We start from the raw sequence: 144,179 nt of genomic DNA, 5'->3' as shown, positions 1-144,179 counted from the left end.
CAGAAGAAATTCCTGCAGATTTCAGTGCTGGGCCATCAACAAGTGTCAGCGTGCGAACCATTCAACGAAACATCATCAATATGATGACTGCACGACACAAAGCTTTACGCCTCGATTGGGCCCGTCAACAATGACATCGGACTGATGATGACTGGAAACATGTTCCCTGGTCAGACGAGTCGCGTTTCAAATCGTGTCCAGCGGATGGACGTGTACGAGTATGGAGACAACTTCATGAATGCAGGGAGCCTTCATGTCAACAGGGGACTGTTCAAGCTGGTGGAGGCTCTGTAATAGTGTGGGGCGTGTGTATTTGCAGTGGTATGGGACCCCTGATACGTCTAGATAAGACTCTGACAGGTGTCGCATCCTGCCTGATCACCTGCATTCATTCATGTCTATTGTGCATTGCACAATTCCAGCAGGACAACGCGACACCCCACATGTCCAGAATTGCTACAGAGTGGCTCCAGGAACACTCTTCTGAGTTGAAACACTTCCGCTGGCCACCAAACTGCCCAGGCATGAACATTATTGAGCATATTTGGGACGACCTGCAATGTGCTGTTCAGAAGAGATCTCGACCCCCTCGTACTCTTACGGATTTATGGACAGTCCTGCAGGATTTATGGTATCAGTTACCTCCAGCACTACTTCAGACATTAGTCGAGGCCGTGCCATGTCGTGTTGCGGCGCTTCTGCGTACTAGCGGGGACCCTACACGATATTAGGCAGTGTATATGATGAGGGACGTATACAAATGTAACGTTTTGAGATTTTTTGTAACAACGTTCACCTATTATTAAATTTATATAAATTACTGTATTACATATATTTAAAAATTAGGTAAGTAAAAGCATGTGCGTATACCAATGGAACACTGTGGCAAAATGTCAAAGCAATCGGTCAAAACCTTTCAGTGGTTTACGATTAGAAACATCTACAGTTTCTACGAGTAGGTACAAACGTAGATGTTCATTTCTTCAAAAACTCAAATCTTTTATCTTCTTGGATTGTTTTCAAATTTTGCCACAACGCTACCTTTGAATACTCGCGTGTTTCTATATACCTACTAGAATGCCATCTGGTATTTGCGTAATAGATTTGTAATAAAAGGGGATACGTCAGAAAAATGAAACTGGTGGTCGGTTCAAATCTCTGATTGTTCTTCTCCGACTGATTTGAAATTTTGACACAACGTTGACTTCTAATACGGGTGTGGTTTTGGGTACCTAATTATTTAACATTCAGACACATATAGTCTCTCTCTCTCTCTCTCTCTCTCTCTCTCTCTCTCTCTCTCTCTCTCTATATATATATATATATATATATATATATATATATATATATATATATATATATATATATATATGACCATTAAAATTGCTACACCAGGAAAAAATGCAGATGATAAACGGGTATCCATTGGACAAATATACTAGAACTGACATGTGATTACATTTTCACGCAATTTGGGTGCATAGATCCTGAAAAATCAATACCCAGAACAACCACCTCTGGCCGTAATAACGGCCTTGATACGCATGGGCATTGAGTCAAACAGAGCTTGGATGGCGTGTACAGGTACAGCTGCCCATGCAGCTTCAACACGATACCACAGTTCATCAAGAGTAGTGACTGGCGTATTGTGACGAGCCAGTTGCTCGGCCACCATTGACCAGACGTTTTCAACTGGTGAGAGATCTGGAGAATGTGCTGGCCAAGGCAGCAGTCGAACATTTTCTGTATCCAGAAAGGCCCGTACAGGACCTGCAACATTCTGTCATGCATTATCCTGCTGAAATGTAGGGTTTCGCAGGGATCGAATGAAGGGTAGAGCCATGGGTCGTAACACATCTGAAATGTAACGTCCACTGTTCAAAGTGCCGTCAATGCGAGCAAGAGGTGACCGAGACGTGTAACCAATGGCACCCCATACCATCACGCCGGGTGAAACGCCAGTATGGCTATGACGAATACACGCTTCCAATGTGCATTCACCGCGATATCGCCAAACACGGATGCGACCATCATGATGCTGTAAACAGAACCTGGATTCATCCGAAAACATGACGTCTTTCCATTCGTGCACCCAGCTCCGTCGTTGAGTACACCATCGCAGGCGCTCCTGTCTGTGATGCAGCGTCAAGTGTAACCGTAGCCATTGTCTGCGAGCTGATGGTCCATGCTGCTGCAAACGCCGTCGAACTGTTCGGGCAGATTGTCGTTGTCTTGCAAACGTCCCTATATGTTGACTCAGGGATCGAGACGTGGCTGCACGATCCGTTACAGCCATGCGGGTAAGATGCCTGTCATCTCGACTGTTAGTGATACAAGGCCGTTGGGAACCAGCACGGCGTTCCGTATTACCCTCCTGAACCCACCTACTCCATATTCTGCTAACAGTCATTGGATCTCGACCAACGCGAGCAGAATTGTCGCGATACGATAAACCGCAATCGCGACAGGCTACAATCCGACCTTTATCAAAGTCGGAAACGTGATGGTACGCATTTCTCCTCCTTACACGACGCATCAGAACAACGTTTCACCAGGCAACGCCGGTCAACTGCTGTTTGTGTATCAGAAATCGGTTGGAAACTTTGCTCACGTCAGCACGTTGTAGGTGTCACCACCGTCGCCAGCCTAGTGTGACTGCTCTGAAAAGGTAATCATTTGCATATCAGAGCATCTTCTTCCTTTCGGTTAAAGTTCGCTTCTGTAGCACGTCATCTTCGTGGTGTAGCAATTTCAATGTTCGTTAAACAATGGACAATGTTGTATTAATAATTGAAAATCATATCAGTCATTACTTAGCACAAAAAGAAAATGGTTCAAATGGCTCTGAGCACTATGGGACTTAACTTCTGAGGTCATCAGTCCCCAAGAACTTAGAGCTGCTTAAACCTAACTAACCGAACCTGCGACCGTAGCGGTCGCGCGTTTCCAGACTGTAGCGTCTAGAACCGCTCGGTCACTGCGGCCGGCTACTTAGCACACCAAAACGTGGCACTGCATAGTTACTTTCTGAACACCCGGTACTACAGATGTAATTACAGATTAACAATTTTCTGATTCTTTTCCTTTGCTAGTACTGCGAAACCTTTCTTCTTGCCAAATATATTGCTTCTAGTCAAGGGGAAATATCGTATGCCTTTAGCTGAATGAATTTGCTGGCATTAAAATATGTAAGATACATGGCTGTATCTTTTGATTGCATTGACGTAGAGGGTTCACTTTCTTTAACATCGCCAAAGCGTCGTCGACATTAATATCAGTCACAAATTTCAATTTGATACCTCTACCCGTTCCTGAGAAAGAGGGTTCTGAACATATCTGCCAGGAAGTTTCATATCAGCGCTCACTCCAATGCAGAATGAAGATCTCATTCAGGGTTCTGAACAGTTGGACAGCCAGACGGACACAAAGACGACAAAGTCATCCTATAATGGTTCCGACTCTATCGATTGAGGTACTGAACCGTGAATATACCAGGTTTCTTCAGACAAGCATAAATCCGTAGTATTCCGTCTATCATTCCTCGAAACACTATTTTTCGGGATAATTTCACTCTTGCGTAATAGAAAGCAATTTCTCAATGGCGTCAGATCAAAAGTTATGAAAACAGGGATTCGCCAGTACCATGGTGTGAAGTACAAAAAGTAAAAAAAATAGTATCTGAATTGTTACACTTGTCGCAAACAAGCGAAATACGTTTCCGTTTATCGCTTAAAAGCTTTAAGGTAATAATAAATGAAAAGCACCAGTTTGCTTTTGTTCTTTAAGGTAAATTCATTCCATTTTAAAAATGTGATTCCAGAAAGTAGAAATAGAAGAATTTCTTTCTTGTTTATTCTGTATTTTAGTGAACATTTGTACACAAAATGCATAGTAAATATTATATGCCGCGTGGTCTGAGGCGCCTTGTCACGGTTCGCGCGGCTCCCCCTGTCGGAGGTTCTCCCTAGAGCATGGGTGTGTGTGTCGTTCTTACCGTAAGTTAGTCTGAGTTACATTCAGTAGTGTGTAAGTCCAGGGATCGATGACCTCAGCGGTTTGGTCCCATAGGAACTTACCACAAATTGCGAAAAACATATTATCCTGCTATAGAACGAGTGCTGAACGGAACTTTTGAAGCGAATCAGACTGTACTGCCGAGGTAATGACGCTCAGAAAGTACAGAGCATTTACCCGCAACCTTACCGCAGCACTGAAGTGACGTAACTGCTGAGGTCACGCAAGCCGGCGTCAAAAATCCTGTTCCATGCGTCTGAATGTTCGCTCCACAGGTATTTCTACTTTGTGATGCACCCTTGCTTGATGACAGCTGCCCAAACATTGGTACTGAAAGTGTGCTTAAATCTACGACCAGACGAAACTACACACGTCAAAAATAGTTTTGCATCATCCCAGAACTCCTGAAGATAGGCATTGACTGTGGATATTGTATCACAGGCACAGTCTCTTTGACTGTCAGATATGTCACTAAACCCACCCAAAGATGTAGACAACCATACACGAGCAGCGCCTATTAGACGGAGGGAGTCCGACAGCCAGTCAGTTCCAGTCATTTCACCAGGAAGGAGGTACACAGCTCGTGTTGTCTGTAGTTCAACCCTGCCTAGACGGTCAATACCACGGTTCGATTGCGTCCGCGTTGTTACTTTGTGACAGGAATGGCTCTCAACAAGTGAAGTGCCCAGGCGTCTCGAAGTGAACCAAAGCGATATTGTTCGGACATGGAGGAGATACAGAGAGAGAGGAACTGTCGATGACATACCTCGCTCAGGCCGCCCAAGGTGGATGACCGCTACCTACGGATTATCGCTCGGAGGAACCCAGATAGCAACGCCACCATGTTGAATAATGCTTTTCGTGCAGCCACAGGACGTCGTGTTACGACTCAAACTGTGCGCAATAGGCTGCATGATGCGGAACTTCACTACCGACGTCCACGGCGAGGTCCATCTTTGCAACCACGACACCATGCAGTGCGGTGCAGATGGGCCCAACAACATGCCGAATGGACCTGCTCAGGATTGGCATCACGCTCTCTTCACCGATAAGTGCCGCATGTACCTTCAACCAGATAATCGTCGAAGGTGAGTTTGGAGGCAACTCGGTCGGGCTTGAACTCCTTAGACACACTGTCCAGCGAGTGCAGTATGGTGGAGGTTCCCCGCTGTTTTGGGGTGGCATTATGTGGAGCTGACGTACGCCGCTGGTTGCCATGGAAGGCGCCGTAACGGCTGTATGATACGTGAATGCCATCCTCCGACCGAATGTGCAACCACATCGGCAGCATATTGGCGAGGTATTGGTGTTCATGGACGACAATTCGCGCACCCATCATGCACATCTTACGAATGACTTCCTTCAGGATGACGACATCGCTCGACTAGAGTGGCCAGCATGTTCACCAGACATAACCCGTATCGAATATGCCTGGGGTAGATTGAAAACGGCTGTTTATGGACGACGAGACCTACCAACCACTCAGACGGGTCTACGCGTAATCGCCGTTGAGGAGTGGGACAATCTGGACCAACAGTGCCTTGATGAACTTATGAATAGTATGCCACAACGAATACATGCATGCATCAATGCGAGAGGACGTGCTCCTAGGTATTAGAGGTACCGGTGTGTACAGCAATCTGGACCACCACCTCTGAAGGTCTCGCTGTATGGTGGTACAACATGCAATGCGTGGTATTCATGAGCAATAAAAAGGGCGGAAATGATGTTTATGTTGATGTCTATTCCAATTTTCTGTACAGGTTGTAACCTCCACTAAGAAAAATTAATGAATTATTGTGCTGATAAACCTCTTACATTATTTGATTTTCAAACAGCTGAGCAGAACTGAACATACTCAGACATTTCGCTCTTTACCTACTCTGGTCAACACTAAACTGACACACAATATTTTTAGCGCAACGCAATCTGACTTTCAAAAATCCCGACAATAAAATGGCCCTGACTAACAATAACCTATATCTTTCATGAATCACTTACCTCACAGAAATCTTCGTTACTCGAACTACTGCAATACAGCGAGCGGCACTACTTCCAGCTAAATAAAAGATTCTAACTACTGAAGGGACTAACTACTGATAGGCGTAGTTAGCAAATGAAAGATTTTGATAAAGAAGAAACAATGTATTTACCTTAATAGTGTTCAAAAGTCATAATATATATATATATATATATATATATATATATCAGTTCATGGCACCCAGTCTTACAAATTTACTGTCTCTGATGGACACACGTCCAGATCATCCGCTCTCAAAACTCCGCCGTCTCTCTCCCAACATCCACCACTGCTGGCGGCTCACCTCCAACTGCGCAACGCTACGCGCTGTTAACAGCCAACTGCCCAGCACTACAATGGCAAATTCCAGCAATGCAAACCAGCCACAGACTGCACACAGCACAGTCAGTGATTTTCATATAGAGCGCTACGTGGCGTTACCAACATAAAAACCTAAACAGCCTACTTACAAGGTTCCCGAACTCTCGGAACCGAGGTGACGCAAAACTTTTTTTTTTATGTGTATACAATCGTCCAGCCATAACTGTGGATACTTTGATTTTTGTGGTAGATGGCTCATCTGAACTATATCACCTGACTAACAGTTCACTTTATTACAAGAATGATAAAAATATTTACTTAAATTGATTCAGTCCTTTACCACTGGAGTGCTTGATAGTTTACAACTATTAAAGCTTAACGTGAAGCATTACTTAGCTAGCTATTCTCTTGGAGTACGGTGTTCAGCAGTGACAGAAGTACCTTCGATCTGAGACCTGAATGACTCTTTAGTCCTACTCGATGATGCTGACTGCTTCAGCCGAGGTCACGGACTGGGCCACAGTGCTGCCGTGCTCTGCCCCATGTTGACCTTCACGTGACCTCTCCCATTCGCTGTTGCAGATTGCAGCGAGGCATTGCTAATGTCTGTGGTATCCATGTGCATTGCAGACTTTGCTTCGGCGCCTCCATCCTCGGACAATACCACACGTCGCATAACAGTTTACTTCGTCCCAAACCTGCAAGAAGAATCAACACCAATACAGGGGCGGACACATGTATACAGGTCATTTTTTGCACATTTTACTATGTCAAGCATGTGACCTACCTCCTATTTATTATTATTATTATTCACGTTTGGGCCCTACTGGACCACGCGAAGTACAATCACGGGGCATTCAGTTATTTTCTTTTAGACTTTCTCTCTGCCCAAATTGTTTTCATTCTCTCGGAATGAGCTCTTTTCCTTTCATCAGACCATGTGGTTCCAGTTTTCTTTGGTTTTTCAGCTTGACCAACTACCCAGTCATGAATTTTTTGCCCAAATAATTTTCTGTCTTGAATTTCATCTTGTTTTATATCTGCCTCTTTCATGTCCTCTTTTATAGCAGCAATCCATTTTATTGTCTCAAATTTAGCTTTACTTCGATTTTCGTAGAATTCCACTACTTCTTTAGTTAGTCTGGTAGCATCCATTCTTTTAATATGCCCATAAAATTTTAATCTGCGTTTTTTCATATCCGAATATATGCTGGTGTATTGTTGAATTTCACTATTTGCTCTTAGCCTGTATGTTCCTTCTTCAGTATATTTTGGACCTAGAATTTTTCTGATTACTTTTCTTTCTCTTTTTTGGATTTCTTGAATGTCCTTTTTTCTGTTTAAAATTAGCGTTTCAGCCCCATAAAGGCACTCTGGTTTTATGACCGTGTTGTAATGTCTCAATTTAGAGTACCTCGAGAGACATTTTTTGTTGTAGATGTCTTTTGTAAGTCTAAAAGCTGTCTCCATCTTTTGACAACGAATTTCATTTCCAATTTTTTCTAGACCAGTCTCTGAGATTGTTTCACCTAAATATTTGAATTGCGAAACTCTTTTGATTTTTCCATACTTAGTTTCCAAAAGTTTGGGTGCCAGTTTGTTGCTAGTCATATACTGTGTTTTTTCAAATGAGATTTGGAGACCTACTCTTTCTGCTGTTTCTTTAAGAATTTCTATTTGTTTCTGAGCAATTTGGATGTCCTGCCTTAGAATAACCAAGTCGTCTGCAAAGGCCAAACAGTCTATTCGAATATTTGTTCGTCCTAATTTCACTGGTTGGTCAATTTTGAACTCCAATTTTCGTTCGCGCCACTCTTGTATTACTTTTTCTAGAACGCAGTTAAATAGCAACGGAGAGAGACCATCACCTTGCCTCACGCCTGTTTTTATTTCAAAGGATTCTGAAATTTCTCCTCTATTTACTATAGTTTCGTAATTTTTTCGAGACCACACGTACACTACTGGCCACTAAAATGGCGACACAACGAAGACTGCGTTAGAAATACTCAATTGGCATGAAGTGTACGACATCTTGGATTTGCACCATTTTACCGCAGCGGCACAAATTAGATGAGAGTAACGCCTTCTGCACTCTGTATATGCAGGCTGTTAGGCGTGTAGGTATTGATATTCTGATAAGTGGTAACTTAATAAGTACCCAATTTACTATGTTAGTTTTAATGTTAACAAAAATTCCGCTGAGAGCTGGTAAAATTCTTGTTTCGTTGATACACAGCTGCTTTCGTGGCGTAAAGCCACATCATTAGGTGTGGCCTACATGGTAAAAAGTACAATACAGTGTCTCAAAATTGTGGGTATTAATGAAAGTGATATCTAAAATACACTCACAGTGTTAAAATATCATAGGTGTACCCACTGGTCCTAATCAAGTTACATTATTCAGTGAATATTATCTACTTTATACTGGCGAACGAAAGGTAACCAAGGCATGATCCATTAAACTCGTAAAAATTGCTGGTGGGGGAATCATGTAGTTATAGCCGTTGTTTTAATATGTGCGTGCATCTAAGGGAAGAAAAGAATATTTTATGGTAACAGGATGCTAATTATTTTTAAAAAAGAGCCTGATTGGCAATAAAAAATAGTCACTACTAAAGTGATTACGTGGGGCAAAATGCAGATTGCTGTGTGGAGTGGTATAAGGTGGTACTTTCTTACCCATGTGACTGCAGGGCAACCCGGTGTTGGGAAAGGTAGAAGCGGCCTGGACATGTGACTAAGATGGACTAACAGACTAGCCAAACGGGGACTATTTTGTCGGTGGTGTGACGTCATGCAGTCATCACTAGAACCGTTGGGTCGCTCCCTTTAGAAGTCAGAATACTACTGCAGTTTATTGTATACTAATATTCAATTGTATAAACAGTCAGAGTTAGCCAGAACACTACTGAACACTACGTGAACTGTGCATTTTTTTATCTACAAATTTCTGCTTTTTCTAATACAATCAAAATTTGGCTTTTTTTTGTGAAGTATTTTTAAATTTTCTGAAGGGCTTATGAAATTGTTCCCCCGCTTCGCGTAAGTGTGTTGCCAATGCAGATAGGGGGTAATTTACGTTCGGGTAATCTTGAAAAGTTTTTTGAAATGACCTACTGACGACAATATGTGAATTATGAGACCGCATTGGTGCAAAACACTTTGTTATCTGTTTACTAATTTATTCTCCAAGCTAGTTTCGGCCAAAAATATCGCCATCATCAGTGGGTTCTTCAAATCTTGTTTATGGCATGTTATGGTATGTTTTTAAGAACTGTTGCGCTATTTGTGGAATATTTTTTGTGCTTTTTCTGTTGCCGTTTTCTCTCAGCGTACAAAGCAGCAACAGAAAAAGCACAGAAAATATGCCGCAAACAGCCACAACAGTTATAAAATCATGGCATGACATGCAATAAATAAGATATAAAGAACCCACTGATGATGGTCATATTTGTCGCCGAAACTAGTTTGGGGAATAAATAAGTAAATAGATAATAAAATGTTTTGCATCAAGGGACGGACCAAACGGAAGAGTTCCAAGATAAAGTTAACAACCTACTGGTTTACCCTACAGATTTCTTAGGGCAATCATTTGTATATAATGCAGAATATACTCGGTCCTTATATTTATTTACCAGAGCTTTTTCCTTACGTCTGAGTTTACTACCTAGTCTGAAGATGGAATGATGTTTTTACACTAATGGCCATTAAAATTGTTACACCACGAAGATGACGTTCTACAGACGCGAAATTTAAGCGACAGGAAGAAGATGCTGTGATATTAAAATGATTAGCTTTTCAGAGCAGGTTGGCAACGGTTGCGACACCTACACCGTCCTGACACGATGAAAGTTCCCAACCGATTTGTCATACACAAACAGCAGTTGACCGGCGTTGCCTGGTGAAACGTTGTTGTAATGCCTCGTGTAAGGAGGAGAAATGCGTACCATCACGTTTACGACTTTGATAAAGGTCGGCTTGTAGCCTATCGCGATTGCGGTTTATCGTATCGCGATATTGCTGCTCGCGTTGGTCGAGATCCAATGACTATTATCAGAATATGGAATCGGTGGGTTCAAGAGGGTAATACGGAACGCCGTGCTGGATCGCAACGGCCTCGTATCACTAGCAGTCGAGATGACAGGCATCTTATCCGCATGGCTGTAACGGATCGTGCAGCCACGTCTCGATCCCTGAGTCAACAGATGGGGACGTTTGCAATAGAGATGGGGGATGCACTCTTGAACTAATTCATAGAGTTGAATCTTTCAAAGGAGTGAACAATCAGTGATTCAGAAAAAAAGAACGGTAGCTCCAAACGTTTCCCACGGCAGAGAGAGAGAGAGAGAGAGAGAGAGAGAGAGAGAGAGAGAGAGACGGAGCATATCAGCGGCGCCTCTGCTGGTCACAGCACAGTGCACGCCACACAACACAGCCAGAGCCGGCCTCTGCCCTGCTTCTACCTTGGCTGCCTCCATTGTGCAGTGCCCCATTGGATTTAGTGTTTCACATATACCGTGCCGTCTCTGTGCGTCGTCTGCCGCGCGCAGTGTCTGGCGCAGCTTGACTTCGCATCGCACTCTGTCGGCGATCGTTTCAGTCGCACGTCCTGCCCTCTGGGCAGTTGATGCGAGCAACAGGACAGAGAGCCACCTAGCGGATAACATAGGAACTACTTGCAACAACCTGCTCGCAAGAGAACAGACGATTTGTCTCGGAGCGGGTGAGTTCACCTCTCCCCCCACCCTCGGAACTCGCCCGCTCAACGCTCACCCCACCGTCTCGACTCTAGCCAGAGCGTTGAGCAAAGCGACTCAGGTGTCACTCTGGTCTCTGCGGTCTCGGCTCACGCAGTAATACAGCTCGCGGCTCGACCTGCTCGACTCAGCGGCTCTGCATCGGAGTTCGTCTCTACTGGATATTGTTCTTCGTAGTAATACCGCTACGTATATTACATTATTATGTTATGTATACATCATTTGTTTTTATTTTATTTTTATTTGTTTAAACTGATTAGATTAGGTTCCTGACGACTCCTCTTACTATAGGATTTTTATTATGGACACTCGAATTTACGCTTTAATTACAAGCGAACCGATAAACGTATCGCAAAATGTGATACACCAATATTTTCCTTGTTTTATTCTGCGTAAGGCTATATGCAGCACTTTCGTTTTACAGTCAAATTTATAGTTTTTTTCTTATTCTGGTACGGATTTTGCGATTTTAGGCGTCTTCGGAAGGAAACGTTCACTTTAAAAATATATGGCTTGCGATGTATTTGTATGAGGTTAATGAAATTTTAATACATTGTAGCCAAATATATTGTTAATGTAAATCTCAAGTTACAACATTTTCCGATCACCCAAAAAACCACGATAGTGCAAAATAAATCAATAATCAAAAACTTTGTCATATCATGGAAATTTCAATAAACAATACAAAATTCTTACTCATTATCTGTGTTACTTCAAAATAGGATCAAATAAGAACAAAATACAGGTATAGTACTGGAATAAACCAAGTTTAAAGGGCAATGTGCCTTCCATTTATTTTCTATTGTAAATGAGTGGTGAGTCATGAAAAAGAGCTAATTCATTTCAGGGAGTGAACAGTTCTGATCCGATCTCTGAAAAGAACAGTTTTGCCCATCTCTAGTTTGCAAGACAACAACCATCTGCACGAACGGTTCGACGACGTTTGCAGCAGCATAGATCTCTCACCAACTGAAAACGTCTGGTCAATGGTGGCCGAGCAACTGGCTCATCACAATACGCCAGTCACTACTCTTGATGAACTGTGGTATCGTGTTGAAGCTGCATGGGCAGTTGTACCTGTAGACGCCATCCAAGCTCTGTTAATGACCAAGCGTATCAAGGCCGTTATTACGCCAGAGGTGGTTGTTGTGGGTACTGATTTCTCAGGATCTATGTACCTAAATTGCGTGAAAATGTAAGAACATGTCAGTTGTAGTATACTATATTTGTCCAATGAATACCCGGTTATCATCTGCATTTCTTCTTGGTGTAGCAATTTTAATGGCCTGTAGTGTAGATCTCATACACCTGCCTATTTTTTCGGATATCTAAATATTTGAGACACTGTGTATTACCCTTCAGCACGTAGGTTGCACATAATACGAGGTGCATTCAAGTTCTAAGGCCTCCGATTTTTTTTCTCCGGACTGGAAAGAGATAGAAACATGCGCATTGTTTTAAAATGAGGCCGCGTTCATTGTCAATACGTCCCAGAGATGGCAGCACCGTATGGCAGATGAAATTTTACCGCCAAAGGCGAGAATGAGAACTTTTAAATACTTAAAATGGCGACGTTTTCCTTACTTGAACAACGTGCAATCATTCGTTTTCTGAATTTGCGTGGTGTGAAACCAATTGAAATTCATCGACAGTTGAAGGAGACATGTGGTGATGGAGTTATGGATGTGTCGAAAGTGCGTTCGTGGGTGCGACAGTTTAATGAAGGCAGAACATCGTGTGACAACAAACCGAAACAACCTCGGGCTCGCACAAGCCGGTCTGACGACATGATCGAGAAAGTGGAGAGAATTGTTTTGGGGGATCGCCGAATGACTGTTGAACAGATCGCCTCCAGAGTTGGCATTCCTGTGGGTTCTGTGCACACAATCCTGCATGACGACCTGAAAATGCGAAAAGTGTCATCCAGGTGCGTGCCACGAATGCTGACGGACGACCACATGGCTGTTCGTGTGGCATGTTGCCAAGCAATATTGACGCGCAACGACAGCATGAATGGGACTTTCTTTTTGTCGGTTGCGACAATGGATGAGATGTGGATGCCATTTTTCAATCCAGAAACAAAGCGCCATTCAGCTCAATGGAAACACACAGATTCACCGCCACCAAAACAATTTCGGGTAACCGCCAGTGCTGAAAAAATGATGATGTCCATGTTCTGGGACAGCGAGGGCGTAATCCTTAATTGCGTTCCAAAGGGCACTACGGTAACAGGTGCATCCTAAGAAAATGTTTTGAAGAACAAATTCCTTCCTGCACTGCAACAAAAACGTCCGGGAAGGACTGCGCGTGTGCTGTTTCACCAAGACAACGCACCCGCACATCGAGCTAACGTTACGCAACAGTTTCTTCGTGATAACAACTTTGAAGTGATTCCTCATGCTCCCTACTCACCTGACCTGGCTCCTAGTGACTTTTGGCTTTTTCCAACAATGAAAGACACTCTCCGTGGCCGGACATTCACCAGCCGTGCTGCTATTGCCTCAGCGATTTTCCAGTGGTCAAAACAGACTCCTAAAGAAGCCTTCGCCGCTGCCATGGAATCATGGTGTCAGCGTTGTGAAAAATGTGTACGTCTGCAGGGCGATTACGTCGAGAAATAACGTCAGTTTCATCGATTTCGGGTGAGTAGTTAATTAGAAAAAAAATCGGAGGCCTTAGAACTTGAATGCACCTTGTAATGCGGCTTTAGGGCAGGAAACCGGCTGTGTATCAATAAAACAAGAATGCTACCAGCTGCCATCGGAGTTCTTAAAATCACGCTGTTCAACAGCTGCGGATGCTCAGAATATAAAATACTTTTGATGTTGTTCGTTTTTTTTTTCTTTTTGTCCAAAACTCTCCCCGGGAAATACATCACATAAATTGCCCCCTCACGTTTTATGCATCGTCGTAACTCTTCCACCAAAGGGACTACACCTGTCAGTATACATCAGGGGCTTCTGAAATGCAGCCCGTTGTCCGCAACATTCTCTAAAGCGATGGTGTACGGCCCGCGCCTGACTGGAAGACATTTTATTCTTGCCGCTCGTTTAGCTCTTAAGATGGGCAGCTAGGTGCGCTGCTTCCCCTTGTTCCTAAAGAACGCCGTAACAGAGACACGACCACGAACGCTCCGCCTGAAGCTTATCGTGACTACTTGGCTGTCTTTACTGAGTTGTTATCTCAGGTTCTCTTGCTTACGAACACGTGTGCGACATGTCTGATTAATCCAAAAAGAGAGAAATGGATACTGCGTGTCGTAACTTTAATACAATGTCGGCCACGAAATGTTTCGTTATAGAGAACGACAACAAACCGATGTGTGTTATCTGTAACGAAGTTATTGCTATTCTTGATGAATGCAGTACTCGCCACCAATACGAAAGACGCATGGTGCACAGTTTTATAAATTCATGGACAAGATACCTGAACATAAACTCGAGACGAGGAAATGTAGATAGAAAATCATTTCAGGAGAGTGAAGTCATTGCGAAAGTAAGTTTACAAATTGCCACTCAAATCACCAAACTAGGCCAGTCATGCACTGAAGATGACTACACAAAGAGATGCCTTTATTTACGGCAGAACAACTACATTATGACGAAATCGAACAATGTAAAGCACTTTCTCTTCCAACAAATAGCAGCGCAGCGTCGATCTGAAGATACTTTTCCTTCGATAATGATAGAAGCTGAAGAAATGAATTTCTGCCATGGCCGGGACTGGAACCCAGATCTCCTGCTCACAAGGCAGATGTTCTAGCCGTTACAGTATGGCTGACACAGCTGCGCAGACTACTGGTCCAATGCTCTCCTTAACACAAACTTCAGTTCAGGCCTTCAACACATTTATATGCTGCGGACGTTGATATTCTTTTAATGCGGGAACTGACAAATTTTAAATTAGAGGTCATTTGTGGATATAATTCTGCAGGAAACGCAGGGATGGAAAGAGAATTGGTGACCACAATACTCACTAAAGACGGGACTATTGTCCACCAAGTGGAAACAATCCAAGATTGCAGGGGTATTGCGGACACAGCCCACAAAACCTGGATTATGCGCCTTCAGGAAGCAGTGAAATACACAGCAGAGCTGAGCTTTGTTAAAAAAAGAGAGAGAGAGAATTTTAGGAGGAGGTTTTAACTGTGTCTTACGTGGTAAAGATCAAACCACCAACTTTAACATGTCACCAGAATTGGCCTATTCAACCAAGCAGACTAATTTAACTAACATGTGGGAACGCAGGGATGGAACTATGGCTGGTTTTACATTTATCACGAACTCATCCGCAACTCGACTAGATTAAATTTATGTCTCTAAGAACTTGAAGAAACGAACCTTACAAACTGAAGTATGGTCCAATAGTTTCACGGATCATGCAGCATATATTTGTACATTAGACACGGAAAAACAAAAAAACAAAAAAAAACATATCGAGCAAAAACACTCATTTTACAAGATGGTGAATGCTGCGAACGATTCAGCCGAAAATGGGAAGACCGCGAACGAAAATTCACATTGTACGATGCTGCGATAACCTGGTGGCTCAAATGCGCTAAACCCAAAATAAAACAAAAAAGAAATGTTAGTGAATTACTCACTTGAAAATATTCTGGTTCAAGAAAACGAGTGAATTTTACTTCCAATGTCTCCGAGATCTTTACAGACTAGTCGTCTCAGTTACCGGGAATTATGTGAAGATCGAGAAAATAAAACGCAAACTTTTGGTCCACCATGAAGAAATATCAGTATATCAAGACAGAAAGGCTGCGAAGGGAAAATATTGACAGAAATTAAAAGGAAAGATCGGATCACACAAAGTATGGGGCATGAAATAAAAGACGGCATCTATAACCATTTCGCTGATTTCATATCCAGTAGATCTATTGACAATAATGTACGGGAGGTATTCTTAAGAAAATCTTCTCAAAAGACTCAACACTGCCGCCTGAGGAGATCTCACGTCGAAGATTGATGGAGAAGATTTGGAAGCAGCAATAGAACACAGTCCTAAAAATAAATTGCCAGACCCTGATGGAATATCTGTAGAGTTTTATCAGATTTTCAAAGACCAAATTAAAACTCAATTGTTATACGTATACAATGAAATAATGAACCGTGACGCAGAAATTCCAAGTGACTTTGTGGAAGGAATCGTGATTTTAGTAAAAAAAAAAACTCGCACAGTTTACCCACAGAAAACCTTAGGTCCACACATTGCTGAATAGTGACTATGTGGTCATGGGAAGTATACTAGCTCAAAGGCTCAAGAATGTAACGCGTGTAGTAACTGGCCCTTATCAAACCATCGTGAGCAAGGATAGGAACGATTCTATAGGCTGTGTGCGATTATTGAGGCATAATAGCCATAGCAGATATTCACAAATTACAATGTGCTGTAATGCCACTAGACTTTCACAAAGCGTTTGACAGTGTACTTATTCGAAACGATGAAGGTACTGTGTTCTCCACAAGGATTTATCACATTAGTTCTCAGAATACTGAGCCAAGATTGATCCACAATCCTAATTAAAGGTCTGCTAACGAAAACATTTAACTGCAATAGTTCGGCAAGACAGGGATCTTCAGTATAGATGGTCCTGGTTCATCATTGCAGTAGAACCTCTGCTAGACACTCTGGAACAGCACCGAAGAGGAACAAACATAAATACTCGAAATTTCATATGTAGGGCATACGATGACGACGTAGGCCTCTTGGCTGCCAATGAAAATGATGTAGGGAAGCCCGTACAAATCTTTGGTCAGTACGAACTGGCGTCAGGAGCAACGCTAAATAAATGGAAATCAAATATCACGAATATAGGACTGGGAATATGTATGCAAAAATCAGGGGAGTCTGCTATACGAAAATAGTGGGTATTGATTACATATCCAACGCAAAGCACAATGTTGCTATTAATTGCAGGAAAATACTCGTAAGTGTACAAGAAAATAGCATGAGGAAGTTAGACAAATTTGAGGGGGCATCCCTGGAATATATATCTATGGTTACAAAAATTAACTACGTGGTGCAAGTGATACCCATCCAAATACCGCTATCAGAATTATGTCAGACTTAGTTCAACGGCAGTGTAAGATGGCAAGAACTATACCCTTACATGAAGTCATTAAAGATCACGTAACTCACGTTGAGTGAACAGTAGGGCTGAACAAAATGACTGACAAGGCACAATGCATCTTGTAGAGGGTATAGTATGGACGTATTGGAATAATTAATGTCGGGTGATGGTTTTAAAGTAAGTCACACGACATGAAAGCTTTTTGGAAACGAGTCGATTTACTGGACGCTAGTTTACCCCAGGGAAGCATTTAGAGTCGACCGTGGCCGGCCGGGGGAGCGGCTAAGGGAAGCGACAATAGGCAGCTTAGGGCGGCTCAAGCTCTGAGAAAGCGGTAACACGGTGCGGCCTCCGGCTGCCTTAAGATTGACAGCATGGGTGGTTGACCCTGACCTCGTGCTGGTGTACCGGGGAGCAGACGGAGAACTTGAACGCCTGTTGATAAATGTCCACCGTCCTGTTTCCTGTGAAACATGCGAGAAAGCCGCACAAAGCTATGGTGGAGCGGTCAACAGAGATAAAAATATGCGTGTTCGTGACTACAGCAACTTCACGCTGAATTCACGGTCCTCAGAGTCTGAAGTAAATCAGGTGAAGAGCGACAGAATGAAATACGCCGGCCTCCGATGGGAACGTAGGACCGAGGAATTTGAAGTACTCTCCTGCGATTCAGAATTCCGGAAAACTTGGTGCTTGTGCAGACGCTAACCTTGATGGGTGGCCTGGGGGGAGCTAAATAGAAGAAGTTGAGAGGAAGGGAAATTTTGTGGGAATGTGTTCACTTCCCAGAGCAGGCATTGGTTGGAGCTGGGAAGTGACACATAATTAACGCGACTTGCGCTGCAATTGGCGTAAGTGATTTTGCTGGAGGGGAAACAGAGGCGAAGAGCGGACTGGCAGAAGTCTCCGTAGTGGTCTTCCGTTCCCAGCTTGCCTAGAGTGCGGACGTGGCGTTCTTTACTCAGCTTGCCTGAGAGAGAGTGAGCATCTCTGCAGTTTAGGACTTAGCAAATGGAACGATTGAGCTTGGAGATAGAAAGTTTTGGTTCAGCTATGTACTGAGCAAGATAGCTAGGAGTGAATAGACGAGCGCAGCCTTGCAGCACCACGAGGCCGGCCGACGTCCAGACAACGACGACGCCCCGCCACGCTGTATTCGGTGATATTGCGCCCGCTCCGGCCACTGATTAATTTGTTGGATCACGTCGGCAAAGTTTGCACGAGGGTTTCATGGACTGTGTATTGTAGAATTCGTCTCGCACTTCGCATTACGCCTGGGTCAGTCGATAGGAATTACTTTTGAGTTATCGCGCTTTACTCCATGCAAACGCAATTTATTACCAATGCCTGATAGGAGAGTCTTGTAATGTGATGATTGAAGGTCGGGAGTTAAAAAAATTTGTGCTAATCGACTGCATCCGTTTTCAATCAAGTAGTTGAAATCCCAAGTCACTTTCTTAATTAATTTTATGTTCAGCATTTGCATCTGGGGTTCAATAGCTGAATATAACATCAATGCGCACCCCTTTTTTTAAAATTAAAAGTGATCAATTCTGAATAAATTAATGTCAACACTGCCACTGCAGTTCAATCAGGAGTCACAGTGCCCTATTACTTTTTTGCGTTATCTGATATTGCGGCAGTTTACCGCTCTCTGTTGATCTATTAGTCAATTAGTAGGGTGAACACACGCCGAAACCAGCTAAGTGACGGGTGGGGTGTTACAGCAGAAAACGCTGCAATAAACCTCTTGGATATCAGCCTAAAATCTAAAGCCTTATTTGTATGTGCGATTTACAAATTATGGAAAGGATCAACAGCTTATCATCTCACCTGCTCACCGATATTACCCCATTCAGTGTGAACCCGCCAATAAACGTACAACATGTCCGAAGCGGATTTCATCATGTTAAGCAATTTTTAATCGAATTCAGTCACATACAGAAATATATCTTAAACTGATAGAAAACAAAAGTAAAAATGCGACAGAATTAAAATTTCAAGCCTATGATTGGGAAGCCATCTGGAAAAATATCAGCTGTCGGAATTTATCATCAAACGTTAAAGCAACCTGGTGTAAAGCAATTAACGGAAAAGTATCAGCCATCTTAAGACTTTATGATGGCCTTCTTGTACAATCACCATCAAATTGTCAGCGAAGAAACAGATTTGTGTGTAAAAAAAGTAATTGAAATTCAGCAGATTATCAGGCAGAAGCTAGCGAGCATAAAAAGAACAGCTCTCAAATATATTACATCAGCGGATTTTCTAAACCCAGATAATGTTCCGTACTCAGTCACAAAACGCAATGCTGTGGACTGGATCAAAGGACATACAATACACTACGTTTAGACGCAAATAAAAGCAAAGAACATTTCAGGCTGTCTCTCACTACACAGCATCACAACCTAAGGAAAACAAAATAAAATACGGAAAAGTTCGCAAATGTTTTAAAACTCACGGTTAGGCAACAAAAAAAAGTAACTCAATGAAATCGACTAGAAAAAAAAAAGAGAAAAACTAAATAAAAGTTAATCGGGCAAGTTTCAACAGACAACCACAAATCTGAGAGTTCATCGGCAAAGGATATACATTAAAAGTTCATAACATTTTACACACACAGCCCCGAATGAAACAAACAGAAAGGTGCATTCCCACAACTATCCACACTTAAGATTCAAGGATAATACAATGCAAAGTCCGTGCGGTTAAAGGCGCTTCAGTCTGGAACCGCGTGACCGCTGCGGTCGCAGGTTCGAATCCTGCCTCGGGCATGGATGTGTGTGATGTCCTTAGGTTAGTTAGGTTTAATTAGTTCTAAGTTCTAGGCGACTGATGACCTCAGAAGTTAAGTCGCATAGTGCTCAGAGCCATTTGAACCAATGCAAAGTGCACAATAATTAATAAATTGATTATTTTGTTCATATGTTACTGTGACGTACTTGTGTACCGATGTTTTCAAAAACAAAGTTTGTAAAAAAATGGTGTAACGGCTAGCACATCTGCCTACTGAGCGGGAGACCTGGGATCAAATTCACAAATTTTAAGTCATTTCTTCAGCTTCTATCAAAATTTTTTTTGTTAGTGCTGTGAAAACCAAATTTCGTTTGGAGAAAGCATAAAAAGAACAGCTGTAAAACAGGGAAAAAACCACATCTAGACTAGCAACTGAAATTTGCCATTGAAGACGGCTTGCAAATAATGAAGGCGAAACGTGTATGGCAAGAAACATTTGTTTTCTTCGGTGGAGGTTTTCATGGAATATACACTCCTGGAAATGGAAAAAAGAACACATTGACACCGGTGTGTCAGACCCACCATACTTGCTGCGGACACTGCGAGAGGGCTGTACAAGCAATGATCACACGCACGGCACAGCGGACACACCAGGAACCGCGGTGTTGGCCGTCGAATGGCGCTAGCTGCGCAGCATTTGTGCACCGCCGCCGTCAGTGTCAGCCAGTTTGCCGTGGCATACGGAGCTCCATCGCAGTCTTTAACACTGGTAGCATGCCGCGACAGCGTGGACGTGAACCGTATGTGCAGTTGACGGACTTTGAGCGAGGGCGTATAGTGGGCATGCGGGAGGCCGGGTGGACGTACCGCCGAATTGCTCAACACGTGGGGCGTGAGGTCTCCACAGTACATTGATGTTGTCGCCAGTGGTCGGCGGAAGGTGCACGTGCCCGTCGACCTGGGACCGGACCGCAGCGACGCACGGATGCACGCCAAGACCGTAGGATCCTACGCAGTGCCGTAGGGGACCGCACCGCCACTTCCCAGCAAATTAGGGACACTGTTGCTCCTGGGGTATCGGCGAGGACCATTCGCAACCGTCTCCATGAAGCTGGGCTACGGTCCCGCACACCGTTAGGCCGTCTTCCGCTCACGCCCCAACATCGTGCAGCCCGCCTCCAGTGGTGTCGCGACAGGCGTGAATGGAGGGACGAATGGAGACGTGTCGTCTTCAGCGATGAGAGTCGCTTCTGCCTTGGTGCCAATGATGGTCGTATGCGTGTTTGGCGCCGTGCAGGTGAGCGCCACAATCAGGACTGCATACGACTGAGGCACACAGGGCCAACACCCGGCATCATGGTGTGGGGAGCGATCTCCTACACTGGCCGTACACCACTGGTGATCGTCGAGGGGACACTGAATAGTGCACGGTACATCCAAACCGTCATCGAACCCATCGTTCTACCATTCCTAGACCGGCAAGGGAACTTGCTGTTCCAACAGGACAATGCACGTCCGCATGTATCCCGTGCCACCCAACGTGCTCTAGAAGGTGTAAGTCAACTACCCTGGCCAGCAAGATCTCCGGATCTGTCCCGCATTGAGCATGTTTGGGACTGGACGAAGCGTCGTCTCACGCGGTCTGCACGTCCAGCACGAACGCTGGTCCAACTGAGGCGCCAGGTGGAAATGGCATGGCAAGCCGTTCCACAGGACTACATCCAGCATCTCTACGATCGTCTCCATGGGAGAATAGCAGCCTGCATTCCTGCGAAAGTTGGATATACACTGTACTAGTGCCGACATTGTGCATGCTCTGTTGCCTGTGTCTATGTGCCTGTGGTTCTGTCAGTGTGATCATGTGATGTATCTGACCCCAGGAATGTGTCAATAAAGTTTCCCCTTCCTGGGACAATGAATTCACGGTGTTCTTATTTCAATTTCCAGGAGTGTAGTATTTGTGTTCAAAACATTAAATACGTTTACTCTTTAATTTCTGAGGAAATGTGTTAGCGCCCTCTCTCCGCAATGAGAATCAAAACTTGATATGTGGCCCTCATGGTCTATCAATTTGGAACCCTCTGGTATAGACCATCCGTTCTGCATCCACGCTGTCAGTAGCGAGCCAGCGGGTGTGTTGGAACTTACACCGAGCTACAGACCCCCTTGAAGATGTCTCCCGCAGACGGGGACGAAACGTTGGGAACTGACACAGAATTCATCAACCGACCACGGCATAACAGCCCGGATAATCATAATGGACATGACTGGTACGCCTACCTAATATCGTGTGGGATCCCCCTGAGCACGCAGAAGTGCCGCAACACGACGTGGCATGGACTCGACTAATGTCTGTAGTAGTGCTGGAGGGAATTGCCACCATGGATCCTGCAGGGCTGTCCATAAATCCGTAAGAGTACGAGAGGGTGGAGACCTCTTCAGAAAAGCACGTTCCAAGGCATCCAAGATATACTCAATAACGTTCATGTCTGCGAACTTTGGTGGCCAGCGGAAGTGTTTAAACCCAGAAGAGTATTCCACTCTGTAGCAATTCTGGACGTGTGGTGTGTCGCATTGTCCTGCTGGAATTGCCCAAGTCCGTCGGAATGCACAATGGACATGAATGGATACAAGTGATCGGACACGACGCTTATGTACGTGTCACCTGTCAGAGTCGTAGCTAGACGTGTCACGGGTCACATGTCACTCCAACATGACTGAAGGAAATTACTGGTTGCCATACAAATGTGTACAAAAGGGAAAGCGTTTCCGCAGAAAGTAATGGCTCTGAGCACTATGGGACTCAACTGCTGTGGTCATAAGTCCCCTAAAACTTAGAACTACTTAAACCTAACTAACCTAAGGACATCACAACATCCATGCCCGAGGCAGGATTCGAACCTGCGACCGTAGCGGTCGCACGGTTCCGGACTGCGCGCCTAGAACCGCGAGACCACCGCGGCCGGCACGGAAAGTAATGAATTCAGCATAATTCCTACTTCATATGGAAGAGGTATTGTGCAGTCTAAACACATGACCATGCAGATGCAGAAAATGAAGGGGTTTGGTGAACAGGATATTCACCCAAAGAAACACAAAGGCTCCACACAGCAATTTCTAGCAAAATCTGTAAGTCAGGAACAAGCTTGTCATTGGCCAGTGTGGACTAACGAGAGGATTAAAAGAAAATTTCCTAAATGTACAGATTATGCAGAGACCATGAGTGAAAAGTGTAGTGTTCCTCTCTGTTTTAGCAAAATCAATAACACATTCATGTTTCATATCGAGTAGCACACTTGCAATGCTATATTTCATAAGCAAAAATTGTGCCTCGATATAAGAATGTTGCAGAAATGCAACCCACACCTCTTTTGATAAAAGTTCTCTTGTTTGAAAGAAATGACTAGCTAAATTATTTTTCCCTCATATCACATCTCGGCAACGGCCTTGCCGCAGTGGCTACACCGGTTCCCGTGAGATCACCGAAGTTAAGCGCTGTCGGGCGAGGCCGGCACTTGCATGGGTGACCATCCAGCCACCATGCGCTGTTGCCATTTTTCGGGGTGCACTCAGCCTCGTGATGCCAATTGAGGAGCTGCTGGACCGAATAGTAGCGGCGACGGTCAAAGAAACCCATCATAACGACCGGGAGAGCGGTGTGCTGACCACACTCCCCTCCTATCCGCATCCTCCTCGGAGGATGACACGGCGGTCGGATGGTCCCGGTAGGCCACTCGTGGCCTGAAGACGGAGTGCTTTCATATCGTATCTGCTATAGAACATGCACTGAAATAACAAAAATTGATAGGACAGTGACATGCACTTATACAGAAAGCGGCAGTATCGCTTGCACAAGGTATGCAAGGGCCGTGCATTGGTGGTGCCGTCGTTTGTACTTCAGGTGATTCGTGTGAAAAGGATTCCGAAGTGATTATGGGCGCACGAAGGAAATTAACTGAGTTTGAACGTGGAATGGTAGTTGGAGCTAGACATTGTTGTTGTTGTGGTCTTCAGTCCTGAGACTGGTTTGATGCAGCTCTCCATGCTACTCTATCCTGTTCAAGCTTCCTCATCTCCCAGTACCTACCGCAGCCTACATCCTTCTGAATCTGCTTAGTGTATTCATCTCTTGCTCTCCCTCTACGATTTTTACCCTCCACGCTGCCGTCCAATACTAAATTGGTGATCCCTTGATGCCTCAGAACATGTCCTACCAACCGATCCCTTCTTCTAGTCAAGGTGTGCCACAAACTCCTCTTCTCCCCAATCCTATTCAATACCTCCTCATTAATTATATGATCTACCCATCTAATCCTCAGCATTCTTCTGTAGCACCACATTTCGAAAGCTTCTATTCTCTTCTTGTCTAAACTATTTATCGCCCACGTTTCACTTCCATACATGGCTACACTCCATGCAAATACTTTCAGAAACGACTTCCTGACATTTAAATCTATACTCGATGTTAGCAAATTTCTCTTCTTCAGAAACGCTTTCCTTGCCATTGCCAGTCTACATTTTATATCCTCTCTACTTCGACCATCATCATTTATTTTGCTCCCCAAATAGCAAAACTCCTTTACTACTTTAAGTGTCTCATTTCCTAATCTAATTCCCGCAGCATCACCCGACTTAATTCGACTACATTCCATTACCCTCGTTTTGCTTTTGTTGGTGTTCATTTTATACCCTCCTTTCAAGATACTGTCCATTCCGTTCAACTGCTCTTCCAAGTCCTTTGCTGTCTCTGACAGAATTACCGAGCGAGGTAGCGCAGTGGTTAGCACACTGGACTCGCATTCGGGAGGACGACGGTTCAATCCCGTCTCCAGCCATCCTGATTTAGGTTTTCCGTGATTTCGCTAAATCGTTTCAGGCAAATGCCGGGATGGTTCCTTTGAAAGGGCACGGCCGATTTCCTTCCCCATCCTTCCCTCACCCGAGCTTGCGCTCCGTCTCTAATGACCTCGTTGTCGACGGGACGTTAAACAACACTAACCTAACCTAACCTAACATCTGACAGAATTACAATGTCATCGGCGAACCTCAAAGTTGTTATTTCTTCTCCATGGGTTTTAATACCCACTCCGAATTTTTCTTTTATTTCCTTCACTGCTTGTTCAATATACAGATTGAATAACATCGGGGAGAGGCTACAACCCTGTCTCACTCCCTTCCCAACCACTGCTTCCCTCTCATACACCTCGACTCGTATGACTGCCATCTGCTTTCTGTAAAAATTGAAATAGCCTTTCGCGCCCTGTATTTTACCCCTGCACCTTCAGAATTTGAAAGAGAGTATTCCAATCAACATTGTCAAAAGCTTTCTCTAAGTCTATAAATGCTAGAAACGTAGGTTTGCCTTTCCTTAATCTTTCTTCTAAGATAAGTCGTAGGGACAGTATTGCCTCACGTGTTCCACCATTTCTACGGAATCCAAACTGATCTTCCCCGACGTCGGCTTCTACCAGTTTTTCGATTCGTCTGTAAAGAATTCGCGTTAGTATTTTGCAGCTGTGACTTATTAAACTGATAGTTCGGTAATTTTCACATCTGTCAACACCTGCTATGTTTGGGATTGGAATTATTATATTCTTCTTGAAGTCTGAGGGTATTTCGCCTGTGTCATACATCTTGCTCACCAGATGGTAGAATTTTGTCGGGACTGGCTCTCCCAAGGCTGTCAGTAGTTCTAATGGAATGTTGTCTACTCCCTGAGCCTTGACGTACTGGGCATTAAGTTTGGAAATTGCTCAGGAATTCAATATTCCTAGATCCACAGTGTCAAGTGTATCCTGCGAACACCAAATTTCAGGCATTACTTCTCACTACGGACAACGCAGAGGCCTACGGTCGTCGCTTAAGAACCGAGAGCAGCGGCGTTTGACTAGAGTGGTCAGTGCTAACAGACAAGCAACATTGCGTAGAATAATCGATTATATCGATGTGGGACGTACGACGAACAACGTATCTGTTAGGACAGTGCAGCGAAATTCGACATTAATGGGCTATGGCAGCGGTCGACCGACGCGAGTCCTTTTGCTGACAGCCCGACATCGCCTGCAGCGCCTCTCCTGGGTTCGTGAACATATCGTTTCGACCCTAGGGGACTGCAAAATCGTGGCCTGGTCAGATGAGTCTAGATTTCCTTTGGTCGATGGTTGGGTTCGACTGTTGCTCAGACTCCACGATGCCATCGATCCAAGTTGTCAACAATGCACTGTGCAAGCCGGTAGCGGCTCCATAATGATGTGTGTACTTGGAATGGACTGGAAATGGTTTTTTTCAGCTACTTGCAGACCATTTGAAGGCTTTCATGTACTTCGTGTTCCCAAACAACGACGAAATTTTTATGGAATACAATAAGCCATGTCAGGGGGCCACAGTTGTTCGCGGTTGGTTTGAAGAACATTCTGGACAATTCGAGAGAATGATTTGGCCACGCAGATCGCGCCACTTGAATCTCATCGTACATTTGTAAGACACAATCGAGGTATCTGTTCGTAGACAAAATCCTGCTTCGGCTACACTTTCGCAGTTGCGGGCGGATAAATTAGCACCACGGCTCAGTTTCCCTCCAGGGGACTCAATAACTACTTGTACAGTCCATGCCACGTCGAGCTGCAGCAATACGCCCGTCAAAAGTACACTACTGGCCATTAAAATTGCTACACCAAGAAGAAATGCAGTTGATAAACGGGTATTCATTGGACAAATATATTATACTAGAACCGACGTGTGATCACATTTTCACGCAATTTGGGTGCATTGATCCTGAGAAATCAGTACCCAGAACAACCACCTCTGACCGTAATAACGGCCTTGATACGCCTGGGCATTGTCAAACAGAGCTTGGATAGCGTGTACAGGTACAGATGCCCGTGCAGTTTCAACACGATACCACAATTCATCAAGAGTAGTGACTGGCGTATTGTGACGAGCCAGTTGCTCGACCACTATTGACCAGACATTTTCATTTGGTGAGAGATCTGGAGAATGTGCTGGCCAGGGCAGCAGTCGAACATTTTCTGTATCCAGAAAGGCCCGTACAGGACCTGCAACATGCGGTCGTGCATTATCCTGCTGAAATGTAGGGTTTCGCAGGGAGCGAAGGAAGCGTACAGCCACGGGTCGTAACACATCTGAAATGTAACGTCCACTGTTTAAAGTGCCCTCAATGGGAACAAGAGGTGACCGAGACGTGTAACCAATGGCACCCCATACCATCACGCCGGGTGATACGCCAGTATGGCGATCACGAATACACGTTTCCAATGTGCGTTCGCCGCGATGTCACCAAACACGAATGTGACCATCATGATGCTGTAAACAGAACCTGGATTCGTCCGAAAAAATGATGTTTTGCCGTTCGTGCACCCAAGTTTGTGGTTGGGTACAGCATCATAGGCGCTCCTGTCTCTGATACAGCGTCAAGGGTAACCGCAGCCACGGTCTCCGAGCTGGTAGTCCGTGCTGCTGCAAACTGTTCGTGCAGATGGTTGTTGACTTTGCAAGCGTCCCCATCTGTTGACTCAGGGTTCGAGACGTGGCTGCACGATCCGTTACAGCCGTGCGCATAAGATGCCTGTCATCTCGACTGCTAGTGATACGAGGCCGTTGGGATCCAGCACGGCGTTCCGTGTTACCCTCCTGAATCCACCGAAACCATATTTTGCTAACAGTCATTGGATCTCGACCAACGCGAGCAACAATGTCGCGATACGATAAACCGCAATCGCGATAGGCTACAATCCGACCTTTAACAGTCGGAAACGCGATGCTACGCATTTCTCCTCCTTACACGAGGCATCAAACAACGTTTCACCAGGCAACGCCGGTCAACAGCTGTTTGTGTATGAGGATCGATTGGAAACTTTCCTCATGTCAGCACGGTGTACGTGTCGCCACCGGAGCCAACCTTGTGTGAATGCTCTGAAAAGCTAATCATGTGCATGTCACAGCATCTTCTTCCTGTCGGTTAAATTTCGCGTCTGTAGCACGTCATCTTCGTGGTGTAGCAATTTTAATGGCTAGTAGTGTAGTTCCGACCCCACATTAGGGGTATCCCATGACTTTTATCGCCTCAACGTACTTTTAGCTATGTCAGTTCAATTTAAACTGTTGACATACAAAGGGTTAATAGATTAATTTTTCAGTGGGAATAATGTGTGTTCATAAAATTAATTTTGTTTTGGTTCATATGGATATACAAGCGAAGGAGCGGGCGCTAAGGTGGTAGTTAGCAATTAGTTATTTGCTGCTCCTTCTGCTGTTAACGGCCAGACCATTTTGTTCCTGGCACCACGGTCATCGCTTCACAGGACTTGTATCGTATATCTACCTGTCCTGTACCGTTCGCAGGGAGAAAGCATCGTTACTCAGCTAATCTCGCGGAGGAAACTGCCCCCGCTACAGTAGTGCAGAGAGCCTCGCTGTTTTCTGCGCCCCGCGGACAACTCGATAAAAGCGCCAATGTCGCCGGCGCTGTTTTTTACTGTTCCCCCGGGATCCGCGCTCACGGCCGCCGGCCGTCGGGGAGGCTACCGCAGCGGCGTCCGTCTGTCTCTCCAGGCTCCCCACCACCAGCCCGAGGCCGCGGCGGTATAAAGCGGACCGCCGGCAGGCGCCGTCTCACAGACAAGACCACCAGCAGCAGCCGCAGCCGTCCGGAGACCACACGGGACGCCATGGCAACCACGGTGAGTGCGTCTGCGACTCTCTCCACCACCCACAGCTCCACTACAGCATCTCCAGCTCTTCGCCCTTTTAGTCACTACTAGCTCCGAAGCTGACCGAGGTTTTCGGAGGTTTTCCCCTAGTCATCAGGCGAATGCCACAGCTACATGTTCCCCCTGCCCCCACCACTAGCTATTCCCAGCTGGTGAATTGCTGTGCATATTGGGATATTTGGCTCTAAAGATCAGATGTCTACAATATCTACTAGGGGCATTCAATAAGTAATGATGTAGTTAGAATCTTTTATGTAGCTGGCAGTATTGGCGCTCACTGTATTGCAGTAGTTCGAGTAACGAAGATTTTTATGAGGTAAGTGATTGATGAAAGGTATAGGTTATTGTTAGTCAGGACCATTCTTTTGTAGGGATTTTTTGAAAGTGAAATTGCGTTGCGCTAAAAATACTGTGTGTTAGTTTAGTGTTGATCAGAATAAGTAAAGAGCGAAATGTCTGAGTACGTTCAGTTCTGCTCAGCTGTTTGAAAATCAAATAACGTAAGGGGTTTACCAGCACAGTAATTCAATAGTTTCTCTAAGGGGACGTTTCAATGAAACTCATTTGTTTTTCTGAAAGGAGGTTGCGATTCTTCAGGAGTCCAACATTTTTTTGAATCATCAGCCTTCTGACCAGTTTTATGTGGCCCACCACGAATTCCTCTTCTCTGCCAACCTCTTCATCTTACAGTGACACTTGCAACCCATGTTCTCAATTATTTGCTGGATGCATTCAAATCTCTGTCTTGTTCTTCAGTTTTTGCCTTCTACAGCTCCTTCTAGTACCATGGAGGTTATTCCTTGATGTCTTAACAGATGTCCTACCATTATGTGCCTTCTTCTTCTCAGTGTTAACCACACATTGCTTTCCTCGCCTATTCTCTGTAGAAAATTTGGAAATTTGTGGTAAGCTCCATGGGACCAAACTGCTGTGGCCATCGGTCCCTAGGCTTAAACACTATTTAATCTAACTTACTATCCTGTCCCTTCTTTTTGTCAGTGTTAATCACACATTGCTTTCCTCGCCGGTTCTCTGTAGAAAATTAGGAAATTTGTGCTAAGTTCTATGGGTCCAAACTGGTGAGGTCATTGGTCCCTAAGCTTACACACTACTTAATCTAACTTAAACTAACTTAAACTAAGGACAACATACACACTCATGCTCAAGAGTGGACTCGAACCTCCGACGGGGGCAGGCGCACGAACCGTGGCAAGGCGTCCACGGCTACCCCGGTCTGCTCTCTGTAGAACTTCCTCATTCCTTGCCTTATCGCTTCACCTGATTTCCAACATTCTTCTGTAGCAGCACACGTCAATTGCTTCTATTCTCTTCTTTTCCGGTTTCCCCACAGTCCATTTCTCACTACCATACAATGCTGTGCTCCAAACGTACATTCTCAGAAATTTCTTCCTCAAATCAAGGCCCATGATTGATACCAGAATGCCCTTTTCTCCAGTGCTAGTCTGATTTTTATGTCCTCCCTACTTCCCTCGATCACGAGTTATTTTGCTGCCTAAACAGCAGATTTTCTTAACTGCATTCACTTCGTGTTCAACGATTTTCATCTTAAGTTTCTCACTGTTCTCATTTCTGCTACTTCTCATTACTTTCGTCTTTCTTCGATTTACTGTCAGTCCGTGTTCTGTACTCATTAGATTTTCATTCCACTGAACACATCCTGTAATTCTTCTTCACTTTCATTGAGGATAGAAATTTCATCATTGAATCTTAACGCCGATATCCTTTTACCTTGAATTCTAATCCTACACTTGAACCTCTCTTTTGTTTCTGTTATTGCTTTCTCAACGTATACAAGCAACAGCAGGGGCGAAACACTACATACCTGTCTTATACCCTTCTTAATCCAAGTATTTCGTTCTTGGTCTTCCAGTCCTATTCTTCCATATTATATATAACCCATCTTTCGCTACAGCTTACCCCTATCTTTCACAGAATTTTGATCGTCTTGCACCATGTTACACTATCGAACGCTTTTCATATGTCGACAAAGCCTACGACCTATCTTGATTTTGCTCCAGTCTTCAGCCATTATCAACTGGAACGTCAGAACTGCTCCTCTGGTACCTTCACTTTTCGTAAACGAAAAGCGATCGTCATCTTACATATCCTCAGTTTTATTTTCCATTCTTCAGTGTATCATTCTTGTCAGCAAATTGTATGCATGAGATGTTAAGCCTACTGGTCATAATGTTCTGGAAGATCGGTGTACGCATTACTAATTTATAGTCCACGACGCGTTTTTGTGTCTGTATGTGAAGGCAAATCTCAGGAACTACTTAGTGATTTTGGTACGGATTTCACTACTAGGTGAGACCATTTCGCGAGGAAGGTTTCTGTATTGTTGGCGTATAGGTCGAACCGTATTCAGGCTTGAACTTCGTAAACAGCTGGCTTTACCAGTCCTGGTGATCTCTTAGGGTATATAAGGGGCGCGAACAGCGTCAGAAGCTGAGTGATCACTGTATAGGACCCCGAGAATCGTGTACTCGTGTGAGACAGCGTTATCAGCACCTGACAAAATTTGAAAGGAGCCTCGTTGTAGGGCCCATTATGGCTGGCTGGTCGAATCGTAAAGTATCGACATGTGTGGGACATTTTGATGTGACAGCGGCCTGATGTTGGAGAGCGTGGAAACGTGAGGGCAGGCAAACCCATCGTTAGGGCTCCAATCGATCATGTCTGACCGCCCCAACGGAGGATCGCTGGTGCACCAAGCATATCGTAACCCCTTCACACCTTCGCCTGCGATTCGAGAACACAAGTAATGGACCCGCTGGATCATTGTCTGTCATTCCGCACCGTTGGTCAGAAACTGGTAGCAGCCAGACTTGGATATTACCGGTCCACGTGTAGGGTGCTGTTGGCACCACAACACAAATGGACGGGTTTGGTGTGGTGGAGTGACCGGGAAGTATAGAGCGCTGACGAATGGTATCGCACTGTGCTCATCTTCGGCAGTATGGCGGCGGTCTGGGGAGAGGTCCCGTTCTTCTAACGTTTTGGAGAGACACAGAAGTGATATTCCAGGTTTCGTGGTGTGTACAGCCATCTGCTAATGTCAAAGCTGGTCGTGATTGATGGAACTCTGATGGCATAACTGTATGTCACGGACATCCTGGCTTCTCACGCATTACCTCGTATGCGACAGTATCGTGTCGCTATTTCTCACTGACGTGACAAAAGTCGCGGGACGACGATATGCACACATACAGATGAGGGTAGTATCGCGTACACAAGACACGAATGGGCAGTGCATTGGTACAACTGTCATTTGTAGTCAATAGGTTCTTGTGAAAATGTTTGCGGGCTGATTATGGCTGCGCGACGGGAATTAATAGACTCTGAACGCGGAATTGTTTTTTCAGCTAGACGCATGGGACATTCCATTTTGGAAATGGTTCGGGAATTCAATATTCCGCGATCCACTGTGTCAGGAGTGTTTCCGAGAACACTAAATTTCAGGAATTACCTCTCACTACGGACAATGCAGTGGCTGATGGTCTTCAATTAACTACGGAGAGCAGCGGCGTTTGCTTGCAGTTGTTTGTGCTAAGAGACAAGCTACTCCCCTTGAAGTAATTGCAGAAATTCAAACATCCCCTTAGAAAAATTTATGAAATACTGTGCTGATAAACCTCTTACATTATTTGATTTTCAAATAGCTGAGCAGAACTGAACGTACTCAGACATTTCGCTCTTTGCTTAGTCTGCTCAACACTAAAGTAACACACAATATTTTTAGCGCAACGCAATCTGACTTTCAATAATCTCTACAAAAGAATGGCCCTGAGTAACAATAACCTATACCTTTCATGAATCACTTACCTCACAAAAATCGTCGTTACTCGGACTAGTGCAATACAGCGAGCGCCAATACTGCCAGCTAAATAAAAGATTCTAACTACTGAAGGCACTAACTACTGATAGGCATAGTTAGCAAATGAAAGATTTTGATAAAGAACAAACAATGTATTTACTTTAATAGTGTTCAAAAGTCATTATATATATATATATATATATATATCAGTTCATGACATCCAGTCTTACAAGTTTATTCTTTCTCGCGGACACACGTCCAGATCGTCCGCTCTTAAATTTCTGCCTTCTCTCTGCCCACATCCACCACTGCTGGCGGCTCACCTCCAACTGCGCAACGCTTCGCGCTGTTCACATCCAACGATAGCGACTATTCCAACAATGAGTCCAACCAGCCACAGACTGCACACAGCACAGTCAGTGATTTTCATACAGAGCGCTACGTGGCGTTACCAATATAAAAACCTAAACAGCCTACTTACATAGAACAATGGCAAATACTCCAACAATGCAAACCAGCCACAGACTGCACACAGCACAGTCAGTGATTTTCATACAGAGCGCTACGTGGCGTTACCAATATAAAAACCTAAACAGCCTACTTACATAGAACAATGGCAAATACTCCAACAATGCAAACCAGCCACAGACTGCACACAGCACAGTCAGTGATTTTCATACAGAGCGCTACGTGGCGTTACCAATATAAAAATCTAAACAGCCTACTTGCATAGAACAATGGCAAATACTCCAACAATGCAAACCAGCCACAGACTGCACACAGCACAGTCAGTGATTTTCATACAGAGCGCTACGTGGCGTTACCAATATAAAAACCTAAACAGCCTACTTACATAGAACAATGGCAAATACTCCAACAATGCAAACCAGCCACAGACTGCACACAGCACAGTCAGTGATTTTCATACAGAGCACTACGTGGCGTTACCAATATAAAAACCTAAGCAGCCTACTTACATAGAACAATGGCAAATACTCCAACAATGCAAACCAGCCACAGACTGAACACAGCACAGTCAGTGATTTTCATACAGAGCGCTACGTGGCGTTACCAATATAAAAACCTAAACAGCCTACTTACATAGAACAATGGCAAATACTCCAACAATGCAAACCAGCCACAGACTGCACACAGCACAGTCAGTGATTTTCATACAGAGCGCTACGTGGCGTTACCAACATAAAAACCTAAACAGCCTACTTACATAGAACAATGGCAAATACTCCAACAATGCAAACCAGCCACAGACTGCACACAGCACAGTCAGTGATTTTCATACAGAGCGCTACGTGGCGTTACCAATATAAAAACCTAAACAGCCTACTTACATAGAACAATGGCAAATACTCCAACAATGCAAACCAGCCACAGACTGAACACAGCACAGTCAGTGATTTTCATACAGAGCGCTACGTGGCGTTACCAATATAAAAACCTAAACAGCCTACTTACATAGAACAATGGCAAATACTCCAACAATGCAAACCAGCCACAGACTGCACACAGCACAGTCAGTGATTTTCATACAGAGCGCTACGTGGCGTTACCAACATAAAAACCTAAACAGCCTACTTACATAGAACAATGGCAAATACTCCAACAATGCAAACCAGCCACAGACTGCACACAGCACAGTCAGTGATTTTCATACAGAGCGCTACGTGGCGTTACCAATATAAAAACCTAAACAGCCTACTTACATAGAACAATGGCAAATACTCCAACAATGCAAACCAGCCACAGACTGAACACAACACAGTCAGTGATTTTCATACAGAGCGCTACGTGACGTTACGAATATAAAAACCTAAACAGCCTACTTAAAAAATCAGTGTGAGACGTACGACGGACATAAACATTAGGAAGTGCAGCGATTTTTGGCGTTAATGGGCTGTGGCAGCAGACGACAGACGCGAGTACCTTTGCTAACAGCACTTCATCGCCTGCACCGCCTCTCCTGGGCCGGTGACCTATCGGCAGGACCGTAGACGGCTGGGAAACCGTGGCCTGGTCAGATCAGTCCCGGTTTCAGTTGGTAGGAGCTGATGGTAGAGTTAGAGTGTATCGCAGACTCCACGAAGCCGTTGTTGTTGTCAACAAGGCACTGTGCAAAGCTGGTGGTGGCTCCTTAAAGCTGTGGACTGTGCTTACAGGGACTGGATCCTCTGGCCTAACTGAACCGATCATTGACTTGAAATGGTTTTCTTGTTCCGCGAGACTTGTGTCTTAGGGTATATGTTGCATCTAACTACCTAGGAACTACAATTCCGAACAACGTAAACTGCAACGAACCCACAGATAATGTTGTTGGGAAGGCAAACCAAAACTATGTTCTATTGATAGGACGCTAAGAAGATCCAGCGGATCTACTACAGAAATGCAAGCACTAAGCTTGTCCGTTCTTCTGTGAAGTATGGTCATTACCAGAAAGGACTGAGGAGGACGTACAAAAAGGGCAGCAGCTTTTGTATTATCGCGAAATAGGGGACAGAGTTGATGTGGCAAGCAGTAAAACGAAGGTTGTCTTCGTTGCGAGGAGACCTTTCCACGAAGTTTCAGTCTCCAACTTTCTCCCCGCAAATGCGAAAATATTGACGCCCACCCCTAGATAGGGAGAAATGACCACCGTAATTAAAATAAGACAAATCAGAGATCACACGCAAAGGTTTAACTGTTCCTTCTTTCCCGCACGGTTGAACCATTGCTTTATTTCACTTGATCAAAGTACTACAGACTGACTTCACAGAAGAATCACTGGATAACTCAATCAACTAAATCACTAAAAGCCGGCCGGAGTGGCCAAGCGGTTCTAGGCGCTACAGTCTGGAACTGCGTGACCGCTACGGTCGCAGGTTCGAATCCTGCCACGGGCATGGATGTGTGTGATGTCCTTAGGTTGGTTAGGTTTAAGTAGTTCTAAGTTCTAGGGTACTGATGACCTCAGAAATTAAGCCCCATAGTGCTCAGAGCCATTTGAACCACTTTTTTCCCGCGCGCTGTTCGAGAGTGCAAAGGTAGAGGAATAGCGTGAAAGTGGATCGATGAACCATCTGCCAGGCACTTGAGTGTGAATTGCAGAGTAGGTATTAAAATCCATGGATAAGAAATAAAAACTTTGAGGTTCGCCGATGGCATTGTAATTCTGTCAGAGACAGCAAAGGACTTGGAAGAGCAGTTGAATGGAATGGATAGCGTCTTGAAAGGAGGATATAAGATGAACATCAACAAAAGCAAAACGAGGATAATGGAATGTAGTCGAATTAAGTCGGGTGATGCTGAGGGAATTAGATTAGGAGATGAGACACTTAAAGTAGTAAAGGAGTTTTGCTATTTGGGGAGCAAAATAACTGATGATGGTCGAAGTAGAGAGGATATAAAATGTAGATTGTCAATGGCAAGGAAAGCGTTTCTGAAGAAGAGAATTTTGTTAACATCGAGTATAGATTTAAGTGTCAGGAAGTCATTTCTGAAAGTACGAGGCCTGTTCAGAAAGTAAGCTCCGATTGATTGCCAAATTGAAACCACAGTGAACATCAGAAATGTTTTACTTGTAACAATTAGCTACACCTTTCAGCTACTTCTCTACGTAGTCGCCGTTCTGACTTAGACTTTTGTCATAGCGTTGTACCAACTTTTCAATAGCCTCATCATAGAAGGCAGCCGCCAGTGCTTTCCGCCAATTCTCCACGCTGGCCTACACCTCGTTGTCTGTGTCAAAATGTTGTCTTCAAAGACAGCGGTTCATGTGACCAGAGATGAAACTCAGGGGGAGACAATTGCGGACTGTATTGTGGGTAATCTCACATTTCCATTTGAAAACGATGCAGGAGCATCTTCATTGCCCCTGCAGAATGCGGCTGAGAATTGTCGTGAAGACGAAACAGCACGACAGTTATGTAATGTTAGCTGCATAGCTTCAGGCGAAATTTCTCACCAGGCCCTCGTACTTGGCGGCAGACACTATTTTCTAGACATCTTTACGCACTCACTGCGAGCTCAGAAATGAGAAGAGCGACGTGATGCTAACTGGGGTTATACAAGAGACACTACCCAACACATCTGTGCAAAGCTTTATCGGATTTTCATAGTCGTTTCCATTTCGCGACCGATCGGAGCTTACTTTCTGAACGCCCCTCGTATTTGTGTGGAGTGTAGCCATGTATGGAACTGAAACGTGGACGATAAAGTGTTTGGACAAGAAGAGAACAGAAGCTTTCGAAATGTGGTGCTACAGAAGAATGCTCAAGATTAGATGGGTACATCAGGTAACTAATGAGGAAGTATTGAATAGGATTGGGGAGAAGAGAAGTTTGTGGCACAAGTTGACCAGAAGAAGGGATTGGTTGGTAGGACATGTTCTGAGGCATCAAGGGATCACCAACTTAGTATTCGAGGGTAGCATGGAGGGTAAAAATCGTAGAGGGAGACCAAGAGATGAGTACACTAAGCAGATTCAGAAGGATGTAGGTTGCAGTAGGTACTGGGAGATAAAGAACCTAGCACAGGATAGAGTAGCATGGAGAGCTGCATCAAACCAGTCTCAGGACTGAAGACCACAACAACAACAACAATGTAAATGTACAAGTAGATGAGTGTAATGAGTGTGGTGCTATGTTGGTGGCCCAACGATGAGCACGAGAGAAGATAGACTGAATCCCGATTCTAGTACACACAAACTACTGCTCTCGAATAGCACGGAGGTGGCTCGGCGAGCTTAACTTCCCCACCCGAAGACAGATCACCGTCAACAGCGCCACATGGCCTCGCTTCATGAAACAGTGCGAAGACGACTGGAGTTTAAATCGTGACATTTGGCGCAAAGTCTGCTAACCAGGGACATTATGCGGGGCAAATACTGGCAGCCACAACACAGACGTGTGGTAGCGATCTCGGCTAACGAAAGCTGGTTTCGCTTCACGTGTACGTTATTACTTGCTGCAGGGGTTTCTACTTTTCCCTTGCGTCCATCAGCACCCTAAGTCAGACGCTACCGTAAATGTCGCATTGACCCACATTCGGCTGATTTAGTTCACGCTACTTAGGAGCTAATTACGACAGTAAACGGAACGTAAGTTTCTCCCGTTTATTGCACAGGCAGAAAGCAAACCGCGCTTCGGGCGTCTTGAAAGTCAATTTAGAGGGTCTCAGCTGCAGCGTTATACGGCCGTGGAGGCCAGCAAAATAGAATACGGGCGATGTCGTACTTGGTAACTGGTGTGCATGAAGGAGAGAGCTATAAAATGATATCTCGATTGCTAGAAAATGAAACGACTACAGTCGCCCTTGTGATCATACTTATTGTGTAGCTACCAGTTTCGGCGCTTCGATGCGCCATCTTCAGGCCTTAGGTGAAGCTGAAGGGGTTACCACGATCCATATACAGGGTAATTCACGAAGATATGCAAATATTTTAATATGTTATCCTACAAGTAAAACTAAACAAAAAAGTTCACATAAACATACGTCCGCAAATGTTTCGTCACGGAGTTACGGCTAATAAAAGAGTTTGCCTGAAATTTAGCAACTTCGCTACTATGAAGCCATCGCAAAAATGCACGAGGTTAAAGTAAAGCACGATTTCCATTTATTTTGTTGTTATTGGTCTGGTGAGTCTAATAAAGCATGTCCGAGACGTGTCTCTGCAGTAGTTTTCCGGAACATCCACAGAGACAAAGACGAAATTTCGTAACATTTTCTAATTTACTAACTACTTGGCCTAATTTGTTTTTTTTTTTAATTCCATACAATTGCACAAAGTTTTCAGCAGAAATTGTAGAGAATTTAATTTTGGAAAAATGATGGTAATAACGTTACCTAAAACTCTGTGAATTTGTCAGATAATCTGCTTTTATTAATACGATAGCACACGTGTATTCATGTTAAACCGGAAAAAACAAACCTCAGTATTATGGAACTTGTACAGTGTGTATACAATGTCACAATACATTCATCACAAATGATCAACAAACAACTCACTAGCGGTCGTCAACAATGACATAAACGTTTCTACATTCTTAATGGAAAGTAAACAAATTTACTTGTATAAAAATCTTTGCTTCTCTGGATGTTCTGGAAAACTACTGAAGATACACGTCTGGGACATGCTTTATTAGACTCACCTGACCAATAACAACAAAATAAGTGGAAATCGTGCTTTACTTTAACCTCGTGCACTTTTGCGATGGCTTCTTAGTAGCGAAGTTGCTAAATTTGAGGCAAAATCGTTTATTAGCCGTAACTCCATGACTAAACATTTGCGGACGTATGTTTACGTGAACTTTTTTGTTTAGTTTTACTTGTAGAATAACATATTAAAATATTTGCATATCTTCGTGAATCACCCTATACGCTGCGTCAGTGGCCAACATAACTGGTTTACGCAGACTGTCTGTAACTGTGATGTCAGCACTCCAATCATTAACTTCCAACTGATGCAGCGTTTATATGGATTGTGATAACCACTTCAGCATGAAGTAAGACCTGAAGATGGCGCACTGAAGCGCCGAAACTGGTAGCTGCACAATAAACAAGATCATAAGGGTGGATGTAGGCGTCTCATTTTTTACCACAGTGAACGGCCGTGTGTCCAAGACCTCCAGTCGAAAGGATGGATACACAAAAACTTAATGTCTGGATTTGTCGTGCTGGGGAATATTTAAGCTGGAAAGGGAGGTATATCTCTACTTTCTGACTCTCTAGTTTTGCATTCATGACATGTTCGCGATATATACATAGGAAGCGGTGAAAACAACAGTCTTGATTGCAGAACTGATTTTATTGCTTTATTATTCACGTGTGGGCCCAATAGGACCATGCGAGGTACAATCCACCAATGTCACTTTTGATAGTTGTCCTTCCTTTGTGTCCAAATTTGTTTCATCCCTTCAGAATGACGTCTCTTTCTTTCAAGATACCATCGTGTTCCAGTCCGTTTTCTAATTTCCCTCCGATCAACTTTCCAAGCAAATGTCTTATTGCTTTATTGATTCCTGACGCGCGTTTTTTCCTAATGCATGGCATCTTCAGATAGACCAGTGTAAAGTCGGTAAGTGGGTATTGGACGCCACGATGAGGGCATCGACAGAACTAACAGGCCCTCGTCATATATAGTAAAACAAATCGACGAGGACAGTCTATTTCAGACGATGCCCTAATCGTCGCATCCAAAACCGGCTTACCGACACTATACTGGTCAATCCGAAGATGCCTTGTATTAGGCGAAACGCACGTCATGAATAAATACAGCAATAAAAGCAATTCGGCAACCAAGGCTGTTGTTTCCACCACATTCTGCACGCTGGTTGCTGCATCAACGGGCCATGAAGTGGAAATCAGTTTATGTAGGAGGCAGCATTATGTTGTAGGGACGATGATGTCGAAATTTTAATAGCGAATCACGTGGAGATCAAGAGTTGACTTTAGTGAGTAGTTTCAAATGTATATAGTTTGCCGCAGTTATTCGGAGATGAAGAGGCTTGCACGGGACAAAATAGCTTGGAGAGCTGCATCGAACCAGTACTCGGAATGAAGACCACAACAACAGCAACAACAACAACAACGACGACGGCAAACCATACCCTGACGCAAGACGCCTCTGTTGCAGCCTCTGCCACTACAGTCAGACGAGCACCTATGTGACGCTTTCACCTTCACTAAACGAACCTGTGACGAAACGCGCTGCTCTTCTTTGGATTTTCTCTGTTTACTGTATCAGTCCCACCTGGCTCCACAAGCTGCGACATCGCCGCGAATAAAACAGGGAACCGTAAACTGCAGAATAAATCGCTTTTATTTCAATCTGTGAGCACAAAATGTTTGTTCTCAGACTGCCGGTTTCAGTCTGCAGTGATCAGCTTCAGTCTTGTTTTACAACCATGTGCTATACCTTTCTTATATTTGGACTTGTCTCAAAACAGACCTGAAGATGGTCACCGCCGACCGAAACCGTTAGGATACAAAAGTTTTGTGATCGTAGACCGAACAAAAATAAATTTATTCTAATCCTGTCCGCTAAGGATCCCAGACTGACAGTCAGTAAGCAAGTGTTGGTCGAACGCGGATTTTGGCAGCGACCTTTCTTGTGGATGGACTCCATTTCCTAAGGATTCTTCCAGTGAATCTTACACCCGCATCTTCCTTACCTGAGTTTAGTATTCTGTGGTCGTTCCACTTTACATCGCCCTATACGCATACTCCCAGATATTTGATAAATGTGGTTGCTTCCAGATCTCGGTCTGCATTCCTACAATCAAACAACACCGCGTCTTTTCTCTTGCGCAATATGTCTCATCTAGTTATACTGAGGGTCAACTGCCGATCCCTCAATCAAGCTTCGATGCTCTGCAGGTCTTTCTGCACTTCGTTGCAATTTTCTGACGTAGCGTCTTCTCTGTATTGGTCAGCATAATCCACGAACCGTCTCCTGGAGATCCCGACCTTATCTCCAAGCTAGCAAGGGTTCCGAATCCGACGAGCAGTACATAAGAAATGGTCCAGCGAGGAGTTTGTACGTGACGCCACTCGTCCGCAAATTTTTCCTCGAGGTTGGCAGAGGAGAGGAATTCGTGGCGGACCGCATCAAACCAGTCAGAAGACTGATGACCCAAAAGGAAAAAAAAAGTTTTTTCCAGTAAAATCTCTGGCATCTGTCCTCATCACGGCTAGTTTTATGTGATCGCTGAAGTTTAAATCATCCTGGACAGATACGAGGCGATATCAAAAAGTAAGATACACATTACTGTGGCAGTGATAGTAAGTCTTATTCAGTACTGCACCACACTTCATAGTGACACAGATACACTGATCAGCGAGAACATTATGGCCACAGACCTACTAGCGATGTAAACACGTCCAGGCGATAGCAGCGAGACCTGGCGAGGAATGACTGCTAGTCAGACACACTTACCGTGAAAATGCTGTCCGCCTCTAGAATGGGGAAGGTGTCCGGTCTATCTGAGTTTGACCGAGGGCAGATTGTGATGTCCTGGAGGCTCGGCGCGAGCATATCGAAAACTGCACGAGTTGTCTGGTGTTCGACGAGTGCTGTGGGGAGTGTCTTCAACACGTGTCGAAACCAGGGAGAAACTGCGTCCAGACGTCTTGGCTTTGGGAGGCCACCCCTCTTTACAGATGTCGAACGTCGTAAACAAATAAATAAATGTCGTTTGAGTCGGGTAGACAGTTCGCCGGGTGCAAGTCTTTCGATTTGCCGTCACTTCGGCGACTTGCGCGTCGTGGGAGATGAAATGATTAGGACACTTTTTTTTTTCACTAGCTGCTTATATTTTATGACCCACCGTGTAATTTCTCATGGTGGGTCGTATGTTGCCACTTAGCCGCTGTGACTGGGTCCGGGGTCCGGAGTGACTGAAAGTGACACCACACTGGCTCCCGCCCCCACTCACACCGTTGCCCGTGTCCCGTCACGTGGAGGCGGGCTCTATTTGTTTACATCCATTTGACATCTTTTTTTCTGCAGCATTAGAAAAACTTATAATACAAAATCAAGTGAGATACTAATAAACAAAACGAAATTAAATATTTAGAAAGAAGGAAGGAAGAGAATTTAATAGAGAAGAGACAGGTATAATGCTGCCCGTCACCTGGTTGTGGGCGTCGGCCCGGGTCTTGGAATGACCCTCAAGACGCTGGCCATCGCTCACCATGCCTTTAACATCTACCATCCTAAAAACTAACTTAACTAGAAGAGATTAGGGTACGTTAAAGCTAGAAACTAAGACCTCCATGTCCAGCCTGCTAAACTATTTACGATATACAATAGAGAGGTAACTGATTTTGTGCTTGGCTCAAAGTTGCTAATGAAAGGGTACTTGTGGTAAAAGTAATAAGGTAATGACGCTAACGGTTTGTGTTGAGCCTACAAGGCTCCTTGTAGAGTACATCAGGCGCAAGCACCTCCCGGCCCTGCCGACAACACGACCTGAACGGTGGTTTTCCCCGATCTACCATAGGTATCCGTCGGGTTGGGCTCAAAAGAGAGGGACCACAATTAAGATCCTTCCATCCAGACTGTGCGCTCCCTCTTAACGGAAGGCGTAGGTCCCTTGAAGAGGTACCTAGCTTTAATCTCTTATTAGACATGGAGATGCTGTTTACTATTTACATATAAGGTGCAATCTGTTTTTAGGATTGTGTGTGACTTTTGCACCTCTTGTCGGTTGTCCCACTCTGTTCTTTGAATTTGACTTGGTTGACACTATGGATCATCCGCGCTGGACGCTTCAATATCTGTGTTGGTGCCCTGGTCTGTATCTGTTTCTTCTTCATCACTCGTGGTGCTAATCATATCTGTGTCCCCCTGGGCATCGTGACGTCTGTTTGGACCGACTTGCCTTCGGTAGGGTCTGTTACGCAAGTATTCTATTTGTTGGATCTTCGAGATTTCGTCCGTTAGTTTGTTGAGTTCAGTCCACCTTTCCGGGTCGCGTATTATGGCATGTAGTTCGTTCTGTGTGTTCAGGCGATTTATGTGTACTGTGTGTCTTATGTTCGTGCGTTGTCCGCAGAGGAAGATTAGGACAACACAACACCCAGTTCCTGACCGGAGAAAATCTCCGACCCAAACGGGAATCGAACCCGGGCAAAGAGGACTGAAATTCTGTAGCGCTGACCATTCCGCTACCGGGGCGGACGTAGAACGTCGTAGGTTGAGCAGACTGGTAAAACAGGACAGGCGGCGAACTGTATCGGAACTGACATCCGACATTGACGCTGGCCGGAGTACAAGTGTGTCCGAACACACAGCCCACTGAACACTCCTAACGGTGAGCCTCCGCAGCTGACCACCCGAGCACGTGCCAATGTTGACACCACGACATCGACAACTGCGACTGAAATGTGCACGTGGCCGTCGGCACTGGACGCTGGCGCAGTGGCGGAGCGTTTCACGGTCTGATGGTTCCCCATACCTGCTTAATCATGCCGACGGAAGGCCGCGAATCAATCGTTTTCCAGGGGAACAGCTTCTTGAATCCTGTACTACAGGATGGAGACAAGCTGGCGGCGGCTTCATCACGCCCTGGGGAACATTTATGTGGACATCCATAGATCAAGTATATTTCAATTTTACTAGGACTTGGTATTATTTCGCATATTGTATGACAGGAAAGAGGGAAAATCGAATCATTTGGAACATTAGGTGTAATTTAAGCCATATCATCCATTGGATTAATAGGATATATTGTATGGGCACACCATATACACTACTGGCCATTAAAATTGCTACACCAAGAAGAAATTCAGATGATAAACGGGTATTCATTGGACAAATATATTACACTAGAACTGACATGAGCTTACATTTTCACGCAATTTGGGTGCATAGATCCAGAGAAATCAGTACCCAGAACAACCACCTCTGACTGTAGTAACGGCCTTGATACGCCTGGGTATTGAGTCAAACAGAGCTTGGACGGCGTGTACAGGTACAGCTGCCCATGCAGCTTCAACACGATACCACAGTTCATCAAGAGTAGTGACTAGCGTAATGTGACGAGCCAGTTGCTCGGCCACCATTGACCAGACGTTTTCAGTTGGTGAGAGATCTGGAGAATGTGTTGGCCAGGGAAGCAGTCGAACATTTTCAGTATCCAGAAAGGCCCGTACAGGACCTGCAACATGAGGCCGTGCATTATCCTGCTGAAATGTAGGGTTTCGCAGGGATCGAATGAAGGGTAGAGCCACGGGTCGTAACACATCTGAAATGTAACGTCCACTGTTCAAAGTGCCGTGGATGCGAACAAGAGGTGACCGAGACGTGTAACCAATGGCACCCCATACCATCACGCCGGGTGATATGCCAGTATGGCGATGACGAATACACGTTTCCAATGTGCGTTCCAGCAATGTCGCCAAACACGGATGCGACCATCATGATGCTGTAAACAGAACTTGGATTCGTCCGAAAAAGTGACGTTTTGCCATTCGTGCACCCAGGTTCGTCGTTGAGTACACCATCGTAGGCGCTCCTGTCTGTGATGCAGCGTCAAGGGTAACCGCAGACATGGTCTCCGAGCTGATAGTCCAAACGTCGTCGAACTGTTCGTGCAGATGGTTATTGTCTTGCAAACGTCCTCATCTGTTAACTCAGGGATCGAGACGTGGCTGCACGATCCGTTACAGCCATGCGAATAAGATGCCTGACATCTGGACTGCTAGTGATACGAGGCCGTTGGGAGCCAGCACGGCGTTCCGTATTGGCCTCCTGAACCCACCGATTCGATATTCTGTTAACAGTCATTGGATCTCGACTAACGCGAGCAGCAATGTCGCGATACGATAAACCGCAATCGCGATAGGCTACGATCCGACCTTTATCAAGGTCGGAAACGTGATGGTACGCATTACTCCTCCTTACACGAGGCATCACAACAACGTTTCACCAGGCAACGCCGGTCAACTACTGTTTGTGTATGAGAAATGGGTTGGGAACTTTCCTCATGTCAGCACGTTGTAGGTGTCGCCAGCGGCGCCAACCTTGTGTGAATGCTGTGAAAAGCTAATCATTTGCATGTCACAGCATCTTCTTCCTGTCGGTTAAATGTCGCGTCTGTAGCACATCATCTTCGTGGTGTAGCTGTTTTAATGGCCAGTAGTGTACTATTGATATACCTCACTGATATTTCCATGATTGATTATGTCGTTTTTGCATCCTGCAGAGAGATATTTTATTTCAGCAAAAAATATTGTTAGTCAGACCTTATACGCTTCTACGATTTTCTTCATCACTTACTCTACATCAGAGTCATCTGCAGCCAACACAACTCAATTATCAGCGAATAATATACCATATGGGGAATCCACATCCACGACTAGGCCCATTCCTCCATCCGATGTCGTCTGTTCTTTAAGAACTTCGTTCAGAAGCATTTTAAACAGAATAGGTGCCTTGGTTGGTCGTATTACGTGGGAGATATTTTTCCTATTTCAATTATTATGTGCAGTCCCTCAGAACACAAGACGTCCACGAGGCCAATCGGAGCACATGGACTGGGAAGGGAATCGGCCGCGTCCTTTCAAAGAAACCACTCTAGCATTCATCTTAAGCGATTCAAGCGAAGATCGCACTCACTCCGTCTTCAGGCCACAAGTGGCCCATCGGGACCATCCGACCGCCGCGTCATCCTCAGGTGAGGATGCGGATATGAGGGGCATGTGGTCAGCACACCGCTCTCCCGGTCGTTACGATGGTTTTTTGTGACTGGAGCCGCCACCATTCGGTCGAGTAGCTCCTCAGTTGTCATCACGAGGTTGAGTGGACCCCGAAAAGTGGCAAGAGCGCATGGCGGCCTGGATGGTCACCCATCCAAGTGCCGGCCACGCCCGACAGCGCTTAACTTCGGTGATCTCGCGGGAACCGGTGTATCCACTGCTGCAAGGCCGCTGCCGCAGGCGAAGATCGCGGGATACGTACACCTGAATGGCCAGACGGGAATTTGTGACTCCGGCGCCTTCCCACAGCGCTGTCACTTCTCGGCGGTCGCATCGGGTTCCCGCTGCGGTATTCACGCCGAGCAGTCCACTTTGCTGTGGTGTGGCGCACGAGCGCCAACGGGGCGTGAGAACTGGCGCGGGAGGAAGCGACATGTCGAACTTGAAAGGCGCGCGATTTCTCGGAGAAAGCGGCGCTTTTTGCGCGGCCTGCCCTCTCGCGGAGACTTTTCCCCGACTTTGTCGGCGGCGGAGGCGTGACTTGTCTTCGCGCTGCGGATACCTTTCGGTCGGTTGGCTCCATTCTCTCTGTTTTTCCGGTCGGATCAGCAGGGAATGGAAGCACTCGAGCGGTCTTCGCGAGACGCGATGCTTTCCTCCCGGGGCGAAAGCGCTTAACCGCCGACGCATTCCGCATTATCGGGACGCGTAAGCTGAGTCCGTCTCTGCATCGGCGTACGTACAGATGACTGCGTCCTGCGTTGCATATTTTAGTGACAGACTTAACAGCTTTCCTGCAGGGCAGAGTATAGCGGTTCCCAGTCTGGGAGTAGATACTGCCTTCCACATTCATATCCACATACGTATTCAACAAGCTATCACATGGCCCGTGGTGGACCACACCCACGACCCCTACTTGTTACTCCCCAGCCTGTTACTTTTGCAAACGGAGCGAGGGGAAAGGGCTGTCCATAAGCGTGCGGACGACCTCGGGCTACACTTATATCCTTCTTTAGCAATATGTGCGTTGGAGGCAGCAGACTCGTGCTGCAGTCAGTAGCAAGTCCCGTTCACTAAACACTCTTTATAGTACTCGACGTACCAGTGTTAAATTTCCTTGCCGGCCGGAGTGGCCGTGCGGTTCTAGGCGCTACAGTCTGGAACCGAGCAACTGCTACGGTCGCAGGTTTCGAATCCTGCCTCGGGCATGGATGTGTGTGATGTCCTTAAGTTACTTAGGTTTAAGTAGTTCTAAGTTCTAGGGGACTGATGACCTCAGAAGTTAAGTCCCATAGTGCTCAGACCCATTTTTTTAAAATTTCCTTGAGTTAGTGCATTTGTTTTCATTATGTGGTTACAAATGGCTCTGAGCACTATGGGACTTAACTTCTAAGATCATCAGTCCCCTAGAACTGAGAACTACTTAAACCTGACTAACCCAAGGACATCACACACATCCAAGCCCGAGGCAGGGTTCGAACCTGCGACCGTAGCGGTCGCGCGGTTTCCGACTGTAGCGCCTAGAACCGCTCGGCCACCCCGGCCGGCCGTGCGTACAATTTACAAGGGGAGGCCACGACGTTTGGGACGCGGATTTACTGGAAACTTCGTACACTCGTAGTACTCCACGAGGACAACAAAATGTGGAAGCAGTAGCGCGTACTTCTCAAGAAAATCGCAAGGTAATTTCGGTCGTCAAATATATTAAATGGAAGAGGATGTAGACGAAGATGCAATGGGAGATATGATACTGCGTCAGCAGTTCGACAGAGCACTGAAAGACCTGAGTCGAGACAAAGCCCCGGGAGTAGACAACATTCCATTAGAACTACTGACGGCCTTGGAAGAGCCAATCCTGACAAAACTCTACCATCTAGTGAGCAACATGTATGAGACAGGCGAAATACCCTCAGACTTCAAGAAGAATATAATAATCCCAATCCCAAAGAAAGCAAGTGTTGACAGACGTGAAAATTACCGAACTATCAGTTTAATAAGTCACGGCAGCAAAATACTAACGCGAATTCTTTACAGACGAATGGAAAAACTGGTAGAAACCGACGTCGGGGAAGATCAGTTTGGATTCCGTAGAAATGTTGGAACACGTGAGCCAATACTGTCCCTACGACTTATCTTAGAAGAAAGATTAAAGGATGGCAAACCTACGTTTCTAGCATATGTAGACTTAGAGAAACCTTCTGACAATGTTGACTGGAATATTCTCTTTCAAATTCTGAAGGCGGCAGGGGTAAAATATAGGGAGCGAAAGGCTATTTACAATTTGTATAGAAACCAAATGGCAGTTATAAGAGTTGAGGGACATGAAAGGGAAGCAGTGGTTGGGAAGGGAGTGAGACAGGGTTGTAGCCTCTCCCCGATGTTATTCAATCTGTATATTGAGCAAGCAATGAAGGAAACAAAAGAAAAATTCGGAATAGGTACTAAAATCCATGGAAATAAAAACTTTGAGGTTCGGCGATGGCATTGTAATTCTCTCAGAGACAGCAAAGGACTTGGAAGAGCAGTTGAACGGAATGGATGGTGTCTTGAAGGGAGGATATAAGATGAACATCAACAAAAGCAAAACGAGGATAATGGAATGTAGTCGAATTAGGTCGGGTGATGCGGAGGGAATTAGATTAGGAAATGAGACACTGAAAGTAGTAGAGGAGTTTTGCTATTTGGGGAGCAAAATAACTGATGATGGTCGAAGTAGAGAGGATATAAAATGGAGACTGGCAATGGCAAGGAAAGCGTTTCTGAAGAAGAGAAAATTGTTAACATCGAGTATTGATTTAAGTGTTAGGAAGTCGTTTCTGAAAGTATTTGTATGGAGTGTAGCCATGTATAGAAGTGAAACATGGACGATAAATAGTTTAGACAAGAAGAGAATAGAAGCTTTCGAAATGTGGTGCCACAGAAGAATGCTGAAGATTAGATGGGTAGATCACATAACTAATGAGGAAGTGTTGAATAGGATTGGGGAGAAGAGGAGTTTGTGGCACAACTTGACATGAAGAAGGGACCGGATGGTAGGACATGTTCTGCGGCATCAGGAGATCACCAATTTAGCATTGGAGGGCAGCGTGGAGGGTGAAAATCGTAGAGGGAGACCGTGAGATGAATACACTAAGCAGATTCAGAAGGATGTAGGTTGCGGGAGGTACTGCGAGATGAAGAAGCTTGCACAGGATAGAGTAGCTTGGAGAGCTGCATCAAACCAGTCTCAGGACTGAAGACCACAACAAGAACAGAAATATACCTGCGCGTGGCAGCCGAGTGTTTAGCGTTCAAGCCCCGTAATCGCTGTATCGCTGGATCGAGTCCCGTTCGTCAGTTTCTTTTTTTTATTTTCAACACAGTCATTTCCTTTACTATTTGTATTACAATTGATATAATGGGAAAAATACGTGTAATCGGGTGAACTTTTATGAAATTTACAACGTTATTTCTGTGTCTACAAATTTTTATTATCACAAATAATATAATATTCATAGCTATACTGAAACGACCGGTTGCGACCTGGGCTTCCGCCACCTTCAGACAGCACCACCAGCTGAAGTTGACGACGTGTAGAAGAGTCAGTTGAGATCCAAAACAGTCTACCAGTACTCAAGAATGGGCGGCAGTAGGGTTCTGCACGCGGTCTCCCTGATAGAGCGGCTACACTTTCCTAGAATCCTCTCAGTAAAATGGAGTAGAGTGCTCGGCTTGGCTTCTACCATGCTTACGCGCTCGTACGTGGGACAAGAGACCTTACTGTGCGAATTTCATGCAGCTCCTGTGAAGCGTTTGCCATTGATTGGTGATGACGTAAGCCATAGTCGGCGCGCGAATCGCACACTGTTTACCCCCGGCTCCACAGCCGTCAGTCAGAGTACACAATCGTGGTACCACGAGACAACCGAGGAGGCTCCAGCACCAGTCATGGGGGTAGTCGCTATAACCTTTCTCTGTCTTTTTGTTAACGCCATATACAATAGTACTGCTTGTAATTCCTGCTACAGCTTTTCCGTATCTTATTTTAAAGCCGTGTGCAATAACACTGTTTGTAACTTTGCTCTTCCCATCGTTACACGGCCCAAAATTCTGAAGATGGCTTTTACATAAGCCGAAACTGGTAAATAAACAAATATTATTGCGGTCTTGACTGCTAATTCTACACTACTGGCCATTAAAATTGCTACACCAAGAAGAAATGCAGATGATAAACGGGTATTCATTGGACAAATATATTATTATACAAGAACTGACATGTGATTACATTTTCACGCAATTTGGGTGCATAGATCCTGAGAAATCAGTATCCAGAACAACCACCTCTGGCCGTAATAACGGCCTTGATACGCCTGGGCATTGAGTCAAACAGAGCTTGGATGCCGTGTACAGGTACAGCTGTCCATGCAGCTTCAACACGATACCACAGTTCATCAAGAGTAGTGACTAGCGTAATGTGACGAGCCAGTTGCTCGGCCACCATTGACCGACGTCTTCAATCAGTGAGAGATCTGGAGAATGTGCTGGACAGGGCAGCAGTCGAACATTTTCTGTATCCAGAAAGGCCCATACAGGACCTACAACATGCGGTCGTGCATTATCCTGCTGAAATGTAGGATTTCGCAGGGATCGAATGAAGGGTAGAGCTACGGGTCGTTACACATATGAAATGTAACGTCCATTGTTCAAAGTGCCGCCAATGCGAACAAGAGGTGACCGTGACGTGTAACCAGTGGCACCCCATACCATCACGCCGGGTGATACGCCAGTATGGCCATGACGAATACACACTTCCAATGTGCGTTCACCGCGATGTCGCCAAACACGGATGCGACCATCATGATTCTATAAACAGAACCTGCATTCATCCGATAAAATGACGTTTTGCCATTCGTGAACTCAGGTTCGTCGTTGAGTACACCATCGCAGGCGCTCCTGTCGGTGATGCGGCGTAGAGGGTAACCGCAGCCATGGTCTCCGAGCTGATAGTCCATGCTGCTGCAAACGTCGTCGAACTGTTCGTGTAGTTGGTTATTGTCTTGCAAACGTCCCCATCTGTTGACTCAGGGATGGAGACGTGGCTGCACGATCCGTTACAGCCATGCGGATAAGATGCCTGTCATCTCGACTGCTAGTGATACGAGGCTGTTGGGATCCAGCAGGGTGTTCCGTATTACCTTCCTGAACCCACCGATTCCATATTCTGCTAACAGTCATTTGATCTCGACCAACGCGAACAGCAGTGTTGCGATACGATAAACCGCAATCGCGATAGGTTACGATCCTACCTTTATCAAAGTCGGAAATGTGATGGTACGCATTTCTCCTTCTTACACGAGGCATCACAACAATGTTTCATGAGGCAACGCCGGTCAACTGCTGTTTGTGTATGAGAAATCAGTTGGAATCTTTCCTCATGTCAGCACTTTGTATGTGTCCCAACCGGCGCCAACCTTGTGTGAATGCTCTGAAAAGCTAATCATTTTCACATCACAGTCTCTTCCTCCTGTCGGTTAAATTTCGCGTCTGTAGTACGTCATCTTCGTTGTGTTGCAATTTTAATGGCCAGTGGTGTAACTTATGTGCAGGTGAAGGTCACTGTCCTCCATAGACTATGTTGTCTAAATGTATGAGTTGACCTCAGCCGCTGAAACTGCTAAAAGCAGTTTTAGTGACTGAGGTCAACTGACCGTTCGACGCATCGTCAACTTCATTTGATTGATGATGCTGTCTGACAATGGCCTCAGGCCGAAACCTGTAATTTTAATAAAATAACCATCGCGATCCACATTATTTTTCCACCGATTTTGCATAGAAACAGGAAGCAGTACGTTACCATCCCGAGTGCACACGACCGGAAGCCAAATGGCTATTTGATCTTCTTCTGCTGGTCCCGGCGGAGGTTCGAGTCCTCCCTCGGACATGGGTGTGTGTGTTTGTCCTTAAGGATAATTTAGGTTAAGTAGTGTGTAAGCTTAGGGACTCATGACCTTAGCAGTTGAGTCCCATAAGATTTCACACACATTTGAACATTTTTGATCTTCTTCTTTAATTACAGTCCGTCTAATGAACACGTTCACTATGCTATGGGACTTTAAACTTCCTCCGACTTTCCTTCATTTGCTCACTTTTGCCTTCCAACTCTCGCACAGAGGATTTTCTTCCCATATTTTGGAATTGTTTTGTCATGGAAATATCCCTCACCTCTTAATTTTGTTGCTATATTTTGTTCTGACTTCAATCTCATGTTGATTTATACCAATTTCTTGCGGCTCTCTTGTTGTTGTTGTTGTGGTCTTCAGTCCTGAGACTGGTTTGATGCAGCTCTCCATGCTACTCTATCCTCTGCAAGCTTCTTCATCTCCCAGTACTTACTGCAACCTACATCCTTCTGAATCTGCTTAGTGTATTCATCTCTTGGTCTCCCTCTACGATTTTTTCCCTCCATGCTGCGTTGGTGATCCCTTGATGCCTCAGAACATGTCCTACCAACCGATCCCTTCTTCTAGTCAAGTTCTGCCACAAACTCGTCTTCTCCCCAATCCTATTTAATACCTCCTCATTACTTATGTGATCTACCCATCTAATCTTCAACACTCTTCTGTAGCACCACATTTCGAAAGCTTCTATTCTCTTCTTGTCCAAACTATTTATCGTCCATGTTTCACTTCCATACATGGCTACACTCCATACAAATAGTTTCAGAAAAGCTAACACTTGGTTCAAGAATCATAAAACAAGGTTGTATACATGGAAGAAGCCTGGAGATACTGACAAGTTTCAGATAGATTATATAATGGTAAGACAGAGATTTAGGAACCATTTCCAGGGGCAGATGTTGACTCTGACCAGAATCTATTGGTTATGAACTGTAGATGAAAACTGAAGAAACTACAAAAAGGTGGTGATTTAAGGAGATGGGACCTGGATAAACTGACTAAACCAGAGGTTGTAGAGAGTTTCAGGGAGAGCTTAAGGGAACAATTGACAAGAATGGGGGAAAGAAATACAGTAGAAGATGAATGGGTAGCTTTGAGGGATGAAGTAGTGAAGGCAGCAGAGGATCAGGTAGGTAAAAAGACGAGGGCTAGTAGAAATCCTTGAGTAACAGAAGAAATATTGAATTTAATTGATGATAGGAGAAAATGTAAAAATGCAGTAAATGAAGCAGTCAAAAAGGAATACAAACATCTCAAAAATGAAATCAACAGGAAGTGCAAAATGGCTAAGCAGGGATGGCTAGAGGACAAATGTAAGGATGTAGAGCAGGGATCCCCAAACTATTTTGGACAAGTGACCCCTTTTCCAAAATGAACTGTTACCTCTGACCCCACGGCCAAATTACCTACTTTTAAGATCAACCCCCTTATTCATAATGGTCTGCTAACTTAAAACAGCTGCTACAGTTATTTTTCATTCTGGCTTAGGCCAATAGAAGAAGACAGAGTGAGAATTAGCAATGCTTTAAGTTAGCAGAGTATTATGAATAGAGGGGGCCTATTTTTAATTTTTTCCTATTAAAAAAAATAGCTAGGTACTAAGGTACCAATTGGAAAACTTTGCACTTGGTTAAGTGAGTAAAGTTGACTTCATTTTCTCATCAAAATTTAACAAAATAAAAAGACATACAATTCAGTAAATATCAAGTTTAATTTATAATGATTATTACAAATTAAGTACTTAACTTATCTTAAGTAGGTAGGAAATTATATTTAAAAAAGTATTAATTCGCAAAGAGAAAATAAAACATTCAGTGTGATTGATGAACCTGGTGACTATCTACCAATCTAGCTACATCTGGTTCAATATTGGTGAGTTGCAACCATAAATCTCCACGTTCGTAGATTTTCAAACGCTTTCTTTGTTTCGTCAAAATGTTTGTTACCACACTGAAGCTTTCTTGGACTAGGTATGATGATGGAAAAGCGATAAGGTATCTTTCAGCAATGTTCCACAATGTAGGATACTGTGTTTCAATGTTGCGTTGTAACCAGAACTTCTGATAGCCTTGGTTGAACTTCTGCTTAAGCTCTTCGTCTGTGCTGATGAACTTGTGTTAATTTAATAGGGGGCGATTTTTAGACCTCGTCGATCACCAAAATCAGTTTTCGTTTATGTCGACCCCTAGGAAACCGATATCGACCCCAAGGGGTCGATTTGGACCACTTTGGGAATCCCTGATGTAGAGGCTTATCTTTTCTCTGTGAGGTACTGGATGGGCTAAGCAAAAAGTTTCGAACGCTTGGCGTATTTTTTGATTTAACAAAGGCATTTGACTGTGTTGATCTCACAATATTGCTCCAGAAGTTGGATCATTAGGGAATAAGGGGAGTAGCTCACAATTGGTTCACCTCTTACTTTAGTAACAGGCAGCAAAAGGTCATTATTCACAATGTTGATAACGGCTGTGATGTGGGCCTGAGTGGGGTACTGTCAAGTACGGAGTGCCCCAGGGATCAGTGTCGGGGCCGCTCCTGTTCCTTATTTATATAAATGATATGCCCTCTAGTATTATGGGTAACTCTAAAATATTTCTGTTTGCCGATGACACTAGCTTGGTAGTAAAGGATGTTGTGTGCAACATTGACTCGGTTTCAAGTAGTGCAGTACATAACCTCAGTTCAAGGCTTGTAGAAAATAAACTAACGTTAAATCACAGTAAGACTCAGTTTTTACGGTTTCTAACACACAATTCAACAAAACCTGACGTTTTAATCTCACAGAACGGGCATATGATTAGTGAAACTAAACAGTTCAAATTTCTAGGTGTTCAGATAGATAGTAAACTCTCGTGGAAACGCCACATTCAGGATCTTGTTGAAAGACTTAATACTGCCATTTTTGCTATTCGAACGGTATCAGAAGTGAGTGATCGTTCGACACGTAAGTTAGTCTACTTTATTTTTATTCACTTAAGTCGTATGGTATTATGTTTTGGGGTAACTCTTCTCATTCTACAACGATATTTTTGGCTCAGAAACGGGCGGTTCGGGCAATAAGTGGTGTGAGTTCACGTACCTCTTGTCGACCTCTGTTCACGAGCCTGGGTATTTTGACATTGGCCTCTCAATATGTATATTCCTTATTGTCGTTTCTTGTTACCAGTATTAGTTTATTTCCAACAATAAGCAGCTCTCACTCGGTTAATACTCGGCAGAAATCAAACCTCCATTTGGATCGGACTTCCTTAACTCTTGTGCAAAAAGGTGTGCAGTATACTGCTGCATTCATTTTCAATAAGCTGCCACTCGAATTCAAAAATCTTAGCAGTAATCCACGCGCTTTCAAATCGAAACTGAAGAGTTTCCTCATGGGTCACTCAATCCATTCTGTCGAGGAGTTCCTTGAAAAATTAAGCCGATTCTCATTGTATTGCTGATAGCGTCTGCTTAAACTTATGGACTGACTTTTTCAGGTTCATTAACATTTATTTTTATCTATTATTACTTTTATTTTGTAAGTTCATGTACTGGCACGTTCCATGACCTTGGGGATTCGCTTCTCAATTTGGTCCTACGGAACTTGACGTGTAAATAAAAAAAAATAAAACTGGGGGTAAGATAGATACTGCCTACAGGAAAATTAAAGAGACCTTCGGAGAAAGGAGAACCACTTGTATGAATATCGAGAGCTCAGCCAAAAACCAGCAGCTCTCTTGCAATTTCAATTTCATAAATCAGTGAGTTTGGGTTTTCATTTTTCAAAATGTCGTTTAACTTTTTCGTGTGGGAGCTGCCGAGTCCTGAGCGACGCGTTCTCGTGTTTCAGAGTACCTTGAGAGCGCGGAGTCCCCTGAGACAGACGCAAGTGTTTGCTCTGCTGGCGCTCTTGGCGTCGGCTGCTCTGGCTGCGGATGTCGAGCGACTCACTGAGGACGTGGCAGGAGGAGACGAGGCATCGGCCACCGTGGTGGGGGCGGCGGCCCCTGAGGGCAAGGGCAAGCGGCAGGCCGTCTACGGAGGACCCTTCTCCTCTCTGCTGTCGTCAGCCTACCAGCTGCCGGCCGCGACATCTGGCGGGTCCGGCGCCGTGCTGCTCTCGTCTGGCACACAGCAGGCGCCCGCCTACCAGCCACTGGTAAGGACGCGACCGAACGTCGCGACGCGCTGACGAGTTCCCACATGATTTTCATGTCGGTGTACAGGGTGTAACAAGACGACAAAGGCAACGTTCGACTTTATGAAACAAACATTTTTCAATTAAAAATTTTCAATACCTAGACCGCGTGCTTATATATATATATATAGGGTGTTACAAAAAGGTACGGCCAAACTTTCAGGAAACATTACACACACACAAATAAAGAAAAGATGTTATGTCGACATCTGTCCAGAAACGCTTAATTTCCATGTTAGAGCTCATTTTAGTTTCGTCAGTATGTACTGTACTTCCTCGATTCACCGCCAGCTGGCCCAATTGAAGGAAGGTAATGGTGACTTCGGTGCTTGTGTTGACATGCGACTCATTGCTCTACAGTACTAGCATCAAGCACATCAGTACGTAGCATCAACAGGTTAGTGTTCATCACGAACGTGGTTTTGCAGTCAGTGCAATGTTTACAAATGCGGGGCTGGCAGATGCCCATTCGATGTATGGATTATCACGGGGCAATAGCCGTGGCGCGATACGTTTGTATCGAGACAGATTTCCAGAACGAAGGTGTCCCGACAGCAAGACGTTCGAAGCAATTGATCGGCGTCTTAGGGAGCACGGAACATTCCAGCCTATGACTCGCGACTGGGGAAGACCTAGAACGACGAGGACACCTGCAATGGACGAGGCAATTCTTCGTGCAGTTGACGATAACGCTAATGTCAGCGTCAGAGAAGTTGTTGCTGTACAAGGTAACGTTGACCACGTCACTTTATGGAGAGTGCTACGGGAGAACCAGTTGTTTCCGTACCATGTACAGCGTGTGCAGGCACTATCAGCAGCTGACTGGCCTCCACGGGTACACTTCTGCGAATGGTTCATCCAACAATGTGTCAATCCTCATTTCAGTGCAAATGTTCTCTTTACGGATGAGGCTTCATTGCAACGCGATCAAATTGTAAATTTTCACAATCAACATGTGTGGGCTGACGAGAATCCGCACGCAATTGTGCAATCACGTCATCAACACAGATTTTCTGTGAACGTTTGTGCAGGCATTGTTGGTGATGTCTTGATTAGGCCCATGTTCTTCCACCTACGCTCAATGGAGCACGTTATCATGATTTCATGCGGGATACTCTACATGTGCTGCTAGAACATGAGCCTTTACAAATACGACACAACATGTGGTTCATGCACGATGGAGCTCCTGCACATTTCAGTCGAAGTGTTCGTACGCTTCTCAAGGACAGATTCGGTGACCGATGGAATGGTAGTCGGCCGTAGTGGCCGTGCGGTTAAAGGCGCTGCAGTCTGGAACCGCAAGACTGCTACGGTCGCAGGTTCGAATCCTGCCTCGGGCATAGATGTTTGTGATGTCCTTAGGTTAGTTAGGTTTAACTAGTTCTAAGTTCTAGGGGACTAATGACCTCAGCAGTTGAGTCCCATAGTGCTCAGAGCCATTTGAACCATTTGATGGATTGGTAGAGGCGGACCAATTCCGTGGTCTCCACGCTCTCCTGACCTCAACACTCTTGACTTTCATTTATGGGGGCATTTGAAAGCTCTTGTCTACGCAACCCCAGTACCGAATGTAGAGACTCTTCGTGCTCGTATTGTGGACGGCTGTGATACAATACGCCATTCTCCAGGGCTGCATCAGCGCATCAGGGATTCCATGCGACGGAGGGTGGATGCATGTATCCTCGCTAACGGAGGACATTTTGAACATTTCCTGTAACAAAGTGTTTGAAGTCACGCTGGTACGTTCTGTTGCTGTGTGTTTCCATTCCATGATTAATGTGACTCGAAGAAAAGTAATAAAACGAGCTCTAACATGGAAAGTAAGCGTTTCCGGACACATGTCCACATAACATATTTTCTTTATTTGTGTGTGAGGAATGTTTCCTGAAAGTTTGGCTGTACCTTTTTGTAGCACCCTATATATACCACTGGCAATTAAAACTGCTACACCAAGAAGAAATGCAGATTATAAACGGGTATTAATATATATAATAGAGGGAATATATATATATATATATATATATATATATATATATTAGAGGGAAACATTCCACGTGGGAAAAATATATCTAAAAACAAAGATGATGTTGATAGAGACACTAACAAACACAAACACACACATAAAATTCAAGCTTTCACAACCCACGGTTGCTTCATCAGGAAAGAGAGGAGGAGAGGGAAATACGAAAGGATGTGGGTTTTAAGGGAGAGGGTAAGGAGTCATTCCAATCCCGGGAGCGGAAAGTCTTACCTTGGGGGGAAAAAGGGACAGGTATACACTCGCGCGCACATATGCAGACACAAGCAGACTTATGGAAAGGCAAAGAATTTGGACAGAGATGTCATTCGAGGCGGGAGTACAGAGGCAAAGATGTTGTTGAGTGACAGGTGAGGTATGAGCGGCGGCAACTTGAAATTAGCGAAGGTTGAGGCCTGGTGGGTAACGGGAAGAGAGGATATGCTGAAGGGCAAGTTCCCATCTCCGGAGTTCTGACAGGTTGGTGTTAGTGGGAAGTATCCATATAACCCGGATGCCTTGGTGCACGGCCAGCACATCTTGGCACAGTGTTACACCATCCGGGTTATCTGGAGTGTTCCTGAAGCCCTCTGTAGCAATTCTGGACGTGTGGGGTGTCGCATTGTCGCGGTGGAAGGGCCCAATACCGTCGGAATGCATAATGGACGCAGGTGATCAGACAGGATGCTTACGTACGTGTCACCAGTCAGAGTCGTATCTAGACGTATCAGGGGTCCCACATCACTCCAACTGCACACGCCCCACACCATTACAGGGCCTCCACCAGCTTGAACAGCACCCTGCTAACATCCAAGGTCCGTGGGTTCATGAGGTTCTCTCCATACCCGTACACGTCCATCCGCTCGATACAATCTAAAACGAGACTCGTCCGACTAGGCAACACGTTTCCAGTCATCAACAGACCAATGTCGGTGTTGATGGACCCAGACGAGGCGTAAAGCTTTGTGTCGTGCACTCATCAGGGAGTGGGCCTTCGAATCCGAAAGCCCATATCGATGATGTTTGGTTGAGTGGTTCGCACGCTGACACTTGTTGATGGCGCAGCACTGAAATCAGCAGCAGTTTGCGGATGGGTTGTACTTCTGTCGCGTTGAACCATTCTCTTCAGTCGTCTTTGGTCCCGTTCTTGCAGGATCTTTTTCCAGCCTCAGCGATGTCGGAGATTTGATGTTTTCCCGGATTCCTGATATTCGCGGTACACTCGTGAAGTGGTCGTACGGGGAAATCCCCACTTCCCCGCTACCTCGGAGACGCCGTGTCCCATCGCTCGAGTATAACTCCACGTACAAACTCTCTTAAATCTTGGTAACCTGCCATTGTAGCAGCAGCAACCGATCTAACAAGTGTGGCACACACTTGTTGTCCTTATATACGCGTTGCTGATAGCAGTGGCGTATTCTCCATGTTTACATATCTTCTTATTTCAATGAGCATTTCTATACCAGATTCTTTGGCGCTTCAGTGAACTTAAAAAACTGAAGAAGGATAACTAGGTTAGGTTGCTTTCTAGAACGCATAGTCAGGTCGTCCAAACCGTAAAAAAAAAGCGGCGTATTTGCAGCAAGAACTATCGTCAGTTACGTGCATTCGTATTGCGGGACAACGAGACTACGATATTATGCAGGTACAAACATCGTCGTGAGCGAACTAGGTTGCAACAAACCATAATCTCGCAAGACGGTAATAAGGAAGGCGAATTGGCTGTTGCGTTAGTGAAAACTGCGTAAAACGCTCATTATTTGCAACTGTACAGCAGGTACTATTATGTCCAACGTTTCGAGGCTATTCCATGGCCTGGTCTACCCTGGAGGGGCTCAGTTTGGCGTGTGAAATAGTCCTCTTCACAAAGATTGGGCAAGTTGAAGAGTAAAATTGAAATCCCACATGCCCAACCAGACTGGGATGACACGTCAAAACTAACAGTATGTTGGTGTAGAAGCAGCGTACAAGAATGCTGAAGAGTACTTGGATAGAGTGAATAACAAATGAGGAAGCGCTGAATCGAACTGGGGAAATAATAAATTTGTGGCACAACCTGTCTGATTGACAAGACACATCTTGAGTCGTCAAGAAGTTGTCATCTTGGTAGCAGAAGGACCTAAGAGAGGGGAGGGGGGCAGGGGGGGGGGGGCAAAACTGTAGAGAAGGACTGGAGTCTGAACACCGTAACCAGGTTAGAGTGGCTGTAGGATGCGGTAGTTACTTGGAGATGAAGAGGCTTGCACAGGATAGAGTAGTACGGAGAGCTACATCAAACCAGTCTCAGGACTGTATATCACGACAACATAAATGAGTGATCGAAATACGGAGAAAACAGCACCAGTTACCGTACTGAATGACCCGCCATAGATTGCCTATTATTTGATTTGTTTGACGGTTTCGCTCTTCTGATGCATCATCAGATCTGTGGAAATTACTAAGTACAGGCTGTTTCACACTTCCTACTACGGACTTCAGGGGTTGTAGGGGAGACAGTAAATAAACTATTGATAGGGAAGCCAAGTCTAGAAATAAGGTCAACCCTCCTGTTTCACGGTAGGCACAGCTGAGGCACTGAGCTCTACTGGAGCCAATGGCATGGGGAATGTTGCAAGTTTTCGTCCTCAGGTTCTCTTCTACTTGGCGTAGGACATACTATTCAAAGTCCCGATTGCGGCGCTTCTGTGGAGCATTACACTCAACCCTCATATTTGCGAACGCATCAGTTTTTCGGACGAAAATGATATGTGATGTCATAATTACGACAGGGACTGATGGCAGAGCCCTCTCAGTTTGTGGGCGTGCAGTTTGTGAAGCGGCAGGTTTGACAGTAGTGAAATCTTGAGGCTTATTTTATATCCAGGCCACACATTTCCTGATATGGGTACCTTATCAAAACTTTATCTGCTAATCGTACTAAATCCTAGAAGCCTGTTCCAGGTATTGTGAAACACCCCATGCAACAACTTCTTATAGTTGACAGTGAGGACACCCATCAAGAATACACTTATAAATTAAATGTAACTTCACAGTCTCGAGATTAAAAACTAATTCATAGCTTTTAAATGTCAAGACCCGGTGCCAAGCAAAGTGGTAACAAATGACCAGAAAACAGACTGAGCGAATGAATGAAATTTGTTTCGGAATACTGTTCCCCTCAAAAAACAATTACCGAAAAAAATTGAAACCTTCAGTTACATTAACGGGACCAGACACAGGACATTGGATAAAATGGTGAGGAAGGAAACGCTGGTGAAGTTCTACAAAACAATGGCAATGAGACTTGCACAATAACAGCTGGAAATGAACCAAGAATACAAGCTGCGGAAATGAAGCTTTCAAGGGCGGCAGGTGGCTACAGGCTGCCTGATGTAGGCATACAACAACCACACAAGAACTGGGGTTAACAAGTGTGCAAACAGATGAACGAGTATAGAAATAAATGAACGGATCATGTGACAAGGCTGAATGAAAACAGAGTGCTCAGAACAGTACTTAATTAGAGAACAAAAGCAAAAAAAGGTGGGACAAGAAAGAGGTGGAGACATCAGACACAATTAACCATAGGACAAAAGAGGCACTGAGCAAGAGGACGTAATGACCAAAAGCTAAACATTTGAAGAGATATGTGAAACAACAATAGCTTCTTGTTGACGATGGTAACCAACGGAGCTATAAACCTCCAACGTGTTACCACCGCCGACCATGATGGCCGAGCGGTTCTAGGCGCTACAGTCTGGAACCGCGCGACCGCTAAGGTCGCAGGTTCGAATCCTGCTTCTGGCATGGATGTGTGTGATGTCCTTAGGTTAGTTAGGTTTAAGTAGTTCTAAATTCTAGGGGACTGATTACCTCAGAAGTTAAGTCCCGTAGTGCTCAGAGCCATTTGATCCATGTTACCACCGGGACAATTTATGTTGCTATACACTCAACCGAATTTCAGTGATTGTCAGACCCTAATACTACAATTTGTGGAGAGGCACTGGCCAACAACTCAAGTAATATGTGCCCTGTGGCGATGTTCACTGTGCCTTGCAGGCAATGCCAACGTCTGCAAAAACCTTAGTGCCGCCAGTAGTAATCCCTAAGGCGACCCCTAGACGGTCAACAATATTCACAATATTTTCCGGATGCGCAATGATGTTGAGGGGTAAGACTGAGAAATTGGGCAGTAAAACTGAGAATATCAGAAACTTCGGAAATATATTACGCTGCCTGGAGATACTGTGCCGTTTGTGGGTATAATTGACAATATCGTTGACGCAATCTCTCGCGAGCTACACAGATCGAGGAGGTTAGGTTAGGCCAGCTTCTTTGTTGCTGCGTGGAAAATGAGTTCGAAACAAGATGAAAGAGTATTATTATTAGACTTTGAACATTGCTGCTAAGGTTCGGTGACCGTGTCAGAATTATATTAGAACAAATAAGCCCTTGTTTCAACCCATGTGGACTCAGGTACGAGCAGCCCTTAGCCAGCTTATCATATTTACAACTTTTCATGACGTCGCCATTCAGGCTTAGATTTTTTTAGAATGTGACTTGTAAGTACTGCATCTCTTTCCAGTAAGTACACACTTTAGTTTATTAATGCCTTATATACCTATTATGTTTTAGAACAGTTTAATTCTGAAGACGACGCTCATAGCAGCATCGAAACCTGGTAAATTTTGAATTAATATTTATGACCGAGGGCTTATTTGTTCTAATATTATTATTAGAGTCCATCGAAATGTATAAGTCATAGCTGACATAGTTAGATGTTACGGCAGTTCCTATGTATGGGAAGAACCACTTTGAGTACAATATCCAATGTTGGATCATCAACACATAGTAAGTTGTGATAACCGTTTTATCTTTTTCTGTAGTTCAACCTTAATTCTCTTCACAAGTTTTCGTGAGTGATCTTTGGCACTCCTTGAAGCAATATTTCATCCTCTTTTCTGCTGGTAACGATGTAGAGCAGAGTCCGTATCGTCCAGCATTCCAATTGCACAGTATTAATATTGTCAATGTACACTCAGATGATAAAAACCATGTGATACTTCCTAATATGGACTCGGTCCTCCTTTTGCGCTGCGTAGTGTCGTAACAAGATCTAGCACCGACTCAACGAGTCGTTGGAGGCCCAGTGCAAAAATATTGCTGCCTCTAAAGCTGACCACAATGGCGAATGTGTTGCAGGTGCAGGATTTTGTACACGAACTGACCTCTCGATTAACTCCCATAAATGTTCGGTGGTATTCACGTCGGACGACGAAATCATCCACTCCAATTGTCCAGAATGTCATTCAAAGCAGTTACACACAACTGTGGCACAGTGACACGGTATCGTTGCTTGACAAGTAGAAGTCTACGAATAGCTGCAGCCCAGCATAACCATTTCCAGCTAATGGTCGGTTCGGCTGGACCAGAGGATCTGGTTCATTCCATGTAACTAGAGCCCGCACCATTATCGAGGTTCCATCAGCTTGCACAGTGCCTTGTCGACAGGTTGGGTCCATGGCTTCGTGGACTTTGCAGCACACCTGAAACCTATCATCAGCTGTTACCAACTGAAATCGGGAGTTATTTGACCAGGAAAAGGTTTTCCAGTCGTCTAGCGTCCAACCGTTGCGGTCACGATCCTAGGAAAGGGTCTGCAGGCGATGTCGTGCTGTTAGCAAAGGCACTCGCGTAGGTCGTCTGCTGCCACAGTCGATCAACGCCAAATATCGCCGTACTGTCTTAACGGATACGTTCGTCGTGCGCCCCACAGTGATTTCTGCAGTGTTGCTTGTCTGTCACCACTGGCAACTCTACGTAAACGCTGCTGCACTTGGTCGTCAAATGAAGGCCGTCGGCCACTCCGTTGCCCGTGGTGAGAGGTAATACCTGAAATCTGTTACTCCCCGCACAATGTTCGTACTGTGGGTATCGGAATATTGATTTTTCTCAACGATTTCCGAAATGTAATGTCCCAATCCCAAAGAAAGCAGGCGGTGACAGATGTGAAAATTGCCGAACTATCAGTTTAATGAGTCACAGCTGCAAAATACTAACGCGAATTCTGTACAGACGAATGGAAAAACTGGTAGAATCCGACCTCGGGGTAGATCAGTTTGGATTCCGCAGAAATACGGGAACACGTGAGGCAATACTGACCCTACAACTTATCTTAGAAGCTAGATTAAGAAAAGGCAAACCTACGTTTCTAGCATTTGTAGACTTCGAGAAAGCTTTTGACAATGTTGACTGGAATACTCTTTCAAATTCTGAAGGTTGCAGGGGTAAAATACAGGGAGCGAAAGGCTATTTACAATTTGTACAGAAACCAGATGGCAGTTATAAGTGTCGAGGGACATGAAAGGGAAGCAGTGGTTGGGAAGGGAGTGAGACACGGTTGTAGCCTCTCCCCGATGTCGTTCAATTTGTATATTGACCAAGCAGTAAAGGAAACAAAAGAAAAATTCGGAGTACGTATTAAAATCCATGGAGGCGAAATAAAAACTTTAAGGTTCGCCGATGACATTGTAATTCTGTCAGAGACAGCAAAGGACTTGGAAGAGCAGTTGAACGGAATGGACAGTGTCTTGACGGGTGGATATAAGATGAACATCAACAAAAGCAAAACGAGGATAATGGAATGTAGTCGAATTAAGTCGGGTGATGCTGAGGGTATTAGATTAGGAAATGAGACACTTAAAGTAGTAAAGGAGTTTTGCTATTTGGGGAGCAAAGTAACTGATGATGGTCGAAGTAGAGAGGATATAAAATGTAGGCTGGCAATAGCAAGGAAAGCGTTTCTGAAAAAGAGAATTTTGTTAACATCGAGTATAGATTTAAATGTCAGGAAGTCGTTTCTGAAAGTATTTGTATGGAGTGTAGCCATGTATGGAAGTGAAACATGGACGATAAATAGTTTGGACAAGAAGAGAATAGAAGCCTTTGAAATGTGGTGCTACAGAAGAATGCTGAAGATTAGATGGGTAGATCACGTAACTAATGAGGAAGTATTGAATAGGATTGGGGAGAAGAGGAGTTTGTGGCACAACTTGACAAGAAGAAGGGATCGGTTGGTAGGACATGTTCTGAGACATCAAGGGATCACCAATTTAGTATTGGAGGGCAGCGTGGATGGTAAAAATCGTAGAGGGAGACCGAGAGATGAATACACTAAACTGCAGTACCTATTGGGAGATGAAGAAGCTTGCACAGGATAGGGTAGCATGGAGAGCTGCATCAAACCAGTATCAGGACTGAAGACCACCACAACAACAACAACAACAACAACAGTGTCCCATATGTGTACCTCCAGCTAGCATTTCGCGTTCAAATCAGTTAATTGCCATCGTGCGGGCATAATGAGTTCAGCAACCTTTTCACATGAGCTACCAGAGTACGAATGAGAAACGCACCACTGCAACTCCGTTTGGAACATTGCGTATGCGGTACTACCTCCATCTATATATGTGCATATCGCTTTTCCATGACATCTATAAGAATGCGTGATTGTTCTTTCAGACAAGTTCGAATGAACAGACGTCCGTACTCACGTAACTGATGGGCAACGCGTCCACCATCTTCGGTGAGGATGCACAGGTATGTGCGACCCCCTGCGCGAATCTCTGAGTAGCTAGCACAGAGGATATGGACAGGGACTGTGGACGGGTGGCGCTGGGTGGGGCTGTGGGTTGGCCACTGCTGAGATAGTCCGCACAGTAGCGATAACCACTGTGTCCGTCGGCGGATTGGTTAACGCGACTGCGTAGTAAACGGGAGATCCCAGGTTCGAACCCTGGTCCAGCACACATGTTCGCTCGTTCCTGCTGACTCTATGTAATGTCCCAATGCAAATGACATCAATAATCCCTTCCCTTTACTTTGTTTTCTCCCCCCTCCACCTTAAGTATAACCCATGGCTTTTACTTGAGTGTAACTGCAAATATTATTCATCAGTCTCAGGGTAACGTCAATAATATTGTGCAGTACTGGGTGTTTCAAAAACGACTTTACAGCTTTAAAAATTCGTATAAATTTATTGAAAGAAGATACACAGCAGGGTTTAGTGTTGTTTTGTAGGGAAACACATCAAGTTTCTTTTTTCACCTTAACCAAAAGATCTTCTACGTGGCTTCCGTTGGTTAACCTGCACACATGCCACCAGAAGTCAATTTCTTCCCAAACTCGCTGTAGCACTGCAGCTTGCTCTGTGGCAATATGTACAGTTTCAAATACAAACAGTTTCTCCGAAAATAGTCGCATGTGGGCTTTGCAGTTCGCGAGATGCATGCCGGGTCGATTTCGTAGGGCTGTTGACAAATTGTTGTCGCACTCACTCAACAAACTCGTCAGACGTGCTTTTCCCATGCCATACCGATCAGCCGGTTTCTACAAAACATTTATGCCACTCATAAATTGTAGGCCTACTAGGAGGATCTTTAGCGTACTCAAAAAAATGGCTCTGAGCACTATGGGACTCAACTGCTGAGGTCATCAGTCCCCTAGAACTTCGAACTAGGTAAACCTAACTAACCTAAGGACATCACAAACATCCATGCCCGAGGCAGGATTCGAACCTGAGACCGTAGCGGTCTAGCGGTTCCAGACTGCAGCGCCTTTAACCGCACGGCCACTTCGGCCGGCTTTAGCGTACTCAGTACGGAAATTACGCTGAACTGTTGTCGCCGACTTCGATTCTTCAAACCAAAACACGCAGCTAGCACACTAAGGTCCAATGAAGGCAGCCATCTTTAAGGGGGGTAGGACGTCAAACAGGACGACTTGGAGCAGGAGAGACGCCACATGAATCTTTAATTTCCACTGTCTATACTTTTAAAAATAAATTCATAAAACTTTGTCAGAATGACCAGAAAGGATTCAGGATTTACTCTTATAGTGGTGGAAGTTGAAAAATATAAGAAAATAATTCATTTTTTTGACGTTTGTATTTCACCTTTTTTTCACTTACCATTGGCTGCATTTTTGCTATAGGTACACTCTTCTTCATAAGTAAGGGAGATTCTTCGATGAATTTTGCACAACATACAAACCACACTTACAGGTGTACGAGACTCCAGAATTTTCCAAATCTATTAAAAACTGTGGTAAAAATTGAGATAATTAACTATAAAATTTGATGTGATTCTTGAGTTTCTGCCGGAGTATTTGATAATCAAAATATCCACGGGCGTACTGCCGGTCTATAGTGTCCAACGGGCACAATATTTCGGCGATCATACATGTCGCCATCATCAGGTGAACTGACTGACTGAGCTCCTGTGAAAGTGCCGGCACGTCTTTCGAATAAAACTCGTGCACTGGTGGGGAGCGCCAAAGATGACCTCCGTTTGAGGAAGGCCGACGTGTACCAGGTTCCGTGTCAATGTGGCAAGTTGTATATTGGTCAGACGATGCGAACCGTCGAGGATCGATGCCGTGAACACCAGAGGCACACTCGACTGATGTATCCGAGCAAATCGGCGGTCGCTGAACATTGTTTGTCTCAAAATCACACTATGGAGTATGAACGCACGAGGATTCTGGTACAGAGGTCGAGATACTGGGACAGCGTTGTTAGAGAGGCCATAGAAATTCGCACCCAGCGATTGGGTTAGTCAAGAGTAAATCGAGCAAACATATAGTTGTGACGACCACGGTGGACAGAGCCATCACTCGGACGTCATCTCAGACGCCGTCGCAATCTGTTCCACCGCGCGACCGCGGCGCGGGGCGCGGACAGCGGAGGGAGCGCGCCGCGGGCGGAGGGTATTTAAATCGGCTGCCGCCGTGACCGAACCCAGTTCCCTCTGAGCAGCCATAGCGTACGGATCCCCGTGCCGGCACGTTCACAGGAGCTCAGTCCGTCAGTTCACCTGATAATGGCGACATGTATGAACGCCGAAATATATAAAATTTGAGTTTTTTTCTAAACATGAAATTTAAAATATAACATCACACTCATTTTTTCATAAATTAAATAATTTCTAGAGTTTCATACATCTGTAAGTATGGTTTGTATGCTGTGCAAAATGCATCGAAGAATCTCTCTTACTTATGAAGAAACGTGTACCTATAGCAACAAACGCAGCCAATAGAAGTGAAAAAAATGATGAACTTTCACATGTAAAGAAATTTATTTTGTTATTTTTTTTAACTTCCACTGCTATGATTGCGAATCCTTAATCCTTCCTGGTGATGCTGACAAAGTTTTAAGAATTTATTCGTAAAAGCAGAGACAGTGGAAATTAAAATGTCCTGTGGTGTCTCTCTTGCTCCAAGACGGCCCGTTTAACGTCCTACACCCCCCTTAACGCAACTGCCACTAGCGCTCCTTCCGGTGTGATTCGACACTATCCAACTATGTGAGACAAAACTGACACTACACTCACCTCTCTAGGTACTACGAATTAATTTATATGAATTTTCAAAGTTGCGAAGTCCTTCTCGAAACACCCTGTATTTCCGTGCAGTACTATTGGCCGCTCAACGCGTGCAGTGACAGCTGCCCTGCTTGCAGGCGGGCCTCGGGCTGCCCCTGGGCTACGGCAGCGCCTCCTCGGCCTACGCGCCTTCCCTGCTGCGCTCCGGCCTGCTGACCGCCGCCTCCAACCACTCTTACGCCGGCTCGCCGCTGGCGGCGCTGCTGTCGGCCGGCATCCCCGCGGCTCAGTACTCGGCCCAGCACAACTTCACGCTGCCCGTGGCGGCCAACCTGCTGGCGCAGAGCCCCTCCTACTTCCCCGGCGGCGGCCTCTACGCCTCGGCCGCGCCCGCTGCCGCCGACTACCCGCAGAACTTCACCTTCGGCCAGCCCGCCGCCAGCAGCCTCTTCGCGCAGAACTCTGCCGCCTACCCCAGCTTCTACCCGGCGCCGTCGGGCTTCAGGCAGAATTTCAATGCGGGGCTCTTCGGTAAGTTGCCGACCTGACTACTACCACAGTCTAACATAACAGTCGCGACACTCAATGCTGTAAAAGTTTGACAGATGGAGCGACACTAGTGCTCCAAGCGGCAGGTAAGGTGAACGTCAGACGCGTCGTAAGCATAATGTTTGTTTGCATCCGTTTCCTATGTAATTTCCGAATTATGCGAGTTATTTTCTTGCCTCCAATAGTTTGTGTAGTATCAGAAGGTGCGGTGTGCCTACTGTAAGACCTTCGGTACACACACCATCAGATTATTTGACTGGTCGCTCTAACGAAGTAGGCGAGTGTCAGCAATATGTCTCGTGGTCTTATCGTGGCGTGTTTATCTTCTGCCGCTAGGTCAGACGATAGAAATGCCACTTGCATGCTTATAGTAGCAGATTGACGGTGACCATCTTTAAACAGAACTTGATTAATTTTCACACACATTCATTAAAATAATAAAAAGCATAGACATTACGTAACTTGATTCTGGATGCTGCTTACAGTTGACAATCTGAAGCTCCTTTGGTCTTGGTACGTTAATCTTATTCTCACATATCTCTGATACTTGAGAAAGTGTCTATACATCTTTCTTCATGGCTATGTACAGGAATATGATAATCTTCTTGGCTGCAGACTGAAACTTGACTATAGACTGGTACAGACTAATGCAGACTGGTACAGACTGGTGCAGACAAATGCAGACTAAGTAATGGGAGGTCTGTACACTCGTTATAATACCTCACGCGTTCAGGTATCACTGTGCGAGTGTGATCCGCGAGGAGAAAAGGTTCTACGTTAGCAGCAATCTGATTGACTGCGTTACATATTAATACGCGGATCGGCGGAAGCAGAATTTGGTCCGTCTCGAAGGCAGCGCCATCTCGTAGAGTGGAGACGGACGAGCGCTGCGCCTGCGCTGTTGTGCTTAGCGGGGCGCGCTCTAGTGGGAAAGTTGTGTACGCACTGACTACGTGGAACTATGTACACAACAGAAGGCATATACGTTTCTAAAACTGATTCTAAAATATGCGCAAGTATGGACAAAAACCATGAATAGAGTGGCAAGCTTGTGGCAGATTGGTGAAGAAACCCTTGTGACATTCGACAGAATTGCAGCTTACCACATTGATATCAAAAGAATATAAACACACAGATTCACATGTAAGAAGCATGTACCTCTGCATGCAGTACCGATCGACAGCTCGTTTATTGTTCTGTAGGCCTACTGTGTTTGTCATTGTCGCCTGTTGCCACAAGTACGACCTTCATCTTTATACTATTCTAAGTGAGACAAGCAACTGCCAAATAGTGGGAGAAATATGCTGAAAACATTATAATGAGCTGATTACATTACATTTCACGAGAAACCAAATATTTGAATAATTTTCAAGCAATCTGTCTGTAGGCGCTTTCCTTGTCCCGTAATAGTTTCGCTCGAAGTCTAGCGATCTGCACATTCTGACACTTCACACGCTTTTGTAAGACACGAAAAGCTGCACTTAATCTAACCACTCCATCGTAAGAGCAGGTCTGTGTTGATGATACACACGAATCTGGCACTGGTACATGGAGAGTTGAACTGGCTGCTTCTGTGTCATAGGACTGTTTTACAGCTTTAGATTGACTGTCGAATCTTTGTGGCAGTTTCCTCTTCATCGTCAGTTGAGGTGGCTTATTTGGGATGTACTGCATTCCAAACGAGTTTGTTATTGTCTGCGTTCACGAACTGGTTTTGTTCGAAATGTAGCGAACAAACCCTAATAGTATTATACAGGTAAACTGGGTCTTCCTTCATAAGGTCTTCTCGTCTGCTATTAACTACCCATTTTCTGCTCCTAAAACTAAACATTCATCATTTAAACACATATAGTTTGTATCCTCACGATACAGTTAGTAACATGATGGTATATACCTGTCAGGATGCTTAGGAAACCTAAAAAGAAAGACAGTTGTGGTGTCTTCTTCCTGTTGTTGTTGCAATTTATTGCGCTACAGACGCTCCCGATAGTAAAAACCATTGTATTAATCAAAATAAACAATCACTATTCGCTTTCACGATCGCGCCGAACTCACAGTTCAACCTACGGCCACTTGGGGCGCTTCTGGCGCTGTAGGCAACAAAATCGAGGCAAAGTGTCGCGACTATTATGTTAGACTGTGCTACTACCTCGACACGACACCTATCGAAAGCCTGGCGCTGCCAACTAACTATTTGCTGTCGATTACTAGTGTAAGACACGTATCCAACTTGAGCTGTCCCGTTGTGCTGTAACAGGTTTGATCACCAAGAATGAACTGAACGCCAGGGGACGATATCTTTGCTACAAACGATTATTTCCGCTCTTCTGGTAGGATAATACTTTTTTTGGGTCACCAGTCTTCTGACTGGTTTGATGCGGCCCACCACGAATTTCTCTCCTGCGCCAACCGCTTCATCTCAGAGCAGCACTTGCAACCTACGTCCTCAATTATTTGCCGGATGTATTCCAATCTCTCTCTACAGTTTTTGCCCTCTACCGCTCCCTCCAGTACCATGGAAATCATTCCCTCATGTCTTAACAGATGCCTTATCATCCCGTCCCTTTTCCCTGTCAGTGTTTTCCACACATTCCTCTCCGATTCTGCACAGAACCTCCTCATTCCTTACCGTACCAGTCCACCTAAGTTTCAACATTCGTCTGTAGCACTACATCTCAAGTGCTTCGATTCTCTTCTGTTCCGGCTTTCCTACAGTCCATGTTTCACCGTGCTGCACACGTACATTCTCAGAAATTTCTGTCTCAATTTAAGGCCTATGTTTGATGCCAGTAGACTTCTCTTGGCCAGGAATGCTTTTTTCGCCATTACTAGTCTGCTTTTGAAGTCCTCCTTGCTCCGTCCGTCATTAGTTATTTTCCAGCCTGGGTAACAGATTTCCTTAACTTCATCTACTTCGTGACCATCAATCCTGTTCTGATTTCTGCTACCTATTACTTCGTCTTTTTTCGATTTACTCTCAGTCCATATTCAGCACTCACTCGATTGTTCATTCCATTCAGCAGATCGTGTAATTCTCCTTCGCTTTTACTCAGGTTAGCAATGTCACCAGTGAATCGTATCATTGATATCCTTTCACCTTGAATTTTAATTGCACTCCTGAACCTTTCTTTTATTTCAATCATCGCTTTTTCCGTGTACAGATTGAACAGTAGGGGCGAAAGTCTACATCCGTGTCTCACACCCTTTTTAATGTCCGCCTGCTTACGTGGGTAGTAACGTGCTCGGCTCCCATGCAATCGGTCCCAGGTTCTGCTCTCGACCGGGTTGGAGATTTTCTCCGCTCGGGGACTGGGTGTTGTGTTGTCCCGCTCAACGATGCCACACGTTCATTTCCATTTTACCCTTTCTAATCCGATCACTTCGTTCTTGATTGTCCGTTCTTATAATTCGCTCTTGGCTCTTGTACATATTGTATATTATCCGTCTCTCCCTATAGCTTACTTTTCTCAGAATTTCTAACATCTTGCACCATTTTACATAATCTAACGCTTTTTACAGGTCGACAAACCCTATGAACAGGTCTTGATTTTTCTTTAGTCTTGCTTCCATTATCAACCGCAACGTCAGAATTGCCTTTCTCGTGCCTTTACCTTTCCTAAAGCCAAACTGATCGTCGTCTAGCACATCCTCAGTTTTGTTTTCCATTCTTCTGTATATTATTCTTGTCAGCAACTTGGATGCATGAGCTCTTAAGCTGATTGTGCGACAATTCTCGCACTTGTCAGCTCTTGAAGTCTTCTGAATCGTGTGGGTGATGGTTTTCCGAAAATCAGATGTTATGTCACCAGACTCGTACATTGTACAGACCAATGTGAATAGTCGTTATATTGCCATAATACATAGCGTGACGAAAAACGTGAAGCAGCGAATGGTGAGCGGCAAATGGAATGGAAGTTCATGGACTTGATGTTATTTCAGTGATTACAAGATCGAGTCAGATATAGAGGATTTATAAGTTAGTCATGCAAAAGTAACCTTCAACTTTGAAAAAGGTAGATAACTGACACAAATGTTTGATACAGCCCTGAACGCAGTGTAGTAACTAATATATAAACTGTATAAAATGCATGTTTGACTATCAGCTGTTTTTATTTTAAACCCAAATATCAACCGATTTTAGCCTTGGACCACCTTCACGGATAGGGGTTAAAATGGTTTAAGCCAACACATTACATTTTTCATTACTTAAATACTGTGTGGAGCATGTCATGAATATCAACATAGGACACAAGACTTTTAGAAGCAAACATACTAATACTAAATCTTCTTTTCAGTACTGCTTCGTGTACATTTAGCATTAGTATGTTTTCTTCTAAAAGTCTTGTGTCCTATACTGATATTCATAACATGCTCATTATTTAAGTAATGACAGATGTAAGGTGGTGGCTTAAACCATCTTAGGCCTTATCTGTGAAGATGGTCCAAGACAGAAACCAGTTGATATTTGGGTTTCAAATAAAAACAGCTGATAGTCAAACATGCATTTCATACATTACTTGACGCCTGTTGATAGTCACCTTCCAGAAATGTTTAATTTACAAACTCCCTGTATATAAAGCGCTTGGCAGATTGAGGCCACTTATCAGTACGACATTGTACCAACTTGTGGCTTGAGGGATGCATTGATTCGGTGCAGAAGGGCGTTATGACGCCACTGCACCCTCTCATGGGCAAAATGCTCCACGACTTTCGTAACTGGTCCTCGACGTCATGGATGCCCGCAATAGAACGAAGTTGACCTCTGAGCTGGTCCCACACAGGTTCTGTTTGGGACATATCTGGGTAGTTGCTGGCCGTGGGAGTAACTCAACAATATGCTGACAGTTCACAGGCACATGTGCCATTAATGGACCAGCATCGTAGTTAAAAAATGGCACCACGACGCTCTCAAATGAGGAGTAACACAGCAGGATGCAGGATGTCTGTCACATATTGTACTGCGATCAGAGGTTCCTCAACCAGTGACCTGAACTCATGCCTGATGGTCTCCCACACCATAATACTAGAAGTAACATGGCTGACGATGGACATGCAGGGCAACGTGGAACTGCCATTTATCGCTGAACGCAATGCAGCGCCATTCTTCATCAGTCCAGGCTTTCTGGTCACAGCACCACTCAAAACACACCCATTTGTGCTGTGGTATTCACAGCAGCCAATGAACTGGACGGTAATTCAATAGTCCAGCTGCTGCTAGTGTCTGACCAGTGGTGCTGAATAGCACAGAATGCCACACAGAGTCCCTCACTTGTTCACAGATGGCATGCACAGACGTGAAGCGGTTGCGTTGTGCTTCGTGCACAATACTGCGATCCTCCGCTGTATTGGCCAAACACGGTCAGCATGAATCTAGACGGCCAGTGTGCCTGCCTTCACCTTCTGGTGCAGACCAACATCGGGCCACTGTCACAGCCGAATGACCCACAAATATGGATATTGCACAATGCGTCCAGCGTACCAAATTCACACCCACGATGGGGTCCCTGTCAAACTCTGTGCCGAGCGAGCTGGCGGGGGGGGGGGGGGGGGGGGGGGACGGTTCAAACCCCCGTCCGGCCATCCTGATTTGGGTTCTCCGTGATTTCCCTGAATCGCTCCAGGTAAATGGGAGGGTGGTTTCTTTGAAAGAGCACGGCCGACTACCTTCCCCATCATTCCCTAATCCGAGCTTCCGCCCCGTCTCCAAATGATCTTGTTGTCGACGAGACATTAAACACTATTGCTGTCCTCTTCCTCGAACTTCGTCAGTTACGGATAACGCTACGTGGCATGTCTGTGTTCGTCACAGTGATTAATCATTTACGTAAAGGCCCTGGCTTGCGAGTGTGCAAACATTGGCATCTCCCTATGCCTTGGCATGATTTTTTTCCCCTTCTTGTCAGACACCAAGAGATGAATACACTTAGCAGATTCAGAAGGGTGTAGATTGCAGTAGGTACCGGGAGATGAAGCTTGCACAGGATAGAGTAGCATGGACAGCTGCATCAAACCAGTCTCAGGACTGAAGACCACGACAACAACAACAACTTGTCAAGCACGGATCTCTTGGGCATTCTCGTGGAGAACCACATGAAGAAATGTTTGGAGAGTAATGCGGTGGAAAGAAAGGATGGCTCGCCTGTTGGTTCCATGGCCAGTTTTCCACAAACTCGTGAGGAGAACAAGAAAATGCTGCTCATTGGGAGCCCCCAAACTCAGACAGGTGTCCTTGACGGAACTCCACGCCGGAGCCAGAAGGGGGACCACTATTCACACAGTAGATGAGGAATTAATTAAAAACAGTCTAGATCGCAAGGCACGTTTGTTAAAAGGCGCCAGTTTCGATCATCGCATGACCATCACCCATATTGACGAACAATGGCTGTGCATGGAGCAGGAACCGCTGAATGAGGTCGCTTTTCAGAAAACGTCCCTTGTGATCTACACTGCTACAATAAATTTGAAATATTATGGAGAGTAGTAATTCGCAACTTAACTGCGAAGCGAAGCTGTAGGGGGGGTTCAGCCTTGAGGGAGACTAGGCAGAATGGTTTCAGAAAACATCGTTCTTGTGCAACGCAGCTAGCTCTTTATTCGCACGAAGTAATGGCCGCTATCGACAGGGGATCTCAAGTTGATTCCGTTTTTCTAGATTTACGGAAAGCTTTTGACAGCGTTCCTCACAAGCGACTTCTAATCAAGCTGCGGGCCTATGGGGTATCGTCTCAGTCGTGCGACTGGATTCGTGATTTTCTGTCAGGAAGGTGGCAGTTCGTAGTAATAGACGGCAAATCATCGAGTAAAACTGAAGTGATATCAGGTGTTCCCCAGGGAAGCGTCCTGGGACCTCTGCTGTTCCTGATCTATATAAATGACCTGGGTGACAATCTGAGCAGTTCTCTTAGGTTGTTCGCAGATGATACCGTAATTTACCGTCTAGTAAGGTCATCCGAAGACCAGTATCAGTTGCGAAGCGATTTAGAAAAGATTGCTGTATGGTGTGGCAGGTGGCAGTTGACGCTAAATAACGAAAAGTGTGAGGTGATCCACATGAGTTCCAAAAAAAATCCGATGGAATTCGATTATACGATAAATAGTACAATTCTCAAGGCTGTCAATTCAACTAATTACCTGGGCGTTAAAATTACGAACAACTTCAGTTGGAAAGACCACATAGATAATATTGTGGGGAAGGCGAGCCAAAGGTTGCGTTTCATTGGCAGGACACTTAGAAGATGCAAAAGTCCACTAAAGAGACAGCTTACACTGCACTCGTCCGTCCTCTGTTAGAATATTGCTGTGCGGTGTGGGATCCTTACCAGGTGGGATTGACGGAGGACATCGAAAGGGTGCAAAAAAGGGCAGCTCGTTTTGTATTATCACGTAATAGGGGAGAAAGTGTGGCAGATATGATACGCGAGTTGGGATGGAAGTCATTAAAGCAAAGACGTTTTTCGTCGCGGCGAGATCTACACTCCTGGAAATTGAAATAAGAACACCGTGAATTCATTGTCCCAGGAAGGGGAAACTTTATTGACACATTCCTGGGGTCAGATACATCACATGATCACACTGACAGAACCACAGGCACATAGACACAGGCAACAGAGCATGCACAATGTCGGCACTAGTACAGTGTATATCCACCTTTCGCAGCAATGCAGGCTGCTATTCTCCCATGGAGACGATCGTAGAGATGCTGGATGTAGTCCTGTGGAACGGCTTGCCATGCCATTTCCACCTGGCGCCTCAGTTGGACCAGCGTTCGTGCTGGACGTGCAGACCGCGTGAGACGACGCTTCATCCAGTCCCAAACATGCTCAATGGGGGACAGATCCGGAGATCTTGCTGGCCAGGGTAGTTGACGTACACCTTCTAGATCACGTTGGGTGGCACGGGATACATGCGGACGTGCATTGTCCTGTTGGAACAGCAAGTTCCCTTGCCGGTCTACGAATGGTAGAACGATGGGTTCGATGACGGTTTGGATGTACCGTGCACTATTCAGTGTCTCCTCGACGATCACCAGTGGTGTACGGCCAGTGTAGGAGATCGCTCCCCACACCATGATGCCGGGTGTTGGCCCTGTGTGCCTCGGTCGTATGCAGTCCTGATTGTGGCGCTCACCTGCACGGCGCCAAACACGCATACGACCATCATTGGCACCAAGGCAGAAGCGACTCTCATCGCTGAAGACGACACGTCTCCATTCGTCCCTCCATTCACGCCTGTCGCGACACCACTGGAGGCGGGCTGCACGATGTTGGGGCGTGAGCGGAAGACGGCCTAACGGTGTGCGGGACCGTAGCCCAGCTTCATGGAGACGGTTGCGAATGGTCCTCGCCGATACCCCAGGAGCAACAGTGTCCCTAATTTGCTGGGAAGTGGCGGTGCGGTCCCCTACGGCACTGCGTAGGATCCTACGGTCTTGGCGTGCATCCGTGCGTCGCTGCGGTCCGGTCCCAGGTCGACGGGCACGTGCACCTTCCGCCGACCACTGGCGACAACATCGATGTACTGTGGAGACCTCACGCCCCACGTGTTGAGTAATTCGGCGGTACGTCCACCCGGCCTCCCGCATGCCCACTATACGCCCTCGCTCAAAGTCCGTCAACTGCACATACGGTTCACGTCCACGCTGTCGCGGCATGCTACCAGTGTTAAAGACTGCGATGGAGCTCCGTATGCCACGGCAAACTGGCTGACACTGACGGCGGCGGTGCACAAATGCTGCGCAGCTAGCGCCATTCGACGGCCAACACCGCAGTTCCTGGTGTGTCCGCTGTGCCGTGCGTGTGATCATTGCTTGTACAGCCCTCTCGCAGTGTCCGGAGCAAGTATGGTGGGTCTAACACACCGGTGTCAATGTGTTCTTTTTTCCATTTCCAGGAGTGTATTTACGAAATTTCAGTCACCAACTTTCTCTTGCGAATGCGAAAATATTTTGTTGAGCCCAACCTACTTAGGTAGGAATGATCATGAAAATAAAATAAGAAAAATCAGAGCTCGAACAGAAAGGTTTAGGTGTTCGTTTTTCCTGCGCGCTGTTCGGGAGTTGGATGGTAGAGAGATAGTACGATTGTGGTTCGACGGACCCTCTGCCAAGCACTTGAATGTGAATTGCGGAGTAGTCATGTAGATGTAGATGTAGATGCAGCAGCAGCTGAGGGGCGGCCGTGTGTTGCCGGCAGGGGCGGCGACGACCTCGACGGCGTTCCCGGGCAGCGTGGTGGCGCAGGGCGGCGCCGCCCCCGGGGCGGCGGGCAGCCCCTTCACGTTCTTCTCGTACCCGGTGGCGGCCAAGTCGGGCCAGCAGTCGGTGGCCACGGTGGGCGTCAGCAACCAGCTGCTGTCCCCGCACCAGCCGCTCAGCCTGGACCAGGCCAGGCGGCGCTTCCCGCAGTACTTCACCGGCGTCGAGGAGCCGTACGCGCGCTTCCAGCAGCAGCTGCAGCAGATGCAGCAGCTGCAGCAGCAGCCCCAGCAGCCGCAGAGGCAGCCCCAGCAGCTGCAGCCGCAGCTCCGCGGCCCTGCAGAGTCTCCGAAGCCACCGCAGGTAGCGTGCAGAACCTCGTATTACCTCTACACGCATGCAAGTGTCCATGTATAGAACGAAATTTGTCCATCACCTGCTTTCTTACATGAAACTCAAATATCGAACGGTATCACTCACAGGCCATCGCCACACATTACATCTACAGATACAGGGGATAGGCAAATTAATGTGAACACCTCTACTTACACTACTGGCCATTAAAATTGCTACACCACGAAGATGACGTGCTACAGACGCGAAATTTAACCGACAGGAAGAAGATGCTGTGATATGCAAATGATTAGCTTTTCATAGCATTCACACAAGGTTGGCGCCGGTGGCGACACCTACAACGTGCTGACATGAGGAAAGTTTCCAACCGATTTATTATACACAAACAGCAGTTGACCGACGTTGCCTGGTGAAACGTTGTTGTGATGCCTCGTGTAAGGAGGAGAAATGCATACCATCACGCTTCCGACTTTGATAAAGATCGGATTGTAGCCTATCGCGATTACGGTTTATCGTATCGCGACATTGCTGCTCGCCTTGGTCGAGATCGAATGACTGTTAGCAGAATATGGAATCGGTGAGTTCGGGAGGGTAATACGCAACGCCGTACTGGATCCCAACGGCCTCGTATCACTAGCAGTCGGGATGACAGGCATCTTATCTGCATGGATGTAAGAGATCGTGCAGCCACGTCTCGATTCCTGAGTCAACAGATGGGGACGTTTGCAAGATAACAACCATCTGCACCAACAGTTCGACGACGTTTGCAGCAGCATGGACTATCAGCTCGGAGACCGTGGCTGCGGTTACCCTTGACGCTGCATCACAGTCAGGAGCATCTGTGATGGTGTACTCAACGACGAACCTGGCTGCACGAATGGCAAAACGTCATTTTTTCGGATGAATCCAGGTTCTGTTTACAGAATCATGATGGTCGCATCCGTCTTTGCCGTCATTCCGGTGAACGCACATTGGAAGCGTGTATTCATCATCGCCATACTGGCGTATCACACGGCGTGATGGTATGGGGTGCCACTGGTTACACGTCTCGGTCACCTCTTGTTCGCATTGGCGGCACTTTGAACAGTGGACGTTACATTTCAGATGTATTACGACCCGTGGCTCTACGTTCGATGCCTGCGAAACCCTACATTTCAGCAGGACAATGCACGACCGCATGTTGCATGCCCTGTGCGGGCCTTACTGGATACAGAAAATATTCGACTGCTGCCATGGCCAGCACATTCTCCAGATCTCTCACCAATTGAAAACGTCTGGTCAATGGTGGCCGAGCAACTGGCTCGTCACAATACACCAGTCACTACTCTTGATGAACTGTGGTATCGTGTTGAAGCTGCATGGACAGCTGTACCTGTACACTCCATCCAAGCTCTGTCTGACCCAATGCCCAGGCGTATCAAGGCCGTTAATACGGCCATAGGTGGTCGTTCTGGGTACTGATTTCCCAGGATGTACGCACCTAAATTGTGTGAAAATGTAATCACATGTCAGTTCTTGTATAATATATTTGTCCAATGAGTACCGGTTTATCATCTGCATTTCTTCTTGGTGCAGCAATTTGAATGGCCAGTAGTGTACTTGGGAATAGTTTATTAATAAGGGGTTGGACCCCCTTTTGCCAGTAATACAGCTGAGATTCTTCTCGGAATACTGGCATATGATGATTGTATAGTCGCCGGCCGCTGTGGCCGAGCGGTTCTAGGCGCTTGAGTCTGGAACTGCGCGACAGCTACGGTCGTAGCTTCGAATCCAGCCTCGGGCATGGATGTGTGTGATGTCCTTAGGTCAGTTAGGTTTAAGTAGTTCTAAGTTGTAGGGGACTGATGACCTCAGATGTTAAGTCTCATAGTGCCCAGAGCCATTTGAACCATTTGATTGTATAGTCTCCAGTGGAGTGTTATGCCACTCATCGATCAGAACCTCCTCTGACTCCTGTAGTCACAAGGGAGGCGTAAATCTGCTCTGGAGTCTGCGCTCCAGTACCGCTCACAAGGGTTCCTTAACGTTCAAGTTCAGGGACTGTGCTAACCAGGCAAAACCGTTGCACTTCAGTTGCGTGCTCCTCATACCACGATTGTACTGTCCTGGCTGTGTGAATGGGTGCATTATCGTCCTGAAATGTGGCATCATTGTTGGGGAACAACGTTTGAATCGCGAGATCCACCTGATTACCTAAAATGTTCACATAATCGTTGGCTGTAACGAGGCCTTTGAGTGTAATGATGGGACCAGCAAAATACCGTGGTATGGCTGTCCACACCATCACACTTGCACCTCCGTGCTTAACAGCTGGAATCAAGCTATCAGGATTGTAGGCTTCTTTCGGCGTTCTCCAGACGTAAACCCGGCCGGTGTTGGAAATGACGAAAAAGTTGACTCTTCGGACTGTATGACGAGTTTCCAGTGAACAGCTGTCCAGGATTTATGGTTCAAATGGCTCTGAGCACTATGGGACTTAACATCTATGGTCATCAGTCCCCTAGAACTCACAACTAATTAAACGTAACTAACATAAGGACAACACACAACACCCAGTCATCACGAGGCAGAGAAAATCCCTGACCCCGCCGGGAATCGAACCCGTTAACCTGGGCGTGGGAAACGAGAACGCTACCCAGGATTTATGCTCCTGACACTCTGTTTTACGCTTCTTTACGTTGGTTGTTGTCACTGATGGTTTTCGTATAGCGGCTCGTCCATGAACATCCGCTTTATGGAGTTCCCGGCAGACAGCGTCGATAGATAAGGGATCTCGAAGATGGCTATTGAGCTCTACAGTCCCTTTGGCCGCCGTCGTTTTGACACAATTCGTGTTAACGTACTAGGATCTCTGTCATTTAGTTTTGATTTGCACCCACTACTACGTGTATACGATGATGTCTTTCCATGTTTTGTGTAGGCTGTCATGACTGTCGGAACAGTCGCTCTTGAAACATTCAGTGAGTTGGCTGTCTTGCTTACTGATGCTCCAGCTAATCGGGCCCCCACAATCTGCCCTCTTTGGAATACTGTTAGGTCCTTCACTGCACATCGACTTGGTCTCTGAATGCAAATTCGGAGTGTGCACTATTCTAAACAGCCTGCACTGATGCCTGGTCCGTACTGAACACGCACAGTCCAGCGTGGCTTGTGCCTTACCTGCATTGTTGACTGTCAAATAAAAACATCCCATTACTACTGCTATTCATGTTATTTTGCCTATCCCCTGTATAAAAACGAGTACGTGTAGTATACGGGAAACGTTACAAATTCTTTTCCAAGGAAGTGAAAAATATACACTGCCCTCCATAAGTTTGGAAACACCATGCTGCGTATTACAACAGAGCAAGATGGAAGTGATCTACAGGCTTATTACAAATGATTGAAGCGATTTCAGAGCTCTACAATAACTTTATTATTTGAGATATTTTCACAATGCTTTGCACACACATACAAAAACTCAAAAAGTTTTTTTAGGCATTCACAAATGTTCGATATGTGCCCCTTTAGTGATTCGGCAGACATCAAGCTGATAATCAAGTTCCTCCCACACTCGGCACAGCATGTCCCCATCAATGAGTTCGAAAGCATCGTTGATGCGAGCTCGCAGTTCTGGCACGTTTCTTGGTAGAGGAGGTTTAAACACTGAATCTTTCACATAACCCCACAGAAAGAAATCGCATGGGGTTAATTCGGGAGAGCGTGAAGGCCATGACATGAATTGCTGATCATGATCTCCACCAGGACCGATCCATCGGTTTTCCAATCTCCTGTTTAACAAATGCCGAACATCATGATGAAAGTGCGGTGGAGCACCATCCTGTTGAAAGATGAAGTCGGCGCTGTCGGTCTCCAGTTGTGGCATGAGTCAATTTTCCAGCATGTCCAGATACACGCGTGCTGTAACGTTTTTTTCGCACAACAAAAAGGGGCCGTAAACTTTAAACTGTGAGATTGCACAAAACAAGTTAACTTTTGGTGAATTGCGAATTTGCTGCACGAATGCGTGAGGATTCTCTACCGCCAAGATTCGCACATTGTGTCTGTTCACTTCACCATTAAGAAAAAATGTTGCTTCATCACTGAAAACAAGTTTCCCACTGAACGCATCCTCTTCCACGAGCTGTTGCAACCGCGCCGAAAATTCAAAGCGTTTGACTTTGTCATCGGGTGTCAGGGCTTGTAGCAATTGTAAACGGTAAGGCTTCTGCTTTAGCCTTTTCCGTAAGATTTTCCAAACCGTCGGGTGTGGTACGTCTAGCTCCCTGCTTGCTTTATTCGTCGACTTCCGCGGGCTACGCGTGAAACTTGCCCGCACGCGTTCAACCGTGTCTTCGCTGACTGCAGGCCGACCCGTTGATTTCCCCTTACAGAGGCATCCAGAAGCTTTAAACTGCGCATACCATCGCCGAATGGAGTTAGCAGTTGGTGGATCTTTGTTGAACTTCGTCCTGAAGTGTCGTTGCACTGTTATGACTGACTGATGTGAGTGCATTTCAAGCACGACATACGCTTTCTCGGCTCCTGTCGCCATTTTGTCTCACTGCGCTCTCGAGCGCTCTGGCGGCAGAAACCTGAAGTGCGGCTTCAGCCAAACAAAACTTTATGAGTTTTTCTACGTGTCTGTAGTGTGTCGTGACCATATGTCAATGAATGGAGCTACAGTGAATTTATGAAATCGCTTCAATCATTTGCAATAGCCCTGTATATGAGTTATTGGTTAGAATACGGAATAGCAAGCTCAAATAACGGTTAGTAACGACACGTACAGTATTGTACACTTAATTATTGTACATATACATACATATTGCAACATGCTAGTATTGCTCCGTTTTATGTAAACCGACGTTACCTGTCGAAGCTGTTGTAAACACGCCAGGTGCCGCGAGTAGACCGCATGGCTATGTAGAGGTAGGATCTTTACATTTCTGTTCACTTGTAGTTGCCTTTGCATAAAGGTACAACTCGGCGCGAAAGTAATTGAAAATGGCCCAAAAGGGCCAGGTTCATAAGGAATCACGGGTAATGATAATCACTTTGTACCTAGAAGGCAATGGTGTCCGACAAATAGCACAGAAACCGATGACTTAGATCAGCGGAGTTGTCAAAACCATATACCGGCATCGAGAAACAGGCTCCTACGGAGATCGTCCTCGCTCAGGAACACCCAGGAAAACATCAGAACGCCAGGGAAAGTGTTTGATAGCGACCAGTAAACGTAACAGATTAAAAACTGTCCGTGAATTGACTGCTGAATGAAACGCAACGAGGGATACACCGGTGAGTGAGTCAACAGTGATACGACGCCTGGCAGACAACAACCTCAGAGGTTATGTAGCAACCACTGTTGCCGCCTGTTAACAAAAAGAAAAGGCTTCAGTGGGCTAGGACACACCAACATTGGATAGCGGGGGATTGGGAAAGAGTCTTATTCACTGATGAATCCGAGTTCGAAATATTTGGAAGTAAACGCCGTCAATTTGTACGCCGTTTACCCCATGAACGCTTGAATGCTCAGAGCGTAATTCCAACTGTAAAGCATGGAGGGGGTTCTGTGATGGTATGGGAATCCTTTGGAGGGAATAAGGTAGGAGATTTGGTGAAAATAGGTGGAAAAATCAACCGAAAGGATTATCATGCCAATCTCCAGTGACATACTAAGACATCTGGTTTGCGTCCGATTAGGAAAGGGTTTGTCTTGCAGCAAGACAACGACCCGAAACATACGTCTCACTTGTTTCAGAACTATCTGAAGTCTCTAGATGTTCGTAAAATATTGAAAAACACGGAATGGCCGCCCCAATCCCCTCATTGTAATCCAATGGAGCTGCTGTGTGATGAATTGGACAGAAGGATCCGAAAACGGGAAATCATGAGAGGGTCACAATTGTGGGACGTCCTGCAGCAAGAATTGAGATTAATTCCAACTGAAACCTTGACGAAACTGACGCAGCGCATGCCGAGAGTGTGCGAGGCAGTGATGAAAGCAAAGGGTGGCTAGTTTGAGGAATCGAAAATTTAATTATATATACAGGGTGAGTCACCTAACATTACCGGTGAATATATTTCGTAAACGACATCAAATACTGACGAACCGATTCCACAGACCGAACGTGAGGAGAGGGGCTAGTGTAATTGGTTAATACAAACCACAAAAAAATGCACGGAAGTATGTTTTTTAACACAAACCTACGTTTTTTTAAATGGAACCCCGTTAGTTTTGTTAGCACATCTGAACATATAAACAAATACGTAATCAGTGCCGTTTGTTGCATTGTAAAATGTTAATTACATCCGGAGATATTGTAACCTGAAGTTGACGCTTGAGTACCACTCCTCCGCTGTTCGATCGTGTGTATCGGAGAGCACCGAATTACGTAGGGATCCAAAGGGAACGGTGATGGACCTTAGGTACAGAAGAGACTGGAACAGCACATTACGTCCACATGCTAACACCTTTTTATTGGTCTTTTTCACTGACGCATTTGTACATTACCATGAGGGGTGAGGTACACGTACACACGTGCTTTCCGTTTTCAATTACGGAGTGGAATAGAGTGTGTCCCGACATGTCAGGCCAATAGATGTTCAATGCGGTGACCATCATTTGCTGCACACAATTGCAATCTCTGGCGTAATGAATGTCGTACACGCCGCAGTACATCTGGTGTAATGTCGCCGCAGGCTGCCACAATACGTTGTTTCATATCCTCTGAGGTTGTAGACACATCACGGTACACATTCTCCTTTAACGTACCCCACAGAAAGAAGTGCAGAGGTGTAAGATCAGGAGAACGGGCTGGCCAATTTATGCGTCCTCCACGTCCTCCACGCAACTGAACGTCGGAGGTTTCAAGCGTCAACTTTAGGTTACAATATCTCCGGATGTAATTAACATTTTACAATGCAACAAACGGCACTGATTACGTATTTGTTTATATGTTCAGATGTGCAACAAACCTAACGTGGTTCCATTTAAAAAAAACGTAGGTTTGTGTTAAAAAGACATACGTCCGTGCATTTTTGTATGGTTTGTATTAAACAATTACACTAGCCCCTCTCCTCACGTTCGGTCTGTGGAATCGGTTCGTCAGTATTTGATGTGGTTTACGAAATATATCCAGTGGTAACGTTAGGTGACTCACCCTGTATACTAAGATGGTATCTGTTCTTTCGGACATGTCCATCCGACATGTCCATCTTAGTATATATATATAGTTAAGGCTCACCGGCCACTTGACCATCTTCTTCGTCTGTGCGGATGTACAAACAGTGCCCGAACTCTTACAGGAATCGGCAACGCGCCGCGAGTAATGAGTATAATGGGCGGGGGCACTACGAATGTAGTGCGGGACAATACGTTGGCAATGTGGGTTTCGCGGGAGGCGTGCCAGAGATAAATCCCTGCAGTCGCGCTATTCTCTGTGTCCTCGGTGGCTCAGATGGATAGAGCGTGTTTGACATGTAAGCAGGAGATCCCGGGTTCGAGTCCCGGTCGGGGTACACATTTTCATCTGTCCCCGTTGACGTATTTCAACGCCTGTAAGCAGCTAAGGGTGTTCATTTCATTGAAAATTTAATTGTTGCATCTCCCTGTGTATTATTTGAGCTTAAGAATCATTTGGAAAACAACAAGATGCATTTTTATGCTGTATTTCTTTTCCATTGTCTATAATTACGAGGTGTTTCCAAACTTATGGAGGACAGTGTAAAAGAATACTTATAGGGTTAAAACATCACATCTGTCATTACTTAAAGAGTGGCTACGTCTCACATGTAGAGCATGTCATGAATTCCAGTATACAACACAGGACTTTTAAAGGCAAACATACTAATAACAAAAGCAAACAGAGCAGTATTGAAGACAGGATCAAAGGTATAAGTATTACAATTGTACAAAATATAGAGTAGTTAGTTAAAGATCGTCAGAAAGTATTTGCGTCATATGGTATAAAGATATTTCGATGATAGGTTTCTTGCTGAAAGCATAGGACTGAACTGTCTTTGATGAACATCTTTGGTACAGAGATCGTTCGAAAGTATTTTCGTCATATGGTGTAAAGATATTTCGATGATATGTTTCTTGTTAAAAGCAGAAGACTGGACTGTCTTTGATGAACGTCTTTGGTATAGTTTCATAAGTAAACAGAACGATGAAGTTTTTTTTATCGTTGAATAGAATCCGTGTATGTGGTCTATAACTGAAATCGGTCCGTATTTGGGTTTTAAATAATAAAAGCAGCTGATGGTCAAACATGCATTTCAGACATTACTTGATGACCGTTGATACTCTCCTTCCAGAAATGTTTAAAACAAGTGTCAATGTATGAGGGTCACACCAATGCCTCCCATTTACTTTCATGCAAACTGCAGTGGGGCAAAACAAAATTGGACCAGGAAATATTTATCGTGATACCGCACGGATGGCCGTGTGTGTTAAAAGTGCCCACTTCCAGTGCGGGAGAAACCAACTCGTTAAAAATGACTTTGAACACTATGGGACTTAACTTCTGAGGTCATCAGTCCCCTAGAACGTAGAACTAAGTAAACCTAACTAACCTAAGGACATCACACACATCCATGCCCGAGGCAGGATTCGAACCTGCGACCGTAGCGGTCGCTCAGTTCCAGATTGTAGCGCCTAGAACCGCACGGCCACTCCGGCCGGCTACTGGTTAAAACCGATACCGGAATCTTACTTCCGAATAACCGGTGTTTTTCGGTATTTGTTTGCTCTCGGTTATAACAGGTGTTTATTTATTGAGATTTTCCTCTATACACACAGTCAGTTTCACAACTAAGTGTACGCCGTTTTATCATACTGATATGTTTAAACGAAAATACATGTATGTTATTACTAATTGCACAATTCCCTAATACTTAATCGAATCGCTGCCATCGTAGCTTGGCACCTTAGCCATCTCTCCGATAAATGATCCATGTTTCCAGCCTCTAAATATAGTTTGACCCACTTCGCGACGAATGTCTTTGACTTTCTAAGGGTTTTAGCAGCAGCTGCCTAAGCTTTGGTCCCTTTGGACGGTTTACAAGGAACACTGCCTTGTAACGCTTCAGATACTTTGCACTCACTTGAAACTGCAACCGACAAAACAAAACATTCAACACTAACTCTGTTTATCTATACACCGTGCAAAAGCGCACTGGTCACAGACTAGAGATCACTACCAGAGATGTTGCTGCGGAGGTTACATTTAAAATTACGGTGTACACCTTCTTGTGAAACTGGTTGCGGGGTTTTCTCCAACATACATAGGAAACGAAATCCGCTAGTGGAAGCAGTATGTGCCGTAAAATATCTAGAAGTAACTATCCGGAGTGACCTTAAGTGGAACATCCACATAACACAAATAGTGGGAAAAATAGACGCCAGACTCAGATTCATAGGAAGAATGTTAAGGAAGTGTAACTCACCCACGAAGGAACTGGCTTATAAGGCGCTTGGTAGACTTATTCTTGAGTATTTTTCATCTGTCTGGAATCGCTACCAGATAGGACTGGTAGAAGAGATAGAGAAGATCCAAAGAAGAGGGGCACGTTTCGTCACGGGTTCGTTTAGCCTGCGCGAGAGCGTTAGGGAGATGGTCAATAAATTCCATTGGCAGGCGTTACAAGAGAGGCGTTGGTAATCACGGAGAGGTTTACTACTGAAATTTCGAAACAGCACTTACCGGGGAGAGTCGGACAACATATTACTTTCCCCTAATACGTCCAGTGTAAAGAGCACGAGAAGACAATTCGAGAGTGGAACAGGGTTGGATGGCTCAGTTAGTGGTGCGAAAAATACCCTCCGCCACACGCCATTATGTGGCTTCCGGTGTGTGACGTAGATGTCGGGCAACGTAACAAATACCCAGAAATTATTACGTGTGTTACATAAGATCTTAATTTTCCTGAAGTGAAGACTGGTAATACACTTTCACGAAAATTTAGAGGAAGCAAGGATCTGTTACAAGACTGCCCTATCTCACCAACATCATTTAAAATGTATATAGACATCAGTCTTAAGACAGTCTTGTAAATACGATCGGATGGTGCTATACGTTAAAGACTGAGTTTATTTACATTACCTCTTATTTGCTGACGATCAAGGACTTACAGCACAAGACGAGAAGCATGCGAATTATACATGCAATCAGATAGCAATGGAATACAGAAACTGGAGACCGAAGATTAATTATCAGAAAACGGAATACCTTAGTATTGATCCAGATGACTTAGAGGGAAAGAGAATTTAGAAGGTCAATACTCTCTGTTGTTTTGGATCCCTTTCAGAGTGGACCGAAAAATCAGAGGTAGAAATTAATGAAGGAATTAAAAGTGGAAGAAAGGTCATTGGGATGCTCAACACAATCGTATGGAGCAGAAATGTAAGCAGCGTACCTGAAACATGCAAATACAATGTGTTCAAAAGCTTTGATCTCCATTGCGTGCACAGTAAAAATTTGAGAAAGATATCTCATTAATTGTCTAGATGATAATTTTTTTTGGAATTTGAAATGAGGCTTTCTGGACACCTCGTATTTGCTTCTTCAAATATTCGTGTGAATACGTCTTTGCTTAAGTTAATGACTGCTGTAGCCTCCAGTTGCGTGAAGGTAAGACGCTGCAGTTAACAATGGCACTGTGCCCGTCGACAGGTGACGGAGTTCCCAGAGGAGCGACCGGCCAGTGGCTTCGCCAGGCCCCATCCCGCCCCCGCCCCCGCCGCCGGCGACGCTAATGACGATGACGATGACGGCAGCTACGACGAGCGGCCAGCCTACAAGTCCAGCGGATACCACGGCGCCGCAGGTGAGGCTCCTCCTACAGCACGCACTCCGCGTTAATGGGGCGTAAGTCGCGATTTAAGAGCCGTCACAGTTCGCGCCAGGAAACATCGCACTGTACTGAGGAAACCACGGCGTAAGTGATATCTCACTAACTTTTGTCGGCGTTTCTGTCTATATACAGGGTTATTACAAATGATTGAAGCGATTTCACAACTGTACAATAACTTTATTATTTGAGATATTTTCACAATGCTTTGCACACACATACAAAAACTCAAAAAGTTTTTTTAGGCATTCACAAATGTTCGTTATGTGCCCCTTTAGTGATTCGGCAGACATCAAGCCGATAATCAAGTTCCTCCCACACTCGGCGCAGCATGTCCCCATCAATGAGTTCGAAAGCATCGTTGATGCGAGCTCGCAGTTCTGGCACGTTTCTTGGTAGAGGAGGTTTAAACACTGAATCTTTCACATAACCCCACAGAAAGAAATCGCATGGGGTTAAGTCGGGAGAGCGTGGAGCCCATGACATGAATTGCTGGTCATCATCTCCACCACGACCGATCCATCGGTTTTCCAATCTCCTGTTTAAGAAATGCCGAACATCATGATGGAAGTGCGGTCGAGCACCATCCTGTTGAAAGATGAAGTCGGCGCTGTCGGTCTCCAGTTGTGGCATGAGCCAATTTTCCGGCATGTCCAGATACACGTGTCCTGTAACGTATTTTTCGCAGAAGAAAAAGGGGCCGTAAACTTTAAACCGTGAGATTGCACAAAACACGTTAACTTTTGGTGAATTGCGAATTTGCTGCACGAATGCGTGAGGATTCTCTACCGCCCAGATTCGCACATTGTGTCTGTTCACTTCACCATTAAGAAAAAATGTTGCTTCATCACTGAAAACAAGTTTCGCACTGAACGCATCCTCTTCCACGAGCTGTTGTAACCGCGCCAAAAATTCAAAGCGTTTGACTTTGTCATCGGGTGCCAGGGCTTGTAGCAATTGTAAACGGTAAGGCTTCTGCTTTAGCCTTTTCCGTAATATTTTCCAAACCGTCGGCTGTGGTACGTTTAGCTCCCTGCTTGCTTTATTCGTCGACTTCCGCGGGCTACGCGTGAAACTTGCCCGCACGCGTTCAACCGTTTCCTCGTTCACTGCAGGCCGACCCATCGATTTCCCCTTACAGAGGCATCCAGAAGCTTCAAACTGCGCATACCATCGCCGAATGGAGTTAGCAGTTGGTGGATCTTTGTTGAACTTCGTCCTGAAGTGTCGTTGCACTGTTATGACTGACTGATGTGAGTGCATTTCAAGCACGACATACGCTTTCTCGGCTCCTGTCGCCATTTTGTCTCACTACGCTCTGGTGGCAGAAACCTGAAGTGCGGCTTCAGCCGAACAAAACTTTATGAGTTTTTATACGTATCTGTAGTGTGTCGTGACCATATGTCAATGAATGGAGCTACAGTGAATTTATGAAAACGCTTCAATCATTTGTAATAGTCCTGTACTTAAAGTGCAGCTACTCACACAGATCCATTGTGGCTGTAATTATCGTATGGCAGCGAAACTTGGTAGAGATTCTGATTCGTTGATGCGGAACCCATTGACGCTGGAAAAAACTTTTTCTAATGTTGGCCACCAGGTGCACATCTGGCCCTCAGAATGCAGGAAACCGTACAGAAATACACTCCTGGAAATTGAAATAAGAACACCGTGAATTCATTGTCCCAGGAAGGGGAAACTTTATTGACACATTCCTGGGGTCAGATACATCACATGATCACACTGACAGAACCACAGGCACATAGACACAGGCAACAGAGCATGCACAATGTCGGCACTAGTACAGTGTATATCCACCTTTCGCAGCAATGCAGGTTGCTATTCTCCCATGGAGACGATCGTAGAGATGCTGGATGAAGTCCTGTGGAACGGCTTGCCATGCCATTTCCACCTGGCGCCTCAGTTGGACCAGCGTTCGTGCTGGACGAAGGGTAGTTGACTTACACCTTCTAGAGCACGTTGGGTGGCACGGGATACATGCGGACGTGCATTGTCCTGTTGGAACAGCAAGTTCCCTTGCCGGTCTAGGAATGGTAGAACGATGGGTTCGATGACGGTTTGGATGTACCGTGCACTATTCAGTGTCCCCTCGACGATCACCAGTGGTGTACGGCCAGTGTAGGAGATCGCTCCCCACACCATGATGCCGGGTGTTGGCCCTGTGTGCCTCGGTCATACGCAGTCCTGATTGTGGCGCTCACCTGCACGGCGCCAAACATGCATACGACCATCATTGGCACCAAGGCAGAAGCGACTCTCATCGCTGAAGACGACACGTCTCCATTCGTCCCTCAATTCACGCCTGTCGCGACACCACTGGAGGCGGGCTGCACGATGTTGGGGCGTGAGCAGAAGACGGCCTAACGATGTGCGGGACCGTAGCCCAGCTTCATGGAGATGGTTGCGAATGGTCCTCGCCGATACCCCAGGAGCAACAGTGTCCCTAATTTGCTGGGAAGTGGCGGTGCGGTCCCCTACGGCACTGCGTAGGATCCTACGGTCTTGGCGTGGATCCGTGCGTCGCTGCGGTCCGGTCTCAGGTCGACGGGCACGTGCACCTTCCGCCGACCACTGGTGACAACATCGATGTACTGTGGAGACCTCACGCCCCACGTGTTGAGCAATTTGGCGGTACGTCCACCCGGCCTCCCGCATGCCCACTATACGCCCTCGCTCAAAGTCCGTCAACTGCACATACGGTTCACGTCCACGCTGTCGCGGCATGCTACCAGTGTTAAAGACTGCGATGGAGCTCCGTATGCCACGGCAAACTGGCTGACACTGACGGCGGCGGTGCACAAATACTGCGCAGCTAGCGCCATTCGACGGCCAACACCGCAGTTCCTGGTGTGTCCGCTGTGCCGTGCGTGTGATCATTGCTTGTACAGCCCTCTCGCAGTGTCCGGAGCAAGTATGGTGGGTCTGACACACCGGTGTCAATGTGTTCTTTTTTCCATTTCCAGGAGTGTATTTCCGTACGTAATGGATTAGGAACGGGTCGTGGGCAGAAAAGGTCAAACAAGTGAAAAAGGCACAACGTTTGTGTTATTATTAACCGCTCCTTACACAACTTGTTCAATATGAGGACTGGAGACGTCGATAAGATGCTGTACAGCGCCTTATTTGCACTTGTTGGTCGAAATTGTAACTATTTAATTTACAGCCTAAATCGCTTCCCGCATTCGAATATCTACCGAGTTTCGCTGCCATATGAATATTAGAGCCCACACTGGATCTCCGCAAATAGCTACACTTCAAAAATAAGCGCCCGACGTGTAGACAGAAACATGAGATATCACGAAGGTTGTGGTTTCCCAGTACACCTGCTTCTTATCTAGCTACATAGCCAGCTACCTAACTATCTACCAATTATAGCCACCGTATGGTGCATGTGGAGATTAATTCACTAACCAATATTACAGACTTTCTTCCCCATTCAGTCTCTGTAGAAGTGGAACCAGATCTGCTACGACAACATTTCGGAGTTTGTTTAGAGATATTTTCTGACAACGTAAGAATAGAAGAATCGGATGAAAACGTGCTCAGAACATAAATTGCTAATCCCAATAAACAGTGGTATGAGCTATTCGTATGCAAAAGTTTGCCTTTTGTCGCGACAGACATTTGCATGACCACGTATTCAAGGTCTCGGAGAGGGACATTGATAATGTGAACAAACAAAATATCGATACAATAGGAGTAAACGCACACGCATTTCTTTGCCGTGACTTATCGATATGATTCTCTCCGTTTAAAATGATTATGCTTTTTCTTAAATTAAAAGGAAGGTCAAAAGCGATGGCCGTAATATTGATGGTTTATTGATAGCAAAATCGATCACATAGTGATCATCTTCAGTGCTGTGGTGTTTGAAAATCGATTTTTCTATCAATAAACCATCAATGTTACGGCCAACGCTGACCTTCCTATTAATTTAACATACAGGGCTATTACAAATGATTGAAGCGGTTTCATAAATTCACTGTAGCTCCATTCATTGACATATGGTCACGACACACTACAGATACGTAGAAAAACTCATAAAGTTTTGTTCGGCTGAAGCCGCACTTCAGGTTTCTGCCGCCAGAGCGCTCGAGAGCGCAGTGAGACAAAATGGCGACAGGAGCCGAGAAAGCGTATGTCGTGCTTGAAATGCGCTCACATCAGTCAGTCATAACAGTGCAACGACACTTCAGGACGAAGTTCAACAAAGATCCACCAACTGCTAACTCCATTCGGCGATGGTATGCGCAGTTTAAAGCTTCTGGATGCCTCTGTAAGGGGAAATCGACGGGTCGGCCTGCAGTGAGCGAAGAAACGGTTGAACGCGTGCGGGCAAGTTTAACGCGCAGCCCACGGAAGTCGACGAATAAAGCAAGCAGGGAGCTAACCGTACCATAGGATGGTGCTCCACCGCACTTCCATCATGATGTTCGGCATTTCTTAAACAGGAGATTGGAAAACCGATGGATCGGTCGTGGTGGAGATCATGATCAGCAATTCGTGTCATGGCCTCCGCGATCTCCCGACTTAACCCCATGCGATTTCTTTCTGTGGGGTTATGTGAAATATTCAGTGTTTAAACCTCCTCTACCAAGAAACGTGCCAGAACTGCGAGCTCGCATCAACGATGCTTTCGAACTCATTGATGGGGACATGCTGCGCCGAGTGTGGGAGGAACTTGATTATCGGCTTGATGTCTGCCGAATCACTAAAGGGGCACATAACGAACATTTGTGAATGCCTAAAAAAACTTTTTGAGTTTTTGTATGTGTGTGCAAAGCATTGTGAAAATATCTCAAATAATAAAGTTATTGTACAGCTGTGGAATCGCTTCAATCATCTGTAATAACCCTGTATATGGTCGTTGTACACACAGCACTCTATGGAGTAGCCAACCAATATGATTTTTCTGTTTGCCCCCGGTAGTGTTATGCAACTATTCAGTCTTCGTAGTGCAGATGTGGTTAATCAGTGAAGTGGTCAAGGCAAAAATGTACCACATTCGTTGCCTTCTCCAGCTCACAAACTGTCGCCATTCAGCCTAAGCCACACGTCAGGCTATGCTGCTAATCAGTTGCCACAGCCTTCGTTACAAAATAGTACCAAACTGATGTCGAAGCCAAAGATGCCAAAAATCAGGGAAACCACTAATAATGTATGGAGAACACCGAACGGTTTCGATTTAAGCTGTTCGAAGTACATCGCATTTTTTTCCCTGTACATCACTGGTTATCTAAGACTATTTGTCGACTGGCTAAACAAAATCCAAGCGTTTTCCAACTTGCGTAGCCTGCAACAAAGGTTCTGTTATATACGAGGGCTGTCCAGAAAGTAAGTTACGATTGATCCCGAAATGAAAATCACAGTGAAAATCAGAGATGTTTCATTTGTAACAGTTAGCTAGACCTTTCAGCTACTTCTGTACGTAGTCGCCGTTCTGACTCAGACATTCCTCGTAGCGTTGTACCAACTTTCCGATACCCTCATCATAGAAGGCAGCCGCCAGTGCTTTCCGCCAATTCTCTACGCTGGCCTACAGCTCGTTGTCTGTGCCAAAATGTTGTCTTCATAGCCAGCGGTTCGTCTGAGCAGAGATGAAACTCAGTGGGAGACAATTACGGGCTGTATTGTGGGTAACCGAACATTTCCAATTGAAACGATGCAGTAACATCTTCCTTGCCCCTGCAGAATGAGGCTGAGAATCGTCTTGAAGCAGAAACCGCACGACGGTTATGTAATGTTGGTTGCATAGCTTCAGGGGACAATTCTCACCAGGCCCTCGTACTTGGCGGGAGACACTATTTTCTGCAACATCTTACGCGCTCACTAAGAGCTCAGGAATGAAAAGAGCGACAATTCTACCTAGAGTCATATTAGAGACACTGCTCAACACATCTTTGCAAAGCTTTATCGGATTTTCATAGTCGTTTCCATTTTGCGACCGATCGTAACTTCCTTTCTGGACAGCCCTCGTAGTTTAACCGGCAGCACCTGTATCTCGATTACACCTGTTTGTCTTCTGACGTACTGTCAAACACTGATGTGGTGTATCTGGTGTCACTTTCTGAAGTGTCGCGCCTCTGAATGTCCAGGGGTGGACCACCACAAGATTCGGGCCGAGCAGGAGTCTGAGGACGAGGACAGCTCAGAGAGGCACCCCAACAGCTACCAGAAGATCATCTACCACGGCAAGCCCTACCACGGCGAGGAGGAGTCTGGCAAGTCGTCCTACCCCGGGTACTACCCCAAGGCCGCCCACCACAAGAAGCACTACGCAGGCGAAGGCGAGGATGAAGATTCCAGGAGGCCGCAGGAGAGCAGCGGCGAAGACGACGACGAGGACGAGGACCGCCGGCCGGCGTACAGCTCGTCCTACCAGAGGTGAGCGACGGAGTGCGGACTGGAATTACTTGCTACTCCGCTTTCTGAACTAGCGAGGTGCCTAGTGTTACAACCTGGTCGTTAAGGGTCGTCTTTGCTACCCTGTTGTAACACGCACACTACTCCATTCCACGCTCTAACAAGGAGACGGCACGACCGTGGGGTCGGGGATTTGTCCGAAATTTTGTGTGGTGAAAGAGGACCCGTAACACCTCACGTGGTTAAAATATTAGGACGCACTACCCGGAAAATCCCGGGAAAAATCGATCCAAAGTTTCTTAGGTGCCTTATGAGTATAAAATGTTAGTCCACTGCCGAGCTGCCGTCATGCCTCGGATTCTTACGCCAGGGGTCTCGTGTTCGATTCCTCCTCTGGCACTTTTTTTTTCTTCTGTTTCATTTTCTTTGGTTATTCCACCAATTATTCAGAAAGTTTCCCAAACCTACATTATCTTTAACAAATTAGTTACATTATTGAATAAAAATTATTTTCTTTTTGTTCAACAACACAATTGATGGCGGTGGGTTTTCCATTTTTCATTGTAAAGTATATGAGGAGAAACAGTGCCTTTTTAATCAGAATAACAAAGTCGATTGGGAAACATTCAATTTTTATACATATAACAATTATAAACAAGAACCGTAGTGGTAATTATCGTAAAAACAAAAAAAAAAACAATTTTTGCGACATCTTGCGCAGCATATAAAAGCGGATTTTTTACAGTCACAGGGCGTTTGCAATAAATCTATACAAAAACATGCCCCATTAACATTTACGAAAATGTTTCGAGTTCCTGACAATTTTGAGGCAAACCAGGCATATTAAATCATGTCTCGGAATATTGGTGACGATAATTGATGGTGGATTGTAGAATGAATTTTTATACAATCTTCCCGGGAATTAATTTCACTATTCTCCTGTACCAATGCGCTGCAATTTTGCAAGCAACAGAAGAAAAAAAAGTGCCGGAGGAGGAATCGAACCCGAGACCTCTGGCGTAAGGGTCCGAGCGCTAACCATGTAGAATAGCCGGCATGGTAGCTTAGCGTGTTCGGTCAGAGGGTTACGCACCCTCTATAATAAAAAAACTGAGTTAATCTATCATCAACGAACTTAAACGGATGTCTTACGAGTGCGCCCCGAACAGACGCAACGAGCAAAAGCGAACAAAATGATTAAAAAAAAATGTAGGCCAGACGGCAGTACGATAGTGGACTAACATTTTATGCTCATAAGGCACCGAAGGAACTTTGGATCGATTTTTATCGGGATTTTTCGAGTAGTGCGTCCTAATATTTTAACCACGTGAGGTGTTAAGGGTCCTCTTTCACCACACACAATTTCGGACAAATCCCCGACCCCACGGTCGTGCCGTCTCCTTGTAAGAGACTGTATGCTCTCCACTAAACACCTCAGCCACTATTTACCCTAAAATCGTTATTTATCTAAGGCAGTCGATTCTGCTAATCACATTTCATTCAGAAAGCTCAAAGTTTACATTTTTCAAGGTTCAGTGAGAAAATGAATCATTCATACTGACCTGACAGGATGCAAAGGGGCATCCTAGATACTTCATACAATTTTCATAATGAATCTTAGTAACGGTTAAAATTTGCGACTGGTCTTCCACAGGGTTCAGTACTGGAACCACTCCTCTTCTTGCTATGTATAAAGAAGCTGCCTTCTTACTCTGCTAAAGCAGAAATAGTGGTTTTTGCTAACGATGCAAGCGTCGTAAGTCTAATCGAGAGACACCACCATAAGGAACAATGTGTGAAAAGTTCAAAAAAGTTATTTATGCACTACTTTATATGTAGGGCAACAGCAGCCGAAATAGTCTATCATTTGAGTAAACAAGACCGCTGCGACTGTTAGAATTCTCTATTGAGAGAACACGACAGGTTTCGCAAATAAAATTTGCATCCTCATATGCTTCAAGTCAAAAAATTAAAGGTTCTATTTAAACCAGATACAGCCATTCTCAACATTTATATCCACGTATGGGATTGACCTGAAACATATGAAGATGCAAATTTAATTTGCGAAACCGGTCGTGTTCTCCAATAAAGAATTCTTAGTCGCAGCGGACTTGTTTATTCAAATAAAAAAAAATCTCGATAAATTGACAATCACTTAACTTGGTAAAAATACACAGGTCATTTAATTGTGCATGAACCAGAACACATATTTCATCAAGAAGGATACAGAACAGGACAAAGAAAACTTTCAGAGTTATTGGATGTCTTCAATATAGCCCCAGGAAAAGAAGTTGCAGCTGTTCATGTACGGAGAATATGGCGGCCAATCGAGACCCATGCCAGCGGCCTCTGGGTACCCCAGAGCCAGAATGCGATCCCCAAAGTGCTCCTCCAGGACATCAAACACTCTCCTGATTCGATGGGGGTCGAGCTCCGCCTTGGATGAACCACATCTTGTTGAAATGAGAGACACTTTGGATAATGGGAATGAAGTAATCTTCCAAAACTTTCACGTACCGTTCGGTAGTCACCGTGCCATCAAGGAATATCGCACCGATTATTCCGTGACTGGACATTGGACACCACACAGTCACTCGTTGAGGGTGAAGAGACTTCTCGATCTCGAAATGCGGATTCTCAGTCCCCACATGCACCAATTTTGCTTATTGACGAACCAATCCAAATGAACAAATGACTGATAACAACATGATGCTTGCGCATGCGCATACTAATACCCATCATGCCCCGGGGCCAGCCGTGCAGTTCGAACGCTCTAACGCAAACCGTTCAGAAGTTATGACGATTTTATTTCGTATAGTTCACAAACTGTCACCCAGTCTTTCGCCATGGCCTACTCTCACTTTTATCAGGTTTTAGAACATCTCGCACCATTTTACGTTGTCGATCGATTATTCCAGGTCGACAGATCCCATCAACGTGTGTTGATTTTTCTTCAGTCCCGCTTTCATTATTCAGCGCAATGTCAGAACTGCCCCTCTGGTGCCTTTACCTTTCCTAAGGCGAATCCGATTGTCATCTAATAGAGCCTTAGTTTTTCCTCAGTTTTCTTTTCCGTTCTCTTGTCAGCAGCCGATTGTGCGATAGTTCTCGCATTTACCCGTCCCATCTTCGGAATATCGCGGATGATATTTTTCCTAAAGTCAGATGGCACGTCGCCAGTCTGAGATTCTACACACTAACTTGAGCAGTCGTTGGGTGGCACTTCCCTCAGCGACTACAGAAATTCCCAAGGAGTGTTATGCACGCCTTCTGTTCCATTCGATCGCAAGTCTTGGAAAGCACTTTTAAATTCTAATTCTAATACTCGATCCCCTAACTCTTCCCTGTCGACTCCTGTGTCTTCCTCTATCACGCCATCGGACAAAGCGTCCCCCTCTCTCCTTCCACCTGCGTTCTCCTTGGTAGTGGAATACTGGCTGCGCTCTTTACGTTGACGCCCCTTCTTCTGATTTAACCGAGGGATGTTTCGACCTTTTATATGCCGAATCAGTCCATCTGCGGACGATCACTCAAAGAATCTGCTGTATGTGCTTAATACCGTGTAGGCCCCCGTTAGCACGCAGAAGTGCCGCGACACGACGTGGCATGGACTCGACTTATGTCTGAAGGAGTGCTGCAGGGAACTGACACCATGAATCCTGCAGGGCTACCGATAAATCCGTAAGAGTACGAGGGGGTGGAGATCTCTTCAGAACAGCACTTTGCAAGGCGTCCCAGATACGCCCCATAATGTTTATGTCTGGGGAGTTTGGCGGTCAGTGGAAGTGTTTAAAGTCGGAAGAGTGTTCCTGAAGCCACTCTGTAGGAATCATCGACTTGTCAAGTGTCGCGTTGCCCTGTTGGATTTGCCTTATTCCGTCGGAATGCACAGAGGACACGAATGGATGCCGGTGATCAGGCAGGATGCTTACGTACGTGTCTCCTGTCAGAGTTATACCTAGACGTATCAGGGGTCCCATATCACTCCAACTGCACATGCCTCACACCGCTGTAGAGCCTCCGCCAGCTTGAACAGTCCGGTGCTGATATGCAGGTTGGACAGGCCCATGAGGTTGTCTCCATAGCCGTACACGTCCGTCGGCACTGCACAGTTTCAAACGAGACTCGTCTGAGCAGGCAACATGTTTCCAGTCGTCAACAGTCCAATGTCGGTGTTGAAGGGCCCAGGTGAGGCGTGTAGCTTTGTGGCGTGCAGTCACCAAGGGTACACGAGTGGGCGTTCGGGTTCCGAAAGCCCATATTGACGATGGTTCGTCGAATGGTTCGCACGCTGACACTTGTTCATGGCCCAGCGTTGAAATCTGCAACAATTTGCGGAAGGTTAGCATTTCTGTCACGTTGAACGATTATCTTCAGTGTTTGTTGGTCACGTTTTTGCAGAAGCTTTTTTTCGGCCACAGTGATGTCGGATATTTGATGTTTTACCGGATTCGTCATATTCGCGGTGCACTCGTGAAATGGTCGTACCGGGAATATCCCCACTTCATCGGTACCTCGGAGGTTCAAAAATGGTTCAAATGGCTCTGAGCACTTTGGAACTTAACATCTGAGGTCATGAGTCCCGTTGAACTTAGAACTACTTTAACCTAAGGAAATCACACAGATCCATGCCCGAGGCAGGATTCCAACCTGCGACCGTAGCGATAGCGCGGTTCCAGACTGAAGCGCCTAGAACCGCTCGGCCACCCCGGCCGGCATCTCGGAGGTGCTGTGTCTCACAGCTAGTGCGCCGACTGTGGCACCACGTTCAGACTCACTCAGATTTTGATAACGTACCAAATGCGCCAGATCCTTGTTGTTGCCCACCGCAGCGCCGTATTCTGCCTGTTTACGTATCTCCGTATTTGAATATGCATGCCTATACCAGTTTGTTTGCCTCTTCAGTGTACAAGCGGTTTAAATGTTACGGCCCGTTAGCAGCGAGTTAAGCTTGTGGGCCCGTTACGGCCGATCTAACAGACTCGCACTTGACCGCAGCGCGAAGTCGCAGTCCGTGGCGTCGCGCTACCACCCGGAAGAGGAAGCCGAGGAGCTGGAAGCAGGGCGCCCGCGGCTCGTCGTGACGTCAGCGTACTCGCGCTCGCACTCGCGGCCGTACTACGGCAGGCCGGGGGCCGGCGTCGGCCCACAGGAAACACCTGCCGCGGCGGAGCTGGAAGAGGAAGTGGCCGGCTCCGACAGATACGACTCGCTCAGGTCGGCACAGCTCTGCTCACCGCTACTGCACTGGCACTGGTAGGGGAGGGGGGAGGGAAGCCCTGCTAGTGTCTAGGGGGCTGCGATATTTGTGAGGAGACGAATGCCGGACATTTGCCACGCCGGACATTTGCCACTCTTGCCCCTTCGCCAGGTAGCTTGAGTAGCGACCCTCAGGTAAGGGACGCCCTTCCTCGTACTTCGTCTGTCCGCTTTGAAACCACCGTCTCCACATCTTACTGGATACAACCAGTATGTAAGGGACCTTCTTCTTCCACATCTTGGCCAAATACAGAGCTTCTTTTCCGAAATCGAAATATTTATATCTTTTGGGAAACGAAAGCAATTCCGACGATTATGTCAGTATGTAATTAGTTCTGCCAGGTATAAATATAGATCTCTATGTCTGTACTGTAGCTTCCTTACACGCTTACTGATTGCGATAGAAACAGTCCATCGCCATGGGAGTAACAAGAAAGGAACGCTGTGAAGAGAATGCGAATGTACGCTAATCCTTTCTTTTTGATCGCTGCGTTTGTACCTACTTTAATTACTACAGTTGCATGCCCAAAAGATAATAAGGAAAGAAGAAATGGGTATGTGAATCCAGAATGAGATTTTCACTCTGCAACGGAGTGTGTGCTGATATGAAGCTTCCTGGCAGATTAAAACTTTGTGCCCGGCCGAGACTCGAACTCGGGACCTTTGCCTTTCACGGGCAAGTGCTCTACCAACTGAGCTACCGAAGCACGACTCACTCCCGGTACCCACAGCTTTACTTCTGCCAGTACCTCGTCTCCTACCTTCCAAGCTTCTGTAAAGTTTGGAAGGTAGGAGACGAGATACTGGCAGAAGTGGAGCTGTGAGTACCGGGCGTGAGTCGTGCTTCGGTAGCTCAGTTGGTAGAGCACTTGCCCGTGAAAGGCAAAGGTCCCGAGTTCGAGTCTCGGTCGGGCACACAGTTTTAATCTGCCAGGAAGGGTATGTGAATGTTTGAAAAGAAGAACGACATACTCCATATTAATTTACTCTCTAAAATCCGATATCTTTTGCGGCGAAACATTAGTTAATAAAGTGTAGCGGGACAATGTTCAAAACATGACTGAAAATAAGTTCATAAACAGAGATAAGAACATTTATGACTGACATGTCATCCAAAGTCGAGGTACAATTTTAAAATGTTAGAAATAAGGAAATGAAGTAATACAGAATGCTATGCTTGTAACGTACATTGATGTTCTAGACTGTTTAGCCCCAGTATTTACAGGGTCACAGACAAAGCATCCTAGGGTTCGGAGGGAAAAGCCGTAATTGTAATGATCTGCACTACAACAGAAACAAGAAGCACAACTTAAGGAAAAATGATGTAATGTGTGTTCCAGCTCACAAGCGACATTGAAGTAGATAATTCCTGTGACTTAGTATGGACAGAGGTTATATTGGACAACTGGAATAAATTAATAACTGGCACTTTTTACCGACCCCCGGTCTCAGATGAAACAGTTGATGAACATTTCAAAGAAAACTCGAGTCTCATCGCCAATAGAAATGCAACTCACACAGTTATAGTTGGCAGTGACTTCAATCTACCTTCCGTATGTTGACAAAAATGAATTTTCAGACGCTACTGTAAAAAGGAAACCACCTTCAATACTTGTTCTAAATGCTTTTTATAAAATTATTTTGAACAATTAGTTCACGAGGCCATTCAAATTGTAAATGCTTACGAGAACACACTTGACCTCTTAGCCACAAATAATCCTGAGCATCAAGACGGCTACAGGAATTAGTGAACACACAGTCGTAGCGAGGCTCAATTCCGTAACAAAGAAATTCACCAAAACTAAACGCGAAATATATATATTTATGAAAGAAACTAAGAATTCGGATGACGTCTTTCTAGGATACAGTCTCCAATCCTTCCAAACTATGTAAGTGAAGACTATATGTGGCTTAAGATCAAAGTAATAGTATCAACAGCACTCGAGAGATTCATACCAAATAAATTAATAAGAGATGGAAGTGATCTTCCATGGTACACACAACACGGCAGAAAGCTGCTGCAGGAGCACCGAAAAAGGCATGTATAATTTAGACGAGCGCAAAATCTCGAAGATTGGCGAAGTTTTACTGTGGCTCGAAATTTGGTGCGGATTTCCATGCGAGATGCATTTAATAGTTTCCACAACGAAACTCTCTCTAGACATGCGGCGGAAAATCCAAAGAGATTCTGGTCCTATTTTAAGTAAACCAGCGGAAAGGCTCAGCAAGTGATGAGGAGTAGGAGGGGGAGACAAGGGACCCAACGCTTCGGAGCAGGTAAAATCGTGGCAAATGTCCGGCGTGGCAAATGTCCGGCGTGGCAAATGTCCGCACACCAAGGAGACCCGGCAGAACAGGTAGCGGACGGTCTACAGGGACACCAAACAGGTGGCACACCGCAGTTCAGTACTGCACCGTCACACCACTGCTGTCACACAAGAGTGCAAACCGATCGCTGCAACGCATCAATCAAAAAGCATGGGATCTACGCAAGATCCTACCGATGCTGCAGGAATATTTCTGCAACAACATCATTCGCTAATGAACGATGGGAGCAAATTTTTACTTGCAGATGACGACAGAGGACCAAATGATAGGATATTGGTGTTCGCCAGAGAAAGGGGAAAATCCTGTTTAACAGACTGCAGTTCGTTCTTTGTCGGTGGAACTTTCAAAAGCTCCAGCAAGCAGTTTGGACAGTTATTTATTGTTCATGCCGATATTTCTAGTTCTGAGGAGGAAACAAACACAGTTCCAACCGTGTACGCCTTGCTACCCAATAAAAACCGAGAAACGTACGATCGCTTTTTCAATGCTGTTGAGAGAAACGTACTTGGATGGAATCCTGCAGCTGTCATGATGGATTTTGAAGCTGCCTGCGAAAGGCAAAGGTCTCGAGTTCGAGTCTCGGTCCGGCACACAGTTTTAATCTGCCAGTAAGTTTCATATCAGCGCAGGCTGTGGCTAAGCCATATCTCCGCAATATCCTTTCTTCCAGGAGTGCTAGTTCTTCAAGTTTCTCAGGTCAGCTTCTGTGAAGTTTGGAAGGTAGGAGACGAGGCAGTGGCAGAATTAAAGCTGTGAGGACGGGGCGTGAGTCGTGCTTGGGTAGCTCAGTCGGTAGAGCACTTGCCCGCGAAAGGCAAAGGTCCCGAGTTCGAGTCTCGTTCCGGCACACAGTTTTAATCTGCCAAGAAGTTTTAGTAACACATTTGTTTCCTGATTTAAAGATTAATGGCTGCAACTACCATTTCAATCAGGGCTTGTCGAGGCAGAATTGCCGCCTTGTTGCTGCCTACAAGGAAAACGAAGAAATTCGTTTTCACATAAGATTGTGTTCCGCTTTGGCTCACATTCCCCTGGACATGTTAGATGATGGGTGGCTATGCATTCAGGAGAGCACGCCAGATAATGAAAAACTGTAGGATTTTTTACGACTACTTTGTTGAACAATGGCAGGATAATGAAGACATGCCAAGAGATGTATGGAACTGCGCAGGAAGGCGTCACCGCACGAACAATGTTTCAGAAGGATGGAATAGGAGGATAAATACATTAATTTCGAAGGTTCATCCAAATTTTTAATCCTTAGTAAAAATTCTCAGAGAACACGCAGAATATCATGGTCACCGACTAGTTTCAAATCTAGGTGGAAAAAGAAGAAAGAAGTCCGCAATTAAGACAGATGAGATAGTTTCTGAGACCCTTACAACACTCCAAGTTGACGGCAATATATAATCATTTCTTACTTGCGTGGCTTATGCACAGAAATTGGAATAAGAACGAAATGGCTGAAGCAACAGCAACACTTGTAAATATTTAGAAGGGGTTCAGTTCACGCCAATAGCCCTATTGTAAAAATTGTAAATAAATAATCATCCTGAAAATGTTGTAAATCAATAAAATGCGAGACGAAGAGAGACTACTTCCTCGTGGTGTTCCCTGGAAACGACACAAAGTCGGCTAAATGTCTGTTGCAAGTTGTAAAAGATTCGCTAATGAAGTCTGAAAAGTCATAGCTTTTCTAACAATCACAATCAGCATCTTTGTGTAGAGAATTTTAGAAACGATGTCAGTTTGGGTAGACGATGAATACATCTTGTTTCAATACATAAATTGCATTCCTTAACGCTAATTGCTAGCAGGACTCACATTAGACCTCAGTACGGTTCCCTGTGTGGTACGGAAAAATTTAGGTTTATTTCGAAATAATTAAAGAAAAAGTTTCTACCGAGAACCAAATTCTTTAGTTGGCTCCTCTTAATATATGGTAAAAGGTCGCCACTCCTCTCATATCATACTTTGGGTGAGGGGTTGAAAGATGGAAAACATTTTCGGTTTCTATAGTTTGTGTAAAATAAATCGTTAAGTATGACCTTCGGTGAAAATTATGCTCTAAGTAAGATTAATCAGAACAAAAGTAGCGCGACGTGGGCACAGTCGTCATTCTTGTAACACAGCTTCACAAGCAGACCGCGATTCTGCATTGACACAGTCATGGGAAACGTCGCAGACGCGAAAAAGGGAAACCGATGTAGCTGGCGTGTTTGTACCAACTTCAATGGGTCGAGAGCATATTAGGTGTTTTCATTTATGTATTCTGATACATCTATTGATCAATTTTCACACTTTGTTTTTCTTCTGCCACACGTTTTCCCCCTCCTCCGATAATATTCCGTTGCAATTCGACGTCATTCCGACCAGTGGTGTTATTTCTACTGCACTTTTAAAGTTTAACTTTAATTACACTACTGGCCATTAAAATTGCTGCACCAAGAAGAAGTGCAGATGATAAATGGATATTCATTGGGCAAATATATTATACTAGAACTGACATGTGATTACATTTTCACGCAATTTGGGTGCATAGACCCTGAGAAATCAGTACGCAGAACAACCACCTCTGGCCGCATTAACGGCCTTAATACGCCTGGGCATTGAGTCAAACGGAGCTTGGATGGCGTGTACAGGTACAGTTGTCCATGCAGCTTCAACACGATACCACAGTTCATCGAGGGTAGTGACTGGCGTATTGTACGACCCAGTTGCTCGGCCACCATTGACCAGACGTTTTCAATTGGTAAGAGATTTGGAGAATGTGCTGGCCAAGGCAGCAGTCGAACATTTTCTGTATCCAGGAAGGCTGTACAGGACCCGCAACATGCGGTCGTGCATTATCCTGCTGAAATGTAGGATTTTGCAGGGATCGAATTAAGGGTAGAGCCACAGGTCGTAACACATCCGAAATGTAACGTCCACTGTTCAAAGTGCCGTGGATGTGAACAAGAGGTGACCGAGACGTGTAACCAATGGCACCCCATACGATCATGCCGGGTGATACGCCAGTATGGCGATGACGAATACACGCTTCCAATTTGCGTTCACCTCGATGTCGCCAAACATGGCTGCGACCATCGTGATGCTGTAAACAGAACCTGGATTCATCCGAAAAAATGACGTTTTGCCATTCGTCCACCTAGGTTCGTCGTTGAGTATACCATCGCAGGCGCTCCCGTCTGTGATGCAGCGTCAAGGGTAACCGCAGCCAAGGTCTCCGAGCTCATAGTCCATGCTGCTGCAAACGTCATCGAACTGTTCGTGCAGATGGTTGTGGTCTTGCAAACGTCCCCATCTGTTGACTCAGGGATCGAGACGTGGCTGCAGGACCCGTTACAGCCATGCGGATAAGATGCTTCTCATCTCGACTGCTAGTGATACGAGGCCGTTGGGATCCAGCACAGCGTTCCGTATTACCCTCCTGAACCCACCGATTCCATATTCTGCTAACAGTCATTGGATCTCGACCAACTCGACAGAAATGTCGCAATAGGGTAAACCGCAATCGCGGTAGGCTACAATCCGACCTTTATCAAAGTCGGAAACGTGATGGTACGCATTTCTCCTCCTTACACGAGGCATCACAACAACGTTTCACCAGGCAACGCCGGTCAACTGCTGTTTGTGTATGAGAAATCGGTTGGAAACTTTCCTCATGTCAACACGTTGTAGGTGTCGCCACCGGCGCCAACGTCGTGCGAATGTTGTGAAAAGTTAATCATTTGCATCTCACAGCATCTTCTTCCCGTCGGTTAAATTTCGCGTCTGTAGCACGTCATCTTGGTGGTGTAGCAATTTTAATGGCCAGTAGTGTATAATCACGCTGTACATATACTTGGACCGATCACCATCCAGGTCTACCGAGTGCTGTTGACAAGCGGGGTGCATTCAGGCCTTGTGAGTCCAATTGAGTAGCGACACCAGCCACGAAAACTGACTGCAGCCGGGATAGCGGTGTGCTGACCTCCATAGCCGCATCCGGTGACGCCTAAGGGCTGAGGATGACGCGGCGGCCGGTCGGTACTGTTGGGCCTTCAACGCCAGTTCGAACGTTGCTTGTTTCCTTGATTCGTTTGGAAACGGTTGCGGTGTGATTATCGCCGCACGACGGGAATCGTCCGACTTTGAACGCGGAATGGTAGTTGGAGCTACACGTATAGGACTTTCCATTTCGGAAATTGTTACGGAATTCAATATTCCGAAACCGACAGCGTCAAGAGTCAGCCGAGAATACCAAATTTCAGGCATTACTTCTGACCTGAACACAAACAACGCAGTGGCCTAAGGTCTTCAGTTAACGACCGCGAGCAGCGTCGTTTGTGCAGAATTCTCAGTGCTAACAGACAAGCAACAAAGCTTGAAAGAACAGACGACCGACGCGAGTACCTTTGCTAGCAGCACGACATCGCCTGTTGTGGGCTCGTGACCATGTTCGTTGGACCCTAAATGACTGGAATACCTTGGGATGGTCAGACGAGTCACGATTTCAATGGCAAGAGCTGATGGTATCGTTCGAGTGTGTCGTAGACCCCATGAAACCTTCGACCCAAGTTGTCAACAAGGTACCGTGTGAGCTGGTGGTGGCTCTATAATGGTGTGAGCTGTGTTTAAGTGGACCGCACTGTGTCCTCCGGTCCAAGTGAACCGTTCACTGGCTGGAAATGGTTCTATTCGCATATTTGGAGACCATTTTCAGACATTCATAGACTTCATATTCCCAACCAACGATGGAATTTTTATGGACGACAATCCGCTAAGTCATTGGGCCAAAATTGTTCGCGATTGGTTTGTAGAACATTCTGGACCGTTCGAGCGAATGATTCGGCCAGCTAGATCGGCCGACATGAATCTCATCGAACATTTATGGGACACAGACTATCGCAACTATGGGCGGCTACAGAGACACCATGGCGCAGCATTTCTGGAGGGGATTTGCAACGACTTGTTGAGTCCACGCCGCATCGAGTTGCTGCACTAAGGCTGGGCAAAAGGAGCTCCGACACGATATCAGGAGGCATCGCAAGACTTTTGTCTCCTCAGTGTATTATGGCATATTGGCCCCTATAACACGTGACAATGGCCTTAAGGCGAAATTCGCCATTTGTGCGAGTTTCAATGAAATAAGTACGCGTAAGTAACAGTGCTTAAACTGACACACAGTATTTTTAGCGCAACGCAATCTGACTCTCAATAATACATACAAAAGAATGGCCCTGATTAACATTAACCTATCCCTTTCATGAATCACTTACCTCACAAACCTCTACGATTTCTACCCTCCACGCTGCCCTCCAGTACTAAATTTGTGATCCCTTGATGCCTCAGAACATGTCCTACCAACCGATCCCTTCTTCTAGTCAAGGTGTGCCACAAACTCCTCTACTCCCCAATTCTATTCAATACCTCCTCATTAGTTATGTGATCTACCCATCTAATCTTCAGCATTCTTCTGTAGCACCACATTTCGAAAGCTTCTATTCTCTTCGTGTCTAAACTCTTTATCGTCCACGTTTCACTTCCATACATGGCTACATTCCATACAAATACTTTCAGAAACGACTTCCTAACATTTAAATCAATACTCGATGTTAACAAATTTCTCTTCTTCAGAAACGCTTTCCTTGCCATTGCCAGTCTACATTTTATATCCTCTCTAATTCGACCATCATAAGTTATTTTGCTCCCCAACTAGCAAAACTCCTTTACTACTTTACGTGTCTCATTTCCTAATCTAATTCCCTTAGCATCAGCCGCCTTAATTCGACTACATTCCATTATCCTTGTTTTGCTTTTGTTGATGTTCATCTTTTACCCTCCTTTCAAGACACTGTCCATTCCGTTCAACTGCTCTTCCAAGTCCTTTGCTGTTTCTGACAGAATTACAATGTCATCGGCGAACCTTAAAGTTTTTATTTCTTCTCCATGGATTTTATACCTACTCCGAACTTTTCTTTTGTTTCCTTTACTGCTTGCTCAATATACAGATTGAATAACATCGGGGAGAGGCAACAACCCTGTCTTACTCCTTTCCCAACCAGTGCTTCCCTTTCATACCCCTCGACTCGTATAACTGCCATCTGGTTTCTGTACAAATTGTAAATAGCCTTTCGCTTCCTGCATTTTACCCCTGCCATCTTTAGAATTTGGAAGAGAGTATTCCATTTAACATTGTCAAAAGCTTTCTCTAAATCTACAAATGTTAGAAACGTAGGTTTACATTTCATTAATCTTTCTTCTAAGATAAGTCGTAGGGTGTGTATTGCCTCACGTGTTCCAACATTTCTACGGAATCCAAACTGATCTTCCCCGAGATTGGCTTCTACCAGTTTTTCCATTCGTCTGTAAAGAATTCGCGTTAGTATTTTGCAGCTGTGACTTATTAAACTGATAGTTCGGTAATTTTCACATCTGTCAACACCTCTTTTCTTTGGGATTGGAATTATTATATTCTTCCTGAAGTCTGAGGGAATGTCGTCTGTCTCATACATCTTGCTCACCATATGGTAGAGTTTTGTCAGGACTGACTCTCCCAAGGCTGTCAGTAGTTCTAATGGAATGTTGTCTACTCCTGCGGCCTTGTTTCGACTTAGGTCTTTCAGTGCTCTGTCAAACTCTTCACGCAGTATCATATCTCCCATTTCATCTTCATCTACATCCTCTTCCTTTTCCATAATATTGTCCTCAAGAACATCGCCCCTGTATAGATCCTCTATATACTCCTTCCACCTTTCTGCTTTCCCGTCTTTGCTTAGAACTGGGTTTCCATCTGAGCTCTTGATATTCATGTAAGTGGTTCTCTTTTCTCCAAAGGTCTCTTTAATTTTCCTGTAGGCAGTATCTATTCTACCCCTCGTGAGATAAGCCTCTACATTCTTGCATTTATCCTCTAGCCATCCCTGCTTAGCCATTTTGCACTTCCTGTCCATCTCATTTTTGAGATGTTTGTATTCCTTTTTGCCTGCTTCACTTACTGCATTTTTGTATTTTCTCCTTTCATCAATTAAATTCAGTATCTCTTCTGTTACCCAAGGATTTCTACTAGCCCTCGTCTTTTTACCTACTTGTTCCTCTGCTGCCTTCACTAGTTCATTCTTCTTCTACTGTATTTCTATCCCCCAATCCTGTCAATTGTTCCCTTATGCTCTCCCTGAAACTCTGTACAGCCTCTGGTTCTTTCACTTCATCGAGGTCGCATCTCCTTAAATTCCCACCTTTTTGCAGTTTCTTCAGGTTTAATCTACAGTTCATAACCAATAGATATTGTCAGAGTCCACATCTGCCCCTGGAAATGTCTTACAATTTAAAACCTGGTTCTTAAATCTCTGTCTTACCATTATATAATCTATCTGATACCTTTTAGTATCTCCAGGATTCTTCCATGTATACAACCTTCTTTTATGATTCTTGAACCAGGTGTTAGCTATGATTAAGTTGTGCTCTGTGCAAAGTTCTACCAGGCGGCTTCCTCTTTCATTTCTTCCCCCCAATCCATATTCACCTACTACGTTTCCTTCTCTCCCTTTTCCTACTACCGAATTCCAGTCACCCATGACTATTAAATTTTCGTCTCCCATCACCATCTGAATAATTTCTTTTATTTCATCATACATTTCTTCAATTTCTTCGTCATCTGCAGAGCTAGTTGGCATATAAAGTTGTACTACAGTAGCAGGTGTGGGCTTCGTGTCCACATCTTGGCCACAATAACACGTTCACTATGCTGTTTGTAGTAGCTTACCCGCACTCCTATTTTTTTATTCATTATTAAACCTACTCCTGCATTACCCCTATTTGATTTTGTATTTATAACCCTGTATTCACCTGACCAAAAGTCTTGTTCCTCCTGCCACCGAACTTCACTAATTCCCACTATATCTCAGCAGTAGTGCTGATTTAAGAAGTGGAAAATAAGCTGAAAACGTGAAGTTTGTGTTATGGAGGGCATTGGACTAGGATGGTCCGTGCAGCTGGATTACCTATACTTCTGTGGTGTAATGGCTCGCACACATATCTAGCTGGCAAGGAGAACCGGGTTCAAGTCCTGACCATGGCACAAATTTTAATTCATTTCCTCACGTTCCATTACTAACATTGTAAGAAGCTGATGATCAACATTTGGCTTACTGTTGAGCCTGACCCTGATGTGTGCACGGCGAGTGACGCAGTGTGTCTGTGTCTCCAGGTTTTCCTCGCCGGAGCTGGACTCGCACTTCAACAGGGCGGCAGCGGCGTCGCAGAGTTCGAACCCCGGCGGGCCCCGGCCGGCGGCCCAGACGCTGCACACGTACCGCTTCAAGGTTCCGGACTATGCGACGGAGACCTACTCGCCGGTCACCGGGCGGCCCTCGAGGACGAAGAGCGGCGCCCAGCGGCGACCACACCAGGATGACGAGGAGAGCGACGGCGGCGACTCGGCGGCCCACTACTCCAGCCCCAGGCTTCGCGTCCACAAGACGGCCTGGTCCTACACCCGCTCCCTCTCCTCCAGGCGGTGATCCTCCACCGCGCGCTCGCCATCTCTAGTGCCCCCCTGGCACTGCACTGAACATAGCCCGAGCTCACCTCTCGACCTCACTCCGTGTCCATTTGGGAAACTGTCCAAGAACAAATACTATTTTAGATACATATTGCTACACAGCCATCCCCATCATCATTAATAATCAGCCAGAGGGTTCCTTGGTAGCAGTTACCGATCCTCCTGATTTCTGTTAATCCATTCACAGCATCATATCGTGTTTCTCCCATAATCTGCTCCGTACACCACAACTCTGACCTTCCATTCGCTCTGCGCACACTCACACGTCCCCCTGTTATGGTAATCAGCATTCCCCATATCTCAGAATATGCCTGCAGAACAGTGTTCGTCTAGTCCAGGGGTCTGCAAACTACGGCCCGCGGGCCGAAACCGGCCCGCGTTAGCTGGCCGGACATCCCTGGTATCCGGCCCGCCAAATATTTGAGGTGATGCCTACACTCCCAACAATTGAGTTTCGAGGCCTATCGTGACCAATACACTGCGACATTGTCGGAGCTCTATCTTTACAGAGCGGAAGGTCATGGTTGAACTTGTGGCTATCCACAATAAACAGACAGACCATTCTCCGTGCGATAGTAAAAGAAAAAAACGGGTAACAGACTAGTTTGGCGAAAACATTTTAAGTAAAAAAATTCTTTGCATTTTATTCTACTTACGAGTCTGGTGCAAGTCTTTCAAATGGACACCACTTCGGCGACTAGCCTTAGTAATGTCATTACGGAAGATGCTTCTTAAGCGAGATTTCACTTTATTTACGTATTTTGATTTTCAGATTTTCCTTGTCTCTTCGAATTCAAACTTTGAATTGTGCCACACCTACTAGTACAGAGCATAAAACACACACACAAAAAAAAAAACCTTGTGAGACACTCGCAACATAGACACAATCATGCAACAGAACTATCAAATATATGCTCTGGCTCTGCTACTCGTTACAAGACTGCATAACTAAACTTATTGTTGCGCTGCTTGAAATAACAATGCGTTGACATACTCTGTTACGTCTTGTAGTAATAGTGTTGCTAACAATGATTTTGAGATTTCGTTAACTTTGCAGGACGCTTTCGTGAAGAATGTGCAGTGACATACTTTTTTTGTCGGTGAAATTCGCCAGAATAAAATATGCCAGAAATTTGGTCAGGTACGCCCACCAATCAAAATTATGTAATTAAATAAAAATCGTTGTTCGTTTCAGTGCTAGCTACTCCCACAACCTTGGCCTTTTGCGATTTCATCTTTCCTTTAGCCTTACATTACGGTGATCATGGAGTGCTAGTGTTCTTTAATCCAACTAGGTAGATCTTGGCCCTTATGACTTCGTGGAGGAATCATGTGGCCCGCAGACTAAAACGTTTGGAGACCCCTGGTCTAGTCACATCTTTCCAAAGACTTACCCTCTCCTCCGCTCTTTGAAGTAACTCCCCATTTATCTTGCCAGTCTATTTGATCCCAACCATGCGGCTGTGGCTTCATATCTCAAACGAATTCAACGTCGTCTGCTCTACGACTTGTGATGTCCAGTTAAAGTCTTACAGAGTAACATTGTTTTCTCCCCAGTACGATTCAGTACCTCCTCACCGAATATCTGGTTTACTCTTCTAATCTTTACAATTTCAAAAGCCTTCTATTCTCGTCTTGTTCGAATTGTTTATTGTCCACGTTCCACTTCTTAATAAAACTTTCTGTAAACGCTTCCTAACACTGCCATCCATGTTAAAATACATCTCTTCATGAGAGCCATCGTTTGTTATTTTACTATCCAAACACCAAAACTCGTGTTCTGCTTTCACTGTCATCGTTTCCTGATCGAATACTCTCAGTTTGACTGCACTTCATTATCCTTCCTTTCCTTTTGTTGGTGTTCATCTTAAAACCTCACTTCAAGACGCTACTCATTTCATTCACCTTGACTTCTAGGTGTTTCACCGAGTCTAGCGGAAGTGCAGTACCCCTTAAAACTTACTTTATGCCTGAAACATTTACACTCTAACAATTTTCATACTTCTGTGTATAAGTACAGAGGTGTCACTTCCGTTAGGGGCATTTTTTTTATTTCTTCTTCGCAAGATTTCTTTGGGATACGTCTGACTACTTTATTTGTACTACAGCAGTAATTAACATATGAATGTTATCTGACTGCTGCTTCTTGTGTGCAGTTTCAGTACAGAGCTTCAAGGTACAGTCACGTTGTGGAACATTCATTATGGACCTCGCTCAATCGCTGAATTACACAATTTTACAATAAACCTTGGTGGTGATCACATCACTGAAACAACATTTCATCGCAGACTTCACTCATACTTCACTGTATAAATTGTACGCCATCTGCTCAGGATTAATTCCAATGTTTATCATTTTGTGTATTGTTTGTTATTCAACAATGTTTTGTTATTAAAATAAATGTTATAATAATACGTATTGCGCATTTTTTTGTTCTTTGCACGTCCGAACACGCGATTCGCCCACAACACATCCTATCCATTTTCTTATGTGAAGCAGATTTCACTTGTTAGCAGTAGCGGAATGCTGCAAGAGACGGAAACCAGGGTTACTCTTTAACACCACTGAAATTTAGTTTGTAAATTGAAGGGACAGCGAGGGAAACAAAGGAATGTATCAGTAGATACTGAAGATAATTCTCATTTACTGTTCCGTCTCAGTCGCACACTTTTTTTAAATTGGATTACATGTTTCGATCACTCTGGATCATCTTCAGATGTATGTGATTACATCAGAAACCCGTCTTGTCTACTAAGAACAACATATCAGGGTAGGGCCACCTTCAGATCTAAGTAACCTCATCAGCAACCCGTCTTGCCAAGTCAAGAACAAAATATTAGAGTATCCCGATTTCTTGTTCTGAGTAGAGAAGACGGGTTGCTGACGCAATTCCTTTGATCTGCAGATGATCCAGAGTGTTCGAAACACATAATCGAATTAAAAAGGTATGCAACTAGGACGGAACAATATATGAGATTTACCTTAAATATCTAGTCGTATACAGTTGCTGAATTCTCTCAAGACGGATTGGGAGATAGAGGAACCAGAGAAGCAATATTTGCTCTAAAACTAATAATAGAGAAACCACTAGATAAGAACCTGACAACATACATAGCTTTCGTAGATGTAGAGAAAGCCTTTGATAATGTTAAATGGGATAAGATGTTTGAGGTACTCAAAAAAGTAGGAATAGACAATAAAGATAGAAAAATGATATGGAACCTGTACAAAAACGGGACAGCAGTTATCCGTGGACGGACAAAACAAGAAGAGGTGCAGATACGGAAAGGTGTCCGACAAGGTTGTGCACTATCCCCTGTTATCTTTAACCTATAAATTGAAGAGGCCCTGAAAAAAGTAAGGGAAAATTCACAGACAGGTGTAGTGATTCATGGCCAACGAATAGATATGATAAGATATGCCGATGATATAGCTGTCCTGGCTGAAAGTGAAGAAGATCTTGTAGTCCTACTGAATGAAATGGATAAGTTATGGGGGAAGAAAATAATATGATAATTAATAAAGGAAAAGCAAAAGTAATGGCATGCGACAAAAAAGATCAAGTGAAAGTCCAAGTTCATGTAGGCAATGAACTGCTTGAACAAGTTGATAAATTTACTTATCTGGGCAGTAATATTACCAGGGATGGAAGGAGCAAGGCAGAAGTGAGAAGTAGAATAGCTCAAGCAAAGGCTGCTTTTAACAAGAAGAAAAACATCTTAACATCTAAGAGCATCAGCCTTGAAATCAGGAAAAGATTTTTGAAATCATGTGTGTGGAGTGTGGTATGCTATGGGTGTGAAACATGGACTCTCGGGACAGAGGAAGACCAGAAGCTAAATTCTTTTGAAATATGGTGCTATAGACGCATGCTGAAAATAAAATGTATCGATAAGGTCATAAACGAAGTGGTTCTGGAAAGAGCAGGTGAGATGAGAAGCCTCTGGAGTTCGTGTTAAAAGAAGAGAGCAATTTACAGGGCATCTTTTAAGACATAAAGGACTCCTGAACACAATGATAGAGGGATATGTCGAGCGAAAAAGACCAAGAGGAAGACCACGACTGAGATACATGGATTAAATCGTGAAAGATGTGGGATGTAACACCTATAAAGAAATGAAGAGAAAAGCTGAAAGACGCACAGAATGGAGACAAGCTGCCATTGTAGCTGTTGCAAACCAATCCTTGGATTGACCACTACAGAAGAAGAAGAAGAAGAAGAAGAAGGGAGATGATTATCACGGACAGAAAATCAGCGTGATAGAGCACACTAGCGACATGACAGTAATCGGCGGAAGCGAAGAGCAAGTGAGTCTGCAGCTTAATGAAATTGAACAAGTAGCAGACGATAACGTGGGCGTGAGGAAAACTAGTATAATGGTGGGCGTAGCGCGAAGCTGGTAGGCTAAATGTAGAAACGCAGACAGCAGACTCTTGAAGAGGGGAATGAGTTTCGCTATCTCTGAAGTATGAGGGTCATTAAGATAACAAAAAGAGTCTCTCAAAAAAACCTGATTTCGGGAAAAGATGGTAATCATCCACGGCCACGTCCTGGATGTCCAAAAAATTATCACTTGAGTTCCTGAAGCAAATCCTTCGTCAACGCAGCAGAGTGAGGGCAAGCGTTAACATGAAGAGGCGGACAGTAACACGTGGCGGCTGTTCTGGAATCTTCTCTAGGTACGAAGTCACCGAGCAGAACGTCATTTCGATTGCGAAACATTATGGCCATAACCTTTTTGGTGCTCAGATTTTTTTGTGTGAGCCGCTGTTGGGGAGGTTGAACGATCCCATTCCGTTGACTGGCGTTTTGTTTGGAGACTTTTATGCGAAACACGGGTCCTGACACCAGCGGCAATGTGGTTCGAAAAATTATAATCTACACCCCCCCCCCCTTTCCTTCCTACTTACAGCTACCGTCCACATTACTCTTTTATCAAGATTTGAGGCCGGCCGGTGTGGCGGAGCGGTTCTAGGCGCTTAAGTCTGAAATCGTGCGACCGCTACGGTCCCAGGTTCGAATCCTGCCTCGGGCATGGATGTGTGTGATGTCCTTAGGATAGTTAGGTTTAGGTAGTTCTAAGTTCTAGGGGACTGGTGACCTTAGATGTTAAGTCCCATAGTGCTCAGAGCCATTTGAACCATTTTTGAAAATTTGAGAGGAGCTGGCTGGTTCTAATGGCTCTGAGCACTATGGGACTTAACAACTGACGTCATCAGTCCCTTAGAACTTAGAACTACTTAAACCTAACTATCCTAAGGACATCACACACATCCATGCCCGAGGCAGGATGCGAACCTGCGACCGTAGATTTGAGAGGAGCGAAGATTACAATAAACTTTCTAGTTTACTTATCTTTTCACGTAGCATTGGCTCCAGTTCTTCTTGTCTAGGGGTCTGATTCTTGAAGGTGAAATTCCCACATTTTATATCCCCATGGTTGAATTGATCTAAATAAATTTGAAAAGTTTTGTTGCAGGATTTTGGTTGTTACGTTCAAATACAGGGTGGTCCATTGGCCGTGAGCGGACCAAACATCTCACGAAATAAACGTCAAACGAAAAACTACAAAGAACGAAACTTGTCTAGCTTGAAGGGGGTAACCAGATGGCGCTAGGGTTAGCCCGCTAGATGGCGCTGCCATAGGACAAACGGATATCAAGTGCGTCTTTCTAAATAGGACCCCCCATTTTTTATTACATATTCGTGTGCTACATAAAGAAATATGAGTGTTTTACTTGGACCACTTTTTTCGCTTTGTGATAGATGGCGCTGTAATAGTCACAAACATATGGCTCACAATTTTAGAAGAACAGTTGGTAACAGGTAGGTTTTTTAAATTAAAATACAGAACGTAGGTACGTTTGAACATTTTATTTCGGTTGTTGCAATGTGATACATGTACCTTTGTGATCTTATCATTTCTGAGAACGCATGCTGTTACAGCGTGATTACCTGTAAATACCACATTGTTGCAATAAATACTCAAAATGATGTCCGTCAACCTCAATGCATTTGGCAAAACGTGTAACGACATTACTCTCTACAGCAAGGAGTTCGCCTTCCGTAATGTTCGCACATGCATTGACAATGCGCTGACGCATGTTGTCAGGCGTTGTCGGTGGATCACGATAGCAAATATCCTTCAACAGAAAGAAATCCGGGGACGTCAGATGCGGTGAACATGCGGGCCCTGGTATGGTGCTTCGACGACCAATCCACCTGTCATGAAATATGCTATTCAATACCGCTTCAACCGCACGCGAGCTATGTGCCGGACATCCATCATGTTGGAAGTACATCGCCATTCTGTCATGCAGTGAAACATCTTGCAGTAACATTCGTCGCTAAATAGAACGCGTGCAAAAAATCTGTCATCGTCCCGTAATTTATCTTGTGCCCAGTGGCAGAACTGTACATGACGTTCAAAGTCGTCGAAATGCAATTACTGGTGCATAGAAATATGGTACGGGTGCAATAGATGTTGATGTAGCATTCTCAACATCGACGTTTTTGAGATTCCCGATTCTCGCGCAGTTTGTTTGCTACTGATGTGCGGATTAGCCGCGACAGCAGCTAAAACACCTACTTGGGCATCATCATTTCTTGCAGGTCGTGGTTGACGTTTCACATGTGGCTGAACACTTCCTGTTTTCTTAAGTAACGTAACTATCCGGCGTACGGTTCGGACACTTGGATGATGTCGCCGAGGATACCGAACAGCATACATAGCACACGCCCGTTGGGCATTTTGATCACAATAGCCATACATCAACACGAGTTAAAATGGCTCTGAGCACTATGGGACTCAACTGCTGTGGTCATAAGTCCCCTAGAACTTAGAACTACTTAAACCTAACTAACCTAAGGACATCACACACATCCATGCCCGAGGCAGGATTCGAACCTGCGACCGTCGCGGTCGTGCGGTTCCAGACTGTAGCGCCTTTAACCGCTCGGCCACTCCGGCCAGCATCAGCACGATATCGACCTTTTCCGCAGTTGGTAAACGGTCCATTTTAACACGGGTAATGAATCAAGAAGCAAACACCGTCCGCACTGACGGAATGTTACGTCATACCACGTACTTATACGTTTCTGACTATTACAGCGCCATCTATCAGATAGCGAAAAAAGTGGTCCAACTGAAACATCCATATTTCTTCACGTACTACACGAATATGTAATAAAAATGGGGGTTCCTTTTTAAAAAAAACGCAGTTGATATCCGTTTGACCTATCGCAGCGCCATCTAGCTGGCCAACCATAGCGCCATCTGGTTTCCCCCTTCAAGCTAGACAAGTTTCGTTCTTTGAATTTTTTTCGTATGACGCTTATTTCGTGGGATTTTTGGACCGGTCACTATCGATGGACCACCCTATACATGTTATCACATTGTAGCATATCATACAGTCTTGTGATTTATCAGATTAGCAAAGCTGAAATTACGCCCAAAATACAAAAATACATCCGATCACATCAGAGGCATGGTTATTACTGTCTCACTCAGCGGAAAATAACAATATTCCAAAGGGTTTACAATTTTTCTTGATAAATGAATTTCTATTAGTTTCTGTTACATTATTTTTTTCGATTATTATTTCATAAACGAATCCAGAAATAAACATAGTAACCAGTACAGTATTGCGTAATTAATAATAGGAATTTTAAGTGTGCCAGTAGTCAATAATTTCAAATGTTTCTAAAAAAAATAGTTTTAACTGTACATTCAGAACTAGTACTTGTCGATTTTAACATCGAAACTAAAATATTTTACAAATTAATTCCTTTTCATAAATTTTAGCTCATACTGTGTATAAAATTGTATGAACGTTTTCAGAAAAACAGCTGAGATAATACTGACCTGTCCAAATTTCGAAAAATAATACTGGTATCGACAACCACTGTTGAGGAAAAGTAACGCTAGATGAGGATGTCTCGTTACAAAGTTCTCTCCATCCTTATCGTACGAAGTGAGAAAAGTCAGTGGAGCTGTCATTAGCTGTGTTTTCTCTCCACACGTCAGAAGCTGAGGAACCCAACTGTCACACGATTTTCTTTCTCCCACACCACCACTAAAAATATGATAAGGAACAGGTCGTGAAACTTCAGTAAGTCACAAACTCTGTCCGTCAATAATGAAATAAGTATGCTTCTGAATTTCTGCTTAAACCTTGGACTTGGTTGGTCCGTCACAACTGAAGGCCGGCCTCATCGTACGTCACCCTTATTCGTTCGTTCGCCATTGAACATGACACTCCATTTTCGAACTGAAACTTCATGTATTATACTTCCACGAACTTCTTTAACTTCCTACAGGATGCATTTATTTTCACTACTGGCCATTAAAATTGCTACACTACGAAGATGACGCGCTACAGACGCGAAATTCAACCGACAGGAAGAAGATACTGTGATATGCAAATGATCAGCTTTCCAGAGCATTCAGACAACGTTGGCGCCAGTGGCGACACCTACAACGTGCTGACATGAGGAAAGTTTCCAACCGATTTCTCGTACACAAACAGCAGTTGACCGGCGTTGCCTGGTGAAACGTTGTTGTGATGCCTCGTGTAAGGAGGAGTAATGCGTACCATTACGTTTCAGACTTTGATAAAAGTTCGATTGTAGCCTGTCGCGATTGCGATTTATCCTATCGCGACACTGCTGCTCGCATTGGTCGAGATCCAATCCCTGTTAGCAGAATATGGAATCGGTGGGTTCAGGAGGTTAATACGGAACGCCGTGCTGGACCCCAACGGCCTCGTATCACTAGCAGTCGCGATGACAGGCATCTTATTCGTGTGGCTGTAACGGATCGTGCAGCCACGTCTCGATCCCTGAGTCAACAGATGGGGACAACAACCATCTGCACGAACAGTTCGACGACGTTTGCAGCAGCATGGACTATCAGCTCGGAGACCATGGCTGCGGTTACCCTTGACGCTGCATCACAGACAGGAGCGCCTGTGATGGTGTACTCGACGACGAACCTGGGTGCACGAATGGCAACACGTAATTTTTTCGGATGAATCCAGGTTCTGCTTACAGCATCATGACGGTCGCATCCGTGTTTCGCGACATCGCGGTGAACGCGTGTATTCGTCATCGCCATACTGGCGTATCACCCGGCGTGATGGTATGGGGTGCCATTGGTTACACGTCTCAGTCACGTCTTGTTCGCACTGACGGCACTTTGAACAGTGGATGTTACATTTCAGATGTGTTACGACCCGTGGCTCTACCCTTCATTCGATCCTTGCGAAACCCTACATTCCAGCAGCATAATGTACGACCGCATGTTGCAGGTCCGATACGGGCCTTTCTGGACACAGAAAATGTTCGACTGCATCCCTGGCCAGCACATTCTCTAGATCTCTCACCAATTGAAAACGTCTGGTCAATGGTGGCCGAGCAACTGGCTCGTCACAATAGGCCAGTCACTACTCTTGATGAACTGTGGTATCGTGTGGAAGCTGCATGGGCAGCTGTACCTGTACACGCCATCCAAGCAGTGTTTGACTCAATGCCTAGGCGTATCAAGGCCGTTATTACGGCGAGAGGTGGTTGTTCTGCGTACTGATTTCTCAGGATCTAAGCACCCAAATTGCGTGAAAATGTAATCACATGTCAGCTCTAGTGTAATACATTTGTCCAATGAATACCCATTTTTCATCTGCATTTCTTCTTGCTGTAGTAATCTTAATGGCTAGTAGTGGATTTTGCCTTCAGGAGAAGTATTGCGCTACGTAACTTACACTTGGCGAAATTGTTGATTTTTTCGCAGATTTTAAAGTCGCACAACACCGTAGACGACCGTTCCTGGTGGCTGTTAGAGCCATACTGGCGCCAGCGAGTGGGAAGCTTTACGATACGGCGGCGTGTGTTGGGGCAGAATTGTGCGATTCGTCTGGTAAAAACGTTCTTCAGTTTTAGAGCGACCCCGTTACGTTGATGGACATTAAACTGTAGCCCCAGAAAGGATAGAAAATAACGGAATTTTACTTGTTATAAAGACGTTACCGAAAGACAATACAGAGAACCCGAGATACTCCTGTACGATACTGCAATGCCTGTGTTATTCAGAAGTACGCTGCAGCTTTCCTTCTGAACAACACATGCGTCGCCATATCGCTTTTAACCGCCGACAAGCGACTTCCAATTAAAATATCGCTCCTGTACGGGAATATACATAACGGATGTACGAGTAATGGCTGCAGAGACGTGGTTGATGAAATATGGAAGTTTGGGTATGGCTGTGAAGTGTTCTCGGATAGGCTAATAGTAACGCGACCGTTCGCGACAAGCGGGAAAATCTGGGTTCGAATCCCGCTGCAGCATAAATGTTCAGTGGCGCAATTCCATTATGCAGCTTATGGTTGTCCGTATTCGCATATGCGGATGCAATTCGTGTTCGAGAGACTTTTAGTCGTACGTAAAACCACTAAGCGGGTCTTTTCTTGACGTGTCTGGTGCAGCAATAAAAGATAACAGAAGGAAAGCTGAAGTTTTAAATTTCGCATTTACCCAAGAGGATCGTCCAGTTATACCATCGTTTGGTCGACGGGAAGACTCCCGCATGGAAGACGCAGTAACAGGCGTGCTTGGCGCAGAAAGGGAACCATCTCTTGCACGGCACAAAGTCCCAAGCGATTGGGAAGCAAAGGAGGAGGCTCCCTATGCGAGAGCGATGAGAGACCATTCCAGCATAATTACAGACCAATATCCTTAACATCGCTTCGCTGCAGAATTCTTGAATACATTCTCAGATGTAATATAATAAATTACCTCGAGACGGGAAAGCTTCTGTCCACAAATCAACACGGTTTCGCTCGTGCGAAACTCAGCGTGCCCTTCCCTCGCACAAACCAGGGATGAAGGGCAACAGGTAAGGTTCATATTCCTACATTCGCGAAAAGCGTTTGACAACGCGCCCCATGGCAGATTATGAACGAAAGTACGGGCAGACGGAATAGCTTACCAGATGTGATACTCGCTGCAAGATTTCTTAAATGTTGGAATCTAGTATTTTGTCCTCGGTGACGAGTATTCATTAAAGACAAGGGGTCGTTAGGAGCACCGCAGGGAAGTGTGATAGCACCGCAGTTGCTCTCTATATACGAGGTGCATTCAAGTTCTAAGGCCTCCGATTTTTTTTCTCCGGACTGGAAAGAGATGTGGTGATGGAGTTATGGATGTGTCGAAAGTGCGTTCGTGGGTGCGACAGTTTAATGAAGGCAGAACATCGTGTGACAACAAACCGAAACAACCTCGGGCTCGCACAAGCCGGTCTGATGACATGATCGAGAAAGTGGAGAGAGTTGTTTTGGGGGATCGCCGAATGACTGTTGAACAGATCGCCTCCGGAGTTGGCATTTCTGTGGGTTCTGTGCACACAATCCTGCATGACGACCTGAAAATGCGAAAAGTGTCATCCAGGTGGGTGCCACGAATGCTGACGGACGACCACATGGCTGCCCGTGTGGCATGTTGCCGAGCAATGTTGACGCGCAACGACAGCATGAATGGGACTTTCTTTTCGTCGGTTGTGACAATGGATGAGACGTGGATGCCATTTTTCAATCCAGAAGCAAAGCGCCATTCAGCTCAATGGAAGCACACAGATTCACCGCCACCAAAAAAATTTCGGGTAACCGCCAGTGCTGAAAAAATGATGGTGTCCATGTTCTGGGACAGCGAGGGCGTAATCCTTACCCATTGCGTTCCAAAGGGCACTACGGTAACAAGTGCATCCTACGAAAATGTTTTGAAGAACAAATTCCTTCCTGCACTGCAACAAAAACGTCCGGGAAGGGCTGTGTGTGTGCTGTTTCACCAAGACAACGCACCCGCACATCGAGCTAACGTTACGCAATTCTTTGAAGTGATAACAACTTTGAAGTGATTCCTCATGCTCCCTACTCACCTGACCTGGCTCCTAGTGACTTTTGGCATTTTCCAACAATGAAAGACACTCTCCATGGCCGCACATTCACCAGCCGTGCTGCTATTGCCTCAGCGATTTTCCAGTGGTCAAAACAGACTCCTAAAGAAGCCTTCGCCGCTGCCATGGAATCATGGCGTCAGCATTGTGAAAAATGTGTACGTCTGCAGGGCGATTACGTCGAGAAGTAATGGCAGTTTCATCGATTTCGGGTGAGTAGTTAATTAGAAAAAAAATCGGAGCCTTAGAACTTGAATGCACCTCGTACATAAAGCATCTGGCGAACAGGGTGGAAATTAGTCCGCGGCTATTTGGTGATGAGGCTGTGGTGCACGGGAAGGTGCCGAAGTTGAGTGACTCTAGAAAGATACAAGGCGACTCAGAATTTCTAGTTGGTGTGATGGATAGCAGCTTGCTCTAAATGCATAAAAATGTAAGTTAGTACAGATATGTAGGAAAAATTATCCTGTAATGTTCCAATATAGCTTTAGTGCTGTGCTTCTTTCCATAGCCCGCCGACTAAATATCTAGGGTGAACGTAACAAAACGATGTGAAACGGAATGAGATCAACTAAGGTTCACTGGTGAAATTTTAGGAAAGTGTTGGTCATACAAAAGGAGACAGCATATAGAACACTAGCACAACCGATTCTTGAGTACTGCTCGAGTCTTTGGAATCCGTACCAGGTCGGATTAAAGGGGTACATCCAAAGAATTCACAGGCGTGCTGCTAGATTTGTTACTGGTGGAATGGAAAAGAAAACTGAGAATGTGTTAGCTGACGATCAGTTTCGCTTTATGAAAAGTAAAGCAATTAGAGAGGCAATTCTGAACTTGCGATTGATAATGGAAGCGAGACTAAAGAAAAATTAAGACACTTTCATAGGATTTGTCGACTTGGTAAAAGCGTTCGACAATGTAAAATGGTGCAAGGTGCCTGAAATTCTGAGAAAAATCTGGGGTAAGCTAGAGGGAGAGACGGATAATATACAGTATGTTGAAGAGGCAAGAGGGAATAATAAGAGTCGACGGCCAAGAACGAAGTGGTCGGATTAAAAGGGGAGTAAGGCAGTTGAACGGAATGGACAGTGTCTTGAAAGGAGGATATAAGATGAACGTCAACAAGAGCAAAACCAGGACAATGGAATGTAGTCGAACTAAATCGGGTGATGCTGCGGGAATGAGATTAGGAAATGAGGCACTGAAAGTAGTAAAGGAGTTTCGCTATTTGGGGAGCAAAATAACTGATGATGGTCGAAGTAGAGAGGATATAAAATGTAGACTGGCAATGGCAAGGAAAACGTTTATGAAGAAGAGAAATTTGTTAACATCAGGTATAGATTTAAGTGTCAGGAAGTCGTTTTTGGAAGTATTTGTATGGAGTGTAGCCATGTATGGAAGTGAAACATGGACGATAAATAGTTTGGACAAGAAGAGAATAGAAGCTTTCGAAATGTGGTGCTACAGAAGAATGCTGAAGATTAGATGGGTAGATCACATAACTAATGAGGGGGTATTGAATCTAATTGGGGAGAAGAGGAGTTTGTGGCCCAACTTGACAAAAAGAAGGGACCGGTTGGTAGGACATGTTCTGAGGCATCGAGGGATCACAAATTTAGCATTGGAGGGCAGCGTGGAGGGTAAAAATCGTAGAGGGAGACCAAGAGATGAATACACTAAGCAGATTCAGAAGGATATAGGTTGCAGTAAGTACTGGGAGGTGAAGAAGCTTGCACAGGATAGTGTAGGGACGTAGCCTTTCGCACCTACTGTTCCATCTGTAGATCGAAGAAGCCACGATGCCAATAAAAGAAAGGTTCAGGAGTGGAATTAAAATTCAACGTGAAATGATATCAATGATTTGCTGGTGACGTTGCTATCATGAGTGAAAGTGAAGAAGAATTAAATGATCTGCTGAATGGAATGAACCGTCTGAAACATCCTCTTATAAAAATTAGTGAATTACTGTGCTGATAAACCTGTTACGTTATTTGATTTTCTAACAGCTGAGCAGAACTGAACGTACTCAGACATTTCTCTCTCTACTTATTCTGGTCAACACTAAACTGACAGCCGGCCGAAGTGGCCGTGCGGTTAAAGGCGCTGCAGTCTGGAACCGCAAGACCGCTACGGTCGCAGGTTCGAATCCTGCCTCGGGCATGGATGTTTGTGATGTCCTTAGGTTAGTTAGGTTTAACTAGTTCTAAGTTCTAGGGGACTAATGACCTCAGCAGTTGAGTCCCATAGTGCTCAGAGCCATTTGAACCAACTAAACTGACACACAATATTTTTAGCGCAACGCAATCTGCCTTTCAATACTCCCTACAAAAGAATGGCCCTGACTGACAATAACCTATACCTTTCATGAATCACTTACCTCACAAAAATCTTCGTTACTCGAACTACTGCAATACAGCGAGCGCCACTACTGCCAGCTAAATAAAAGGCACTAACTACTGATAGGCATAGTTAACAAATGAAAGATTTTGATAGAGAACAAACAATGAATTTACCTTAATAATATTCAAGAGTCATATATCAGTTCATGATATACAGTATTACAAATTTACTCTTTCTGATGGACACGTCCAGATCGTCCGCTCTCAAAACTCCGCCATCTCTCTCCCCACATCCACCACTGCTGGCGGCTCACCTCCAACTGCGCAACGCTACGCGCTGTTCACATCCAACTGTCAAACACTACAATAGCAAAAATTCCAACAATGCAAACCAGCCACAGACTGCACACAACACAGTCAGTGATTTTCATACAGAGCGCTACGTGGCGTTACCAACATAAAAAACTAAACAAGCCTACTTACAAGTCTAATGGGTACAGAATATGGATTGAGAGTAAATCGAAGAAAGATGAAAGTAATGATAAGTAGCAGAAATCAGAACACCGACAAAATTAACATCAGGGTTGATGTCGCGAGGTAGATGAAGTTAAGGAATTCTGCTACCTGGGCAGGAACGTAACTTATGAAGGACGGAGCAAGGAGGACATCAAAAGCAGACTAGCACTGGCAAAAAGGGCGTTCCTGGCCAAGAGAAGTCTACTAGCATCAAACATAGGCCCTAATTTGAGGAAGAAATTTCTGAGAATGTACGTGTGCAGCACAGCTTTGTACGGTGGTGAAACATGGACTGTGGGAAAACCGGAACAGACGAGAATAGAGGCATTTGAGATGTGGTGCTACGGACGAATGTTGAAGCTTAGGTGGACTGATACGGTAAGGAATGAGGAGGTTCTGTGTAGAATTGGAGAGGAAAGGAACATGTGGAAAACAATGACTAGGAGAAGGGACAGGATGATAAGGCATCTGTTAAGACATGAGGGAATGATTTCCATGGTACTGGAGGGAGCAGTAAGGGCAAAAACTGTAGAGGAAGACAGAGACTGGAATACATTCCTCAAATAATTGAGGACGTAGGTTGCAAGTGCTACTCTGAGATGAAGAGGTTGCCACAAGAGAGGAGTTCGTGGTGGACCGCATCAAACCAGTCAGAAGACTGATTACAAATAAAGAAATAAAAGGAAAAGGTTCGATCGACGGGCAACTCTTACGCTGATGCTTCATGAATTCCAATGGGAATCCCCGAGGGGTAGACGACTTTCTTTTCCAGAACCACTATCAGTAAAATTTCGAGAAGTGCTATTTGCGGCTGAATGCACATCGCTGCTACTGCTTAAGAACCGTGAAGACAAGAGAAATTAGGACTCGCACGGAGTTGTATGGAAAGTCGATTTTCCTCGCTTCATTTGCGAGTGGAGAAGGGAAGGAAGTAACTAGTAGTGGTACAGGGTACCCTACACCGTGCGCCGTACGGTGGCTTGCAGAGTATGTATGTAGCTGTAGGCGTACACAGTATAGTAGTAAGAATGGAAACTATTAAATTTGTAAGCGATTTTGGCGCGTAAAGAGTGAGAAATTAGCCCGCAGAGCCCCCGGCAGTGTGCACGCGTCTAAACCGGTTGGGCATCGAGCTCAAATGAAGATATGTATCAAATGACTGCAATGGAACCTAAGAAAGGCGGCCCAGTCCCTGAAAGCTCGTGGCAGATTAAAACTGTGTGCCGTTCCGGGATTCGAACCTGGGACCTTTTCTGGTGAATGTGTGGCTGCTATTCTGTCATTCTGCACAACAGATTAAATTGAGATGTACCCTTTACCCTGTGGCTCCTGCAAGATGTAATTTCCACCCCCCCCCCCCCCCCCCACACTACTACAGAAGTCAGACAGACGCTCCTAACGTTCTAAAGAGAAATAGCTGAAAAACTTTCAGCAATAAATATCTTCTGGAGTCGTCTGCTGTAAGGAAATAACACAAAAATTAACAAAATTTCTAACGTAACTAGTGGGATACTTGGGTACTGGAGTAGTGCTAGTTAGTGTAAGAAAAACATGAAACTAACGAAAATTATTATTTTCTTTTTTTGCAAAAATTCTGAGAAATCACAATGCCACTTTTAGTTATGAACTGAACAAGTTATTTCCGGGTTCTTTTCGGAATGTGAAGTTACCTCTCAAGGATAGGATTCGCTAATGAAATTTCTATGCAAAGTTTAAGATTGTTATTGACTTGGCAGAATGGCTGAGAGCCACACCTACTCAACTTGAATAATTATCTGTTAGAATGTTTCTAGGTACGGTCGAGGCTATCGTGTGTGGATTGCAGTGAAGTGTACTGTTGTGGAGGAAACATGGCACTCGCAAGAGCTGTAGTGCACAATACCGTAAGCTGCGATGACCGCTGTCTGCGCCGCTCGCTGCTGACAAATAAGATAACTGTCGTTCTATCTGGATTGACCTTCGCCAATCAAACTCTCCCTACGCCTTGATGAAGTCAAGGACTCTTATTCGCCCCTAGTCTAACTATTGGCGTATTACACCGGTCAGATAACCAGTCCACCGGGATACCACTCAAAAATTCGCTCGCAGGCATTTAACTATAACTCTGTCCGTTCACACCACACAATAAGCGTGGCGGCTAACACAGTGAACAATGCTTAATCGCAGGGATTCAATATAGAGCCGCACTCTGGTTCGCTGTCAACAGAGGTGCTCTCCCAGTGAAATACTGAGGAGAGACTTGTTCCTTGCTCTTTGAGTACATGTAGGAGCGCACACGCTCTCATTACGTGTTCTCACTCCAAGAGCGACAACGGAACGGCCCCTCTCCACGCCAGACGTGAAGGGGTATATCTTTCGGTCTCTTCCATTACTCCTTCAGCTCAAGGCCTCAGGAATATCGTCTGCCAATCAGCATTGCTCTTCTAAAACGGGAGAATGACGTTTCGTTTAAGGCGACCAATCCGGAAGCCTGTAGCATTGGCGTTTGGCGTTTGCTGTCTCCCTGTGAAAACCTCTGAAACTGCGTCCTATGTTTCTAAAGAATGCGTAGGCTGGGCGCTCCCACACAATGTAGCGGAATTTGCTTTTAAGGCGAACACGGGGTCGTTCTCCCTTTCACTCGGGCAAATGCTGTCTGCTCTACGGGCGGTCGCTAGCCGACCTAGATAGGTTGACTCGTCCTCTGAAGGGACCGGCCTCCTGGCGTGCGGTTTGCCTCTCCCAAACTAAAAGCTTTTGTGACCGTCATGTCTTGAATGTGTGTGTGTACACCAGCCTCGAGTATTTCACCCTCGGTGCGCACTTGCGATTTACTTGTTATTTGCATATCATTTACATTAATTCATACAACATTGACTTTATCTTATCGAGTTTGGGTTCGAATGAAGCGTCTTGATGTGCAGAATATGATTGTGAGGGCGGAATATGTAAGCAATGAAGGTCAGGAGATCACGACGTCTTACAACCTTTCCAGGCAGGTGCTATACCGACTGAGTTGCCCAAGCACAACTCACAACGCGTCCTCACAGCTTCACTTCCGCCAGTACATCTACTACCCTCCAGACTTCACAGACGTCTTGTTGCATAGCTACTGTGCAGGGCTAGCACTGGTGGAAGGAAGGAAGGATACTGCGCAGACATCAGATACGTGTATTAGTAGATATTATGAGCTCGCCCTTCGGCCATAGATAGTTACTGCTTCCCACGTGAAGGGGCAAGAACGAAGACAAGCAGTAGAAACTTATGCTGTGTGTGGGCGGCTGTTATCTTGCTGAAATGTAAGCCCAGCATGGCTTGCCATGGAAAGCAGCAAAACAGGGCGTAGAATATCGACGGCATACCGCTGTATTGACAGGGTGTAGCGGTTAACAACCAAAAGGGCCCTGCTATGAAAAGAAATGGCATCCCAGACGATTAGTGATTGTCGCGCCATATGGTGGGTGAAAATCGGGTTGGTATTCCACCACTGTCCAGCTTGTCTCCAGTCACGTCTTCGGCCTGGAATCTCATTGACAGGAATAGAACTGTCTTCAGTGATGAATCCCGCTCCGAACTGAGCCACGATGACCTGTCTGGGGCAACCCAGATGGTGGTGGGACACCAACCTGGTTGTCACCTAGCACATGGCGCGACAATCACTTATGGTCTGAGATGCCATTTCTTTTCCTCGCAGAACCCTTTCGGTCGTTATCCGGGGCAGCCTTACAGTATCGGTACGTCTATGATATCGTTTACCCTTCATGGAAAGCCATCCTGGACTTACACTTAAGTGAGATAACGTCCACCCTCCCACGGCGAGAGTTTCTAGCGCTTGTCTCCGTCCTTGCTACGCCCTACCTTGGTTAACAAGGCCTCCAGATCTCTCCGCAACTGAAAAAGTTTGGTGCGCTACAGTCAGCGCCCTCCAACGAGCTCGAGATTTCGACGGTCTAACGCGCCAGTTGGACAGAATGTGACACGATATCCGTCAGAAAAACTCTATCAATCAATGGCAAGCAGAATCACTGCTTGCGTAAGGGCCAGAGGTGGACCAGCGCGTTACTGACTTGCTCAGTTTGTGAACGTATTTCTCTTGAATAAATCATACACTTTTTCTGAAAGCATAATCATTTGATTGTGCATTTACATCACATCCAACGATTTCCGTCCCATTCGGATAATGTCTTGGTGGAGCATCGGTTTTTACATCCTAGAGTGTAATTTGAAAAGGATCCTCTGATTTTAGAAGGATATACATCTTCCATACATTGACATGTAATATTGAGGTGGCTTTTACAATTATGTTTGGATGAAGAGTTCAGTGTGCCCTCGAATGGACCCTCAAGAAGTTAAAATGGATAATGTAATCAAGAAGCTGAGTTCAGCGAGTACTTATAAGTATCACTCAGTGCGTTGACCTACAGGTAAGAGTTCGTTTACTTCCTAAATTCTCACTCCCCGCTGTCCTGTGGAATTATCATCTGGAGCAGTGCACTTAAGCTAAGTAGTCTGTGCAGATGAAGCAGGTAGTAAGAATATTAAGTAAAGCAGATAACCACACATCTTGCATAAACGTTTTTAAAAGACTTGGAATTCTTACACTCAATTTCCACTACACCGACTCCTTCATAGTTTTTGTTGCTGACTATAGACAGTTTCAGGTGAACTGCGATCTGCACAGTCCCAAAGTAAGACAAAAAACAACTTTCTTGTACACTTTGCGTCCCTCTCTAGGATTTAGTATGCTCTCTGGTGGGAAGATATTCAACATGATGGTTTCCGAGACAAATGTAAGATACTGGGGGTTCCTAAAGAAACCAAAGAAAATTAAAAACGTACTTTATGAAGCAGTCTTTCGACTTTATTAACAGAATATCTGCATTCAGCGTCTGAAAAGTCTGTAAAATACATTTTAAGCAGCAGTGATTGCTTCCAACCTTCATGACAAGTAGAAAACTAGGGATGTAAATATACAGAGTGTTACAAAAAAGTACGGCCAAACGTTCAGGAAACATTCCTCGCACTCAAAGAAAGAAAATATGTTATGTGGATATGTGTCCGGAAACGCTTACTTTACATGTTAGAGCTCATTTTATTACTTCTCTTCAAATCACATTAATCATGGAATGGAAACACACAGCAACAGAACAGAATGTACCAGCGTGACATCAAACACTTTGTTACAGGAAATGCTCAAAATGTCCTCCGTTAGCGAGGATACATGCATTCACCCTCCGTCGCATGGATTCCCTGATGCGCTGATGCAGCCCTGGAGAATGGCGTATTGTATCACAGCCGTCCACAATACGAGCACGAAGAGTCTCTACATCTGGTACCGGGGTTGCGTAGGCAAGAGCTTTCAAATGCCCCCATAAATGAGTCAAGAGGGTTGAGGTCAGGAGAGCGTAGAGGCCATGGAATTGGTCCGCCTCTACCAATCCATCGGTCACGGGATCTGTTGTTGAGAAGCGTACGAACACTTCGACTGAAATGTGCGGGAGCTCCATCGTGCATGAACCACATGTTGTGTCGTACTTGTAAAGGCACATGTTCTAGCAGCACAGGTAGAGTATCCCGTATGAAATCATGATAACGTGCTCCATTGAGTGTAGGTGGACGAACACGTGGCCCAATCGAGACATCACCAACAATGCCTGCCGAAACGTTCACAGAAAATCTGTGTTGATGACGTGATTGCACAACTGCGTGCGAATTCTCGTCAGCCCACACATGTTGATTGTGAAAATTTACAATTTGATCACGTTGGAATGAAGCCTCATCCGTAAAGAGAACATTTGCACTGAAATGAGGATTGACACATTGTTGGATGAACCATTCGCTGAAGTGTACCCTTCGAGGCCAATCAGCTGCTGATAGTGCCTGCACACGCTGTACATGGTAGGGAAACAACTGGTTCTCCCGTAGCACTCTCCATACAGTGACGTGGTCAACGTTACCTTGTACAGCAGCAACTTCTCTGACGCTGACATTAGGGTTATCGTCAACTGCACGAATAATTGCTTCGTCCATTGCAGGTGTCCTCGTTGTTCTAGGTCTTCCCCAGTCCCGAGTCATAGGCTGGAATGTTCCGTGCTCCCTAAGACGCCGATCAATTGCTTCGAACGTCTTCCTGTCGGGACACCTTCGTTCTGGAAATCTGTCTCGATACAAACGTACCGCGCTACGGCTATTGCCCCGTGGTAATCCGTACATCAAATGGGCATCTGCCAACTCTGCATTTGTAAACATTGCACTGACTGCAAAACCACGTTCGTGATGAACACTAACCTGTTGATACTACGTTCTGATGTGCTTGATGCTAGTACTGTAGAGCAATGAGTCGCATGTCAACACAAGCACCGAAGTCAACATAACCTTCCTTCAATTGGGCCAACTGGCGGTGATTCGAGGAAGTACAGTACATACTGACGAAACTAAAATGAGCTCTAACATGGAAATTAAGCGTTCCCGGACACATGTCCACATAACATCTTTTCTCTATTTGTGTGTGAGGAATGTTTCCTGAAAGTTTGGCCATACCTTTTTGTAACACCCTGTATACGAGGACTATAGTAAGTTTCGACCGGGCGCAAAATGGAAATCGCTGTGAAAATCAAAACAAGTTTTATTTGCAACAGTTACCCGCACCTTCCAGGCACTTCTCTACATAGTCACCGCTCCGGGTTAGATATTTTTCGCAGCGTGTAATAACTATCCCATAGCGTCGTCATAGAAGGCAGGCGCCTCTGCTCTGCGTCGTCTTTCGACGCCGATCTACAGGTCGTTGTCTGTGCCAAAACTTTGTCTTCATAGCCAGCAGTTCACGTGAGCAGACATGAAACTCAGCGGGAGCCAGTTACGGGCTGTATTGTGGATGATCAAACACTTCCCATCGAAACGCTGCAGGAGCGTGTTCAATACACCTGCAGAGTGCGGCCGAGAATAGCCACGAAGAGGGAACCGTAGGACAGTTATGTTACGTGGGCTGCATGACATCAGGTGAATCTCTCTCCAGGCCCCCACACTTGCCGGTAGACGCTATTGTTCTAGACATCTTGACGTACTCGCTGTGGTCTCAGACCTGAAAAGAGTGACACGACGCGGTCGACAGGCATACTAAAGACATCGCCCAACTCAAATATGCAAAGCTTCATCGGATTTTCGCAGTGGTTGCCATTTCGTGACCGATCTGAACTTACGTTGTGGGTAGAGCAAACCAAAGACTGCGATTCATTGGCAGAATACTTAGAAGGTGCAACAGGTGTACAAAAAGAGACTGCTTACACCACGCTTGTCCGCCCTATTCTGGAGTACTGCTGTGCGTTGTGGGATCCACATCACGTGGGACTGACAGATGACATCGAAAAAGGTCAAAGAAGGGCAGCTCGTTTTGTATTATCGCGAAATAGGGGAGATAGTGTCACAGACATGATACGTGAAGTGGAGTGGCAATCATTAAAACAAAGGCGTTTTTCGTTGCGACGGGATCTTCTCATGAAATTTCAATCACCAGTTTTCTCCTGCGATTGCGAAAACATTCTGTTGGTACCCACGTACATAGGGAGAAATGATCATCACGATATAATAAGAGAAATCAGGGCTCGCACAGAAAAATTTAAGTGCTCGTTTTTCTCGCGTGCCGTTCGAGAGTGGAACGGTACAGAGACAGTTAGAAGGTGGTTCATTCAACCCTCTGCCAGGCACTTTATTGTGAACAGCAGAGTAATCACGTAGATGTAGACGTAGATGTAGACTTTCTGAATAGCTCTCGTGTTTTACACAGAAGCGCCGAAGAAACTTGTATAGGCACGGGTATTCAAATAGAGATATGTAAACAAGCAGCGTATATAAGACAACAAGTGTCTGCCACTGTTGTTGGATCGGTTACTGCTGCTACAATGGCGGGTTATCGAGATTTAAGTCAGTTTCAACGTGGTGTTATAGTCGGCGTACGAGCGATATAGGACACAGCATCTCCGAGGTAGCGATGAAGTAGGGATTTTCCTGTACCACCATTTCAAGAGTGTATTGTGAGTATCAGGAATCCAGTAAAATATCAAATCTCTGATACTGCTGCGGGCGGAAAAAGACCCTGCAGGAACGGGACCAACGACGACTGAAGAGAATAGTTCAACGTGACAGAACTGCAACCCTTCCACAAACAGCTGCAGATTTCAATACTCGGCCAACTATCAGCGTGCGAACCATTCGACGAAACGTCATCGATATTTGCTTTTGGAGCAGAAGGCCCTCTCGTGTACCCTTGACGACTGAACGACAGAAAGCCTTACGCTTCGTCTGGGCCCGCCAACACCGACATTGGCCTGTTGATGACTGGAAACATGTTGCCTGGTCGGACGAGACTCCATTCAAATTGTATCGAGCGGATGGACGTGTACGGGTATGGAGTTAACCTCATGAATCCATGGATCCTGCATGTAAACAGGGGACTGTTGAAGCTCTTGGAGGCTCTGTAATGATGTGGGTCGTGTGCAGTTAGAGTTACGTGGGATCCCTGATACGTCTAGATACCATTTTGACAGGTGACGCGTACGTAAGCATCCTGTCTGATCACCTGCATCCATTCATGTCTATTGTGCATTCGGACATAAGTGGGCAATTCCATGACGACAATGCGACACCCCACACATCCGGAATCGCCACAGAATGGCTCCAGGGACACTCTTCTGAGTTTAAACACTTCCGCTGGCAACCAAACTCCCTAGACATGAACATTATTGAGCATATGCCTTGCAACGTGCTGTTGAGAAGAGACACCCACGGCCCGGTACTCTTACGGATTTATGGACAGCCCTTCAGGATTCATGGTGTCATTTCCCTCCAGCACTACTTGAGACATTAATCGAGTCCACGCCACGTCGTCTTGCGCCACTTCTGCGGGTGCCCTACACGATATTAGGCAGTTGTATCAGATTCCTTGGCTCTTCAGTGTATTTGAATAATACCATGGTGATTGAAAATAAATAGCAGATAAAAAGCAGCTATATGGTAATACTGAAGATGTAGTAGTTTTGTTTCAAAATAGCACCTGTGTTACTATTGTACTCCATCAAATTTCGATAGCATAAACGTAAGTATAATTAAGCAGCATAGTCATAGCTTATTGTTTCTATGATTTCCTTTTTTTCTTGATGTGTACCTTACTCGCTCCACACCCATGGAGGTTCTTCATGTTCGTGGAATCTGCAGAACACGCTGCACGAATGAATGACAGCCAAATAAGTCAGAAAAATAGTACGTCTGATTTTTTTTTCGCTCTGAAGGTGAAGCAGTTGCCATTCACAGAGAAAATAAAATTTTTGGACGATCGCTCTCATCATCCTATGCTCCTAATTCTCGCATTCGTGCCTCCGAATGTGTTGACGCGTTCCTCCTAGCAGGCTCGCCGTTAACGCCAGTTCGCTTGGCGGAACAAAGTAACTTAGTGTGAGTGGCTTTAACTCAGGTAGCAGACTTCACGCGGGCTGTGTAAACCGGGACCGCACAGTGCGGTCCGTTTTATAAGGGCCTCTCCAGTTCTTCCTTTCCCTCTTCCGCTACTGACCTCGACTTTCACGACTACCGTCGTGCGGCCTCACCCTGTGGTTAGACTGGACGGCGTGACCGAATACTCGGCGGGAGGCGGCGAGAGAATGGAAGGTTCCTCAGGGTAGCATCCTCGGACCAATATTGTTCCCGGTACACTAGCGTGCTAGTCATGAGGAAGACATTCTCTTTCGTGATCATAGCAAACACTTTAATCACTGACAAAAATATCAGACTTTCTGTCAGAGGAAGCAAATGCAGTCGGGCAAAGTATAATAAAAAATAATGATTTACAGATTAAAAAAAGCCCTTGAAACTGAAAGAGATTAAGCTTTGGATGTAATCTTCCTCGGGGAAGCGTCCTAGGACCAATATTAGTTTTAGTGTACGCCAACGTCTTGTCAGATAATGCTAGCAATAGGGAAACAATTATCTTACTTTGTAGTTGTCACACACGAAACGACACAACTCATGGTAGAGGAAGCAAGTCAAACACTCGACGTTGTTTAGAATTGTGCAATATGCAACAAACTATAATTTGTTTATAGATTGAAGTAAGAGTTCTGCTATACAGAACGGATCTAAACTGAGGGGCATAGTGTCAGAGTTTATCTTCATCGCTTCATTTTTTTTTTTTTTTTTTTTTTTTGTCATCAGTCTAATGACTGGTTTGATGCGGCACGCCACGAATTCCTTTCCTGTGCTAACCTCTTCATCTCAGAGTAGCACTTGCAACCTACGTCCTCAATTATTTGCTTGACGTATTCCAATCTCTGTCTTCCTCTACAGTTTTTGCCCTCTACAGCTCCCTCTAGTACCATGGAAGTCATTCCCTCATGTCTTAGCAGATGTCCTATCATCCTGCCCCTTCTCCTTATCAGTTTTTCCTACATATTACTTTCTTCTCCGATTCTGCGTAGAACCTCCTCATTCCTTACCTTATCAGTCCACCTAATTTTCAACATTAGTTTATAGCACCACATCTCAAATGCTTCGATTCTCTTCTGTTCCGGTTTTCTCACAGTCCATGTTTCACTACCATACAATGCTGAACTGGAGACGTACATCCTCAGAAATTTCTTCCTCAAATTAAGGCCGGTATTTGATATTAGTAGACTTCTCTTGGCCAGAAATGCCTTTTTTGCCATAGCGAGTCTGCTTTTGATGTCCTCCTTGCTCCGTCCGTCATTGGTTATTTTACTGCCTAGGTAGCAGAATTCCTTAACTTCATTGACTTCGTGACCATCAATCCTGATATTAACTTTCTCGCTGTTCTCATTTCTACTACTTCTCATTACCTTCGGCTTTCTCCGATTTACTCTCAAACCATACTGTGTACTCATTAGACTGTTCATTCCGTTCAGCAGATCATTTAATTGGTTCAAATGGCTCTGAGCATTATGGGACTTAACTACTGTGGTCATCAGTCCCTTAGAACTTAGAACTACTTAAACCTAACTAACCTAAGGACATCACACACATCCATGCCCGAGGCAGGATTCGAACCTGCGACCGTAGCAGTCGCGCGGTTCCGGACTGCGCGCCTAGAACCGCTAGACCACCACGGCCAGCCGATCATTTAATTCTTCCTCACTTTCACTCAGGATAGCAATGTCTTCAGCGAATCGTATCATTGATATCCTTTCACCTTGTATTTTAATTCCACTCCTGAACCTTTCTTTTATTTCCATCATTGCTTCCTCGATGTACAGATTGAAGAGTAGGGGCGAAAGGCTACAGCCTTGTCTTACACCCTTCTTAATACGAGCACTTCGTTCTTGATCGTCCACTCTTATTATTCCCTCTTGGTTGTTGTACATATTGTATATGACCCGTCTCTCCCTACAGCTTACCCCTACTTTTTTCAGAATCTCGAACAGCTTGCACCATTTTATTTTTTTTTTGTTTTGGTTTTAGGGCACAAAACTTCTATGGTCATTAGCGCCCGGTCCGTGACTTAAGAAACAGTAAAAAACCGAAATTGAAAACCAGCAGCAATGGGAACGAAAGTCATAAAATTGGAGAAACTAAAAGCAGAAGGAAGGCTTAAAATCCACTACAGAAAGGGGTTGGTTGTCCCCAAAAACAGCTTCAAATGACTGACGTCATTTCACTGGCACTAATAAACTTGAGAACGCGGTCGGCTGAGCGCGTATCATCTGCTAAAATCGACGATATATCAGGCGATAGCTGTAGACGGGAGCGTAACGGATTAAAATAGGGGCACTCAATTAAAAGGTGTCTTACCGTCCACAGCTGAGAGCAGTGGGGACAGAGTGGGGGAGGATCGCCGCTTAAAAGACGTCGATGGCTAAAAAGACAGTGCCCTATCCGGAGTCTAGTTAAAATTACCTCCTCCCGACGACGCGTTCGGGAGGAAGAGGTCCAAGCACAAGGAAGAGCTTTCATGTCCCGCAATTTATTATGGGTAAGTGTCGACCAATGCGTGTGCCATAAATGAACAACACGTCGACATAGAACGCTCCGTAGATCGGCGAAGGGAATCGATTGAATAGCTGGCCGAAGAAGAGAGACTGCAGCCTTGGCTGCAATATCGGCCGCCTCATTTCCACAGATACCAACGTGTCCCGGGAGCCAGAGGAACGCCACCGAGACGCCCCCCAGGTGGAGCAAGCGCAGACAGTCCTGAATCCGGTGGACCAGAGGGTGGACAGGATAAAGAGCTTGGAGACTGAGGAGAGCTGAGAGAAACTGAGCAGATAACGTACTGTATCCGCTGATGGCGGCGGATGTAGTGGACAGCGTGGAGAACAGCGTAAAGCTCCGCAGTATAAACCGAACACTGGTCGGGAAGCCGAAAGTGATTTGGGGTGTCGCCAACAATATAGGCACTCCCTAAACCTAACGATGTTTTCGAGCCGTCGGTGTAAATAAATGTGGCGTCCGTCATTTGTGCACATAGAGCAGCAAATGCCCGACGATAAACAAGTGAAGGGGTACCATCCTTGGGAAATCGACAAAGGTCACGGAGCAGGCAGATCCGGGGACGGAGCCAAGGCGGTGCTGTACCCCAAGTTGTCAAGAAGGTTTTAGGAAAGCGGAAGGAAAGAGAATGGAGCAGTTGACGGAAGCGGACTCCCGGTGGTAATAGGGAGGAGGGGCGGCCTGCATACCCTACATCAAAGGAGGCGTCGAAAAAAATGTCATGGGCTGGATTAGCAGGCATGGAAGATGGCTAGCATAACGACTCAGAAGGACTGCTCGCCGATTGGACAGCGGAGGTTCAGGAGTCTCAGCATAAAGGCTTTCCAAAGGGCTGGTGTAAAAAGCTCCAGACACTAAACGTAATCCACGGTGGTGGATAGAGTCGAGACGCCGAAGAATAGACGGCCGAGCAGAGGAGTAGACTATGCTTCCGTAGTCCAATTTCGAGCGCACTAAGGCGCGATAGAGGCGGAGAAGGACCACTCGGTCCGCTCCCCAGGAGGTACCATTCAGGACACGGAGGGTGTTGAGGGATCGCAGACAGCGAGGCGAAAGATAGGAAACGTGGGAGGACCAGCACAGTTTTCTGTCAAACGTAAGACCCAAGAATTTAGCGACGTCTGAAAACGGAAGGTTGACAGGACCTAGATGTAAGGAGGGCGAAAGAAACTCCTTACGTCGCCAAAAATTAACACAAACGGTCTTACTGGGAGAAAAACGGAAGCCGGTTTCGATGCTCCAAGAGTGGAGGCGATCGAGACATCCTTGAAGACGTCGTTCAAGAAGGCTGGTCCGTTGAGAGCTGTAGTAGATCGCAAAATCGTCCACAAAGAGGGAGCCCGAGACATCAGGAAGGAGACAATCCATAATTGGATTGATGGCAATACACCATTTTATATTGTCGAACGCTTTTACCAGGTCGACAAATCCTATGAAAGTGTCCTGATTTTTCTTTAGCCTTGCTTCAATTATTAGCCGTAACGTCAGAATTGCCTCTCTCGTTCCTTTACTTTTCCTAAAGCCAAACTGATCGTCACCTAGCGCATTCTCAATTTTCTTTTCCATTCTTCTGTATATTATTCTTGTAAGCAGCTTCGATACATGAGCTGTTAAGCTGATTGTGCGATAATTCTCGCACTTGTCAGCTCTTGCCGTCTTCGGAATTGTGTGGATGATGCTTTTCCGAAAGTCAGATGGTATGTCGCCAGACTCATATATTCTACACACCAACGTGAATAGTCGTTTTGTTGCCACTTCCCCCAATGATTTTAGAAATTCTGATGGAATGTTATCTATCCCTTCTGCCTTATTTGACCGTAAGTCTTCCAAAGCTCTTTTAAATTCAGATTCTAATACTGGATCCCCTATCTCTTCTAAATCGACTCATGTTTCTTCTTCTATCACATCAGACAAATCTTCACCCTCATAGAGGCTTTCAATGTATTCTTTCCACCTATCTGCTCTCTCCTCTGCATTTAACAGTGGAATTCCCGTTGCACTCTTAATGTTACCACCGTTGCTTTTAATGTCACCAAAGGTTGTTTTGACTTTCCTGGATGCTGCGTCTGTCCTTCCGACAATCATATCTTTTTCGATGTCTTCACATTTTTCCTGCAGCCATTTCGTCTTAGCTTCCCTGCACTTCCTATTTATTTCATTCCTCAGCGACTTGTATTTCTGTATTCCTGATTTTCCCGGAACATGTTTGTACTTCCTCCTTTCATCGATCAACTGAAGTATTTCTTCTGTTACCATCGCTTCATACAAAAGAAGAATATAGGGTGTTAGGGTGCAAAAATGGTTCAAATGGCTCTGAGCACTATGGGACTTTACATCTGAGGTCATCTGTCCCCTACTTAAACCCAACTAACCTAAGGACATCACATACGTCCATGCCCGAGGCAGGATTCGAAACTGCGACCGTAGCAGCAGCGCGGTTCCGGACTGAAGCGCCTAGAACCGCTCGGCCACAACCGCCGGCGAAGGTGTTAGGGAATTCCCTTTACAAACGTCTAAGAATTTTACAGGGGCTGACTAGACATAAACTGGGTTGGTTTGATATGCTTGGTAATTTTACATGAAAGTTTGGAATATTTCTGTAGTGCATTCATGGTTGGTTAGCATGATTATTCCAAGGATCGTATAAAGAATTTCAACAATGTACAAAAATACTGTTCATTGCTGATGGCCGTCTGAAATGGTCAGTGCATCAGCTGCGATTGAAAATTAAGAAAACAGAGTTTCGTGTTGTTATTGAACATTTTTATTTGAAGGGTTGGACTGCTGCGCAAATCAAAACAGGACTGGATAAAGTTCGCACGGATTCTGCACCTTTATTGAAGGCCATTTACTTTTGGATTGATCAACTGGAATGTGGCCGGACAAACACCGAAGACGAAGCGCGCTCCAGCCGACCAATCGAAGTCACCACAGGTGAAACCATTGACAAAATCCATGACACGGTAATGTAAGACAGCCGAATAAAAATTCTGAGGTTTCTGAGACTGTAGGCATGTCATCAGAATGAGTACATAATATCTTGCATGGACAATTGGCTATAAAGGAGTTCTGTGCTAGGTGGGTGTCGCGATTGCTCACAGTCGACGAAAAGCGCATCCAGCACAGCATTTTAACACAATGTCCGGCGATGGTCAATCGCGATCCGAATGACTTTCTGCTCCGATTTGTGACTGTTGATGAAACCTGGACCCACCATTACACATCAGAATCAAAACGGCAGTCAAAAAAATAGACAAACGCTGGTGACAGTGCACTGGAGAAGGCAATGACCATTTTGTCAGCTGCTAAGGCAGTGGCCACTGTTTCGTGGGATTCCCAAGAAATAATCCTCATAGATTACTTAGAAAAAGGCAAAACCATAACTGGACCCTATTACGCTTGCGTCGGCTGAGAAAAGACCAAGGTTGGCACACAAAAAAAGTGCCTGTTCACCAGAATACTGCACCATCCCACACATCAGCGACAGAAATAGCCGAAGTGCATGAATTGGCTTCTCATCCATGCTGTTCACCAGACTTAGCCCCAAATGACTTCTTCTTGTTACCTAACATGGAACTTTGGCTTTCTGGGAAGAAACAGTCGTCAAATGAGGAAGTGATAGTTGAAGACAACGAGCATTTTGCAGAGTTTGACAGTCTATTTTTCCTATGGGATGAAAAATCTGGAGTATCGCTGGACCAAGTGTACATTCCTCAAAGGTCATTACTTCTCCTTGCTTTTCTACTAGACTTACCAAACCACTCTTGTATATGTCCGGAACAGTACTAATATCTTTCCTACAACCATTTGAAATCAGGTATTTAACTCATTAAGTTCGGTGAGGGAAAGAACAGTGTTTCAGATTTATCTGTTAAGTTAGGTAAAAGGGTAAAATAACTGTGAATAATTTGAGATCAACTACAGAAAACGGAAAGCTTTGAGGTATGTAAGACCCTTAAACGTTTAGACTGTCAAAATGAGAACACTAGAGAACATACATTCACTTGCACCGTATAGGCAGAAATACGTTGCTGCACTAAACTTAGAACTGCAGTGACTAGCTGCACAGACTTTAACAACATAATAACCGGAAAAATAAATGTCTCTTAAACGTAAATAATATGTACCAACTTGCACCCAGATCAATTTGTATAGTAAACACTCACATAAAAGTGCAAATCACTCCTAAACTTCCAAAAATAGCCACAAGTAGGCTCTGATAATTACAGGGGATTACGTAATTTAATAAAGTTAATGAAAAATATCCCTGCAGCAATAATTCAAAAATGGATGATGCTGTAAATGCAAAGCGATACATAAAATAGTGGGCTGATGTGTGAAACAACTAATTCCTATTTTTTTATTTTTATTTTATTTGAACTTATTTTTGTTACTATTTTAGAAGTATTATAATTACGAAAGTGACATCAAATAGAAACAGAAATCAAACAGAAACAGAAATTAAATGTAATATAACTGAGTAGGAAATCGGATTCGTACACGACGACGCTAAGGGATGAGGAAGGCAGTAGAGGCTGTTTGAGACTCTTTTGCCGTGGACAGCACTCTCTACTGAGGCATCACAGGTTAACAAATCAAGAACTACGGAAACATAAATTAGTGCTTGCAAGTTGTAGGATGCGGAAGAAACGATAAGAAGTACAGGAATTCCACAAGTTCAAAGTGCGCGTGAAGATACTTCGCAATCGGAAGATGATAAAAAAATATGGTAATTTTGAAAACTGTATAGAGTCCTTGTTCAGTGAATGCTTCGGCTGTAATTTGTTGAATCAAGTGTAACGTAAGGAGCTCATTTATAATCTAGTTTAAACAGTTATTCAGAAAATAAAATTGTTTAAAAATGTCAGTAATTTGAATAAAGACTACTTTTAGAGTATGCTGATGTAATAGCTCCATGCTTAACTACCATATACAGCCGTTCGCTCGGCGAAATATCTGTACCCAGAGACTGGAAAGTTGAACCGGTCGCACCAGTATTCAAGAAAGGTAATAGGAGTAATCTACTAAATTACAGACCAATACCATTAACGTCGATATGCAGCAAGATTGTGGAACATATATTCTGTTCGAACATTATGAACTACCTGGAAGAGAACTGTTTATTCACAAGCAGTCAGCACAGATTTAGGGAACATCGATCTTGTGAAACACAACTAGCTCTATACACACACAAAGTGTTGAGTGCTACTGGCGAGGGATTTCGAATTGATTTCGTATTTCTAGATTTTCAGAAGGCTTTTTGACGCTGTATCACACAAACAGCTTGTAGTGAAATTACGTGTTTGTGGAGTATTGTCTGTTATGTGATTTGATTCATGATTCCTGTCAGGCAGGCCGCAATTCGTAGTAATAGACGGCAAATCATCGAGTAAAACTGAAGTGATATCATATGTTCCCCAGGAGAGCGTCCTGGGACCTCTGCTGTTCCTGATCTACATAAATGACCTGGGTGAAAATCTGAGCAGTTCTCTTAGGTTGTTCGCAGATGATGCTGTAATTTACCGTCTAGTAAGGTCATCCGAAGACCAGTATCAGTTGCAAAGCGATTTAGGAAACATTGCTGCATGGTGTGGCAGGTGGCAGTTGACGCTGAATAACGAAAAGTGTGAGGTGATCCACACGAGTTCCAAAAGAAATCCGTTGGAATTCGATTACTCGATAAGTAGTACAATTCTGAGAAGGCTGTCAATTCAACTAAGTACCTGTGTGTTAAAATTACGAACAACTTCAGTTGGAAAGACCACATAGATAATATTGTGGGGAA

At 45.0% G+C, this 144,179-nt stretch overlaps 1 protein-coding gene and 2 non-coding genes across 3 annotated transcripts; 2 read left to right on the top strand and 1 right to left on the bottom strand.

Annotated features, from left to right (window-relative positions):
- The first annotated feature begins 28,576 nt into the window (after positions 1 to 28,576).
- LOC124551207 lies at positions 28,577 to 112,088 on the top strand. The gene is made up of 7 exons (XM_047126198.1): positions 28,577 to 28,629; positions 55,454 to 55,762; positions 68,314 to 68,707; positions 77,917 to 78,281; positions 88,931 to 89,084; positions 95,225 to 95,513; positions 111,271 to 112,088. The coding sequence occupies exons 1-7, from the start codon at positions 28,618 to 28,620 to the stop codon at positions 111,581 to 111,583; spliced, it is 1,836 nt and encodes a 611-aa protein (XP_046982154.1). The 5' UTR covers positions 28,577 to 28,617; the 3' UTR covers positions 111,584 to 112,088.
- Positions 101,385 to 101,459, bottom strand: Trnas-uga. The gene has a single exon. It is a non-coding gene; the product is annotated as a tRNA-Ser (tRNA).
- Positions 101,593 to 101,667, top strand: Trnas-uga. Its single transcript has one exon. It is a non-coding gene; the product is annotated as a tRNA-Ser (tRNA).
- Positions 112,089 to 144,179: the final 32,091 nt, after the last annotated feature.

This window comes from Schistocerca americana, chromosome 9, assembly GCF_021461395.2.
Source record: "Schistocerca americana isolate TAMUIC-IGC-003095 chromosome 9, iqSchAmer2.1, whole genome shotgun sequence".
In the NCBI taxonomy this organism is placed as follows: domain Eukaryota; kingdom Metazoa; phylum Arthropoda; class Insecta; order Orthoptera; family Acrididae; genus Schistocerca; species Schistocerca americana.
This window is presented reverse-complemented; position numbering and strand designations above follow the sequence as displayed.

What these genes read in the sequence shown, in the direction of transcription:
- LOC124551207 (XM_047126198.1), top strand. An exon ending in TTTCAATGCGGGGCTCTTCG is followed by an intron (nt 68,708 to 77,916) that starts GTAAGTTGCCGA and finishes TGTTGCCGGCAG; the next exon opens with GGGCGGCGACGACCTCGACG. An exon ending in TACAGCTCGTCCTACCAGAG is followed by an intron (nt 95,514 to 111,270) that starts GTGAGCGACGGA and finishes CTGTGTCTCCAG; the next exon opens with GTTTTCCTCGCCGGAGCTGG.